The following is a 121,896-nucleotide window of genomic DNA, read 5'->3' as shown; positions in this document are numbered from 1 at the left end:
AACAATTCCACGTACAATAACGTCAAGAGGAATAAAATGTCTAGGCATCAATCTAACCATGGAGGTGAAAGACCTGCACACGGAAAACTATAAAACATTGCTGAAAAAAACTAAAGACGAATAACTAGCAAGATGCCCCCTGCCCCCTTCATAGATTAGAGACTTGATATTGTTAAACGGCAACACTACCCAAAGTGATCTACAGATTCAATGCGATCCCTGTCGAAATTCCAATGGCCTTTTTTACAAAACTGGGGAAGCTGGTGCTCAGATTCAAATGGAAAAGCAAAGTGCTCAGAAGAGGCCACAGTCTGAAAGAGAAGAACGAAGTCAGAGGACTCACACCTCATTTCCAAACTCGCTATGAAACGACAATAACCAAAACAGTGTGGCTCTGGCACAAGGACAGACACGGACTGACGGAAGAGGATTTAGGGTCAAGAAACAAACCCACACGTCTGCAGCAGCTGATTTTTGACAGGGTGTCAAGACCGTCCAATGGGGAAAGAACAGTCTCTCCAGCAAACGGTGCTGGGACAACGGGCACATCTGGAAGAACAGAGCTGGGCCCCACCTCGCGCCACATATAAAAATTAACTGAAGATGGATCAACCACCTATACATAAGAGCTCAAACTATAAACCTCTTAGAAGAAAACTTAGGGGTAAATCTTCATGACCTTGGAATTAGCAAAGTGTTCTTAGGTACAACAGCAAAAGCATGAGCAACAGAAGAAAAAGATATATGAATGGGAGTTTGTGGAAATTTAAAATTGTGTGCATCAAAGAGCACTATCAAGAAAGTGGGCCAGGTGCGGTGGCTCCCACCTGTAGTCCTAGCACCTTGGGAGGCTGAGACAAGAGGATTGCCTGAGGCCAGGAGTTCAGGACCAGCCTGAGCACCATAGTGAGACTCCGTCTCTACAAAAATAATAAATAATAAAATTAGTTGGGCATCGTGGTGCACGCTTGCGGTCCCAGCTTCTCTGGCGGCTGAGGCAGGAGCATTACCTGAGCCCAGGAATTTGAGATTACAGTGAGCCGTGATGACACCACGGCACTCTAGCCGGGCAACAGAGCAAGACTCTGTCTCTTAAAAAAAAAAAAAAAAAGAAAGAAAGAAAAACAGGAAAAAGTTTTACAAGGTATATATCTCATAAGGTTCTAGTTTCCATAATATGTAAAGGACACCCATAACTCAACAACAAAAACACAAACAACCCAATGTAAAAATGGGCAAAGGAGTTGAAGAAACACTTCTCCAAAGAAGAAATGCAAATGGGCCAAGAAGCCCTTGAGAAAAGACAGCAACGTTAGTCATCAGGGAAATGCAAATCAAAACCCCAGTGAGACACCACTTCACACCCACTGGGAAGGTATAATTTTGTAACAGCAGAAAACGAGTGTTGGTGAGAATGTGGAGAAATTGGAATCTTCGTATACTGCTGGTAGCAATGTTCTGTGGGAACAGTCTGGCGGTTTCTCAAAAAGCTAAACACGGAATTGTCATATGATCCAGAAAGTCCATTCCCGCGTGCGCCCAAGAGAACTGAAAGGCAGAGACTCAAACAAATACTTGTGCCCGAATGTCCACAGCGGCATTGCTCACAGGGGCCGCCGCCTGGAAGCGCCCGGTGTCCGTGGCAGACGGACGGACGGACACAGGATGAGGCCACGCAGACAGTGAGGCACCATCCAGCCTTCAGAAGGAACGCAGCGCCCTGCAATACAGACGATCGCAAACACCATCAGTGACAAAGCCACACACAAAAGGCACAGGCCGTACGACTCCATTTACATGAAACACTCAGAATAAGCGAATCTGTGGAGACAGAGGCCAACGCGGCGGCTGCCGGGGCTGGGTCCTGAGTGGGTGCAGGGTTTTATTTCGGAGCCAGATTGAGGTGTGGTTGGGTGACATTTTGAATGCACTAAGTACCACTGAATTGTGCACTTAAATCATTAATGTTACGTTACACGAATTTCACCTCAATTAGAAAAAAGGAAAAAGAAAAGAAAGTTTAAAAAGAAAGGAATCCTTAACAACATTCCCAATAATATATAAATAAATATTTTTCTGGTGTCAGAGTAGCCAAGAATTCCCTTTAAAAGAAAGTGAATCATAAAAGAAAAGATTGAAAATTCTGTGTTAAAATTAAGCCTTTGACACCTTTCCAAAGATGACGTTCAGATGGAAAAATGTGAAAATAGGCTCAGCACCATTTGTCACTAAGAAATGGTGGCACGCGGGTATTTATTTTATCCTTTGGGTCACAATCACTACTGGCTTCTTTGTTTTGTTGCTCAGATTGTTCTAGAACTCCACTGGGAGTTCTCCCAGCTGTTTTCTGTGACCCTTCAACACACTCCATCACTAGTTTGGGCTTTGGTTTTGGTTTTGGTTTTTCACTCCGTGAACACTTCCTGACTTCCTGGCGCTGAAAACTACGTGAGGCTCATCTCGTATGAATATATTTCCTACCACTTCTCCACGGAGCCGGCTTCCTTTCGTGGGACGCTGATGTTGGAAACGAGGACCTGCACACAGGTGTGCATGTCGCTGCCGGGTGCTGTGACCTCCAGGCTCTCGGCTGACAGAGCGAGAAGCGTGCGCTGACCCTGTGCACACACACGTCCACGCATACTTCCATACGTAGCCACCCGTGTCCACACTGAGCTGAATGTGCGTTCGCACTGATTCTCCACCTGTCACCTCACAGGTCACTCCAGCCTCCAGTGGTGGCCCCAGTCTGCTCATCTGTGACCCCTCAGCCCGACGGTGAGGACCGCAGCTCCCCAACCCCAGTGGCGAGGACCCTGCTGCCCCCCCCCCACGGTCCACGTGACTGCCATCTGCACCTCCTTAGGAAAAAGCCGTCCGTCCGTGCCGTAGGAGAGAAGAGGAGTTGCAGACGTCTGCACGGGTCCTCTTGAGGGTCTGGCTGGAAAATCAGGCTGTCGGTGGGCAGGGTGGGACTTGACGAGGCAGCCAGGAAACAGCAGAGACAGAACGTCTGCACGTAAGCCAGCAGCGGCCGAGGAGCTGAGAGCTGCACGGTTGCCTGGTGTGTGCACGGCTGGGAGAGGCCCCAGCTCCAGCCAGAGTGCAGGGAAATTGTCGAAAGCCTTGAGCATTCACTGGAGACCTCGGAACACCCGGATTGAGCGTAGCTGGGAGTGGAGCAGCCTGGGAACGAAGTTACCCTCGACTTGCCCTGTGACGCTTAATGAGCACCACGTGTGCTCACCATCAAATTGGTTTCACTGACCCTCACCTAAGAGCACATTTAGGAGCAACATTAACCCGGTGTCGGGCAGATGGGGGAGGGGAGGGGTGTGTACATACACAGTGAGTGCGATGCGCACCGTCTAGGGGATGGACACGCTTGAAGCTTTCATGGCGGGGATGGGGGGGTAAGGGCAATATAGGTAACCTAAACTTTTGTGCCCCCATAATATGCTGAAATAAAAAATAAAAAGAAGCAGCCTTGAAAGGATCGGGTGATTCCCACGGAAGTTTACTGTCTCTGCCAAAACAAAAGACGACAAAGCCAACTCAGTGACTGGAACCCACGATGCCCACAGCCCATGGCAGCTCGCTGGGCACACGGAGGGGCAGGAGTGTACGACCTCGAAGTCGGAGAAACATCTTCCAAGAGGAACGACCTTCCAACGGCAGAGAGGACGGAGCAGCAGATGTTCACGCAGCCAAGGACCTAAGGAAACAGACTCTAATGGGGAGAGAATAGGGATTATATTTAAGAACCAATCTGGAAACTCGAAAACTAAAAATAGAATGTATTAACTGAAAAATTCACTAGATGGGCCCTTGTGTGAAAATTGCCACCGGGACTGTTTTAACCAGGTGTGAAAAGACAGCAGACACAGGACGACTAATGGGGGCAGAAACGGACTCACAGGCGCCCAGAAGCGGGAGGCGCGGCCGCGCCGGGAGGACCGGGGAGGGCGGGAGGCGCGAGAAGGGCCGGGGCCTCCGCGGGTTCGTGGGAAGGAGGGGACGCAGGGCAGGGCGCGCGCCCCTGAGCTCGGGAGTGCGCGATTGCAGGGGCGCAGGGCAGGGCGCGCGCCCCCGAGCTCGGGAGTGCGCGATTGCAGGGGCGCAGGACAGGGCGCGCGCCCCCGAGCTCGGGAGTGCGCGATTGCAGGGGCGCAGGGCAGGGCGCGCGCCCCCGAGCTCGGGAGTGCGCGATTGCAGGGGCGCAGGGCAGGGCGCGCGCCCCCGAGCTCGGGATTGCACAATTGCAGGGGCGTAGGGCAGGGCGCGCGCCCCCGAGGTCGGGAGTGCGCGATTGCAGGGGCGCAGGGCAGGGCGCGCGCCCCCGAGGTCGGGAGTGCGCGATTGCAGGGGCGCAGGGCAGGGCGCGCGCCCCTGAGCTCGGGAGTGCGCGATTGCAGGGGCGCAGGGCAGGGCGGGCGCCCCAGTCCGGGGCCTGGTCCTGCGGCGGGTAGTTCCGGCAGGCGGAACCGGGCTCGGCGTGTGAGAGTCGGACGAAGGCGGCAGCCGGCGCGAGGGCCTGGACCGGCCGGTTCGCGCACGGAGGTGCCCACACTCACGCGGGGTCCTCGGCCACCCCCAGGAACTGGCCGGCGGGCCGGCCGTCTCTCCAGGTCGAGGCCCCGGTGCCAGAGCGTCAAGAACACAGAGATGCGGTCGCTGCAGGAAAAATGCACATCAGACGCTGAGGAAGAAGAGGTCGGAGTCACTGGCGAGAGGACAATCGGAGCTATTCCACCTGCACCAGAGGCTTTTCTTTAAAGACTTAAGATATAAACCCAGTCTCGGGCCACAGGGGGCAACATCGAGCAGTTAAAATATGTATAATCAAAGTCCCAGGAAAAAGGAGAGAAACAGAAAGGAGCTGGGAAAAAGTTTGAGAAATAATGACTGAAATTCCACCAAACTTGATGAAAACTGCAGACCGTCGGGCCGACGAACCTCAAGGAGCCTCAGACGAGGAGACCACGTGAGGTCCGTCGTGACCACCCGCTGAAGACACGTGGCACAAGGGAAACAGCTGTGGTGACTCCCTGCCACGGGGCCAGGATGCAGTGGCATCTCCAAAGTGCTGGGAGGCCGCCCGGATCCCACATGTGGCAAAATGGCCCTTCGGACACTTCCCGAGCCTGGTGAGCTTCCCGGGGACCCCCAGGGCGCAGAGACGGCAGGGACAGCACCGAGCAGCACCAGCGCCCCGGCAGCGCAGCCCGGCTCAGATACCCGAGGGAAGAGGGCGCGGGGACCCCAGCCTCAGCCACCGCTGACCGCAGCACTTGCCACCGTGTCACTGAGCCCAAGACACTGCGCCAAGCCAAGACACGCGGAACTATGGACCACAGAAACTGCGGGAGAATGTAAATTACTGTTGCTATGTTTTCAAAAATAAAGCAAGTGAAGACGTTTTCAGACGGGCAGAATCTGAGAGAGATCACTGCCAGAGATCTACCATACAAGAAGTGTTCAGGCTGAAGGAAAATAAAACCAGATGGAAACTGGGTCAAACAAAAAACACGAAGAGTACCCACCAGAAAAACATAAAAGTTTTTTTCTCATTTCTCATTGTCATCAAAAAATAACTGAATTAGGCTCACACCTATAATCCCAGCACTTTGGGAAGCCGAGGCGGGAGAATCATTCGAGGCCAGGAGTTCAAGACCAGCCTGGGCAGAATAGCAAGACCCCGTCTCTACAAAAAATAGAAAAAGTAACCAGGCATGGTGGCACCTGTAGTCCCAGCTACTAGGGAGGCTGAGGCAGGAGAATCACTTGGTCCCAGGAGTTGGGGGTTGTAGTGAGCTGTGATCACATCACTGCATCCAGCCTGGGTGACAGAGTGAGACCCAGTCTCAAAAAAAAAAAAAAAATTGAATGTTTAAAGCAAAAGTGAAAAACAACTGCAATGTGTGGTTTTCAGTGTGTATTGAGGTAAAATGTGTGACAATATACAGAGAATGGAAGGGGAGGGAAATCTACTACTGTGAGGCCTCTGTTCTTGGATGGTATATTTGAAGACATAAGAAGCTAAAGACATATATCGCAAACTCTAGAACAACCACCTTAAAAAAATGACAAAACAAAGAAGCATAGCTAACAAGCCAAAAATGGAGAAAAAATGGAATAGTAAACAACCCAAGAGAAAGCAGAAAAGGAGGGTGAAAAGAACAGATGAGACGAATATAAAACAAACAGAAACATAGGTGACTTAAACCTAAGCAGATAGATAACTACTTTAAAAGCAATTGGACCAAAACACATCAATTAAAAGGCAGAAATCACCAGATTAGAAAAAAATCAAGACTTATCTTTATGCTGTTTACAAAGATACAAATTAAACATAAAGTCAGGTAGTTTAAAAGTAAAAGAGTGATAAAAGATATACCACAAATATTGCTGAAGTAGCAATATTAATATCAGACAAAGTAGACTTCAGAACAAAGAATATCACCAGAAATAAAGATATTTCATGAAGAAAAAGCCAGTTCATCCAAAAGGCATACTAATACCAAATATATATGCACAGCAGAACTAAATAAAAAAATGGCAGAACTAAGAGAAGAAATAAACAAATCCACAAATACTTCAACACTTTTCTCTCAGTAATTGATAAAACAAGATGATAGAAAATAAATATGGATATAATAAAAGAATTGAACAACACTATTAACTGACTATACCTAATTGACATTTATAGACTATTCCACTCAATAATTATAGCATCTACGTTCTAAGTGCCTGTGGAAACACAAAATACCATATGCTGGGCCGCAGCACAGGTCGCAATACATTTTAAAGAGTTGAAATAACAGAGTGTGTTCTGTGAGCACAACAGAATTAAATTAAAAATTAATAATTAAAAAATCTGAAAAATCCTAAATAATGCATATGTCAAAGGAAATATTTAAAAAACATCTTAAAAACTTCCACTTCTGGCCAAGATGGAGTAACAGAAACTGGATTTGCCTCTTACCTGAAAGGAAGCAGACACAATAAATGAAACAGTTGTTTTTAAGACACTGGACATTAGGCAGTGAAGGACAGTGACTCTTCGAGAGGAACAGCGTCCCAGCGTATCGCCCTGGGGGAGTTTTCAGGCAGAAGCCGTGAGTTCAGAGGAGCCGGCAGCCGAGGAGACCACGGCAGTTCCAGCTGCCAGGACTAACTGAGGCACAGGGAAGAGCTTCGCAGAGCGAGAATCCCAGAGATAACTGGGGTCCCCCTCAAGTCTTCATCAAAGTATTGATCCTCCTACACAGGTGAGGAAAACCACTTAAGTTCAGGAAAAGAATCTCCCAAAAGGATTAGACAAAAACTATACCTGGGCCTCACACAGGGCCAGGAAGAGCCAGACTAGAAAATCTCGTGATTCACTGGGCTTTGAGTAGAGTGGACAGAGGGTCTCGCCTCAGTCAAGGAAACAATCAGCCCTAAGTAAGCACTGACCTAGATCTGCTTGAAAACTCTGAAAAGGAAGGCCTGAAAGGATCAAACGGTTTCCAAATAATGTAACTGGCCCAGAACAAAGGTCAAGGACATTTGTAGGAATATAAAGAGATCCAGCACCCCACAGTGTAAAATGCACAATGTCTGGCAGCCAAACAAAATTATTAGTCATGCAAGAAAAAGCAGGAAAGGCCGGCGCGGTGGCTCACGCCTGTAATCCTAGCACTCTGGGAGGCCGAGGCGGGTGGATTGCTCGAGGTCAGGAGTTCGAGACCAGCCTGAGCAAGAGCGAGACCCCGTCTCTACTAAAGATAGAAAGACATTATATGGACAACTAAAAATCTATATAGAAAAAATTAGCCGGGCATAGTGGCGCGTGCCTGTAGTCCCAGCTACTCGGGAGGCTGAGGCAGTAGGATCGCTTAAGCCGAGGAGTCTGAGGTTGCTGTGAGCTAAGCTAACGCCACGGCACTCACTCTAGCCTGGGCAACAAAGTGAGACTCTGTCTCAACAACAACAACAAAAAAAAAAAAAATAGAAAAAGCAGGAAAATACAATTCATAATAGGGACAATAGTCAAGTCAATCAAAACCCAGAACCAACAGAGATACTAGAACCAGAAGACAAGGACGTTAAAAACAGTCACTGTAACTACATTCCACATGTTCAGAAAGTCAGGTAGAGACACGGAAGAGATTTTTAAAGACCCAAATGAAACTTGTAGAAATAAGAACTACAACGTCTCGGGTTAAAACAGACCAGATGGGATTGACACCAGATTAAAGGTGTAGCAGAAAGGACCAGAGAAATTAAAGGCATAGCAACAGAAACTATCAAAAAATGGAACAGAAACAAGTGAATAATTTTTTAAATGAACAGAGTATCAGTGAGCTGTGGATCAACTTCAAGCAGATTAATATACATGTAATTGAATCAACAAAGAAGAGGAGAGAGAAAAGACATTTGAAGGAATAATGGCCAAAATTTTTCCAACTCTGGAGAAAATTACAGACCCATGAGTCCAAGTTGTTCAATGAATCCCAGGACAGGAAACAAAGAAAACCATACCAAGGGACATTACAATCAAACTGCTCAGGACCAATGATAAGGAGATAATCTTAAGAGCAGCCAGAGGAACAAAGATAAATATGACCACAGACGTCTCATTAGAAACAATGAAAATGAGAAAACAGAGCAGCATCTTTTAAGTATTGAAATGAAAAAAAACTGTCAACCTAGAATGCTATACTGTATCTATCAAAAACAAAAGTAAATTAAAGACTTTTTCATACATACAGCAGCTGAAAGAACGTATCACTAGGAGACCAGAATTACGTGAAATGTAATGATACTAAATGGAATCATGGATGTGCGCAAAGCCATGACGAGCACAGTGGATAAGAAGCTTATGAATACACATAACACTCACTGTTCCTTATTAATTAAAAGACAATTGTCTGCATGACCAAAAATAATAACAATGTGTGTGGGATTTATAACATGTGAACATAAAGTCCATGATAACAGTAGGACAAAGGGCAGTAGAGGAAAAGTGAAAGCACACTGTTGTAAAGATTTTATTAATATATGTGACAAGATAAAATAGCACTTGAAGGTAGAGTGTGATAAGTTAAAGGTTTATTCTAACCCTAAAAGGGAACAAAAATCAGACAGGATAAATTGTAACCAAATAGTAATGTGGTAAATTTAAATCTAACCATATCAATAATCACATTAAATGTGAATGGTTTAATATCCCAATAAAAGGCAGAGATTGTCAGATTGGATAAAACGACATGATCAACTATATGTTGCCTACAAGAAACACAATTTAAACAGAAAGATACAAACAGGCTTAAAGTAAAAGAGTGGTAATAGATATATCGTGCAAACATTATTGGAAGAAAGTTGGAGTTAATATCAAACAAAGTGGATTTCAGAGTAACAAATATTACCAGGGACAAAGGAAATAAATTCATAATTATAAAAAGGTCAATTCTTTGAAGGACAAAACAACCCTAAATATTTCTGCACCTAAAAACAACCTAAAAATATATGCAGCAAAAAACAATATAACCTCAAGAAAAAATAGACAAATGCACAATTAAGAGCCACAGATTTAAATATCCCTCTTTCAACAAGTGACAGAACAAGTAGACAAAATCAGTAAGGATATAAGAAATTGAACGTCACCATCAACCAGCTTAACCTGACTGACATCTATAAGATGTGCCACCCAACAACAGCAAGTGCACATTTTTGGGAGGTGAACACAGATTGCTTACCATTATAGACCCCAATCTAGACTATAAAATAAATCCCAAATCACAAATAATTCAAGTTTATACAAAGTACTTCTCTGATCTCAATGCAATTAAAAAAGAAGTGAATAACAGAGAGATATCTCCAGACAACCTCCAAGTATTTGAAAGTTAAATAATACACTTCCAGATCATCTGTGTCTATTTATATAATGGAACAAACACTCAACACCCTAGGTATGCCTCAAAAACATTATGCTGAGCAGACGCTGGAGACAAAAGAGAGGACACTGTGTGGTTCCATTTATATTGTGTTCTAGAACAAACAAAACCAATCTATGAGGAAAAGAATCACAAAGTGGTTGCCGCAAAGTGGGGCGTGAAGGCCTACCTGGGAAGGCACGCAGGGCGTCTGTGGCGAAGGAAGGCCGCACCTGCTGGGCTCCACGCACCTGTGCATCTGCCGAACTCAACACTCAGGGTGCCTTCACTTCACTGTGCAAATTATACCTCAGTAAAGAACTTCAGAAACGAATATACAAAGAACTCCAACAAATCAAGTAAAAGATGACACCATTAGGAGAAATGGGCAAAAGATACACACGGGCATCTCACGGAAGCAGAATCACATGGATACTGACCGTGTTAAAAGAAGCGGGGAACACAAATCACCACCACAGTGGGTTACCGCTTTTGCCCACTGTGTTGGCCAAGATTAAGAATTCTACCACCTGTCGGAAAGGCTGGGGGATGGATGGTAGATGTGTAATCAGTACAGCACTTTGGGAAAGAACTGGATATTTTCTTGCAAAGTCTCGTGCAAAGGTGACCTCAGTGCCCCCATTCTTAGGTGCAGATCCGCGGGAAGCGTCCGTGCACAGGAATGTCACGCCCCTGCTATTGATAACCACGGCGGCGGGAGACAGTCCAGCCTCCGTGAACAAGGACCGCGTTCATGAATGTGGCGTCGTCACACGACGGCGTGTTACGCAGGTGTCAGAATCCGCGGGGCACAGCTGCCGGGAGGAGGGAAAGTCTTAGTGACATAAAGAAGCAAGCCCAGGAGAAGACAGCGCGATATGCTTTGTCGTGAAGTCCACATACAAGCAAAACCACGACGTGTGTTGTATGTAGTTAAAACAGTTTAAGCGCAAGAGAATCCCAGTGGGGGGTCCCTCCGAGGGTGGGAGAGGGGAGGTCATTCGTTAGCAAGTGTCCAGGTCTTGTGCTGAGGGTAGGTGTGTGTGTTCATCATGTGATTTTATAAATAAATGAATAAACAAATGTCATGCACAGAACAGCAATAAAAACGAAATGGGCGTTCTGAAAGCTCTGGCAGCGCTCAGCACCCCCGGCCTCAGGGAAGGGCCCCGAGCGGCGGCGAAGGTCCCCAGCTGCCCTACTCGCGGGCAGGCGCCGGCGCGAACGCGTCCCGCACGGACCCCGCCGCGGACCTGCGGGGCGCCTCCGCAAATTGCTCCGAGAGTCCCACCGGTGCGACATTTTGCAATTAGAGTCCTCCAGGCTGGGGAGCAGAAACGCGGACGGGGAGGGCAAGGCCACGAAGGAGCCCAATAAAACCCGGGGGGCCCGCGGGGCGCCCGGCGAGAGGCCGCGCTTGGCACAGACCCTGGCGCAGAGACGCGCAGACTCCGCACCTTTTGCGAAGGGAGGTCGGGCTTGTGTGACCTTGGTCTGGAGGCGAAGGGCTTGGGGAAGGCGACGAGGACAGACAGCAGGTTCCGGGCGTCCTCAGACACGGGCCGCCCGCAGAGGTCGGACCGAGCAGCCAGCCCCGCTGCGTTCAGGCCCTGAGCGCCCGGCCCAGCGCCCCCAGCCTGGGAGTCCCGCCCTGCCCTGCAGCCCGCGGCAGGCGCGCCCCTCCGGCTGCCCGGCTGGCCCGGTGACATCGGCCCGGCGCTGGGGTCCGCAGTCCGCTCCGCACCCGGCCTTGAGCCCCCACCGGCTTCCCTAGGCGCCCGGTCGTGGGCGCCCTTAGCCCCCCAGCGCTCCTGCGGCCGCTGCCGTCGGGGGGCGCCTCTGAGCCGCCTCACTGAGGAGCTCACCTTCCCAGGTGAGGAGGCGGACCCTGGAAGGGTGGGCTAAGGATCGCCGGAGAATTTCACTTGTCCACAGGAACCCCCCGCTGTGCAAGCACAGACAGACCCTGGCAGAGTAGGGGGGAGCGTCTGGGGCTCACCTCCTCCCGGGGGGCAAGGGCGGGGGCCGGGCTGTCCCGAGGAGCTGCTGCTCCAGCCGCGCCCCTTCCTCGTCCCTGCCCAGCCCCCCCACCATCCACCCACCTGCCCTCGGGCACGCAACTGCTGGCGTGGCCCCGCACCAAAGCCCCAACCGCACAGGCCTGTCGGAGCCTCCAAGCCACCGCTCCGCCCCTGCCTCCGCCGCCGCTTTGCAGGAGGAGGACATCCGGGGCCTAACGGTGGGAGGAGCCCCCGCCCTTCTGCAGACGCCCCCCTAGCTGCGTTCTCCCCTGCAGGGCGGCCTGTCACCCGGTGCTTCCCCAGACGTGAGGGGCCGCTGGCCACAGCGAGCGGCATGACCCAGCCAGACCTGGGTGAGGACAGGAGGGCCCAAACCAGGCAAAGCAGGTCTTTCCCTGCGCTGTGTGTGTGAGTGCACCCGCAGGCTTACCCGGGGGGAGGTGTGAGTTCCCCCCAGAGCGTGTACACCCGGGTGGGTGTGTGTTCACCTGGCGTGCGTGTGCACTAGGGGGAGGGTGCGTGCATCTGGCCATGTACCTGCATGTTGAGACAGGGAAGATGACGCAGCTCAGGGCGTACAGGGGGGTGTGTAAAAGGGGTATAATCTGCTTACACGGGTGTGTACAGGTCACAAGGCCCTGGGCCAGGTGTTAGCTCGGGGCACCTGTGCATGTCGCCCTGGGAAGTGGAGATGACAGATACGTTCTGCTGCGGGTCCCAAAGGTACACAGTGGGAATGCATCCTCTCCCTGCCTGGGCACCTGGCCCGTCCCAGGAGCTGGGGAGGGAGTTCCACGGGTCCTCAGGCAGCCACGCAGGCACGGCAGGCTCCACCTCTGAGACCCCAGAAGTGGCTACGGGTCACTTGCCCAGCTCGCACCAGGGGAGCAGAGGGCCTGGCCCCAGCGCACACCACACCTGAGTCTCTCTGCTGTTCCAGGGTGCTCAGAAGTGGCCTCCCCAGCCAGGGAGGACCATGGGCAACTCCAGCGGCAATCTGGTGACAGAGTTTGTCCTGCTGGGCTTCCCAGAGCTGTGCCATCTTCGAGGGCTGCTATTCGGGTCATTCCTCGTCACCTACGTGGTGACCGTCCTGGAGAACCTGGTCATCGTGGGGACCATCCGAGCCAGCAGTCGACTGCACACGCCCATGTACTTCTTCCTGGCCAACCTTTCGGTGCTGGAGACCCTGTACACCTCGGTCACTGTCCCCAAGCTGCTGGCCGGCCTCCTGGCACAGGTGAGCACCATCTCCTTCCCCGGCTGCCTCACTCAGCTGTTCCTCTTCCTCTCCCTCGGCTCCTCCGAGTGCTTCCTCCTGGCCACCATGGCCTGTGACCGGTACCTGGCCATCTGCCGCCCACTGCACTACCGGGCCATCATGGATTCGAGGCTCTGCCTGCACCTGGCCCTCAGCGCCTGGCTCGGTGGCTTCCTGGCCTCCTTTGTGTCCACGGCCCTCATCTCCCGCCTGACGTTCTGTGGCCCCCACGTCCTCAACCACTTCTTCTGTGACATCTCACCCCTGCTGCAGCTCTCCTGCTCTGACACCACTGCCATTGAAATGCTGGACTTCGTGGCAGCCCTGGCTGTGCTCGCAACCTCCCTGCTGGTGACCACGGCGTCCTACGCCCACATCCTGGCCACGGTGCTGAGGATCCCAAGCGGCCCCGGCCGCCGGAAGGCCTTCTCCACCTGTGCCTCCCACCTGGCCGTGGTGGCCATCTTCTACACCTCCACCACCTTCATGTACGCCCGGCCTCACGCCATCAGCTCCTTCGACCTCAACAAGCTGGTGTCTGTGCTGTACTCGGTGGTGACACCCCTGCTCAACCCGGTCATCTACTGCCTGAGGAACCACGACATCAGGGAGGCCCTGGCTCAACTCCTCCGGGCCCCCAGGCCCTGCTGAGCCCCTGCTGCAGGACCCGCTCCCCTCCTCTCCTCTGCTCACAGACGCTGCCCAGGGCAGGCCACGGCCCCCTGCGGCCAGGGCCGTCAGCCAGCCAGAGCTGCAGAGACCAGAGTGGCCACAAACGAGACGGACCCCAAAGCAACAGGGGAGGAGCCACACAGACCAGACCAGGGCTTCGGTCCCTGGCCTGCGAGTGTCAGCACCTGCCCGGGCGACAGCTCCTCACGCTGGCCCCCAGGAGCCTTGCCTGGAAGGCAGGTGGGGGCCCACAGGAAGCCCCCTCTCCACTGCCACTCTCCCGCCAGGGGCTCTGGACGGTTTCTGTGCCGGCTGCCTCACTCCAGGCCAGGGCCCTGCACGCCCCACCCCCAAACCCAGGGCCGCCTCGGCGGGGTCCCAGCTCCGCAGAGCAGACCCCGGGACCAGCCTCAGCTGCCTCGCACAGGCCAGCGAAGGTCCCCAGCCAGGAGGACAAAGGGCACCACCAAACACACAGTGCCGCCTCTCCTCAGAAACAAGAATTCCTTTTATTTGGTTCCTTTATCTAAAACTTATTAGGTTTAACGAACAGAGGAGACACCCGTCCCTGGTTGTTCTGCCCTTTCTTTCTTTCCTGGTGCTTGGGGGCAGAAATCGCGTGGATCTAGCACTCCCGTCCTCTTGGCTGTCTCCTCGCCGCGCAGACGTCTCCCGGGAGTCGCGGTGCCCCCACCCACTTCCTTCGTCACAGCCCACCCTCGGTGTGTGTGGCTCGTGTCCTTGGAGATAAATATATTCAAGAGATGCATCATGCTGTGTGTGAGAGTTTTACATTTATGTCAATGATTTTGTGCTATAAATCTCCTTTCTTACTAGTTTCGTTTTATATATTTTGAGGTTATGTGATTAAGTGCATGCAAATTGAGTATTGTTTTACCGTCTTGGTAAATTTAACCTTTCTGTCATTAAGAAGCATTACTCTTTGTCTCTAGTCACGCTTTCTTCCTTAACCACTAGGTCTTAAAGTCCACTTTGGCATTAATACAGCTGTATCAGCTTCCCATTAGTTAGTGTTTGCATGACATACGTTTTTATCTGTGCCGGTTAGTAATCTACTGCCTCCCGCCTCTCACAGCCTTTCCACAGTCAGCTCCGTGATGCTGGAACGGAGACTTGGCAAACCACGTCTCCACTCTGCCAGCTCCTTCCTCTCTCTGTTGAGAAGCAGCTGTCCGTCTTACTTTTACTCTTTGTGGGTAATTTGGGTTTTTTCCGCCTCTGGAATCTCTAAGATTGTCTTGTGCTTGGTTTCCAGCTGTCTTGCCTAGGTATGCTTCTCTTTGTGTTTATCACACTTTGAGTTTGTAACACTTCTAGAACTCATGACTTACTTTCTCTTATTAGATTTTGGAAATTACTGGCCATTATTTCTTTAAATATTACATCTGCCTCATTCTTTCTCCCGGCTTCCCTTGGTTCCACAATTACACAGCATGTCAGACCTCTCTGTAGTGTCCTCTCTGCCTCCAGCATCCTACTCTGTGCGCTCTTTTTCCTGGATATTTTCTTCTGATCTTCCACATTACTAATTCTCTCTCTAGCCACGTCCAATCTTCTGTGTTTTAAAATGTATTTTTTAGCTCTAGAATTTCCATTTTGTTGTTTGTTTAGTTTCCCATTCTCTACCAAAATTCTTCATCTTGATTTAGTCCTGTGGACACGGACCCGTACGTACACGAGTGTTAATGGTGTCCTTGTTCTCTTGGACTGTTCTCTGTCTGTTCCTTGTCAAGACTGGCTTGTGTTAGTACCATGGCTTTCCACAATGTCTTCATATCTGGCATGCTGGGTCCCTCTTTGACCTTCTTTTTCAAACATTTTAGTTATTGAGGCCTTTATTTTTCCATATAGACTTTAGAAACTCTTGGGTTCTGTACTAGTTTGCTAATAACATGACAAAGTGCCACAGATAGTGGCTTAAACGACAGACATTTATGTGCTCACAACTTGGCAGGCTGGTCCCTCCTGATTCCTCTCCCCTTGACCTGTGTCTTCACGAGGTAGGTAGGTCGTGCCTCTGTGGGCTTCTGGGTCCCAATCTCCTCCTGATAAGGACAGTTGTCAGATTGGATTAGCGCCCACATCAGTGACCTCATTTAACCTTAATTACCCTTCAATAAAGGCTCCGTGACACTCTGAGGTCCCGGGGAGTAGGGCTTCAACATATGCATGGGGGGGAAATTCAGCCCATAACAGATTCTTCTAAAAATTATGATGAGTTTTTATTGTAATTGCATTACATTTACGGATCAATGTGTGGAGGACTGTCGCCTTCACAAGACCAAGCCACCCTGTCCTTGCTCCCTCCACCCGTGCAGATCTCTCTGTCTTTGGTAATTGCCTCGTGTGCTCCACAGAGGCCTTTTGCACCGCGGAAGGTTAATTATGGTGTCGGCTGCTACTGTGAATGGCATTTTATTCTATATTTTCTTGCTATTTCTTGTTCTAGTAGAGAAATCCTACCATCTTTCATGAAGTCTGAGACACACATCTGGCTGCAAGTCCCAAAATATCCAGGCAGCGATTGCTTAAACCAACAGGGACAAGGCCCAGCGCTCAGCAATGCAGGGGGACGGGGCGCCCAGCTGTGTGCCGGGGACCCGCCCAGCCGCTGACTCGGTGCCCTGCTTCCGACGGCAGTGGCCACCCAGGCCCCACGTCCCAACCCAGCCAGGGAACAAGGAAAGAGGAAAAGAGCAGAGAGGTTCTGCACAGCCCCCTGCTGAGTGGGGACAGGGGCCCTCCCAGGAGCAGCAGGCACACGCTGCCGTGGGCGGCATCCGCTGTGCCTGTGTCCTGAGGCCTCCCCAGAGGCAGGTGACAGAAGGCACAAGTCTAACTGGCCTCGATGAAAAGGGGAGTCTCCCTCACTAACCCAAAACGTCCGGACATCGGCTCTGGCACTTCTGGATCCTGGAGACCAAACAGCAGCCCCACGGCCACCTCTTCTTCTCTCCGCCCTGTCCCTGTCCACGCAGCCCCTGTCCCAGCCTCCGTGTGAGGCTCCTGGGCCTCACCCTTGAGTCGCAGGGAGGACAGTGGCCTGTCCTGGGAGTCCCAGAGAGTGCCAGGAAGCAGGCCCCACAGCCGGTACTAGCTGCTTGGCTGTCTTGAGTGGACGTTACCCGAGTGCCCAGGGCCACGGAGGGCACAGCCAGACCCCATGAGCCAAAACGAAGAGAGGTCTGGCCCTCAGGCCACCATGTGATGCTGAGAGGCAGAAGCTGCAGCGTCCATGGCCAGCCCCAACGCCAAGGCTGCCCAAGAGAACCCTGTTGTCTTGGTGAGCAGCTGGCGGCTGGCTCTGTGAGTGGGACCGGGAGGGGCTTCACCGGAGCGTGCAGGCCTCTGGCGACCCCCTTTCTAGCCTGCTTCCCACAACTGCCATGTTCGTGGCTGCCCGTGTCCTGCCCGGCCACTGCCCTCCCCTCCCAGCAGGCTCCCTGTACCTGGTGAGCTGCCCCCCCTCCTCCTGTCTCGCCCAGAACCCGGTGAAAACCTCCTGTTCTCATCATTAACCCCTTTACTGTGATTCTCATCAGTCCGAGGAGGGGGAGGCTGGGGGCAGCAGCCAGCAGCCAGGACACCTGTCAGTCACCCGGACACTTTCCAGCCCGGGATGGCGGGATCCTAACAACACTGTAGTCCAGTCTCACCCAAAGGAGAAGCTTCCTCACCTTAACAGTAGTTCCCATTTAGAAGAATAAGCATGGTTTTTATTCCCAGAATGCTTCCTTCTGACTTACCCAGAAAGTGAGAAGACAAAAGCACATTTATTCACTTACTCATCCAACCTTGCTGAGCGCTCCTGTGTGGGGAAAGAGAAGTCACCGAGCAGTCCCTGCCCTCAAGGAACAGACAGCAGGCGGCCGCCAGCGCCCTCTGCTGGGAATTTACAGGAGACACCAGCTGCCCCCGGGACACAGCAGTGGGGTCTGGCAGGAAGGTGCCATAGACCCAGGTGGCATCTGCCACCAAGGGAGGGAGGGAGACTGCCCAGCAGAGCCCGGGGAGCGGATCTGGTGGAACCAGGAGATGGCACACACGGAACGAGGATGGGCAGGCTGAGGAGGTCCTGGCTCCCCACGCCCCACGCCGATAAGGCCTGGTGTCCCAAAGTGGCTGAGTGGGGACAAGGCCCAATGTCCACAGGTGGGAGGGGAAAGAGGGTCCTGAGGCAGGAGCAGACCCTGGAAGGCAAGATGGCCCCATTTCAAGAGGACCCAGGTCCAACCAGGCCTGGGACACACCCCTGGCTTGGACAGCCAAGTTACAGGTGACCTTGCTGTGAAATGGCCGTGGGGAGGGACACCTGGTGGGGTCTGAACAGTGGGTGTGGCCTGGAACAGCAGAATCACCATAAGGGCCCCAAATCATGGCAAGTGGGGGAGGGGCCCACGGGAAGGGCACAGACCTAGGAAGGGGGCCTGCTGGGGGTGGGGCTCAGGACAGCGTGGGGTCCCCACCGCATGGGCGCTCAGAGGCGGACGCTGGGACACACCCAGGGGGTGGGGACGCGGGTGGGGCAGGAGAAGGGGGCGGGAGGTGGGGACTCGGGCAGGAGAGAAACGCGGCGGACCGGTGCCCCGTCCCACGGGAACGGGGCCGCGCCCCGGTGACTGGGAGTGGGGAAGGGGTGGGGGCTGGTGAGGCAGTGGGTGGGAAGGAGCACGGGGTGCAGCCAGCAAGGCGGCCCGGCTGGCGATCAGGGCTGCGCCCTCCGCCGACCCCCTCCCCCCGCGCCGTCTCCTCCCACCCGGTCTCGCTGGGGATGCGCTTCGGCGACGGCCCGCCCCCGAGCCCAGGGCGGAGGCCTCGCGCAAAATCCCGGCGCCGCGGCTGGCGCTCGGTGAGGGAGCTTCCCTGCAGCAGCCACTTCGGGCCGCGGTTCCGACCCGGGTCCGCTGCGGGTAAGGCCGGGCGGTGGGACCCAGGCGCGAGCGGGAGGCCGGGGCGGCGCCCGAGGGCCGAGGCAGAGGTGCGGCGCGGGGACCCGCTGTGCCGGGAGGAGGGCCGAGCCGCCGGCCTGATCGCTGCGCCCGGAGCCGGCCCAGTGACCGGTCCCGGCCCGGCTGCTGGGCCAGGCGGCGGGGAAGGCGTGGAGCACCGGGCGGGGGCAGCAGGGACGGTCCACAGGGTCCAGGCCTGCCGGGGCGGGGCCGCGCGGTATCACCAGCCGCGCGTCCTCTGCGCGCCGCTCTGGGCCCGTGCCCGGTGCGCGCTGCCCTGCCCGCGGGCGCGGAAGGCTCGGAGCCAAGGCTCTGAGGGGTCCGGGATGCCAGGCCCAGGCACGCGGCCGGTCCCTTCTCCCGACCCTGACCTGGGTGAGCCCTCGGTCCCGGATGCCAAGCCCTCCGAACACACGGCTGGCCCACCCAGAGCGCCTTTGTGCAAAGCCCAAGGAGCCCTGTCCCCAGGCACTGAGGCCCCTGTCCCCAAGCACTGAGCCCCCTGTCCCCAGGCACTGAGGCCCCCGTCCCCAGGCACTGAGCCCCCCGTCCCCAGGCACTGAGGCCCCCCGTCCCCAAGCACTGAGCCCCCTGTCCCCAGGCACTGAGGCCCCCGTCCCCAGGCACTGAGCCCCCCGTCCCCAGGCACTGAGGCCCCCGTCCCCAGGCACTGAGCCCCCCGTCCCCAGGCACTGAGGCCCCCCGTCCCCAGGCACTGAGCCCCGTCCCCAGGCACTGAGGCCCCTGTCCCCAGGCACTGAGCCCCCTGCTCTTCATAGAAGCTGAGGTCCGTCCCCCTCTTCCTGCAGGTTTTGCCCCACGAAGATGAACTGGGCAGCCGCGACGTGCTGGGCTCTGCTGCTGGCGGCTGCCTTTCTCTGCGACGGCAGCGCAGCCAAGGGCGGCCGTGGAGGGGCCCGGGGCAGCGCCCGGGGAGGGCGTGGGGCGTCGAGGGTGCGCGTGAGGCCCGCGCCTCGCTACAGTGCCCCGGGCTCCTCCCTGCGCGTGGCAGCAGCAGCGGCTGCGGGGGCGGCCGCGGGGGCGGCCGCGGGCCTGGCGGCGGGGACAGGCTGGAGGAGGGGGGCGGGGCCGGGGGAGTACGGCCTGGAGGACGACGAGGACCGGGTGCCTGGTGGCAACGGGACTGGACGGGGCATCTACAGCTACTGGACTTCGGGCACAGGGCCTGGGCCGCGCCTCTGCCTGCTGCTGGGCGGGGCCCTGGGCGCCCTGGGGCTGCTGCGACCCTAGCCCTGGCTGGGCTCCGGGACCAGATCCGGCCCACAGCCCACGCCGTCACACAGGTCCCTCTGGCCCACTCGAGAGGCCATCGCGCTGGCCACCCCTTCCCTTGGCTGCCCACAGTCTTGGGGCCCAGAGGGCTGCCTGGGCATTCTGGCCAGGGGGCAGGAGCTGCAGCCTCTCCTACCCACGGACCTGCTGTCCCCCAACCTGCCCAAGCCTGTCCCCAAACTCCCTAATTCCCACCTACCAGGGACCAGCAGCCCTGTGGGCTCCAGGGTATTAGGGTCCCCCCAGCCAGAAAGGCAGGCAGCGGCCTGTGGCTCCCGTACCAACCAGCCAGTTGCCCTCCACGCTCCAGAGCTGCCCACGGGAAGGTGCCAAGACCAGGCTCAGGCCACTCCTGCTCCAGGCCCTGCATGGACACAGCTGGCCCCCAGAAGCCACCCTCAGGCTGGGCTGACTCTGCCCCAGAAGCAGAAAATGGGCCAGAGGAAAGGGAGGGGAGAGAACATGCGCTCCAGCCGCGCAGGAAACGCTCGGTGCTAACCTCCGGCCCAGAAGAGCAGATCCTGAGGGCTTCACAAGCCCAGGAACATTCCCACGCAGGAAAACCATCCATCCCAGGAACGCCTGTCTGGGCTCCCGAACTCGGCTACCCAAGGAGGCTGCCTGGGCCTTGCGGGACGAGCCCTCACACAAGGCTGTGTCCCCTCCTCCAGGCAGGCTCCCTGTGAGACCCACTGCCAGGAGCGGTTCCCCTCTCCCTCGGAGCCTCTTTGCTCCAACCACTTGAAGTCAGTCACTTTCTTGGGACCCATTTTGGGGAAAGAAAAGAACACATTCCGGAGCTTCCCCTTTCCTTTGAACTTCAGGTTCCCACTCGGGGTCACACAGCTCTCACCTCTACTCGGGTATGGCAACTGCCAACCCCACGCAAGAGCCTTCCGTGGGCACAGCCCGAGCTGCGCAGCTCCTGGACTTCCCAGCGGGCGTCCCCTTCCTGGAAGCAGCTGGACTGGGTGACAGCCTGCTTGGCAGAGCCAGGAGCTCAACTGAGCCATGGGCCAACCACGGCCACCAGCAGGTCCTTGGAGCAAGGGTGACCACAGCAGTGGGGCCAGTACCCAGCAGGTACAGCCAGAGCCAAGAACCAGCCTCAGCTCAGCAGCGAAGAACTCACAGAAGGCTGAGCCCCTTCACCACTGAGGGTGGTCTGACTGCCCAGGGACATTCTGAGCACGGGGGAGATGCCCAGAGTGGCCCTCAGGAAGCGCTGGGCTGCTCCTGGCAGGGCTCTTTACGTCTCTGTACAAAAGACTGGCCCTTTGCTGCTCTGCCAGCCTGGCTCGTCCCCCTGGAGCTCAGCACCACGAGGCCTCTGCCCTGTGCCAAGTTCTCTAGGTCTCTAACCACCCACCCCAAGGTAGGTGGGTTTTCCCAGGCCCTGGCACCCTGCAGCCGTGGGACCTCACCCCTCCGCTCTCAGGCACAGCTGCCTGCCCCCTGGACCACTCAGCTGGTGGACATCAGCGTCAGGCTGGCACCGCCCAGGGCCCTGCCAGCCTCTGCTCTCCCCAGCACTCAGCTCTGACCACGTGAGGGTCTGAAGCTCCCAGCGAGACCCTGGACGCAGCACTTTCCTCCAAACATCGGGGCCCTAAGCCGCAGGCGGCAACTCCCCGCAGCTCTGCAGGTCCACGCTGCCAGTGTCCTCTGGGCACCAGCTGCTCCTCTGTCCCTTCCGGACCAAACTCGGTGCCACCAAAAACCAGCAAGCCGGGAACAACCCCTGCCCGGGGCCCTCAAAGGCAGAGGTTCTGCCATTTTCCTCAAAGGAGGCAGGAGAGTCTGAGTGTCCCCAGGGCAGGGAGACCCACGGGGCCCCCTCGGCTGCTCAGACACCCACCGGGACCCTCACGCAGCACAGGGCACAGGAGCCGACGTAGTTCTAGACATGGGAAACGTCACTCTTCCAGCACAGTTTATTTGGCGCAGCCGTGACTCCGCCTGTGTCCCGCCCAGGCAGGAAGAGATGGTGCTGGGGGTCGTTCCAGGTACCGAGTGTGCAGGGCGTGGGGCAGCCACACGGAGCAGCCACATCTCGAGGGGCCAGCGGAAGACGCCAGCCAGCCCCAACAAGAGCCGGGACACCCAGGCAAGAGGAAGGCCAGCTGCACACTGAGCACCGGCGGAGGCAAAGCCAGGCCACCGCTGGACAAAGAGGAGGCCGGAACTTCAGACCAGGTGGCCCCAGCTCAAGCCCAGCAGCACCTCCAGAGTCTGGCCCCCACCCAAGCCCCCCGGCCTGCCCCGGCCCTTTCCTAGGATGCAGGCTGGAGGCAGGAACGTTTAAGGGCAGAGGCCCCGGCTAGGAGGGCCCCGCAGCGCCCCCCAGCCCCGCGGAAGCACAGGCCCGCCGTCCCGTCGGCTAGGAGGTGCTCAGAGGCCCGGGGTGCCCACTGCCCACACCAGGCGCCCTCCATCCCGGACGCAGTGAAGCCGAGCGCAGGCCCCCAAGGGCAGGGCCCCGGGGCCCTGAGGGGAGAGGCCCGTCCTGGGGTTTTGCTACTCAAAACCCCTTGTCCCTGTCTGTGAGCACATTCGATGTGTGTGAAATAAACCCTCTGCTGGCAGCAAGGCTCCCTGCTTGTGGGGGGCAGGGGTCCAGTCTGAGAACCTCCCAGGAACCCGGCTGCCGACCCACCTGCCTCCCACGCTCCAAGCGTGAGAGGGGCTTCGACACAGGGGGCCCAGGCCCAGGGCTGCGCACGTCCCGGGCCAGCGACGAGGGGCCTTCTGACGCAGAATTTTACAAATCGGGGAGTACAGCTTAACCCCTTAAGCGACACTGAGCAGGAACGTCACTGCCGGGCCCGGCACTCGGGACACTCGGATGCTGGCAGGTGCTCCTGTAACCAGGAGCCGGCCAGCTGCGGGGCAGCCAGGAGCACCGTGTCCCTTCCTGGAGCAGGGACCTGAGTCACGGTGGCTGGCGTGGAGCTTCTAAAAAAGGGTAGGCTGTCCCAAGCCTCAAACACCCGGGCCAGGCAGGTCTGGGAGGCCACACGCCCAGGTCAAGGGTCTGTCTCGGCAGTGGGGTGGCCCCGCAGGACATCGAGATCCAGCATCACGGGGCCCAGCTGCCCCCTGCGGAAGGTCCGGAGGAAGTCTCGCGCAGCCTCGGGGTAGTTCGGCTGAATGACGTTCACGTCACCTGGGATGGGAGGGTCTGGTGAGGAGGGGCCTTCAGGGTGGACCCCGCTTGAGGGACGGGCCCTAAGGGACCCCAAAGCCAGCATCAGGGCAGCCTGGGGAACCCGGCACATTCAGGAAGACCCCAGAGTTTGAGCCACGTGTCTGGGAGCCTCCAGAGCCCAGACAAGTGACACCGCCCAAGGCCAGGGCCAGGGCCAGTTCCACCCCCTGGAGCCTGGGCTCAGCTCCTTCCCCTCTAGAACCTTCCGTCCCCTGCCCCCAGACCCGTTCCCCGAACAGCCATCACATGTCTCTCTCCCTGCCTCTTCTGAGGGCGGCGGGGAGTCCCCACCAGGTGTCAGGGTGAGGGCCCCATGTCTGCAGCCTCACGCACCTGTGCCCGTGAGCACCTTCACCTTCTGCGTCTTCCCCAGCTTCACGGCCACGCTCTTCAGCACACGCTCGATGTCGTCACAGGCGGCGCCCAGGCCATAGTGCTGCACGTACCTGCACGCAGGGCCCGGTCGGCACTGCAGGCCCAGCACCCACACTGCACCCAGGGCCGGCCCCTCCCGCCTAAAGGCCAGGCCTGGCTCCACAAGTGACAGCCAAGCACCGCAGGGGGTGACGGCCACCTCAGGCAGTGCAGTGAGGACACTGGGCCCTACGGGGGAGCTGCTGTCCGGGAGTCCCCAAGCTCTGTCCCGTGTGGCCGTGGCCAGAGCCCTTGGCTGCCGTGGGTGACATATTGGCTGCTCACATGCAGTGGGCTGCACCCACCCTGCCCGAGTGCAGGGCTGGCCTCTGCACAGGCAACAGAGTGAGACTCTGTCTCAGAAAAAAAAACAAAACATACCACCAGAGAAAATCACTTAACCACAAAGGAAGTCAGGAAGGAAGAAGAGAAGACAGGAGGTATAAAACAACTGGAAAACAAGTTATGAAAAGGCAGTAGTAAGTCTTAATCGATCAACAACAACACTTAATGTAAATGGACTAAATTCTCTAATTAAAAGACACAGAGTGGGTGAACGGATAAAAATGAAGACCTAACTATATTCCGCCTACAAGAAACCCACTTCACCTATAAAGACGAAATTAAACTGAAAGTGAAGGAATGGGTAAAGACAATGCATGCAAACAGAAACCAAACCAACAGCAGGAGTAGCTATACATATCAGATAAAATAAAGGACAACACTGTCTCCAGTTATCATCTAAATAAATTAATTAAAATAAAACACAAGCCAAAGACTGTAAAGGGAGACAAAAGGTCACTATTCTATAATGATAAAGGAGTCAATTCACCAAGAGGATAAAAGGATTGTAAATATATGCACCCAACACTGGAACATCCAAATACATAAAAGTCAACATTAATAGAACTAAAGGGAGAGACAGACCGCAATGCACTGGTAGTAGGGGACTTCAGCACCCCACACTCTCAGGAATGGACAGATCACCCAGGCAGAAAATCAACGAGGAAACTTTAGAGTTTACACGCTAGACTAATAGGACTGAGGCTTACAGAACATTTCACTCAACTGCTGCAGAATATACATTCTTCTCATAAACAAATGGAACGTTCTCTAGAATAGAACATGTGTTAGGCCACAAAACAAGTCTCAACAAATTTTAAAAAGTTGAAATCACATCAAGTATCTCTTCTGACCACAATGGAATAAAACTAGAAATCAGTAACAAAAGGAAACTTGGAAACTACAAAAACACATGGAAATTAAACATGATTCTGAATGATCAATGGTCAATGACAAAACTAAGAAGGAAATTTAAAACTTTCTCGAGGGGGGCGGGGGCGGGGAGAAAAAAAATATATAAAATTAAAAAAAAAACAAAGAATTAAAATAGTATGCAAAATTAAATGAAAAAAAAATAAAATTAAAAAAAAAAAAAAAACTTTCTCGAAGCAAGTGCAAATAAAAACACAAACCTAGGAGATACAACAAAAGCAGTACTGGCCGGGCGCGGTGGCTCACGCCTGTAATCCTAGCACTCTGGGAGGCCGAGGTGGGCGGATCGTTTGAGCTCAGGAGTTCGAGACCAGCCTGAGCAAGAGCGAGACCCCACCTCTACCAAAAATAGAAAGAAATTATATGGACAGCTAAAAATATATATAGAAAAAATTAGCCGGGCATGGTGGCGCATGCCTGTAGTCCCAGCTACTCGGGAGGCTGAGACAGGAGGATCGCTTGAGCTCAGGAGTTTGAGGTTGCTGTGAGCTAGGCTGACGCCACGGCACTCACTCTAGCCTGGGCAACAGAGTGAGACTCTGTCTCAAAAAAAAAAAAAAAAAAAAAAAAAAAACAAAAGCAGTATTAAGCGGGAAGTTTATAGCAATAAGTACCTACATCAAAAAAACAGAAAGACTTAAACAACCTAACAATGTACCTCAAGGAAACAGAGAAGCAAGAACAAACCAAATCCGAAATTAGTGGAAGAAAAGAAATAATATAGATCAGGACAGAAATAAATGAAATTTAGACTAAAAAAATACAAAAGATCAATGAAACAAAAAATTGGTTTTTTGAAAACAAAAACAAAGTCAATAGACCTTTACCTATGTTAACTAGGAACAAAAGAGAAAAGACCCAAATAAATAAAACCAGAAATGAAAAAGGAGACATTACAATTGCCACTATGGAAATGCAAAGGATCACTAGAGACTATTGCAAACAACTATATACCGACAGATTGGAAAACCTAGAAGAAACGGATAAAATTCCTGGACACATACACCTGACCAAGACCGAACCATGAAGAAATAAAAAACCTGAACGGGACAGTAACAAGTAACAAGATCAAAACAGTAATAACAGTCTCCCATCAAAGAATATCCCAGGGCCTGATGGCTTCACTGCTGAATTCCACCAGACATTTAAAGGAGAATACCAGTTCTATTCAAACTACTGAAGGAAAAAAAATGAAGAGACAGGAAACTTCCAAACTCATTCTGCAAGGCCAGCATTACCCTGCCACCAAAACCAAACAAGGACACGACAAAAAAAGAAACCCACAGGCTAATATCCCTGATCAACACAGATGCAAAAGTAGTCAACAAAATACCAGCGCACAGAATTCAACGCCACGTCAAAGATCACTCACCATGATTAAGAGGCGGCCCCAGCACTCACCCGAAGAGCCGGTGCCTGTTGAGGGTGTAGAGCAGGTAGTCGGCCATGGTCTCCTCCCCCACCAGGTGGTCCAACACGGTCCCTGGGAAGCAGCAGAGGAGTGCCTGAGGGCAGCCCCCACCCAGTCTCAGCCCAAAGACAACCCTGCTCCTAAGGACAAGGCCACACAGGGAGAGAAAGAGCCGCCCCTGACGGTGGTCCTGGCCCCTGCTCCCACCTGGCACGTGTCCCGCCCATGTGACCTGATCTCACTGCCCTGTCCCCTGGGCAGAGTGAAGGGGGCTCTCCCGTGGGACAGGGTCGGCACACGTTATCTGTGAGCCACGGCAGCTTTCACCCGGGGCTTTGGGAAGTGTCTGGCAGCAACCAGGGCAGAGCAGTGACAACTGCCCGGTCCAGGGCCCCGTGCAAAGGCAGCAGGTGGAACCCGGACGGTGGCAGAGGGGCTCACCACACAGGGCCAGCTTCAGGCCCGTCTCCACGCTTTCGATCCGGGGAGCCAGCACGCCAGGCGTGTCCAGCAGGAACATCAGTGGCCGCTCACAGACCTGCGCGGGCACAGAGGGCACAGCCAGGTCACAGGCAGCCTCTCCCACCAGGCCTGGGGTCCCAGGAAGGCACCTGGGAGCCCCGTCGTGGCAGCGTCACTTTCACCCAGCTCTGGGCTGCCCACAGTACGAATATGCGTAGTCCCCACTGGATGCGAAAACAAGTGAAAGCAGCAGATCCCACAGCTCGTCGTCGTCAAGTCTCCTCCCACGGAGAACAAAGGGAGGCATGGAGGGCAGCTGCGCAGCTCTGCCCGCGGCGTGGCCTGGGCAGGGCTCTGCTCACTTGGCCACGGGACAACCAGAGTGCTGCCCTCAGGTCTGGCCTCAGGGCCCGGCCAGGGTGAGCACCCGGTGGGGGCACCCAGGGCAGGGGTGGTCAGAGGGGGGCGGCCACGTCCTGAGCTCAGCAGGCACCACCGTGGACGCCTGTGCTGCTCTGGCCGCCAGGGACCCACCTGGATTCTGGACATCACAGCTCTGGTGATCCCAGGCTCGCCGCCCACCCTGGCGGCTTTCCCTGTGGGGCAAAAAGGGGCTGTCAATGTACAGTGACACGTAAGCACAGAACAAGCAAGGAAACAGCCGTACGTGCCTAACACGTCTGTGCATCCAAAACGGAACCAAGCTTCCCAAGGCTAAAATTCATTCCGTGTTCAGCCCCAAACAGCTCACAGCACGGGCACGTTCCAGGCTACGCAGAGGTCAAGAGGCTTCGACAAGTGCACCAGAACTGACCTCCCCGTGCCGGCAGGGAGCTCCCAGAGCTGCTGCTCCCTCCTGGACCTGCCCCTGCCCCAGGCCAGCCCCCCTGCCCCACCTCCCACCCCCAGGCCAGCCCCCCTGCCCCTTCCCCCCTGCCCCACCTCCCACCCCCAGGCCAGCCCCCCTGCCCCTTCCCCCCTGCCCCACCTCCCACCCCCAGGCCAGCCCCCCTGCCCCTTCCCCCCTGCCCCACCTCCCACCCCCAGGCCAGCCCCCCTGCCCCTTCCTCCCACCCCCAGGCCAGCCCCCCTGCCCCTTCCCCCCTGCCCCTTCCTCCCACCCCCAGGCCAGCCCCCTGCCCCTTCCCCCCTGCCCCACCTCCCACCCCCCGGCCAGCCCCCCTGCCCCTTCCCCCCTGCCCCACCTCCCACCCCCAGGCCAGCCCCCTGCCCCTTCCCCCCTGCCCCACCTCCCACCCCCAGGCCCTGCCACACAGCCCGTGGAGCCGGCTCCTGCCCACGTGCCCCCTTGGGCTCCAGCTGCCACGGGTGCTCCGGACGCAGCTCAGGGCACGGGCCAAGGACGACGCTCACCGCTATCAGACCAACGCCAGAGTAAAGCAACACACGTGTCCACGGACAGAAGAATGGACAGGAAGATGTGGCCAGCACACACCATAGAATGTTCTTCCGTCTTAAGAAGGAAATTCTGGCACAGGCTACAACACAGACAAGCGCTGCGGACGTCGCACTCGGTGAAATAAGCCAGTCACGAAGGGACCAATGCTGTGATTCCACCGTGCGAGGCCGTTAAGAGTCGTCAGTGACAGTGACGGGGCGGACGGGGTGCGGGGCCAGGGGGGTGGGGGGGAAGTGACTGCTCAGGGCTTCTGTTTTGTTTTGTTTGGCTTTAGAGGCAGGGTCTCACCCTGTCACCCACTGGAGTGCAGTGGTGTCACCACAGCTCACGGCAGCCTCAAACTCCTGGACTCAAGTGGACCTCCCGCCTCGGCCTCCCAGAGTGCTGGGATCACAGGCGTGAGCCACCGCGCCCGGCTTGTTTATGTTTACACAACACTGGGGTCGTGAAAAGTTTAAAAAAAAAGAGTGTACTGGTTGCACAACACTGTAAATGTACGTAATGCCACTGATAAAAAATGACACATTTAAAGAAAAAATGGCTGTAACTCTCCAATGAGCACCAAAAATACCCTCTTTGTAAAACAACAGTTGAATATAGTTTATGGCCTTTCGATTTGCACACTGTGAACAGGTTTTTAAATAAACGCTACATTAATGTGAAAAACAAAGCCAATACAGAACTGAATTAAACTTCAAAATGCTTAAGGGGAAAAAAGAGCGAGGACACAGGGAGTGACAGAGCCAGGGCGTCTGCCGTGAATCAGGATCCGAGAATACGCCTGAGAGAGGCCCAGGCGCCCAGGCGCCCCAGGTCACCGCCGGCGGGCAGGCCCGGCCGCGCGGCTCATTAGCGAGTCAGCCTCCCTGCCAGACAGCCGAACCCCACCAACTCCACCACTGTGAACTCTCTGACCAAACGGATTTAAACACGCGGAAAACAAAATTGTCAGATTTAGAAAACTCATCCTTCTGTCAAAGATTTCAAAGGAAAAGGACACAGACGTAGAATTTACAGCAGGCTGCCTCTGCCCCGCCATCCAGGCCTGGCTGGACTGCGTCCTGCTGGGTCCCTTTGGTGGAGAGGGACAGCCCCGGGGCACTGTGAGATCGTCCTCAGAGCAGCAGCGGGAGCCGGGCCGCTCTCCCCGGCCGTCCTCTCCAGGAAGGACGGACACCCAGTCGCCAGCCACGGGCCCCGTACCTTTCCTGAGGTGCTGCCTCCGGAGGGAGTTGATGAGGGAGGACTTGCCCACGTTGGGGACCCCGATCACCATGATGCAGTACTCCAGGTTCTGCGGAGGCGGAGGGAGGGTCACGGGGCCCACCCGGGCCACTGCAGCCCCACCCAGCCCCACCCAGGCAAGGGGACCCCCAGCCCAGGCCAGCCCAGGGAGAAGGGAGGTCGTGGCACAGCCCTGCCTTCCCGCCGGGCCCAGCCCACGGCCCTGCTCTGGGCCCCACCAACCAACCTCTCTTCGGTGGTAGCGGCAGCTGCTCCCAATCAGCTCCGTGACCACCGGGATGACCTGCAACAGACCAGCCACTCACAGAGCCCCTGCGTGTCTGCCGGTGCTCCCACCAGCTCCTCCTGCCACCTCGCACCCCCGATCACGGGCTCCGACCTCCCCTCACTCCTCAGTTAAGAGAACAAAGACCCCACATCCAGGCTTCTACTCAGCATTTCTCAGGGAAACTTGGCTTCTTCCTTAATTTCTGCTACACTCAAGTGTCCGGCATCGGGGACCTTGGCTTTGTCCAGATCACAGATGTCAGACCGAGTCCCGGGGCCAGGGATGGCCGTGACCGTAACTACCATCTATCAAAGACGCACATCGACTGTGAAATTCTGCCAAACCCAACTAGGGCAAGTAAGTCCCCAGACTCTGCAAGGCCCTGACCACTTACAACCCCACACTCCACACTCTCTGAAAACTCACCCCCCACCGCTGTGCCCCCGGGGGCCCCCCTGGCACCCTGTGGCGGCTGGACACCAACACCCAGGATCTTTTCTGAAACTCCGCTTCTTACCCCTGCGCACACTGAACCAGAAACGTCCGGGCGTAAGCGGAAACGGCCTACCTGCTTGACGTTTTCATCCTTTAGGCAGTTGGTGAAAATGACATTTTTCAGGCCTTCTCCTTCTAAGTGTTGCATAATTTTCTGAAAGAGACAAGACATTTCCGCTTTAAACACTGAGTGAAAACGCGGGTGGGTGGCACGTGCCACTCAGGATTGAGGCCGAAGGTCAGCTCTGCCAGGAGTGTCCACGCGCTGACAGCCACTGCAGGGGACGCCCTGGCCGCAAGGAGCTGGGGCCGAGGCAGACGTGGGCTAAGGCGACGACGGCCCCCCAGCAGGGAGGACTGGGGGTGGGAGGAGCACGGCGGCCCCCGCCGGCCCCAGGGAAGGCACCACAGAGGACGGGAGGGACGTGCCGTCACAGTCCAGGCCCCGCCAGGGGGGGAAGCGGCAGACACAGCAGCCCCCCGGGACATCAGTACCGTCCGTACTCACAGGGAGGGTGAACTGGGTTGTTCTGCAGCCACTGCCAGCACTGAAACCGCAGCGTTCTGGTCTCTATTGAGTGGCCACGCTGCTCTCGTGCGTTCTACCTTGCACAAGGTGAACTCAGCTTTAAACGAAGGCCTGAGCCCAGTCTGATTACACAGTACAGTATGTGTAATGCTTTAAAAGCCCAACAGTAAACTGAGGCTAATATAAAGTTACTATAATACCTTTAACATTCAGTGAAATCAGTGTAAAGCTGTTCTGTATTTTTAAAAATCAGTATTGTATCGTTTGACCAGCTACTGACCTAAAACTATGATCAACGCTTAAATCAACCAAAGTCATTCATTAATTCAGTTGGTTTTGATCGTGTACTTTCAGGTACGTGTTACCGTGACTCAGGCTGAGGCCAAGCACAACAAAAGCACTCGTGAAGCCACCTGCTGAGGGGACAGACTCGGCCAGACCCCCCCTCAGGGAGGCAACCGGCGGGGCGCCCGGACACTTCCGTCCTGACGCTGCAGACACACCCGGCGTTGCTCCTGCCTCCCGACCAGGCGAGACGGTGTTGCCCCTGCGCTAGACAGCCACCCCAGTCCACACACACCGGCATTCTAAGGGCAGAAGTAGCCGCAGCTAATAGAAGCAACTTGAAGAACTGTGATGATAAAGAACTAAAGCTTCAAAAGCAGTGAAAACCGATCAGACATGCGTGGCTGCCACATGGGAAATGCCTCAAGGAGCAAAGCAACTCTGTGGCTTCAGCAGGTAACGTTTCCCGGGAAACCTGTGGTGGAGCCTTGTGGTTGGGGTTTAAGTACCTTGAAAGCACCAGTCAGCTGAGGAGCGTGAAAGGCATTACTGCTGCTGCAACAAAAATTCTGCACCATTAACAACGTTTTAAAACATTGGCTTGAATTCAAAAGATTCTGATACCTACTCTTTGAAGGATTTGACAACAGAGCAAGAAAACCAGAGATGAACACTTCCGACATTTCCAGAGTGTTCATGTTTCTTTTTCTCCAGATGCCTTGCCCGGGTCTACCTGGCTTTTGAGAAACCCCTGAGCTAATCCACCACCCCCCACCCAGCCCTTCCAGCTTTGGGCTCTCACGGTGCAGTCAGCACTCAGCATTCAGCACTCAGCACTCAGCATTCAGCACTCAGCAGTCAGAACTCAGCACTCTGCATACAGCACTCAGCATACAGCACTCAGCACTCAGCAGACAGCACTCAGCATTCAGCACTCAGCATTCAGCACTCTGCAGACAGCACTCAGCATTCAGCACTCAGCAGACAGCACTCAGCACTTAGCACTCAGCATTCAGCACTCAGCATTCAGCACTCAACATACAGCACTCAGCATTCAGCACTCAGCAGTCAGAACTCAGCATTCAGCACTCAGCAGCCAGGCCCCGGGTCACACTGGCAAGCCTGACGCCTGGGACACTGCAGCCGTCATGAAGACCTCAGACCACACCAGTGGCCACTAAAACTTAAAAGTAATTAAAAATTCAGTAAAATGTGAAAGTCACATGGGGCAGGAGCCACATGTCAGGTGTTCACAGCCACACGTGGCCACCACATAGGACAAAGCAGACACAGAGCAGCTCCACGGCTGAGGAAAGAACACTGGGGCTCCGGCAACACAACTGCCCGCCCTCGGGAGGTGCACACCGTGAGCGTCTGGATGGAAGTGACACGTGACAGGGAAGCATGCTACGCCAAGGAACCGCGTTGGAACATTCCGGCAAAGCAAGGCTGTCTGGGTAACTGACACAGAGTGAGCCAAGCAAGCCTCCAGCAGGCACAGCGACCCAGGAGCCGCCGCGCTGCCCGATTACCTGCTGCTCCGTGAGATCTGCCAAGTCCATTTTGTTGAGGACCAGCAAGTGAGGCTTCAGCCCAAGGGTTTCCTGAAACAGAGGGTTTCGGCCTGAAAGTGGGATGTGGCGAAATTAAGGCAAAAACTGCTTCAAAGCTTTACCAGCCAATGAATTTATTTTTCCTCGTCTTGTCACACAGATTGGCACCGTCAGAAGGCGACGGGCAGAGAAGGAAGCCCAGGCCCTGAGCAAGGACAACGGCCAGCCCATCCTCACATCCTAAGAGCTGCAAAACCAATTCCCATTCTGCCCTCCCGGCTGGGGAAAAGGCACCTCCACCCCTCACCACAGCAGTGAAGGCCACGCAAGGGTGCCAGCTACCCGGTGGCAAAAACATAAAATGAAGTTCAGAGATTTTACAACTAAGTCACTGTTTGGTTGTCATGATACATAAACTCAAAATCAATGATCTCATCACTCAAAAACAGTGCCTCCGGCTAAGTGCAGTGGCTCACGACTATAATCCCAGCACTTTGGGAAGCCGAGGAAGGAGGATCGCTCGAGGCCAGGAGTTCCAGACCAGCCTGGGCAACATAGCAAGACCCCATCTTTACACAAAAAGAATATTAGCTGGGCGGGGTGGCGCATGCCTATAGTCCCAGCTATTCAGGAGGCTGAGGCAGGAAGACTACTTCAGCCCGGGAGCTGGAGGCTGCAGTGAGCTGTGATGGTGTCACCGCATTCCAGCCTGGTTGACGGTAGTCAATGAATAAATCATTACTTCCTGCCAATTCATGCCTCAAGCACAAGAGGAAAGCCCCAGTTGGCAGAAGCATTTAAACTGAGGTTTCATATCCTATCTAGAGAATTCTACCGCTGGGCTGTGCCGGACAGCTTGGTGAGCCAGGCAGAGGCCGAGATGAACAATGCTACGTACCAATGCACAGCTTCAAAAAACTAGCTAGCTGGACGCCACACCAGAGATTCTGATGAAGTGTTCTGGGAAGGGGCCCGGCAACTGGTATTTTTAAAAGCCTCCCCAGGTAATTCTAACGTGCAATGAGAGTTGAGAACCACCGTTTTAAATGCCAATTAAGTGGTGAGGCTGCTGGCCAGAGAGGGGCTGGCCGGACTAGGGCAGGGGCCAGAGAGAGGAGGTGGGCAGACACCAGGTGACAACCCACGCGGGCTCCTGCTGCCTGAGGAAGAGGTGCCGCCCTGCGCTGTGAAGGATATCCGGGCATCGTGGACCTCGATGACGCAGTCCACCAGCTTCAGGCAGCTCTGCATCTTCTTCAGCCCTGGAAAGCAGAAGGACACCTGAGCAAAGTGACTCGCACCCTTTCCAGAGCAGCAGATTTAAACTGGACAGTCCAGAACAACGCCCCACCATGAACCACCTGAGAAGACATGTGAGTGAAGCACACTAAGTAACAACCACCGAGCCACCTGCTGAGTGCCCCTCCGAGTCCCACACCCATGGCGGCACGGCAGAAGCAGCACACGGCCCTGCCAGAGGGGCGGCAGCATGTCAACGCCAGGTCCTGTCTCCACCACCTGACACTTGGGTGACTCTGGGTGGAAGATTTAACTTGTGTGGGTCTTGGTCGGGGCCATACAACAAAGCAACGCTGGCACATAGAGCCCCTGATGCCCTGTGGGGACGACAGTGCTTGCACACGAACACGGCGCTGAACTAGTGCCCAGCCAGGGCAACACGTGCTGCATGTCCCCTCGGTGTGGCCTCTCAGCACTGAGGACGCCTGCCATCTGCACACATGAGACATCACATCATCCCTCCTCTTTCCAACCCACGGGCCCCACCCCAGAGAGTCTCCCCTCTTGGATGCCAGCTTGTACCAGCGCAGCTCTCCGAGGGGGCAGCAGTGTGGCCATCACAACACCCAGGACGGCTGGACACATCCTAGATGTCTTGTGGGGCCGACTTCTGACAAACAGTAAGAAATTACCATTTAGACAGGGAAGAAAAGGAGTCCAGATATGTTTTAAACGTGTTGCGAAAATACAGCTGAATACTTTGCAACTTAAAAGAACCTTCATGCCCACTATTTCATTTAGTCCTCAAAGTAACATTTAGAAAATTATGCCTTTCCAAAAACACGGGGACACAGGCTTCAAGAGACTACAGGGACAAAAGGGACTTGCTAGGAATCGAGATGAGCCCAGTCCACCCCCCCCCGGGCCCCCGTCCCCACGAGTCAGTGGGCCCGAGGTCAGGGGTTGAGCAGGATCCGCGGAGGGGCCGGGGGCGCTCGAGCGGCGACACAGACCGGGGTGCGCGTGAAGGGGCGCCGGGGGCTCGGCCAGCTGGGGCGGGGGGCGGAGGCTCTGGGGACAGGGGCGGGGAGCAGAGGTCCAGGAGGCGGGGTCAGGGGCGCGAGAGTGGAAGTAGCAATTCTGGGGGTCGGCGGTGGCGGGCAGGGGCAGCGGGGACGGGGGCGGCCCAAGGACGCCCCAGCCGGCCGGCTCCTGGCCACCCTGGGAAACGCGCCGCGGCGGCCGAGCCTCCGGCGCGGACGCGACAACAGAGGGACTGCGGGCGGGACCCCGCCGGACCTCACCCTTGGCCATGTGGCCCGGGAACCAGCGGGCCACGTCGCGCCCGTGCAGGGGGAAGTTCTCCCGCCAGGCGGCCCCGGCGGCCCCGGCGGCGCGGCGCAGCACGCCCGCGGCCAGCCTCATGGCGCCGCCGTCCCGGAAGCGCTCGCAAACGGACCGCCCCCGGCTTCCGGCGCTCGCGGTACCGGCGCTCGCGGGTTCCGGCCTCCGAAGGTCCGCGGCGCGGCCCGCGCGTGCGCACGACGTTGCCTGCGGCCGCGCGGGACCCAGGTCGGCCCGGCTACGAGCCCACGGGGTGGTCGCGGGGGTCGTGGGCGCTGCGGCGTTTCTCCGTTGACATTCAGTCCGTTTTAAAAATCCTGGTCTCCCTTAAGCATATCCCGTGTATGAGTGCGACAGAACTCAGCAGCCCCTGGCAACGTTGGGTCCCTTTTCACAAACGTGGTTTAAAACGTCCCAACATTGTAAGTTCACCTTGTAGATGCAGCATCTTCATTTTGTTTCCAAGTACTTCAGGTTTTAATGTAACACTCGTGAACTAAAATAAATTTAAGGCTCACCCCCCACCAGCTGACTGAATGGACCCCTTTCCCGAGGGGAAAGGAATTTCCTAAAACTAAACTGCCTGCCAGGAGGAGGAGGTCAGACCTGCGCCTTCACGTCCCCTCCCTTCTGGGTGACATCCTTTGTAACCCATTAGCAGGCCCAAGGGTATGCAAGACACACCTGCAGCTCCTCAATTTACACAACAAACCTATGTCTGGTGGCTCATCCTGATTAAGAGCTTCTTATCTTAAAAACATTCCAAGCCTGTAGACAAAGCTTCATGTCTTTAACCAATTACAGGTCAAAGCATTTTTACACCCACCTATAACCTGTAAGCCCCCCCTTCGAGATGGCCCATCTTTTCGGGCTAAACCAATGTATTCCTCCCACGTATTGATGTATGACTTTACCTGTAACCTGTCTCCTTGAAATGTATAAACCCAAACTGTAACCCAGCCACAGCGAGTCCACTTGCTCAAGGCTTCTTGGGCGTGGCTCCGGGTCATGGTCCTCAAATTTAGCTCAGAGTAAATCTCTTTAAAATTATTTTACAGAGTTTGGCTTTTTTTCCCCGTTAACACAAGTAAACCCTTCCAAATACTGACTACAGTTCTGCTAAATTAAACCTGTTGATACAAGGCCGGAATGCCCTCGGTCTGGTGTTGACGCAAACGCAGTCGGCCCATGACAGACACCAAGGCTCCCAGGAGGGTTCCTCTAACCCAGGTTTGAAACAAGCTCCTAAAATGCCAACGTGCCAATTCTCGGTACAAAAATATTATCACTGTGGCTTTGTTGCTCCTAATCCTCCTAATACTTAGCTGTTAAGGTCCCTGGGTTGGGGTTAGGGCTGGAGAGACGAAGAGGCTCCCAGGCCTAGGACCCCAACTCAGCTCCCCACGTCTCTCCCACCCAGAGGAGCCAGCTAGCGTCTTGCCCACCTTTGTCCCTCTGGACACAGAATTGATGAAACCCTAAAGATTAATCATAAAGATCTTTGCACTTGAAGGAAGCTAGCTGCATTCCTTCACAGTCCTCGGACCACAGAACCGCAATAAACCCTGCTCATCTGGGGTTCCTCTCAGCCATCTAGTGGGGAGGTGTCCCCTGCAAGCCCAGTCCAGTGGCACAGCAGCACACACACAATGCCCAGAGGGTCAGGCTCAGGGAAGGCCCCTGGGAAGGTAAGGAGGTTGGCCCTGCAGGTCCAGGCTGTTTTGGACAGAGATGCCTGCAGGCCGGAGAGGTCCTGAGAGGGGCCCAGGCCCAGGCAGGGCAGGACCCAGACTGCCCTGAGATGCTGAGGCCAGCGGCTCCTGTACAAGCCCTCGAGCAGCCCCACACCTGGGCGGGGGGCGGGGGGTGGCCTCTGCGGGGATCCCTTGCCTTCCTGGGAGAGCCACTCTCCAGATGCCCTGGCCTCCCCTCCAGGCCTCAGTGCCCGGAGAGCCGCCCAAGCTCTCCATTCCCCAGGCGGCTGTGAGGGTGCAGTGAGAAGAGATGGGAGGGCAGCTGAGGTGAACTAAAATAAAACTTTAGACTCACCCTCCACCCCCGCCGGCTGACTGAATGGACCCCCTCGTGGCCAAAGGAATATCCTAAAACCAAACTGCCTACCAGGAGGAGGGAGGTCAGACAGGCCTCATCATGCCCCTCTCTCTTCTTGGGGACATGCTTTGTAACCCACTAACAGGCCTGAGGATATGCAAGACAAACCTGCAGGTCCTCAATTTACCCAACAAATCTATGTCCGGTGGCTCATTTCTGATAAACAGCAACTATGTTATAACATTCCAAGCCTTTAGACAAAGCTTCATGTCTTTAACCAATTACAGGCCAAAGAATCTTTAAACCCACCTATAACCTGTAAGCCCCCCCTTCGAGATGGCCCACCTTTTCGGGCCAAATCAATGTATGATTCCCACGTATTGATTTATGATTTTACCTGTAACCCCTGTCTCCCTGAAATATATAAAACCAAACTGGAACCCAGCCACTGGGAGTCCACTTGCTCAAGACCTCTTGGGCTTGGCTCCAGGTCATGATCCTCAAGTTTGGCTCAGAATAAATCTCTTTAAAATTATTTTACAGGCCGGCGCAGTGGCTCACGCCTATAATCCTAGCACTCTGGGAGGCCAAGGCAGGCGGATTGTTTGAGGTCAGGAGTTCGAGACCAGCCTGAGCAAGAGCAAGACCTCGGCTCTACTAAAAATAGAAAGAAATTATGTGGACAGTTAAAAATATATAGAAAAATTAGCTGGGCATGGTTGCTCATGCCTGTAGTCCCAGCCACTCGGGAGGCTGAGGCAGGAGGATCACTTGAGCCCAGGAGTTTGAGGTTGCTGTGAGCTAGGCTGATGCCATGGCACTCTAGCCTGGGTGACAGAGACTCTGTCTCAAAAAAAAAAAAAATTATTTTACAGAGTTTGGTTTCCTTTCTGTTGACACTGAGCATGACACTGGTGCACCCCAACACTGCCTGACACCCCAGCACTGCCCAGCACCCACAGGCTCCCATGCCGCCATACTCTTCAGGCCTCACTGTCTACTCTCTAGAAAGCCTCTGGCCCAGGTGGGGGCAGGGTGCCCCCTCTGCACGCCGTCTCCCCGGTGTACCGTGCGGTGGGTGCAGTGTCTGTCTATGAGCAGGGAGGTTTGTGGCCACGCTGGGCAGCTGCGATGACCACTCGGGGGCACCCTAAGGTGTCAGGGATGGGGGCATCCACAGGACCCAGAGCCTGGCGGACGCAGGGGGCCCGTGGGAGGGTCAGAGACACAAGGCCCGGTGCTGACCTGGGCCTGGGGCAGGATGAGGACAACAGCTGCAGATGCCGCAGCCAGAGGCAGGAAGGACGACTCCAGACACGGTGACTCCTGAGTGTTTTATGTGCGAGGCGGCGCCCTCAGTGCAGTGCCCTGCGTCTGCTTCAGGAAGACCTCATGGTCAGCTCCAGGACTGTCATTAACAACCCCGCTCCGAGCCAGACTGCAAATCCTCTGTCGGAGGAAAGGAGGGCCCCAGGCTCCCCGGCACAGGGGCAGAGCAGCAGGGCCAGCTACAGCCGGGGCCTGCGCTGCCGCACCTGCGGGCCCCACAGACCCAGCAGGCGGTCGGCCTCCCTCCAGCCGGACAGCAGAGCCCCGTGCGTCGTGGAGTAAAACGTCCGGTGTGTGGCTTCCCCCGCGAACAGAATCTGCAGCTGGGAACAAGAGCCGCAGTGAGGATGGGGATTGGATCGCAGAGTCTGGGCAGAGAAACACGACACACGCACACACTGACTCGCACGGGCACGAAAAGAAGCCACTGCACCCTGAGTGCTCAGGCGTGGAGAAAACAAGACCACGTAAACACTGAGAGTGATCCCGCCAAAATCACCAAATCCCGTGGCGGGAGGCTGGGAGAGAGCTCCGAGGCCAGGGCGGGCAGAGCGGGAGGCAGCGAAACCGCCGGCTGCGGCCAATCAGCAAAGCCTAACCCGGAAGTTTGAGGAGGAACATCTCCAAACAGGCCAACTAAAGGCACCGCTGGGCACTGAGTACCGGGTAATGCCGGGGAATTATTGCCAACTTTTCAGTGGGAAAATAGCATTATAGTTACGTCATTTTTAAAAGAGTGTCCTTATCTTTTAGAGATACACACCAAAATATCTGCGGTGAAATGACACTGGGGGTGAGACGTGCTTGGTGACGACGGGGCAGGGGAGGAGCCTGGCTGGGACCCAGCGGTGTCTGGGTGCTGCTCAAGGCTCTGCCTACTTCTGTGGACATCTGACATTTTCCACAATGTTTCTAAAAAGTGGACATTTAAACATGTTTTTAGACACACGGTAAACTCTGAGACCAGAATCAGCTGGAAGCAGAGTCTGGGAAGGGGAGAAGAAGCTACTTGTTTTATTTTATCGTGTTAGCCAGCACTGTGGAACTCTCTGACTCCCTAAGCTATGTGTGTGTACAATTCGGACAAAAATGATACGTTTAAAAATTCTTAGTTTCAAAGAGAAATGGCTTCTGAGTCTCGGGGTCCGGGCCCACGGGTCACTCGCTCAGGGTCCTGCAGCGCTGAGCCTCGGGGGCCCCTGCAGGCCCCGCGGGGCACGGGACGATGACATACCTGGGCGTGGGCGTCGTCCCCAGGCAGGGGCTGAGCCAGCAGGTCCAGGTCGTCCCCTGTGCTGCCCACGGCCACGTAGCTGTAGGAGCCCCTGGTGTACGGGGCACTGTGCCAGCAGGACCTCAGCATGCTCCTGGGCGCCGGGAGCCGTGGGTTTCCTGAGCCGCAGAGACGCAGCACGTTAGCCCGGAACTCTCACCTGCGTGTCCGCAGTTGGCTTTTCATTTTAAAGACTGAGCAGTTTAAAATGAAAGACACCACCTGGGAAGAAAACTCTGAGCCCATTAAGAGGCACCGGCACCCAGGACGGCACCAGCACTTTCTCTGAGCCTCAGCTTCTTCCTCTGTAAAAATCTGATTAAGGGCCGGGCGCGGTGGCTCATGCCTGTAATCCTAGCACTCTGGGAGGCCGAGGCGGGAGGATCGCTCGAGGTCAGGAGTTAGAGACCAGCCTGAGCAAGAGCAAGACCCCATCTCTGCTAAAAATAGAAAGAAATGATCTGGACAGCTAAAAATATATAGAAAAAATTAGCCGGGCATGGTGGCGCATGCCTGTAGTCCCAGCTACTCGGGAGGCTGAGGCAGGAGGATCGCTTGAGCCCAGGAGTCTGAGGTTGCTGTGAGCTAGGCTGACGCCACAGCACTCTAGCCCGGGCAACAGAGCGAGACTCTGTCTCAAAAAAAAAAAAAAAATCTGATTAAGGACAACTGCACTTGTGTTGGTGGCATATTTTAGAAAAAAGAAATAGAAAGTGTTTGCAAAGCCATTTTAGTTCCTCAGAGAACTGTTACTGACTCCAGAAGGAAGAGGAAGGACCGTCCCTGGAGACATACAGTGCCCAGCGCAGCTCCTCTCTGCTCTGCGAAGTTTAGTTCCCGTTCAGGGATCGGCTGATGCTGGGAGAGCAGCAACTCCCCGGTGCTGAGTACCTGTCACTCTGCGGAGCACTTGGGTCAGACACAGAAGCACTTCTTCATCCGACAGCGTCTCCATAAACTCCGACTCGAGCCCAGCAATGAACCCGCAAAGAACGTGGGCAGACCTGGTGGAGAGACACCAGAGACAAGCTCCAGCCAGCCCAGCTCTCCGCCATCTCTTGGCGAGAAGCCACCGACTATGCCACCCGAGGGGCAGTCACCAGGCAGCGGTTCTCAAAGTGGGGGTCCCCAGACCTGTCAGGGACCCTCGAGGTCAGAACCATCTTTGTTACACTGAGACGGCATTTGCTTTTCCACTGCGTCGTTTTCACCCGTGAAAGAGCAAAGGTGGGGAAACCGCCCCTCAGCAGGGAGGCAGCGACGCAAGCCACGCCAGCACGCCTGCTTCGCCACACGCAGATGCCGACTTCGCTCGAGAGCATCCACAATGAAACAGTAAAAGCTGTTAATTTTATTACATGTTTACCATTGAGTGCGTGTATTGTTAATAATCTGTATGAAGAAATGGGAACTAGGAGCCAGGCGTGGTGGCTCGCACCTGTCATCCCAGCACTCTGGGAGGCTGAGGTGGGAGGATGGCTTGAGCTCTGGAGTTCAACACCAGCCTGAGCAAGAGCAAGACCCTGTCTCTACTAAAAATAGGAAAAATTAGCCAGGCATGGTGGCGCATGTGGTCCCAGCTACTCGAGAGGCTGAGGCAGGAGGCTTGCCTGAGCCCAGGATTTTGAGGTTGCTGTGAGCTAGGCCGGGCTCCAGCCCAGGCAACAGAGTGAGACTCTGTCTCAAAAAGAAAAAAAAAAAAAAAAATTAGATTAAAAAAATCCACCTGTCTGGCCTCAGATTCCACATTCAGCCGGTCTTTGAGAGAATGCAATACCACTTCCTGAGTCTTAGTGCAGTACCCACAATACCCATCATCATCTGAAAAACTAAACATGACTCCCTTCTTCCAACTGCCTATCTGTGCAGGCCCAGACTGGCTTCATACCCGTCAACCAAAATAAAACGTCACAGCGGGACGCACGCAGGGGCAGCCGTGAGAACCCAACGTCGTCCATTAAGCCTGACAGTAGCGAGATCTGTAGCAAGGACAAAACTCTGCCACCCCCTCCTTAAATTTTGTTTGAGAAAATATAATTTCATTTTTAAAAGGTTATTTGTGCTACCACGGAGTGGGTTCATTATTATCTCAAACAATAAATAATTTCCCAGTTTTAATTTCTCACGTGGTAAATGGACATAACCCGCATAAGCAAAGGCTCTTCCAGACTCTCGGTCACCTTTAGCACATGAAAGGGACATGAGACCACACAGTCGAGAGCCACCGCCCCGAGCCACAGACAGCACCCACTGAGACACTGCTGTCCCCCGCATCCTAGCAACAGAGCATGGGCTGTGCCCCAGTCACCCGCCCCACCTGTGACCCCGGCTCCAAGCCCTGGGGCGTCAGTTCTCTCTTCAGTGCAGAGATTGGCGGCTGCTCCGAGGCCCTCCCGCTCCCGATCAGCAGGCCGCTCCACCATCCTGAGCCTTTCAGGCTAAGAGCTTGGTCCCCTCTCCCACCTCAGCTCCAAGGGGAAATGCAGAATTATATCTGCCATCTGACACAGTATGCTAACTTTGTGTTTTAATTTTGCTGGAAAAATCAGTTCCTCCACCCGCTATTACCCCGGTGTCCTTTGTGCTTTACAGGAGGGTGGGGCGACTAAGTCAGCCCGTAATCTCTGGGTCTACAATTCCATGACTCGTAGGAGGGTTTTGTTCTATGATTTCCTCCTGTTTAAGAATTGTTTTTCCCCATATTTCAACTTTTTTCGGGATCTACAAGCCCTGGCTTCCTACAGAATCCCAGGAAATACCTTCTCACAGGCTGCAGACTGAGAGAGCCTACCAGTGCAGGGACACACCTGAGCCCCAGGTGCACGTAGCCAGCGCCTTGGGGGCTGGTGGGACCCCCACCCGTTAACCCTCCAGATTCCCCAGGCAGTGCACCAGCGCGCTGCTGGGTCCTCACCCAGACTGGGCCCTGAGGAACAGGCCACAGGGGAGCCTACGTACTCAAAGGCCGGCAGGACGAAAAAGCCGATGAGCTTCTTGAACCAGGCGTCCCGCAGCGAGGGGGCGGCGTCCTCCAGCGGCGACGAGTCCTCCCACACCACCTGGATGATCTGGCAGTCTGGCTCCCAGAAGGGCTCCTGGAACTCCAGGAAGATTTTATTGTTGGTCCCAAAGCCTATTTTCTGGATTGCTTCTGCCTTCTCGGTGGGCAGTGGCGGGTCAAAGAAGGTGTCCAGATGTTCCTTAAGGAAACCTGAAATTCATAATCGGATTCGGCTTATACCACATAAAGGTCTTGAACAGGAACCGGCAGCTAACAGGAGCCCACCCTGATTCCACCTTGAGGAGGCAGAGAGGCTCCCAAACATGCCGCCCCCTCCCCCAGGGCCCCTGTTTGTTCAGGACCAGGGCGCCCGGAGACAAGGCTGGCAAGGCCGTGCAGGCTCGCAGTCTGGGGAAACCAAAACTGAACTGGAGGGACACAAAAGGCCCAGTGTCCCCACTGGTCACCACCCCCACAGACTGCTCTGCAGGGACAGCTCGTTCCTGAGCCTCTGCAAGCCACACTGCTCGCGAATTCATTCAGAGGAGCAGTTAAAGACACAGGCTTTATCCAGAAGCTACATAAAAAAATGAGTATACGTTGTAAAAAGAACAGATGTAGCCCAAAGGCAGACGGCGGCAGGCTGAACAACAAAGCACCGTGGCATGACGGACTTGCAGCCCTGCGGTGACACACCGGTCTCCTTGAGACACGTGCGAGTCAGTGAGAGAGAGGGGGACCGCCCGCAGCACGCCAGGCAAAGGTCATCAACAGGCAGTGAGGCCAGGGACACGGGCGTCCCAGCACGTGGGCTGCGCAGGGGGCCACACGGCCTTCCACGGCAGTCACCGTCCAGACTCCGACCCAGCAGGTCCCACTGCCACACTCACACAGGCGCTTCTACATGCACGCGTAAAACAGTGTGTGAAACAGAAAGAGTGAACACCCGCCTAAATTTCCATCAGTATGTGTTACATAACGGCATGCGCACAGAAGAAAACACTGCCTGAGTGTGAGGTTCAAATGCGAGGAAAGCTGGCTCCTCATCAAACAGGCCATGACCGTAACAATGTAGCTGCTGGCCCGTCCCCAGGGAGCACTTAGCGGGCTCCATAAGTACCTCCCACAACCCCGAATGAACAAGGCCACGGGTGGTAAAAAAATAAAAATAAAAAAGACCGCTATAGATCCATACGTGCTGGTTTGGAAACACTGACAAAAAGTTTTGCTAAGAAAAAAAGGCAAACTGCACGCTGTTAGCAGGGCCAGTGTGGCCCGTCTGTGGGAAACAGCAGGGGTGCGGAACGGCCTGGCACAGCCTCCCAGCCGCCCCAGGTGGGGGTGGGAGACACACCCCAGGTAAGCCTGGCACTTGCTGGCTTTGTCAACTCAGGCAACTAAGTGACTTCCTCCGTCTGCCTCTCTCTGTTCAAACCTGTCAGACTGGGGACGGTGCCGGCACCTCCTGCGGCTGCCCGAGGAGTCCGAGGAGTCCAGGAGTCTGGAGATAACTGGGCAGAGGCAGTGGTGGCCGCCCTGTGACACCCACCTCCGGTCAGCAGCAGTCATCCTGGCAACTTTGTTTTCACCCGTCTCCACCTTTTATAAAATTGTCGTACAACTTCTACTCAAAGACTTACGTCTAAAGCACCAGATCTAGAATTCAAGATTAACAGCTCTGTCCGCAGATCACCGCCCAGCCTAACCCGAGACCAGGTTCTTCTCGCCCTTTCCGTCTCCAAGAAAGTGCAGCTTCGCTAACCTCTAAGGCCATCCCAGCCTTTCCAGTCACCTCTGAGGAGCAGGACACCCCTTACCTCCCTGGGACGCCCCACAGCCCACGGAGGCAGGGGGAGCGGGGTCAGGTCAGAGGCCAGGGGCACCTGGGAGGGGGACTGGGACTGAAAATCCCACCAGAAAAGCTGGCCCTACCTAAGGGCACGGTGACAATGACGTGGTGCGCTGCGAAATGGCTTCCATCCTCACATTCCACCAACACCGGGAAGGTCTCCCCGGGCAACGCCGCCTCCTGGAAGGACCCCTCCCAGTGAATGGTCTTGACCGGCTTGTTGAACACCATCACATCCTCCGGCAAGGAGGCCACCATGCGGTCTGTGAGTCCCTGGTAGCCCCTAGGAGACACAGAGGTTGCTTGCAGGACCGGTCCCTGCAAGGGTAAGCACGGCAGAAATGAGCCCTCCTAGCTCCCACCGTATCACAGCCGCCATATCACAGCCGCCTTATCACAGTGACAGGCACTGCAGGGAGCTCGAGCTCAGGGCAGGGGCCAAGCACTCGCTGCTCCGCCCTTGCGGCCTTCCTTCACCCCAGGAATGTGAACACCTGCCTTACAGGCTAATGGGAGGATTAAGTGAGCTAATGAACAGCAAAGCCCAGGTAATCACCGGAAAGGGGCTCCCTCCTTCCCCGCCCCTTCCCCACCCCTGCCCTGGTGCCCTGCACTTCCTGAGCCACAAATGCCCGGCCCCTGAGCAGGAGCCTGGGAGCTGAGGACACGTGGGTGGGGCGGGGATCCTGCCTGGGCCTGCTCTGGGCAGCCACCTTGCCACAGGGAAGGGCCCCTCTGGCCCCTCTGCAGTGGAAGCCCCACATCACGCTGGCACGCGGAGGCCTCAGGAAATAGAGGAAGTTAGCATCACAAGACATCTTTCTTGCTTTCAATCGCTCTTTTGAAAATCACCTTTTTTTGTTCTTAAATGAACAAAACCAATTTTCCCGAAATGGGGAGGATAGATGGCCTGTCCCACTCATACCTCCTCTGCCTCCCAGAGCCCCTGGCTGGGCAGGCCGGACGGAACCCTACCCGGGAAAGGTGCAGTCCAGCCCGGGCAGCACACTGTACTCCCCAAAGGGCGCGAGGGCCACCAGGTCCATGCTGTGTGTGCCGCTAACGCAGCACTCCACGTTGAAGAAGGTGTTCAGCACGGCCAGCTTGAGCTTCTTGGCGTCCTCACCCCCTGCCCAGCCGGCCACGTGCTGGCGGATCTCCCTCTTGAGGTACTCCCCCACGCTGGGCACCGGGGTCTCCATGCAGTGCAGGAACTCGCGCGTCCGGTCGATCAGTCTGTAGAACAGACTGGCCATCTCTGCCACCAGCTGGAGGCTCACGCTCGCGCCCGAGCTGGCGTAGCACGCAGAGGGCAGGCCCGGGTGACCCCCAGTCTCTACCTGCTGGTTCTCCTCCGACAACTCCTTCTCCCCCAGCAGCCCGTACTCGGCGGCCAGCTGGAACACCGGGTTGCCCTGGGAGGGCCCATGGATCCAGTGTGCGCCCACCTCCACCACGCCACCTGGGAGGGGACAGAGATGCCACCTGGAGGTCCGCTCCCCGGGAAGGTCAGCCTGGGCCCTTCTCCTGGACCACACCTGGCCTCCCTCCCAAGTGTGCCGCGAAGAACAGCTCGAGGGCTTCGCGGTCCCCCAGGGCGGGGCCCCGTCGGACCAGGTTTGAGGACGACACCTGGAAAGCGGAGTGCTGGCCCGCACCTGCCCTGGGAGGGCGCTGGTGGGGGACGAGGGTGCCCAGGAAGGGCCCGGGGCTGACGGGGGACGGGGGCGGAGCGGGGCAACGGCCGCGGGGTACCTTCCCGGGCAGGCCCTTCTAAGTCCGGGCAGCTGAGTTTCGGGGAGGTGAGCCGTGGCTGAGGAATTCGCTCGGGGAGCCAGGCAAGGCGTCGGGGCCGGCCAGCCCCGTGCAGGGCAGGCCGAGCGCGGGCAGAGCCGGTTGGGTTCCGGCAGGGGTCGGGAGGGGCGGTTACCGAAGCTGCGCTCCGAGCGGATGCGGCCCCCGGCGCGGGCCGTGGCCTCCAGGACCCGCAGGTGCGGGCAGGCCGGGTGGCCGCAGAGCCTCTGCGCCGCCGCCAGCCCCGCGATGCCGCCGCCCACCACCAGCACCCGCCGGCCGCCCGCGGCCTCCGCGTCGCCGCCCCTCGACTCCATCGCGCCGCCGGGACAGTCCCCGCGCGTCCCCGTCGCGTCCCCGCCGCTCGGAGATCTGGCGCTCCGGGAGGAGGCCGGAGGTGGAGCGGGAGGCGGAGCAAGGGACGCGGACGGCGCGCGGCTGGCGGGGGCCGGGCAGGAGGCGCGGGGGGCGCGGCGGGCGGGGCCGAGGTGGGCGCGGATGCTGGTGGGGGGACAGGGCCCTGGCGCGGTCCCTTCCGGCCTGCGCGCGCCCTCGGGGCCCAGCTTACCGCCCGGCCCGTGCGGGGCGCGCGTGGGCAGCGCGGTGTCCCCCGCTGTCTGCGCGCAGGACGCCGGCGGTGCAGGCCCCACCCCTGCCGGGCGGCGTGGACCAGGGTCCCGCGGAGGGGGTCGGGCCGGCCGGCCGAGCGGCGTCTCTATTAAAGGACACGCGGGAGTGGCAACGGGAAGGCGCCTGGCCCCGGCCTCAACTTCCTGGCTCAGACGAGCCGGCGAGCGCTCCGCCCGGGGACCCTCCGCCGCCCAGGCTCGCGGTGCGGCGGGTCCGGGGGAGGCGCGGTGTTGGGTCGCGGTGCGGTGGGTCCGGGGGAGGCGCGGTGTCGGGTCGCCGTGCGGTGGGTCTGACATCCCAGACTGCCGAGGAAGGGGCCAGCCCCATGGAGTCACAGACAAGTGACAGGACGTGTGGGGTGTGTGGGGTGCAGCCGCCTGGCTCTTGTCACCTGTTTTGCATGAGTGGGCCACTCTCCCTTAGGGGAAACATTACCCCCTCCGCCAGCATCTGCTGCCTGAAGCAAAGCCACCGGCTGGGGGAGCTCTCCCTTCAGAGGTCCCCTGCAAGGCAGGCTGGGTTCCCCAAGATCCAGCTAAGCTGGTGCCCATCAGTGTCACCTGCTGATGCAACCCTAGCATGGCCACGGATGTCCACGGATGGCAGATTAAACACTCCACAACTGTGGCTGCCGGCCTCTGGATCTCTGGTGGGTGTGCCCAAGGGTGGGGCCCACTGCCTAAGGACGGTCTGAAGTCCAGCCGCTGGTCCGGCCCACTGCCCAAGACACAGCAGCACATGGCCCTGTGCACGGACACCATGGGTCTGGTTGTGAGGGACCCCAAGGTGACACCCTGACCTCTAAAGCAGAAAGCACAGGGGGCTGCAGCCAGTCCTGAACTATCCCGTGCCTGAGGCCACCAGCTGGAACACAGGGAGGCAACATTGTTTCCCTCTGACTGAAACAAAGTCAGGTGTTCCTTCCGACCCCTGGGGGCCACCCATGGTGATCACAGCTGCCTGTGACCTGTGACCTGGTGACGCTGCCCATGTGGCTTACCCAAATCAGGTTTGTTCATTTTTTAAAAATAGCTTTATTGACATAGAATTCACACACCATACACTTCACCCATTTAAAGTGTACAATTCAGTGGTTTCCAGCGTTGTTACGAGTTTGTGCAATCAAGTTTTGAACGTTTCTGGCCGGGCGCGGTGGCTCACGCCTGTAATCCTAGCACTCTGGGAGGCCGAGGCGGGTGGATTGCTCAAGGTCAGGAGTTCGAGACCAGCCTGAGCGAGACCCCGTCTCTACTAAAAATAGAAAGACATTATATGGACACCTAAAAATCTATACAGAAAAAATTAGCCGGGCATAGTGGCGCATGCCTGTAGTCCCAGCTACTCGGGAGGCTGAGGCAGTAGGATCGCTTAAGCCGAGGAGTCTGAGGTTGCTGTGAGCTAAGCTGACGCTACGGCACTCACTCTAGCCTGGGCAACAAAGTGAGACTCTGTCTCAACAAAAAAAAAAAAAAAAAAAAAAAGTTTTGAACGTTTCTATCATCCCAAAAAGCAACCCTGTGAACTAAAATAAAATCTTAAGGACCGCCCCGCCCCCCACCAGTTGACTGAATGGACCCTTCTTGGCCGAGGGGATACCCTAAAACCGAGTTACCACGAGAAGGGAGGTCAGACAGCCTCACTGTGCCCCCTCCCTTCTTGGAGACATCCTTTGCAACTCACTGGCAGGCCTCAGGCCACGTGGGCCAAACCTGCAGGTCCTCAATTTTACACACAAATGTATGGCAGGTATCTCCTCCCTGAGGAACAGACCTTATCTTAAGACATTCCAGGCCTTTAGACAAAGCTTCGTTTCTTTAACCAATTACAAGTCAAGGAGTGTAAGCCCCACTCTGAGATGTGCCGCCTTTTTGGGCCAAACCAGTGTACACCTTCCCTGTACTGATTTATGACTTTACGTGTAATTCCTGCCCCCCTGAAATCTATAAAACCACACTATAACCCTACTGACACCACTTGCTCAAGGCTTCTTGGGTGTGGCCACTGTAAGGCTGGTGGCGGGCACCCCTCCCCTCCCTAATGGAAAAAGAAGCCCACCAGACCTGCCGAGAACAATGCCTGCAGGGCCCAGCTAAATTAAAGGATGACCACACCTGGATGGTTACCCTGATAAGAGTCTCGGTTCCTGGAGTCCACACATACCACCAGCGCCTCCTATTTCTCAATACCCGCCCTAAAACTGCAACAGAAAATTCCTTGCTCTCCCCACCATAAATCTTCCTGCCAAAGAAACCCCTACCCCCGGCCCTAAAAACATATATAAGCCCACTCAGACTTCTCGGGTCTCTCTCTCTCTCTCTCTCTCTCTCTCTCTGGACCCGAGAATCTCTCCGGGGAGCACCCCAATAAAGCCTCTTATCCCTTTCAACTCTGCTCGTCTTTCTTTCTCTGGCGCTGGCCAATCCAAAAAACCTTACATTTGGTGCCGAGACCCAGGAGGGTGCTTTGACTTTCGGCTGTGCTACCCCTCCCGCGGACTCCGATCTTAAACCTTACGGCCACAGTCCTCAAATTTGGCTCAGAATAAACATCTTTAAATTATTATACAGAGTTTGGCTTCTTTTCTGTTGACAGCCCAACTCTTTAGCAGTCACCCTCATCGCCCCTGCCCCTGGCAACCACTCGTCGACTTTCTATCTCCATGGAGTTGCCTGTCCTGGACATTTCGTATAAACGGAGCCACAGAGCGTGTGGCCTCTGTCTGGCTTGTCTCACCGTGTGCAGTGTGTGTCGGTGCTTCGCTGCTTTTCAGGCCTGAATCCTGCTCCGCTTCATGCTGCGGTGCATCCTACTGTGTCTGCTGAACGGACGGACATTTTCCTCATCCATTCACGGGTTGATACACCTGGAGGTTTTTTCCAGTTTGGGGCTGTTATGAACAGTGCTGCCATGAACATTCACGTACAAGTTTTTGCGAGGACATCCCATTTTCATTTCTCTTGGGTATACACCTAGGAGTAGAGTCGCTGTCTAACCTTTGGAGGAACTGCCAGGCTGGTTTCCAAAGCAGCTGCACTGTCTCCCGTTCCTGCCAGCAGCGTGCAAGGGTTCCAAGTTCACCATGTTGTAACAGAGGGAATGGCCTGGAAAAAAAAAAACCAGCAAAAATATTTTCTGTCTCTTTAAAACATCCTCCCCTCCTTTTGGAGACCTAAAACCTGTACCCCTGCCTCAGGCCACTGGCTGGGAGGGGCCCGGGAATGTCCTTTGTTCTTTGTGCCACAGGAGGTGGGACAGATCAGAACCTTCAAAGGTAGTTGAACAGCAGTTGCCAGAAGCTGAATGGCCTCCCTCTAAAACTCTATTTCTGCTTATGGATAGGAACTTTGGATTCTGACACAGGACGCCTCCTGTCTCAACTATGGAGCTTGGTGTAACAACATCCTCCCAACTCTGATCACTGTCTTTGTATTATAGCCATCCCAAAGGTACGAACCAGTACCTCACTGCGGTTTTGATTTGAATTTCCCCAATGACTAAAGATGTTAGGCACCTTTTCACATGCTTATCAGACATCCGTGTGCCTGTGCTGGAGAACTGTCTGTTCAATGCTTTGCCCATTTTTAATTGGGTTGCCTTTTATTACTGAGTTGTAAGAGTTCTGCAAACAAGACCTTTATCAGCTATGTGACCTGCAAAGCCATTCTCTAGTTCTGTGGGTGTCTTTTCACTATCTCGATAGTACTCTTTGAAACATGAAAGTTTTTAATTTTGGTGAAATCCAATTTACATATATATTTTTTTGCAGCTTGTGCTTTTGTCCCTAAATTTCTTTACTGAGGACAGCAGTTGACGGACCGCAACACCAGCCCTGAGTTGTTAAAACACTTGTGTTTGAGCCATTTCATTTGAGGCCTATTTATTCCTGTGGTCCAACCCTGTGGTCCCCAACCTTTCTGGCACCAGGGACCCCTTTCATGAAGGACATTTTTTTGTGGGGGGGAGATGGAGCTCAGGCGGTGATGCAAGCAATGGGGAGCGGCTGTAAATACAGACCAAGCTTCGCTGCTGCCCACTGCTGTGTGTCCCCCCCATAAGTTTCATGAAAGATAATTTTTCCACCATGGTGGAGGGAGAAGGGAGTGGGGGGAGAGGCCAGCGGAGCTCTGAAGCCTGGTCCCTAACAGGCCGCACCCCAGAGTTGGGGACCGCAGGTTTAACCTACACTAATACATAGGTGCTTTTAGTAAAGTTTTGCTGGTGACCTGTGTTAATCAGGAAAAAAAAAAAAAGCCAAACTCTGTAAAATAATTTTACAGAGATTTACTCTGAGCCAAATTTGAGGACCATGACCCAGAGCCACACCCAAGAAGCCTTGAGCAAGTGCACTCGGTGTGGGTAGGTTATAGTTTGGTTTTATACATTTCAGGGAGACAGGGGCTACACATAAAGTCATAAATCAATACATGGTAGGCATACATTGGTTTGGCCTGAAAAGGTGGGCCATCTCGAAGGGGGAGAGAGGGGAGGGGAGGGGCTTACAGGTTATAGGAGAGTTTAAAAATTCTTTGACCTGTAATTGGTTAAAGACATGAAGCTTTGTCTAAAGGCTTGGAATGTTTTTAAGATAAGAAGCTCTCAAAGGATGAGCCACTGGACAGATTTGTTGGGTAAATTGAGGAGCTGCAGGTTTGTCTTGCCTGCCCTCAGGCCTGTTAGTGGGTTACAAAGCATGTCCCCAAGAAGGGAGGGGGGCATGATGAGGCCTGTCTGACCTCCCTCCTCCTGGCAGGCAGTTTAGTTTTAGGATATTCCTTTGGCCATGAGGGGGTCCATTCAGTCCGCCGGTGGGCGGTAAAAATTTTATTTTAGTTCACACCAGTTTGTAACTACATGAAAATGTCTTTACCCGTAGTCTAGAAAAAAGTTTTGGTAGTGTTTCATTCTGGTTTGCATTGAATTATTTTCTTGGAAATAATCAGTTTTGTTTTTTCATTTCATCTCCACCCTGGCGTTTGCAGCATCTGGGCAAGATTCAAATGGAGGCCTCATAGTATGTGTCTAAATACTTAAAAATTATAAACGAAAATAACAAATGAATCAAAATTTTATTAATTTTTAACGTTTAAGTCGTAAAATATTTCTATGAAAATGAAACGGTCGCTCACCTGTCGCTCAGTAGCTGCGCAGGTGCCGCACGGGGCCATCCGTGCGTGTCTGCCCGGCCAAGCTCGGGGTGGCGGGACGGCGACCTCGTGGGACCGCGGCCCCCCTGAGACGTGGCCCACCCAGCGCGCCGGGGGGCAGCCCCGCAGGCGGCCTCTCCTCGCGCACGCGCATGTCCGCCCCTCCCCGCCCCCACCCGGGGAAGCGCACCGGCGAACGCGGGGCCCCCCCCTTCCGGAGACTGGGCGGTGGGCGGGGCCAAGTCGGGAGCGCCCCTCCCTCGGCCCCGCCCCTCCCGCCTCCGCGCTGGTCTCGCGAGGTCCTCCTGCTCTCGCGATACCGGCCTGGGGGCGGGTCGCGCCCTGAGTGGCGCGGACGGGGGCGGCTCCGCGGGGCGGAGCGGAGCGAGTCGTCCGAGTGCGTCATGGCCGCGCTGCGCGCACTGCTGTCCCGCGTCCCCCTGCGGCCCCCGGCCCACTCGGTGCTGCGGCGCTTCGCCTCGGGTGAGTGCGGGGCCCGACACCCTCGGTCCCCGGCACCCCGGCCCCGACACCCCGGCCCCGGCACCCGGATCCTGCTCCTGCTCCTGCGGGCGTCCCGTCCCTGGGAGGACCCCGCCGGCTCGCGGGGCTTCTCGGCGCGGGACGCAGACCCCGCGCGGCTCTCCGGCCTGCTGGCGGCTGCGCGCCGGGCCTGAAGTCCCCGTGTCCACCCCTCGGCCCCCGCGCTGTGCCACCAGCTGTAAGGGGCAGCGCCATTCCCATCGCGCAGGACGGGGCTGGGAGCGCAGGCCCGTTTCTTCCCGAGGCGCCTCCTGTCCGGGCCCAGCGAGGCCGGTGCCCGTCCCCGACCCCCGGGCTGTCCTGGGGGAACCGGGCTCCCGCCCATTCCCCCCCAGGCCGGCCGAGTGGGCGCTGCCCTCCGGCTCACTGGGTCGGGGCCACCTGCAGCCTTCACCCGCTCCAGTGTCTGGGGGAGTGTTTGGCCCTGGGGCTTCCATCCTCTTCCGCCTTCACCCCATGCGTCCAGTGGACTGCCCAGTCATGCTGGTCTCGCCCCCACGTTCCCCTCGGCAGTCATTCTGCACCCTGGTCTGCAGTCGGTCGTTCCTGGGTCTGCCACGCGGCGGGCCGCTGCTCAGCACTTCGTGCAAAACGCGGCAGGGCCGTGATCCCTGTAAAGAAACTACCCCCAGCACGCAGGCGTTCTCTGTTGTCCCTTCGGTTGAACTTTCTTCCTCTCTGCGTCCACTGGCTGCCCCCACCCCCAGGCTGAGCTGGCCTCCCCTGCAGGTCGTGGCAGTCACCCAAGAACATAGCTGTCCTTGGCCTCTGTCGGCCTCCCTCCCTGCTGTCCACCCCGCAAGGCTGGACCTCCATCCTGGCAGCAGCCTGGTTCCCTGCACCTGGTCTGCGTTCGTTGAAAGAGGACATTTTCCTGTCCCTTGCTTCAGTAGAGTCCTGGGTGTCTTTAGTGCTTTGTCCTGGGAGGAGCTGACCGCAGCCCGTTAGGACGAGGGAGCAGAGCAGCAGCAGGCTGTGTTCTGTGCTGGAGGTTAGTCTTTCACTTCAGGGAAGACGCAGACAGGTGTGAAAGCAGAGAATGGTGCCCAGGCCACCAAGGGCCGTCACTCTGCGTCCACTGACTGGGCACGTCCCTTCCCCACCTCCCAGGTGGATACCTTGGTGAGTGGATACCCTTTTTACCTTCTCACCCTAGGGGCTAACTTTGAGTACATCATCGCAGAGAAAAGGGGGAAGAATAACACCGTGGGCTTGATCCAGCTCAACCGCCCAAAAGCCCTCAACTCGCTCTGCAATGGCCTGATTGAAGAGCTCAAGCGGGCGCTGGCGGCCTTCGAGGAGGACCCGGCCGTGGGAGCCATTGTCCTCACCGGCGGAGATAAGGCGTTTGCAGGTGTGGTGGGCGGCAGCCGCGGCCCCCTCGTTTGGGCGGATGTGGGGGGGCAGACGACTGGGATTTACCTAAATGGAAAGCGGGGTGCACGTGGGGACCGCTCAGGCGTGCAGCTCTGTGCCCTTAAACATGCGTGTGGGCCCTGCCAGCCCAAGAGCCTTGTTCAAAGGGACCCAGGTCCTTGACAATCCAGCTCTGTGTGTGTTGAGGGTGTGATGGACAAGTCCAGCATCTCTGGGCCCACCTCGCACCTGTCACCTGTCCTGTGGCACCTTGTTGGGACACACATCCCCGGTGCCTGCCCGTGGAGCACTCAGTGGCACCCGCGGGATCGGGGATACGGGACAGTGCTCTCTGCTGACGGGACCCCATTTCTGCTCCTAGCTGGAGCCGACATCAAGGAAATGCTGAACCACACGTTCCAGGACTGCCACTCTGGCAAGTTTCTGAGCAGCTTGGACGCGCTCACCCGGGTCAAGAAGCCCGTCATCGCCGCTGTCAACGGCTACGCGGTGAGTGTCGATGCTGAGGGTGTCCTCTCCGTGCCTGAGGGAGCTGTGCTGGTGCATGTGACGAGTGACGGAGGTTTTCACGACGACAGAAGACGGTGCAGCGTCTGGTTTTTGTGGGTGTTCGGCTGCTGGCTTCACCCGGCACACGGGTGTCGGCTTTGGCTGCTGCGTGTCGTTTGAGCGCTGTTCTGACCTGGGCTACGTCCACAACCAGCTGCCTTTTCTGCCGTTAAGAGCTGGTCACCTGGGCTGCTTGGACGTGCCGGGGCCCGTAGGGAGGCAGTGTGCTCCTGTCCCATCGTGGTTTGCAGTGACGCTCCCTCCCGTGTAAGCCGGGGGGTCGCCCAGGAAAGCTTTATTGGCACAGCCAGTCCTGCCTGGACGTGTTCTCTGTGGCCCCGTGAGCGATGGCCACGGAGTTGAGCAGCCACAGCAGACTGTGGGACCCTCAAGGCCGAACACACTCACCCGCTGGCCCTTTGCGGAGTCGGTCTGCCCAGCCCTGGTGAGCAGCGTCACCCCTCGCAGACACGTCATCATGACAGTTAACTGACTTTGAGCCGCTGTAGTAATATTTGCCGTATCCTGTGCTCTGTCATTTTAATGGAAAATTTAAACAGTGATTTTCTGACTGGGTTCCCTGGTAGGACCACTCTCCTGACCCTGCTGTGTTCTGCAGCTTGGCGGGGGCTGTGAGCTTGCCATGATGTGTGACATCGTCTATGCTGGTGAGAAAGCCCAGTTTGGACAGCCGGAAATCCTGATAGGGACCATCCCAGGTACGGAGTGACGCTGTCTCTGGCGTAGACACTTGAGGTAGTTCCTCAGAATCTGCTCCTGTCTGGTCACCGCTCTCTCCACACGAGGCCGTACGTGCCTGAGCTCAGAGAGCGGCCCTGGGCGCCCCGGGCCACGTCCTGCTCCTGCAGTCAGTGTCGGGTCCCACGTCTGAGGGTGTCGGGAGAGGCTGCTCACGTGGCTTCTAACCACGTGGCTCCTGCTCCTTCCTGATGCTTGTCCCTGGCGGATCCTCAGGTCAGGAGCTTGGAAAAGAGCAAGGTGACCCTGGGCCGGCACTAAGAGCACTGCCTGGGGTGCCTGACGCTCCGCCCGCGCCCGTCTCGCTGGCCACGGAGGTCCCGTGGCCTCACCCGGCCCAGCGGAGCAGGGAGCCAGACCTCCGCCACCCCAGGGTCCACCTGGCAGACCCGGGGGGAGGGCTGGGTGTCGCAGGGCGCTCAGGGCAGCACAGGCCTGAGGGAGCACGGAGCGCTGGGCTCAGGGAGACCGGGAAGCTGCTGGAAGGTTTACAAGGAGTCTGGGGAGGGGCCCACAGGGCCGCACACCTCGGTCCTGAGGTCGGGGTAGGGGAGGCACCAGGTGTGGGACCTGAGCTTGCAAAGTGGTGGCCCTGAGGCTTCTGGGCCCCGGGCCTGCCAGCCCCTCCGAGCTCGCCCCGGCCATCTGTGGTGTCTTCTTGACTCACCACAGTGCCCGCCGTGACCTCTGCCCTGCAGGCGCGGGCGGCACCCAGAGACTCACTCGAGCTGTCGGAAAGTCGCTGGCGATGGAGATGGTCCTCACTGGTGACCGGATCTCAGCCCAGGATGCCAAGCAAGCAGGTACAGGCGGGGCTGCCGCAGGAGCAGGTGGGGCCCCAGGCTGTGTCCAGGTGTCCCCGTGGGTGATCACACGAGGTTTGGAGTCCAGAGAACCGAGCGGCTCGGCGTGGCTGCGTTTGTTTCTGTTTTGAACTATCGTATGTGCAAGAGAGTAACCCACGCACAGGTAACAGAATGACAACGTTTCCCTAAGCCCCGCGTAAGTGAGGGGCATCTCCATGCCCCTTGCAAGCTGGGCCTCCCCTGCCCTGTCGGTGACTGTGGTCCCATGTCTGGCCACCTCTGCCATCCGGTGCTGCGGACAGCGTGGCCCACGCGTCTGAGCACAGTGACCACACTTCTGAGGCCACCCAGCCCCCTCGGGCAGTGTGGACATCGTCCCTTGGCGTGTGCTCTGAGAGACCTGGCATCCCGGGGCGTGGTGCTCCCAGATGGTCACCAGGACCCAAAAAGAAACAACTGGTGCTGTTTCTGCATGTCATTCACCACCTTGTTTGTGATTTAGGTCTCGTGAGCAAGGTTTTTCCTGTTGAGACGCTGGTTGAAGAAGCCATCCAGTGTGCAGAAAAAATTGCCAGCAACTCTAAAATTATAACAGCGATAGCCAAAGAGTCCGTGAATGCAGGTAGGGGCTTCTGCAGGGACGAAGAAGAGGAGGAGTCTCCAGGGCTGCAGAGAGAGAGCCCCCCGGGCAGGCTGGGTGGCTGCACCCTGAGCCTGCCTGGGCAGAGCTGGCAGGATCCTCAGTGCTTCCATTTTAGCCATTTGTAGAGTTCCGGTTTCTGGTCACTGACTCGTATGTCCTACTGAGGTGTCCTGAGCTCCCCTTTGTACCAGGGCCGAGAACTGGGCCAGGCCTGGGAGGTGACAGGCACAGTGCGAGGCAGGGGCATGGCCGAGGGGGAGCCGCGGGCCGTGAGGCGGAACCGTGGTCTTGCTCACGGGACATCGGGTTGCTCCGGCCTGGGGCTGCAGGTGCAGCCTGCCCTCAGCCTGCACGAGCACCAGAGCCCTGGTGCGGGGCAGACGCCACGCTGTGTGTACCCAGTCTGGGTTCTTCCAGTTCTGTCTCTGCCGGGGAAGAGGCTGTGACCGTCCCCCTCCTCGGAGCTGCCCGAGTGTCAGCGCTGCAGTTCCTCTCGGCGTTTGCATGAGATTGTCCGTGCTCAGTGCTGCCTGTTGAGGGGACAGCCCAGCACAGGCGTGCGTGACCTCAGGCAGGTGACTCGGCCTCTCCGAGCCGTTTGTCTCAAGAGCGTGGCTGTCCCCCAGAGCCACACTGTTGGCGTCACTCCGAGGCGCCCATAACACAGTCGTGGCTGAAAGCGCCACCTGCCCCGCCCTGCTGCAGAGCTGGCCGGGAGTGAGCCCAGCGCCTGCGTTCCTCGGCCGGGCTGCCGTGTTCTCCCTAGTTCCTTTCCTGCACTCATCGCTGGGCAGAGTTTGCTGTTTCCCTTCCGTCCGCTTCCTCGTGCCCGTGGGCCACGGGCGTGATGCTCGGAGCCCCTGAGAAGGGCGGTGCCAGGCGGGTGCCCGGGGCCGGGCTGCCCGGCCAGGCTGGAGCAGGGCGCGGCCGCGTGTGTGCCCCGTGGGGAGGAGTCCTGCACTCCCACTCCTGGCGTCTGGTCCCTGACTCCGGGCCTTGCTCTTTCAGCCTTTGAAATGACGTTGGCGGAAGGGAACAAGCTGGAGAAGAAGCTCTTCTACTCGACCTTCGCCACGGTGAGTGAACGGCGCCCGCGGGAGAGCCAGGCGTGCTCTGGCCACACAAGCTGCGGGCATTTTTCTGTTGGATCGTGTCATTCAACAGCATTTCCCTGCGGTCAGAGTGCTGGCTTCCCTCTAGCTGGCTCAGGTGTGTCAGCCACTGGGTCTTGAGTTACAAAACAGTACGGTGTGTGGAAGCGGAAAGCGAGGAAGACTTTGCAGGGTGATTTCCTTCTGCAAAACATCTGCGAGTTGCACCTTCAGCAGCTCCTTTGTTTAAAATGCAGTTCAGGCTGCGTGCAGTGGCGCACACCTGTAATCTCAGCTACTGGGGAAACTGAGGCAGGAGGATCGCTGGAGCCCAGGAATTGGAGTCCAGCCCGGGTAACATAGTGAGGACCCCGTCTCTTAAAAAAAAAAAAAAAAAAAATTACTTTTAAGCGTAATTCGTTTTACATATAATTTTTCTAAATCATTCCAATTATTTGGAATATGGTTCAAATGTCTTGTAATACTACAATCTGAAGCTTTAGAGCAATATTTTCTAAGATTTCTGCCAGTAACTTATAAGAAATAATTCTCCTAATTGCCATCATAGTTCATCTTTTTTGTCGCAGAGTCATATCTAGTGTTTTATAAAAGAAAGATTAACAGTGGGGTGGCTCTCACGGGAGTGCGGAGGCCTGTGCGTGCGCAGCACGGGGTGCGGGCATAGCTGAGTTCTGATGCCCCGTGACCCTGAGCGTGGTGCCCGATGCAGGTCACGGCTCGGTGCGTGGCCCGGGGCCTGCATCTGAGGTTCTTTAGACGTGTTCATTGGACACACGGTGGTTCCTGAGTGAACCGGTGCCCGGGGCAGTGATAGGAAAGTCCCGTTCTCGGGCCCTGCCCGGGTGAGTCGGGAGCCTCCTCCCCTGCGGCCCCCCACGAGCCTGGGGGAGGCCGGGCAGGTGTCGGAGCCTGAGCGTCCACCTTGGCCTCTCCCTTCCCCAGGATGACCGCAAGGAGGGGATGACTGCGTTTGTGGAGAAGAGAAAGGCCAACTTCAGAGACCAGTGAGGCCCGCTGCTACGGCCGGGCACCTCCGTGTGGAGGGGAGCAGCTGTCAGTGTGGGAAGGAAGTTAATTGTCTTCTCAGGGCAGCGTCCGTTGTCACTTCTCTGCAGCTGCGTGGAGCACGGCCGGCCGGCCCCACCCGGCCACTGCGAGGGCCGAGTCTGGGGGGTGTCAGCCTCCGACCAGAGCCTGTTCTTCTCGATGAAAGCCTTGCTGGGGAGCCTTGGGCGCCAGCGTGAGCACGCCGTGCTCAGGTGGGAGACGGGGCCCGGCCTGTGCGCGGTGGCCGCCGTGGCTGTCAGAGGGACACACGCTGTCGGCTGGCTCTGCACGTGTCTCCCGCTGATGATTAAAGTGACCACGCAGATCACACGGTGCCTTCAGTCACCTCGAGAGGCTGAATATTCTGTCACCTTAGTTGTTTCTTAAACTTTGTTTCTTCAATGTAAATGAAAACATTCGAACTAAACAGAAGTTTGTACCATAAGCTGCCCACGCCGCACTCAGGGAGCCCCTGCCAACTGCTGGGCTGGCGCCTTCCGAGAGACCTTGTGCCCAGGCACACGCATTTCTGCTCACGGACACGCACGCATGCACACGTACATGCACTTCTGTACCCGCGTGCTCATGTGCACTCGTGCCCGCGTGCTCATGCACACACTTGCTCACACACATGCTCACGTACACTCGTGTGCACACATACCGTGTACACGGTGCACTCATGTATACACACTTGCATTTCATGCACACGCGTGCACAGGCGTATGGTTCAGTTTCCTTCCCATAGAAATGGCGTCCGCGCCCACTTCTGCCGAGTCCATTCCACACGAGAGCGCACCGTGGTTTCTTGCTCCTGTCACGGGAGCTCCTGCTTCCTGTTGTGCTGCTCTGTTTGCTCACACACACTGACACAAACCTCCCGTCGTGACCGCTCTAAGTGCACAGGTCAGGGGCGCCAGGCACATTCCTATGCAGCCACCACCACCCACCGAGCCTGAGCACCTGTGTACCTGTGCACCTGAGCACCTGTGTACCTGTGCGCCTGAGCACCTGTGTACCTGTGCGCCTGAGCACCTGTGTACCTGTGCGCCTGAGCACCTGTGTACCTGTGCGCCTGAGCACCTGTGTACCTGTGCACCTGAGCACCTGTGTACCTGTGCACCCAAACACCTGAGCAGCCATCGCCTTGGACACCCCCTCCCCGCCCCATCCTGAAGGCTGCTTCTCTGTCACTGGTTCCAGTGGCTCCCTCAGGTCCCAGCTCCTAACCGCTGCCTTGTCCCTCACGACACACAGTGGGAGGGCCTGGGGGGAGCAGAACATTCTAGGAGCTGAGGGTCAGCTCGGCCTTGTGCGGCCCTGGGGGCTCCCCTCTTTACACAAAGCAGGCCGGGGCCCAGGGTCACTGGCCTTGGGGCACGCATGGCCTCCTGCTGCTGCGGGCAGCTGTTTATTTTTCTGGGTGGGGGTCAGAGTCCCAACAGCCTGGGCCCGGGGGCAGGGCTGGGAGGGCATTCAGGGTCCCCCCGACCCCTCCGCAGGGTGGTGGATGTGGTCTTGGTCCTCCTCTGGCCCCTGGAGCACCTGCTGAGACGGCAGCACCCCCAGCCAGGGCCCTTCCCCTCCCTGGTCCTCCTCTGTCGGCGGGTGGTACAGGCCGTCGTGGTCGGGCTCAGGACCCTGCAGGGGGGTCCGGATGAGACCCAGGATGTCCTCGGGCTCCGCCCAGGCCTTGGTGCCTAGGGACAGGTGGAGGAAGGTATGGCCTCGGTTTCACTCCTGAGACCCCCCCCCCAACCCTCCCAAGGGCCTGTCGGTCCAAGTCACCCCCGGGGGCTTTGCTGCCACCCTGAGGGACGGGCCCCACCCTTACCTGGCAGTTTCTCCTCCACGGCCGAGAGCCCTGGCTTCGCTGCGGGCAGCAGCCCCACCAGCCACTCGTCCTTCCCTGGAGGCTCCACCACTCGGGCACCCCAGGCCCTGCTGGCACAGGTGGGGCAGGTGGACATCCCCGGGCCCCCCAGGAGGGCACCCACCACCTGGGGCCACAGTGGGCCTGGGGACGGGCCGTGCAGGAAGCCACCTCACCCCCACCAGCAGCAGCCCACAGGCCCCACAGCCCATCGGCCTGGCGTCCCCCACATCCCTGAGCCACGGGGCCGGGGGCTGGGGCCGGACCCTCCACTGAGGGCCTCCCGAGGTCGAGGGATGTGAGGCAGCATCCTGGTCCCACTGAGCCCACCCTGGCTGCGGTCATCAGCCCCAGGCCCCAGCTCTGCTCCCTGCTCCTGGCACCGCGCTCTGCTGATGGTCCCTGTGAGGCCCGGTCGCCTCCTCCAGAAAGCTGCTGGACGGGGCTCCCCTCTCTATGCCAGCACACCCCGGTTCAGGAAGGGCCCAGGAGGGTGGGCTGCAGCCCCAGGAGACAGCAGGAGGGGGCTTTGGGGCTCTTACTTCTCTGTGTCCTGCTCCGGGGCCCTGAGTCTGACTTGAATCTTGACGGGGACCTGAGACAGAGTCATGGCCGTGGGCGGAGGGCACCGGGTCTGGGGGTGCGGGCAGAGCGGAGCCACTGGGAGGTCGGGACTACAGGCCAGGCTGTGAGGCTGCCAGCCTGTCCCAAATGATGAGCCTCCTGGACATCCAGCCAGGCCCAGCTCCCCACCTGGGTCACCTGACCACCCTCCAGGCCCAGCTCCCCACCTGGGTCACCTGACCACCCTCCAGGCCCAGCTCCCCACCTGGGTCACCCGGGCACCCTCCAGGCCCACCTCCCCACCTGGGTCACCCGACCACCCTCCAGGCCCAGCTCCCCACCTGGGTCACCCGGGCACCCTCCAGGCCCACCTCCCCACCTGGGTCACCCGGGCACCCTCCAGGCCCACCTCCCCACCTGGGTCACCCGGGCACCCTCCAGGCCCAGCTCCCCACCTGGGTCACCCGACCACCCTCCAGGCCCAGCTCCCCACCTGGGTCACCCGACCACCCTCCTGGCCCACCTCCCTACCTGGGTCACCTGGCCGCCCATTAGGCCCCAGCAGAGGGGACCTGCCCCTTCATCCTGGGGCCCCACCTCAGTGCCCTCAGGATTAGGTTAAGATTAGGGTTAGGGTTAGGTTACAGGGTTCAGAGTGGACTGCTGTCCCCTGCTGGCTGGGGCAGAGGGTGACAGCTGGGAGTGGTGACTGGGTGGGAGGGGCCCCACACATACCTGGGGTGCTGGGGCCGCACCTGCTTCCTGTAGCAGCACAGCCACCAGGCCGGTGACCAGGAGGAGCCTGGGGGGCAAGGAGGGGAGTGTAGGGGGAGGAGAGAGGGGAGTGTTGTGTGGTGTATGTGTGCTGTGTGGGGTGTGCTGTGTGGGGTGTGCTGTGTGTGCCGTGTGCATGTGTGTGCTTTGTGGTTGTGGGTGTCGTGTGGATGCTGTGTGTGCCGTGTGCCTGTGCGCGTGTGGGGTGCTCTGTGCCCGTGGCTGCTCTGGGCCCTGCGGGGGAGGTTCCTGTCTGCGGGGAGGGCGGCTGGTCTGGGGTGGGGCTGGGGCCAGGGCTGTGTCCTGGACGCCCTTCGGGCCACGCTGTAGTCCCACGGAGACCTTCGCTCCTTCTCTGGGTGACTCAGCCTTAGGGTGGAGGTTCCCGGGCACACCGGGAGGTCGGAGGGGGGCCGTGATGCTGGGCGGCGGCTGACAAGACCCTCGTCTGGGCATTGGGAGCCCCCACCCCCACCATCCCTGGAGACACATGGCCGGGCCCACAGCGCTGGACATGGGGCCTAGGGACGGCGGGTGGGTGCTGAGGGCCCGGCTGTGGGACCCCCCCCCCTCCTGGCGGGCAGCTCTGGACACTACAGGGTCCCCAAGGCCCCCAAGCACTGGAACCCACCTCTCCACAAGGGAGGCACCGCCTCTGCTCCAAGTTGGGGTCCCAAGGAGAATCCCAGGGAGGGAGGGTTGGGGGGCCATGGCTTAGAGGAGGGGGAGGGAGGAGGAGGGGACCCCACAGGACTGGAGAGGGAGGAGGGGACCGTGGGGGGGGAGGAGGAGCAGAGAGGGAGACCCCACAGGAGGGTGGCAGCCTCTGATGCGCTTCCCGGGTGACACCCCCTCAGGGCACCCAGCCCCGTGCCAGCCCTGCCCCTGCCTTTCTTCCTGCCCCCTTTGTACTGGGCAGTTGCAGACCAGCCTGCGTTGGGCCTGGGTGTCCTCTCCTTTCCCCGGAGTCCCTGGGGGATTCTCTGCTGGGTGGGGAACCCAAGGGGACAAGGCACTCACATATGCGCGCGCGTGTGCACACACACACACACACACACACACACACACGTGTGGGGCCACAGAGGCTGCCCTTGGACGTGGAGCCTGAACAGACCCTCCCCCTCCCGGACGCTGCCCTGAGCCGGGTGTCCCAGCAGGGCTCCCACCAGTGGCCCCCTCGGCGGGCTGGAGCTCGGGGTGTGGGCTTTACCTCCTCATGTCCGCAGGCTGCTCTGGGGGAGCCGTGGTTGGGAGCCGGTATCCAGGCACCGGGCCGTCCTCCCCGCCGGGCTGCCCCGGCTTTATGGCCCACAAGGGCGTGTCTGGGCAGAGGTCTCCGGGATTCCACACTGCACTGCCCCGGGCACAGTGTCCACGGCGCCCAGCCCTGCTGTCGCCCTGGGGCCCCGTCACACCCGACCCGCTCCAGCCTGGGGCTCTGTCACACCCGACCCTGGAAGAAAAAAGACTTTTTGTCTGAGGAATGTCTGATTGTAGCAGTGTTCTGTAGTCCTCTTGGAAACGTCTGCTTGTTGAAAGTGCCTGTGATACCTGCCACTCCTCCGCATCCTCCAGAAGAGGGTCCAGGTTAAAATTTGAATCACCTCTAAATAAGATTCCAACCAGGAAAACAATTAGCTATTCCTTCGTAAAAAGCAAATCTGTTTTATAATTACAGGTTTTTAAACAAATTTCTTGTATCAGGAATAAATACAAATTTTGTTATGTTTCTCTAGCCGTTTTCTGAGTCTCAAACAAACAACAAATTATAAGTGTACCCAATACCTGAAAATGTTTTAATTCACTCTCGTTTTTAATCAGTCGGCCTAGGATACAGTGTGTCATTTGTCATTACCAAGATGGTAGCAGTGGGCAAGCTACATTTAATCAGTAATTCAGTCTTCACATGTGTATTGTGATGTCTCTGTGTGAGAGAGGAAAAATGGCTTGAACCCATGGATCACGTTTGATTTTGAAACGAACACCTTGAATGGCACTAATTTTTATTTGTGATATTTTTCTATAACAAAACAAGTAGCACTAGGAAGAGAGGTTTTATTTTGTAAACAATCATTTGTGACCTCAGACATTCTCTGATTAACATTTTAGCAAGCTCACAGAGATACGTCCAAGGTCATGTACGAAGGGTGGTGCATGTCGAGATTTAAACTGGGATAAAGCTGCATACTTTGTCTAGCTCCGTTTGATTTAGTTCTTTAATGTAGTGTGCCAATTTTGTAATCATGTGAAAGTCCTGTGAAATGAAAAATTATGTCTGCCCACAAATTAAAGAATTTATGTATAAAATGAAGTCTGTATAAATCTCATATCAAATGCCAAAAAAATTATATGGAAATGCAGACAACTTAGAATAGCCAAAACTATTTTTTAATTTAAAAAAAATTTGTAATTTAAAATTTTTAAATTAAAAAAAAATTTAACTTGACTACCCTGTACCAAGCCTTGCTGTAAAGCTACAGTGAAAAGGCCTGGCCTGAGGATAGCGAGATCAGTGCGTGGCATTAAGGGGCCAGAAATGAACCTCCACGGGGACACTGACTTTTGACACAGGTGTCAAGACAATTTGGCACAGAAAGTTAGTGTTTTCAACACAAAGTGATGAGACATTGGATGTCCATATTTTTAAAAAATAAACTTAGACTTTTAACCTACATTGTATACAAAAGTTAACTCAAAATGCATCATACACTTAAATGTAAAAGTTTAAGTTATAAAACCTATGGAAAAAAAATAAGAGAAAATTTTCCCGGCCTTGGGCTAGGTAAACAATTCTTAAATACACCAAAAGCACAATCCATAAAAGAAAAATATTGATAAACTTGACTTCATCAACATTATAGACTCTTTTTTTATTTTATTTTATTTTTATTTTTTTTTATTCTTATTTCAGCATATTGTGGGGGTACAAAAGTTTAGGTTACATATATTGCCCTTGCCCCCCCCAAGTCAGAGCTTCAACATCAACATTATAGACTCTTGCACTTCAGAAGACGCCATCGAGCAAGTGAGGGCCGTGGACTGGGAGAGACTGTGGGCAAGTCACGCGTCATACATTTGACAAAGGACTCGCATCCGGTACTCACGTGCAAAAGGATGAAACTGGATCCTTGCCTCACACCATATGCAAAAACTAACTCGAAGTGGATTAAAGACTTACATGTAAGACATGAAACCATAGAACTCCTGAAAGAAAACACAGGGGGAAGCTCCTTGGCGTTGGTCTTGACAATGATTTTTTGCATGTGACGCCAAAACCACAGGCCTCAAAAGTGAAAATAAACACGTGGAATCACATCAAACTAAAAATCTTCTGCATAGCAAAAGAAACCAAAAAATGAAAAGGCCACCTATGGAATAGGAGAAATATTTACAAACCATATATCTGAAAAAGGGCTAATATCCAAAATATGTAAGGAACTCACACAACAGCAAGACAAATAATTCAATCTAAAAATGGGCAAAGGACCTGAACAGACATTTCTCCAAAGAAGATATACGAATGAGCAACAGGCACAGGAAAGGTGCTTAACATCACTACTCATCAGAGAAATGTAAGTCGAAGTCACGAGGCAGCCCTCACGCCTGCTGGGATGGCTGTGACCAGAAAGACGACGCACAACCAGCGCTGGTGAGGGTGCGGGGCAAAGGGAACCCTTGCACCTGCTGGTGCGAATGCAGGTTGGCTGCACCGACATGAAAAACAGCCTGTCGTTTCCTAAAGAAACCAGCAACAGAACCACCACACTGCCTAGCAGTCCCTTTTCCGAGCTCTCTGCACCCTCATGTTCACAGAAGCATTATTTACAACAGCCAAGATCCGGAAGTAACGTAAGTGCCCATCAGGGGAAGAGTGGAGAAAGAAAACATGGTATTTACATGATGGATACTACTCAGCCTGAAGGAGGAGGGGAGTTCCGACCATGCCACAACATAGGTGAATCTTGAGGAAGTTATGCCAGGTGAAATGAGCCAGACACAGAAAGACAAATACCGGATGACCTCCCTTTCATGTGGAATCCAAAACAGTTGAACCCACAGAAGCAGAGAGTAGAAGGGTGGTTGCCAGGGGTGGGGTGGCGGGTAGAGGAAATGGGAGATGCTGGTCAAAGGGTACAAACTTCAAGTTATAAGAGGAACAAGTTCTGGGGCTCCAATGTACAGAACAGGCGGTGACGGATGTGTTAATTTGATTGTGGTCATCATTATTAATATAATGAATACATACATTAAATCATGTTGTATGCCTTGAATATACACAGTCTTTGTCAATTAAGTTTTAAAATAAAAGGACTTGCATCCAGACTGCATAAAGAACTCTTAAAATTCAACAATAAAAAGACAACCCAACTGCAAATGTTCGTAACATTTGAACAGACATTTCACCAAAGAAGACACACAAATGGCCACTACACACGGGAGAAGGTGCTGGGCGTCAGCAGCCACCAGGGTGATGATGGACCACAAGGCGGTATCACTACAGTCTGCAGGGTGGTGGTGTGGGCCGACTTGGGTCCCCCTGAATTCATACATTGAGGTCCTACCCCCACAGAATGGGACTATACTTGGAGATGGGGTTGGCTGGTTTGTTTTGTAATTTCCCAGAGGTACTCAAGCTAAAAGAGACAGGATTTCTAAAGAGGTAATTAAGGTAAAATGAGGTCATCAGGGTGGGCCCTAGTTCAACATGACTGGTGTCCTTATGAGAAGAGGGGATTAGGACCCAGACACACACCAAGGGAAGACGATTGTGGACACGGAGAAGGTGGCCGTCCACACGCAGAGGCAAGAGGGCCCACGAGGCTTGAGCCCTGCCGATACCCTGATCTCGGACTTCTGCGGTTTAAACCACCCGCTCTGCAGCAGTTTGTCATGGTAGCCTAAGACAGATGGCTGTGATTAACAAAAGAGACAACAGCAAACGTTGGTGGGGGGTGGAGAAACTGGGACCCTCACACCTGCTGGTAGGAAGGTAAACGGTGCAGCCACTTTGGAAGAAACATTTTAGTACCTTTTAAAAAAGTTAAATGTAAATGTGCCATCCAGCTGGGCAATTCCGCTCAGAATCTGCCCACAGACACGAACGCGCATGTTCGCCAAAGACTTGAAGAACGTTCATAGCAACATTGTGCGCAGCAGACACAACGGGACACAATTCGAAGGATGGACGGGTACAACGTGGCATATTCACCGGGGACACTCTTCACCCACCAACAAGCAACGGAACCAACACTGGTACGTGCTGCTCTCACTGTTGCCCCCAGGCGTGAGCCCAGTGTCCCCGGAGGTCATGCCTGCACAGACACACCGCAAAGCCCGGCACTCACTCGCCCACCCAAGGTCCACTGAGCACCTTCTGTTTGCTGGGCATCCAGCAGGTGCCAGGACACCAGGTGACAGAGAAAGACCAGGCCGGCCCTCGGAGACACCGCGGTTCAGACGCCTGAGAGAGAGAGAGGGCCACCCTCTGGGTAAGTCGGAGCCAAACCAGGTGTGACGACTCCAGCCACCCAGAAAGGGGTGGGGGCGAGGTGAAGTCGAAACATCCGACCAAGGAGACCGGGCACCAGGGAGCGGCGGCCGGGCGTCTGCCCTGTGCAGGGAGGTGGTGCGGGGGTGTGTGTGTGTGTGTGTGAGGGTGCCTGTGTGTGAGATGTGTGCATTTGTGCGGCCAGTGTGCGAGCGGTGAGTGTGTGAATTGTGTAAGGGGTATGGTGTTGCGTGTGTCACAGAGGTGTGTGCATTGGAGGGGTGTGCGTTGGGGGTGTGTCTCTGTTGGCGTGTGTGTGTGTGTGTGTGTGTGTGTTAAAGGGGTGTGTGTGTCTCAGGGGTAAGCGTGTGAGGCTGGGGGCCAGGGCAGGGGCCTGACGCACGCGGGATCCCACTTCGGAAGCTGGGGGAGGGGTGTGAGGCAGCGTGAGCGCCCAGCCCCTCCTCCAGCCTGTGTCTCCATGGCAACTGCAGCCTCGGTCTCGCTGCTCCGGCCCCTCCCCCGCCCCCCTGGCTGCGAAGCGTCTGGAACCGCATCCTCCGCATCCACATCCGCATCCTCGTCCTCGGCCGCCTCCTGCAGCAGCTGCCCGTTGGAGCCGCCTGTGAGCCATTTCCACGTTTCTCCTGCCGGAGAGGGGCGAGGGGCCGGGCTCGGTGCGGTGAGGGTGGGCGCGGCGCGTGTGCGGGGGCCACTGCGGGCGACCCCAGGCCTCGCAGCCACAGCCGGTCCCGCGGACTGGAGTGGGGTGGTCTTCAGGCCTCCCCGGAACAGTTGGCGTGTGGGGGGGTCCCCAGGCTTCCCTGGACGCCAGGGCCCGGTGGATGAGTCGCAGCGTGGAGGTTCAGGAAGGGCCGTGGGTGTCCGGCGTTGCGCAGACCCGACGTGCTGCCCGGATTCCCGGTCCTGGGCAGAGTGGGGCTGTGGGGGCGGGGTGGGACATCAGCCGACCCCCACCGTGGTGAATGCAGCCCCCTGCCCAGGAGCCGGTTCCACCCCTGCGCGAGCGGGAACCGGGCGCCCCGGGGTGGGCGGGGGTGCGGGTCCCAGCCCCTGTTCAGCTGGCGGCAGCGGGGGGCGGGGTTAAGAAGGGGGCGCCGAAGGGGCGCTGGGCCAGAGCACCGAGAAGCCACTGCCCGCACGGGGTTGGAGGTGGTCGTAAGACGCCCGCTGCGTGACAGGCAGGAGGCGGCCAGGAGGCAGGGATGGGCACGTCTGCGGAACCACCTGCCGCAGGCTGCGATGCGGGGCCACAGGTGGCTGGGACGCGGGAAGCTGGGAGCAGCTCCGCCCTGGCCCCTTCTTGGCCCCGCAGGGCTGGGCTGAGACCCGCAGACCAGGGCCCTGGAACCAGGAGTCGGGCCACGACCGCCTGCAGGACGATGGGTGGGCGGCTGGGGGCGGGAGCACCCGGCGGGGCCGGGCGGCGCGGGGGCGAGCCTCAGCGGTCCGCAGTAACGCGCGCACCCGACGCGCACGGCGCCCGTGCCCGACCCGCACGAGCGCACGCCCGCGCGCAGGAGCGCGCGCCTCCCTGAGTGACGCAGCATCCCAGGTGGCTGGTGCGCGTCGAAGCGAGCCTGTGACGTCACCTCTAGCCGAGCTTCCGAGGACTGTCAACCGCGGCCTCAGCGCCCCCAGCCGTCCGCGTCCTGCGCTCCCCAGCCGCGGGGAGAGGAAACGCGCGCTGCTCCCCCGCCAGGAGCGCGCGGCGAACGCGGAGCAGCGGACCCACGGACGATGCGGTTACAGTGCAGGGGGCGGGAGGTGGGCGGGGGGCCGGGTACGGGCTCCCCAGTTCTGCGGAGCTCTGAGTGCCGTGTGCTTGACCCTGACGGAAAGGAAAGTCGGGGGGACCCCACACCAGTCCCCCTCCCGCATGCTGCCTGGGGCCTGGGCCTGCATGCAGACGCGAAGGTCCAGTGGGCCCCAAATGGCTCCTTGTCTTCGGGGAGACGCGTCTTCAGGGTCCTGTCTCCGTTGCCATGGAAACCCTCGATGACGTCAGATGGCCCTCAGGCCCGCAAAGGAGACGGAATTCCTGCTGGGCTCCCGAGGACCTGGGGGAGGAGCTCCTTCTAGGGAGGGGCCTCCTGCCCGACCCGGGGGGGTCGCCCCTGGGCGGGCCGCAGCCTGGGAGACTGAGGGTGGCCTGGAGGGACCAGCCCCCTCGCCCCTCCACGCTCCGTCTGTGGGGAGGCCGGCTGTGCCTCCGGTTCCGTGACGACCCCCAACTCCGCCTCCCGATGGCACCTCACCCCCGACCCCGGCCTGTGCGCCACGACTCTCCCGTTTCCCGGCCTGCGGCCCTCGCTGCCCTTTGCGCACTTTTCTGTTTGTCCTCGGAGACCTCTGCGCGCGGGGGCACCTGCAACGTCAGGTCGCCCTGCGCCCCGCTCTCCCCTCCCCTCTGAAGAGGACCCTCCTGGTCTGGGGGCTCATGGGCAGGGACCCTGCGACAGTTGGGGAGGGCCCTGGGGCGCAGGGTCACCTGGCTGGAGCGCAGGGTGGGGCCTGGCGGCCCAGGAAGGGCCTGTGTCCCGCGCCTCCTCTCCCTCCCCAAAGTGGCGGAGGGACACCCCGCACCCCTGCACAGCCCGCCCACAGCCCCCTCCGTCCACACCCCCGCTCCATCCACACTGACACACCCTTGCGCACACACTCTTCCACGCACACACACACCGTTCCACACGCACATCCACACACTCTTCCACGCACACACACCGCTCCACACTGACACACCCTTCCACGCACACATCCACACACACTCTTCCACGCACACACACACCGTTCCACACGCACACCCTTCCACGCACACATCCACACAGAGCTCCTGGGTGTCTGTAGGCTTGGCAGCCGCCGGCTAAAGCACCGTGAGAGCGCGTTTCCTGCCCTGGGGGGGGGGCAGGATGAGAAAGGGGTCTGCTGGCCCTCCTAGAGCCGCTGTCACCAACTGCCACAATTGGGTAGCCTAAAACAACAGAAATTTATTCTTAGTCCTGGAGGCGGGAAGTCTAAAAGCAAGGTGTCAGCAGGGCCACTCCCTCCAGAACCTGTAGGAACATTCTTCTTTGCTCCCCCCCCCTTCTGTGTCCCCAGGCACTCACTGATGGCAGCTGCATCGCTCCAGCCTGTGCCCCTGGCGTTCTCCCCGGGCCCAGGCGCCGGATTGGAGCCTGCCCTAACTCATCTTAACGTGATTCCAAATAGGGTCTCATTCATAGGTACCAGGGATCAGGACTCGGACATGTTTTGGGGGTGCCATTCAAGCTACACCAGCCCTGCATCATCTGTGGGTTGCAGATATCTTCTCCCAGTCTCGATTTCTGTTCGTTGAAGGCTATGTTTTGATGAACAGAAGTTCTCAATTTTAATGTAGTCATTTTGCCAGTATTTCGTTTTATGATTAGTGCCGCTTTGTCCCACTGAAGAAATCTTTCCCTCCCTGAGCCCAGAACAATCTTGTCTTGTGTCATCTGTGAGGTGCTTTCCTCTGCTTTTCCAATGTAAGTGTGTCCACTAGGAGTAGATTGGTGTGTGGCGTGAGGTTCACTGTTTTTGGTGAACGCAACGGTTTGCTGAGAGGCGGCCATTCCCTGGGGTTTGCAGTGGCTTCTCTGTTGTAGCTTAGGGTGGGTGTGTCACGTGGGACTTTGTCTACCGCTCAGCAGCACCCAACACTCAACTTCACTGCCGTGCAGCAAGACAGGCACCTGGTTCTTTTCCAAGGCGTCTTATGTTTTCTCATCCCTCTGCCTTCCATATAAAATGACAGCATTCATCAACTTCATGGAAAAAAATCCTCTTGAGACTTTAAGATTCATTGATTGTACAGATACAGCTTGCGGGGAGGATGCCATGTTTCAACATGGAGACTTTCAAAACCCGCAGCCACACCCTGTCCCATTGATTTAGGGGATGTAGCGCTTCCATCTCTGTCAATAATGCTTCATGGCTTTCCACACCCGAGATCTTGCTCGGCTTTTGTTACACCTATTCCTGAGCATTTGATATTTTTATAACTATTTAGGTGAATTTTTCAAAAATGTTTCTCATTTTATTTGCCACTGATATATTGAAATAGAATTGATTTCTGAATACCATAAATCCAGCAACCTTGCTGAATTCACTTTTCAACCCCTGTAATTTGTTTGGGTTTTCCTGGGTGAATCATGACCGTCTTACTCCATCTTGTCCAGCCCCGAAGCTCCCTTGCCCTGGGGCTTGGCTGAGACCCCGAGCACAAGATTTATGGAACCAAAGGGCACTTTTGACTCCTTCCTAACCTTAAAAGCTACAAGATTCACATTCAATACTGTTTGCTATAGGGTTTTTTTCTTTTCTGGTTTACTTTTATTAGGTTAAGGAATGTTCTTCCTGCCCTTAGTGTGCTAACAGATTTTTGAAATAATAAATGAACGTTGAATCTTATCAAATATATTTGTTAGCTAAGAGGGCAGCCTAGAGGTGGAGCCGTGCACCCTGACCCCAACCCGGTGTTGGGGCCACGTGGGCTCCAAGCCACGAGGGCCTCGACTGTCTTCCCCACGGGCGGCTTGGCTTGCGCCCTCCACAGCCATCAGACTGTCCCGCACACATGGTGCTGGGACTGCCTGAGCAGGTCCTCCTCGCAGCTCTTTCTCACTTCCTGCCCTCCAGCAGGGCTGCCGGACAGGACACCAGACACCCATCCATTTGAATTTCACTTAGACAACAAATGACTCTTTAGTATTAAATATAAATATGTCCCATATCGCATATTGCGTGGGATGTACTTATGCTAAAAAAAAAAGTATTCATTGCTTATGAGAAATTCAAATTTAGCTGGGTTTCCTGTATTTTTATCTACTAAATCTGGCAACCTAACCCTCCAGACTGCTGCCTGGGGTTTTCTTTGGAACGGCTGGCCCTGGAAGTTCCTCTAGAGCCCTGGCCAGTGAAGGCTCCCCTGCGTTTGTGTCTGGGCAGTCAGTGGTCAGGGGCGCTGCCCCCTTTACTGCTGTGGGGTCCGGAGGGGCTTGGGGGTCAGGAAGGGATCAGAAGCCTTTGGGTGCACCCGCCAGTTGGCCCCAGGGAGCTTGGCCTGACCGCCCATGGACTGTCCCAGGCTCTGGTGTGAGGAGTGTTGGGACCAGCCCGGGGGGCTCTGCTCCGGAGCCAGCTGCATGGGCATCCACGGGTGGCCTGTGGGCAGTGACCCTGTCTCTGTCTCTGGAGCAGGACGAGGACCACCCCCCACCATGGTGAAGCTGGGCTGCAGCTTCTCTGGGAAGCCAGGCAAAGACCCCGGGGACCCGGAGGGGGTCGGCACGGACAGTGTGCCTCTGATCAGCCCCCTGGACGTCAGCCAGCTGCAGCCACCATTCCCTGACCAGGTGAGGGGCCTGCGCTGGCGTGGGGGCCTTTCTCAGGCTCCCCTGGGAGCAAAGCGTGTGGGGTGAGGTTTATTAGACGTGGCCTCCTCCTAGGTGCCACAGAGCAAGTGGAGGAAGGCCATGCGGGCCAAAACCTCAGTCCGCCACCAGCACTCTGTGACCCTCTGGTCAGCTCCCTGGCCTCCAGAGCCCCTCTCCCCACCTGCAGCAGCTGACGTGCCTCACGAACCGGCAGACAGCACCACACCTGCCTGGTCCCACTGGGGGTGGGACAGCGATGGGGTCACTGCCCACCCACGTCTGTGCGTGGGGACCAGCAAGCAACCTCTCCTTCTCCTGCTGGGACGGGGGTCCTGGTCCTGGGGCAAGTAACCAAGGGAGGGGGCTTCCAACAGAAACTGGCCAGAAGCAGAGCTCGCTCAAGCCTAGCCCAGCCAGACACCAGGGAGCTCTGGAGCCTGAAGGGCACCGGAGTTGGCCCAGGCAGGGGTGAGGGGGGCAGGGGTGAGGGGCTCCCACTGCGTCTGCTGCAGCTCTGGGCTGTGGGAGGCTCAGGCTTTGCCCCTCAGGACCACACACTGCACCTGCGTGTGCCCCACGGGGTGGGGGCCTCAAGACCCTGGGAGCCAGAGGAGAAGTCAGGATAGACTTCCTGGAGTAGGAGGCCGAGCTGTGGCTCCACTGAAGGGGGGTTCCTGGCAGGGAGAGCAGCGCCTTGAGAGCTGACGGCAGCTGGCGGAGAGAGGGGCTCTGTCAGTGGTCTCGCCAGGCCCCAGGGCTGCCCCTGCCCCCAGCAGAACTGCAGCAGCCACCTTCCCTTGGCCCCACCTTGTAGCCGCTGCAGCCCTCCAGCCACCAGGTGGCCGTGGCAGATGGCCGGTGTCCACCCCACTGCCACGCAGCTGACCCTCTCAGTTGAGGCTCTCCTGGGGCCTTGCCAGCCGCCTGGTGAGGCCGTGGCGGTGTCTTCTCACAGGTGGTCATCAAGACGCAGACGGAGTACCAGCTGTCCTCCCCAGACCAGCTGAAGAAGTTTCCGGACCTGGAGGGCCAGAAGGGGAATGGCAGCCAGCCAGAGGAAGGGCGCAAGGTAGCCATGCCACCACTGGCGGGGGCAGGGCTGGCTGTGGGGACCCTGCACCCGGCCCCCGGGCGTGTTTTCCCCAGGCTGCTCGTCTTTGCCTCAGTGACTCACAGGCTTTCTGCGTCATGCAAAAATTAACTCTTTCTGCAGCACATCTGGCAAATGTCTTCGCATCTTTTTGGTTTCTCAGCTTTACTAACGGAGGCTGTGACCATTTTCAGTAGACTGTTTCTAGAGCCTTTCACTTTTCAGCAGGAAGGTCTGCCCTTCCTGGGGAAGCCTCAAGGCTACACGGGGCCCTCCAGACCCCCAAGTGCGGCCCCCCAACCAAATCCAAACTTCACAGAACAAATCTTTGTTCAGTCAAAAGGCCGCACTCAAGGATCCGGAAGGCCACGTGTGGCCCCAAGGCCACACGTTCCCACTCCTGCGTCATTTCTGTGATGGAAGCCCCCCCCCCCCCCCGCCCAGGCCTGGTGAGGCCTGTCCTTTCCAGAGCTCGGCTGCAGCTGACCCCAACGTGCCTCCCTCCCTGCGGACCCTTGTAGGCCCAGGGAGCCCTCCACATGGCCTCCAGCGCCCAACGCCTCAAATGCTGTTGCAGCCAAGACCTCTGCTGTTCTACAAGCACCTGCTGGGTCAAAGGCCATGTGCAGGTCACCAGGTGGCAGTGTTTCCAGAATCCCAGAGAAAGGCTGTCAATAAGGCCTGACCCCGAGGGCTGGTGTTGCTGACCTTCCCGAGAGGCGACTTTGCCTGCCTGGAGTGGGGGCGGGGTACCAAGACTTAGGGAGATGGTGGTCCTGAGCCCAGCCCCAGTCCGGGCTCACCGTCCCTCACACCTGAGCTCGTGTCCTTTCCCGTGACAGCTGCCCACAGCGCGGATGATCGCCTTCGCCATGGCGCTCCTGGGCTGTGTCCTGATCATGTACAAGGCCATCTGGTACGACCAGTACACCTGCCCGGACGGCTTCCTGCTTCGGGTGAGCAGGGGCGTAGAGGCCGGGCCCTGGGGGGCAGCAGGGACCACCCGTGCTCGCCAGGCCACGAGGGGTCCTATAGGAGTCTCTCCGTGGATGCTCTGTGGAGGGGGCACCTCCCCACACCCACCTGGGGGAACAGGGAATTTCCTGCTCCTTTGAGACCCCAAAGCCGCTCATGTCCTGTTACTTCTCCACAATATGTTGAGATTCAGTTAGTTTTTTTCTGTGACAGGGTCTTACTCTGTTGCAGTGGCGTCATCGTAGCTCACAGCAACCTCAAACTCCCGGGCTCAAGTGATCCTCCTGCCTCAGCTCAGCCTCCCTGGTAGCTGGGACTGAGGCACTTGCCACCACATCTGGCTAATTTTTCTATTTTTTTGCAGAGGCGGTCTTGCTCTTGCTCTTGCTCAGGCTGGTCTTGAACTCCTGGCCTCGAGCGATGCTCCCACCTGGGCCTCCCAGAGTGCTAGGATTACAGGCGTGAGCCGCTTGGCCAGCCCAGCCAAGACCCAATCTTTTGCAAAGGTGTTTTAGTGACAGGTTTTATCTTCTTGTAATTTAAAACGTGAGTCAAAGGAGAGGCCGGTGGTGCCGAGGTGGGGTGGAGCCCGCCGCCTGCATCTCCCTGCGGCACCCAGCTTAGAGTGTCCTTCCTCTTTTCCTTAGAGACTTGCGGAAGATTTTCAAAATATAATGTGGATATTGACGTTTCTTGAATATTTGGCAAATATTTTCTTTCATTTTCTTTTTTAAATCTCAACTTTAACAATGATGGCTATAATTTTTAGTGTATTTTCCTAAAGCCTTTCATTTTTCGGAGGTAAGGTCTAGCCTTTCCTGTCAACCCCATCGCTGGGACGAACCCCCCCACCGAGGTGCGCAGGCCGCAGCGCCCTCCTCGCAGGGAGCCGGGTCCCCTCACTAGTGCCCAGGCGGTGACCACCTCCTGTGGCTCCGTGAGACCCTCTGGTGGCTTGAAATGGCGGCAGAAATGCCGTTAGACAGACTGTCCCCAGCGCAACCCAGCCGGACAAAGCAGGAGGGGTGGGACACAGCGGGGCCCCCACGCGCGGCACGAACGTGATGCGGCGCGCGTGTCGCGGTCGGGTGTGCTCATTCTGGAGAACTTTGTTCCCCTCGCAGCCCCCGCGCCCTGACCTGACCCTCTCGCAGCACAAGATATGCACGCCGCTGACCCTGGAGATGTACTACACCGAGATGGACCCCGAGCGCCACCGCAGCATCCTGGCGGCCATCGGGGCCTACCCGATCAGCCGCAAGCACGGCACGGAGATGCCCGCGGCCTTGGCAGGCAACTCCCGCGCCGCCAAGGAAGAGCACAACGGGCCCACCCAGGCGGCGGCGGCGGCGGCGGCGGCGGCGGCCACCCACCCGCCCGGGAGGCCCTCGGCCCCGGGGGAGGAGGAGGAGGAGCGGAAGGCGGCCGGGAGCGCGCCGCCCCCGCCCCCGCAGTGACGCCTCGGCCCGCAGCCCGGCCAGGGTGGGTGAGTCTGCCGCGGCGGGGCTCCGGCCAGCTCGGGGGTCTCTCCCTGCCCTTCCCGCCCCCAGTCCCGGGGCCGCCGACCCCGCCCGCCAGAACCTTAGCGTGGCGCGTCCTTGCGCGCCCCTCCCGCGCCGCGCAACCGCGTCTGAGCGGTGTGCGGAGGGGCGCGGGTCTTGGGGATGGGGCGCGGGTCCCGGGGATGGGTCGGGGGTCCCGGGGATGGGGCGGGGGTCTTGGGGATGGGGCGGGTCCCGGGGATGGGGCGGGGGTCTTGGGGATGGGGCGGGGGTCCCGGGGATGGGGCGGGGGTCCCGGGGATGGGGCGCGGGTCCCGGGGATGGGGCGGGGGTCCCGGGGATGGGGCGGGGGTCTTGGGGATGGGGCGGGTCCCGGGGCCGTCCCGGCGGGGGAGGGCACAGGTGTACGCGGTGCGGGATCCGCGGGGGCGGCCTCGCAGTTCTCCCCACACAGGTGGGCTCTTGAGGGGTCCTGGGCGCCAGGCTCTGCCTCGCCGGCTCTCACCCGGGTCCCCGCTTTCTTCACAGCGATCTCCCGCGGCTCCTGTGACCGGCGCGTGCCCGATGCTCTCGCACCCGTGTTTGTGCCCCCGCCCCAGGCACCCTCGCTGAAGCCCCCGCCCCCGGTGGGCCTCTGGCTCCCTCGCTTTTCTCTGAGTAAAGATTCACATCCACCTGAGTCCTCCGTTTCTCCTGCGTGTCCTCTGCTCGGCTGGCCTTTGTCCCGCCCCGCGCGTCGCCCGCGCTCCGGTTCCGGCCTCGACCCCCGTCAGCCCGGCGCGCTGGGCCCCGGGAGCCAGGCGAGTCCACGCGCGCCCTGCGTGGCAGGGCTGGTCCTGGTCCAGTTGCCCAGGTCTCCCGCAGTGCATCGAGCTCCCGTCCTCGGGGCGACCCTGACCACTGTCCGGTGCGTCCGCCGGCGTCAGCCTGGTGCCGGGCCTGGTCCCACCTTTGCCGTCGGCTGCTTGGCCCGGGTTCTGGCAGCGCCCAGAGGTGCCGCCTGCAGGAGCGGATGTTCAAATGAAGAATGGATAAAGGCGGGCTTGCGAGTGGGCAGCGGGCGGTGCGGCCGTGAGGTCCCGCCCCTGGGGGCTGCGAGGCCCAAACACTTTCCCATCTCCCTGGAGCTAGACGGAGACAGACGTTGACTCTGAAGGCCCAGGGCGCCCGGCTGCCCCGTCCCCACCGTGGCAACTGCCTGCCCTGAACTCCTCAGGGAGTGGGTTTCACCCGCCGCCTGCGCCACCCGGCCAGCCCAGCTGTCCCCCGCCCCACCCGAGCTGCAGCCCTCCTCTGATCCCTTTCATCTTGGACCCGACACCCCACTGGATGGGAGGTGGGTTAGGCCTTGGGAGGAGTGGCTTAGCGGGGTCAGGGGGCACTGGCAGAGCCTGGGCTGCTCAGGGGCGGGAGGAAACAGTTCCAAGCAGGACGGGCTGCAGCGCACAGTGGAGGCTGATGCCCCCAACACAGAGGGCAGGGCACACCACAGGCGGGCCGGGGCCCCTTGGACCCCAACAGGAAGCCGGATAACTGGGGTGAGAGCCCAGCGTGGTCTGTAGTGTCTGGGGAGCTGTCCAGAGCCGGTGTCAGTGGGCACTGGTGGGGACACAGGGCTGGTGTTCAGACCAAGGACAGGCAGGACCCTGGGCCGTCGTCCCCAGCCTGGTGGCCAGGTGGGAGGTCTAGGCAGCCCCTGCCTCGGTGGGACTGGCCTGCCTTGGCACAGTGGCTGGTGGGCCAGCGAGGTCCTGGGCAAACTGATAAAATAGTCAATTTGTCAAGAGGACATAACAATTTAAAACATTTATGGACCTAATAAGACAGCTTCCTTCAAAATACATGAAGCAAAAACTGATATAATCACAAAGAGAAACAGACAAACCCATAATTACATCAAAGGTTTCAATAATCCTCTCGCAGTAACTGCTAGAACAAGGAGGAGGAACACAGTGGACAGGCACATCGCCAACCACAGGGACCAAATGGTGCTTGTCCACCACCCCAGCCAGCGGCACACCCAGCGGCAGTCCACTGTCTTCCCAAGGACACACGGACGTTCACCGAGACCGACCACATTCTGGCCATAACACAAGTGTCAACAATTTAGCAGGACTCAATCAGACAAAGTGTGTTCTCTGACCACAATGAAGTAAATAGAAAATCAACACTGAAACACCCCTGGAAAATCCCCCAGATCTGGAAAGGCAGTAGCACGCTTCTAAGTAACCCCTGAGTCAAAGATGTAATCAAAAGGGAAATTAGTCTCTGGACTGAGTCAAAATGAAAACACACCAAAGTCTGCGGGTTGCCACTAAAGCAGCCTAAGGCTAAGTTTATAGCATCAAACACTCTGTTAAAAACAAGAAAGGTGAAAAACCGATGGCTCCCGCTTGCCGGCTAAGGAACCAGGAAGAGAGGAGCAAACAAAAGCCACACTAAGTAGACAGGAAGAGCGCAGGGGAGCGCGGAGGGAGGCGGGAGGGCAGCACAGCTGCGGGAAGGGTGGCTGCCACATGCAGGCACAGCCCCCCACGGCCCCCAGGCCCCAGCCGCCCGGTGACGCCAGCGGCTCTGGTGCTCTGAGGGCAATCCTGCCCTGAGGCCCACGTGCCTGGGCCTAACTCCTGTCCCCTCTGGGGGCGGCCGGGCTCCTCCAGTCTCCAAGCCCACCCTGTGCTCACTGTTGTCATCTCTCAAGGGGTATTGTCCCGGTCCCCATCCCACTTGTTTTTCAAGCATCTCCAAAAACGTCGTTAATCCTCAAGTGAAACAAACATTTACAATTCAGTAATCCCCGAAACAATGTCCTATGAGTATCTGTGGAACTTCATGCAATTCTCAGGCCCTCACCTGTGACCACAGAGAGCCCTGTCTCTCTCAGGTGAGGCACGGTGGGCTCTGGCTGGCCCATGCTGTCCAGCCCCAGCCGGAGCTCAGAGCCTGAGGTCTCTGCAGGAGGTCTGGGCCAGAGTCCCAACCCGGCTGGACACGGGACACCCTGCCCAGCTCTGCCCACGAGGGGGCATGAGAGAGCAGGGAGGCTCTAACTGCCTGGGCCCCAGCAGGGGAGGTCAGGTTCCTGGGAGCCCAGGAGGGCAGGGCCGAATCACCTACCCTCCTGCCCCAGTGGGGATGGGGCTCAGGCCTAAGCCCCTGTGGGTACGCGCAGGAGGAGAAGCAGGAGGAAGGAGAGCGTCCAAACCTCAGACATTCATCCCCCCAGAAAGTCAGTCAGTCTGTTTTTAGGGTTGCTGGGAACAGTGGTGCACAGGGCGGGGCGGAGTCAGGGCGGAGGCGGAGCTGCTCTGTGGCATCATCACAGCCAGGCTAGGCCTCGCTCCCACCTGGGGGCCCCACCTCCCAGGGCTTCCAGGGCTTCCAGAGGGAGCCCTGAACTCTCACACTCCCAACTCTCTCTGTGGCCAGAGCCCAGTGACCACTGTGTGTGGTGAGCTGCCTCCAGGATGCTCCAAAGCCCCGTCCCCCTGGCCGTGCAGAGGGCTGACTCGGCACCATGCCTGGCTAATTTTTTCTATTTTTAGTAGAGACGGGGTCTCACTCTTGCTCAGGCTGGTCTCGAACTCCAGACCTCAAGCGATCCTCCCACCATGACCTCCCAGAATGCTAGGATGACAGGCGTGAGCCACTATACCGGCCTTCCTGAGATTATAATACCATATTTTCACGGCACCTTTCCTGTGTTTAGGCATGTTGAGATCCCCAAGTACTTACCACAGTGTTCAGCAGTGACGTGCTGGACAGGCTTGTAGCCCAGGCGGACCGTCCCATCTAGGTTTGTGCAAGTGCACTCTGGGATGTTCACATATGACGAAACTGCCAATGACCTGGTTCTCAGAACATGTCCCTGTCCTTAAGTGGTGTGTGACTGTCCTTGTCCCGTCTACTGTTGCAGTTGACCCCCGTTTTGTCTTTTAGATGCTGGATGCCTTGAAAGAAGGGCGTTTGCCACCTGTTCCTTCAGTGCAGCCTGTGACAAGGTTTGGCTGAGTATGAGTGTCTCATCAGCGCCTGTGCTCACAGAAGGCCGCCTGGGACCCCCCGGCAGGGGAAGGCCCGCCCCAGCCACGTGGTGCCCTTCCAGTGCGTCTCCACGCTCCAAACGCCTGCCCCAACTCCCAGCTTGCTTTTCCCGCTGCAAGCCCTGCGCCCGCCCGCCGGTGCACTCGAGGTGGGGCAGCTCTGCGGGGCAGGCCCTGCCGGGTCGCCGCCCTGCCCGCAGTGTCTGCCAGCATCCCGGCACTGACCACCCTCTCCAGCCGTCGTTGTCCCGCCATCAGGTTTGAGTGGCGTGGCGAGGACAGCTGGGCATCTCTCTCAGTGACGGGCGGCAGGGACTGGATGCGTGGCCCACCCTTGCCAGTCGCCCACCTCTTGGGGCTCTGTGACTTCATAGTATTTCTGAAAACGGAAGGTGGAAAACACAATACTCATGGGCAATAACCAGTCACTCCCCTATCTAGTTCAACATAAAAGGAAAACTCAAGATCAATGAAAAATACTTATTTCATGTGTTTAAAAAGTACATTCTCACAGTGGGCCCTGCAGAGGGCGGGAGGCCGTTGTCAGCTCATTCCCCGCAGCGTCACGGGCGTTTCCAGAACCTGCGGGTCCTTGGCTGGCTCCGATAACAGCTACAGCTGTGTTGCCCGGGGACGGAGACCTGCAGGACGGCAAAGGCCTGGCCCACGGGGGGCCCCAGCGGAGCGGTGGAGAAAGGCCACTCGTGTCATGGGCCTCCCGCCTCTGGGTCTGCTCAGGTGCCTGGTTCCTTCCTTCATCTGCGTCCGTCAGTGGTGTTTGCTTCTTTTCTTGGTGCTTTTAAATCCTCGAGATGCACCCTGTCCAAAACAGATGGTAGAAGGTATCCTGGAATAGAAAAAGGGCTCATATTAAGTGACTGTGTTTTCCTCGCCAACAAACAGCCCAACTCACAACAGCAGCCGTGTGTTTCCTTCTTATTCCGGAATGTCCCCTCTCTGTGGGCTTTTGGGACGTGCAGGCTGCCCTCCTGGGCCCTGGGGCAGCTCCGTTTCTGCGCCCGTCTCAGACCTGCTTCCTGTGGGAGCTTCTCCCGGCCACTGGCGCTCGCTCGCTCGCTTGCTCGGAAGTACTCAGCTGGGAGGGCCAGCTCCCGCCAGGCTCTCTGGGGCTCAGGCTCCTGCAACCAACCGTCGGGCCAAAGCCCTACCTGCCCCTGGCTCCCAAGACTCACTCAGAAGGCCCCCGAGGCACACGCAAGCTCATCTTCCTGTCTTTGGATTCTTTGGCATTTTTTTACCATTTGTTCAACATTTCTCCCAAATTAGATCTGAAACAGACTTTAACCCAATCAGAGCAGAGTCAGTGCTGGGAAGCTCCTGGGCTGTGACTGCAGCAGTCGTGAGCTCTGCCCATCCCAGTGAGGACGACGGTGAGGCGGGGGCTTCACATTGCTGGGCTTCAGGGGTCACAGTGTGCCAAGGGGACTGAGCTACCCTAGAGACCCCAGACACTGAGGCTTTCATCTCTGCAGCAGCCAGTGTCCTGACCCAGTGCTCCTTCTCCCAGAACACGGGCCCAAGGTCAATCCAGAATTTTCACCATCAAGCACACGTTTAGAACCTCCTTCAACAAGACGCCGGGTACCGACCTGTGGCTGTAGGTCCACCTCCCACCTGCAGGTGCTGGGGAGGGGGCTGCGGGTTCAGAGCAGACTTCCATGGCCTCCCCTTCTGACTGCTCCCTGTGGTCCCCGAGGGCTTCGGTGGCCGTGTGCCAGCTGGCCCCTGGCGTGGCCGAGCTGTGGAGGACACAGCAGTGAGTACCAGCCTGGTACTCACTCTGGCTCCTGCCAGACGGTTTTTTCCCAGAAACAAAATTGCAAGGAAGAGACTTTTTTCTTGCAAAGGTATTTTCTATTTCGGCATAGTCTAACTTTGTAACATAGTTTTCAGGCTACTGGCAAAAGGAGAATGATTACAGAAAATTCATAGTTATACAATAAATCCTATATCTTACATATATAACAATTATGCTCTGCCTTTTGAAAATCTTAATTTTATGGTGCCACAGAGTAAATGCCGGCCAAGGTTGCCGCATGTCTTTCATGAGTGTGAGAAATTCACTGAAGTTAACCAGCGACTGTAAAATAGTCTCCTAACACCGATATCTCAATCCAGCATTGTAGGGTTTTTCTCTTTAAAAATGATCACTCAGAAAGAAGAGAATTACTTTATACTTAAGCCCTTATAAAGCCTCTCACATTACGGTGAGTTCTCCCAATAACTTTAAGCAGCAAAGTACTATTGCAGAAAATTGAGCCTGAAAAGAGCTCAATCAATGCAATGTTTAGATGGTTATGAAGGTTCACCTAACAGAATCAGTTAAAAAAAGAGACAAACACAACACGATTTAAAGAATTATTCCTGGCGGTATTTCCCACACTGTACTCCAAACAGTACCATGTTCGTAGATGAACGGCTTTGTTGTCCAGCTCCTACGTGTACACCAGCAGGACAAGCAACAAACTAAAGGGCCCACGGCTGGCAGAGACACCCCAGCCAGTCCCTCGGTACGGAGCCCAGAGCAGCGCCCGGAAAGCCAGGCGCCCCTTCCCGTCCGCCTGCAGTGGTGGCTGCGCGCAGCACCGCCGCTCTGGCGTTGGATGCCCCGTGCTCAGGGTCTCAGCCATGTTAAGTGAGACACAGAGGCTGACCGCCACATCTGCGTCCTCAGAGTCCACACATTCGAGTCTGCCCACGGCTTCTGTAGGGTCAGGGCTGCGGTGCTGAGCCTTACCTACCCTCTGCCTTTCTGTGGCTTGTCAAACCGGAAATCCGAGGGGTACAGGTGAAGCCTCACCAGGTGGTCCTTCCGGGCTTTGCTGGTCTTGAACTTCTCTGTGCAGCCTTCCACCAAGCACTGGTACTGAAACGGACACGGCCTCACCTCCACCGGCCCCAAGACGACCCCCACAGCCCCCCAGCATGCCCCGGATGGAGAGCTGCGGTGGCGCTCTGACCCCTGCCCCTGCTGGACAGGACGGCGGTGGGCATGGAGACCTCACTCACCATGTCCTGCCGCTCAGACAGGAGCTGGAAGAGTGAGTCGTGCCACTCCAGGATGTGGGCATCAAGCAGGTGTCCCGAGGGGAAGGCCCGTCTGCAAAAGGAGCAGACGTTTCTGTGCAGCGTGTGGTAGTGGTGCTCGTAGTCCTCCAGGGCGTCGAACACCTGGCAGCAGCCTGCCACCTGACAGGTAAACTCGGGCACCCTGCAGAGGAGACTCGTCTCACATGGGGGCCAGAGCTGGCGCGGCCACTTGGTCTCCCTTTAAGAGAAGTCCCCTAAGCTGCGATGCTTCTCTTGCCAGCCCATAGCCTCTTTCCACGAACTTCTCACGACGCGCAATAGGCTAAGCAGGGAGCAGTGGAGTGGGCGGAGGGCGGCACCGCCAAGCGCTCCCACCTGCAGGGTCAGAGGAGGTGTGGCCCCAGGACCACCCCCTCCACCGCTCACCTGGGCCTCTCGGGCGCCTCAGCCACCTGCGAGAGCACGTCCTGGAGGTAAAGATGACGCTGCACGTCCCCGTCCTGCAGGAGATGTGTGCCGTGGGCGGGGCCGGGCGCCTCGCGGGCCCGCCCCATGCCTAGGGCCCCGCCCCCTGAGCGCTCCGGGCCCGCTCCAAAGCTTTAGGTCCCTCCCACCGCGGCTCCAGCTCGTCTTCAGGCCTGAAGCCACGCCCACCGCGGCTCCGGCCCCACTTCTGGCCTTAGGTCCCCGCCCACCGCGGCTCCGGCCACTCTCCAGGCCTCAGGCCCCACCGGCCGCCTGCCCTCCCTGTAACCCACGCACCTCGAAGAACTCGTGCTCCCGCGGGAAGCGTACCAGGCGCGCGGCGAAGCGGAAGGGTGCAGCCCCGGCCGCGGGGTCCCGCTCCACTGGCAGCGGCTCGGCTGCCCCAGGCCCCCCCGCCAGGCGGGTGCGCAGCGCGGGGGGCAGCTGCATCTTCCCGGGCGCCGGCTGGCGCAGCCTGCCGGCCACCGTCCGCGAGCCAGGGGCGGGACCGGACGTGACGTCACGGAGCGCTTCCGCTGCCCTCCGGGCTGCGCCGGGGGCTCGGCTGTGGAGTTTGCGGTGAGTTCCCGCCTGGCCGGGCGCGGCGGGCCGCGGGGCCGGGCCGGGCCGGGCGGGGCGGGGCGGTGGCGCCGGGCGGGAGGCGCGCGGCTTTTCCCGCGCTTTTCCTCAGGCCGTGCAGCGCCGCCGGCTCCGCCGCTGACTCTGGCCCGACGCCTTTCGGGCCCTCGCGCTCCCTGCTCCTCGCGGTCCCCGAGACCCCGACACTCTGTTGGTGGGGAGCGGAGCCGTGGTGGGTGCGGAGCGGGCGTCCAGGTCGTCCCAAGGTGCCCCTTCCCAGCCGGTCCGCGTCCCGCGAGCGGTGGCTCTCCCGTCCCCCTCCCTGCTTCTCCCTCCCCGCTCCCTCGGCCTCCCTCCCCGACCTGTTGGACGGCGCAGTCTCTGGTTCATTCTTGTTCCCTCCAAACCAGTCACTAACTGGAGCCGAAGTGGCTTTTGGGAACTATGCGTTTCATTGTAGCTCTTCGCGTAAAGCCCTTGGGTGACTTCCCTTTACCTTGATCTCTTTCCTGGCCTGCCAGGGTTCGGTCCGCCGTTCCCCTCCCCTCGTCCCTTCGGCTCCCGTGAGGTGCAGGACCCTGTGCTGGGTGCCCAGGGTGCAGGGGGACGAAGTCAGAAGAGGTCCCTGCCAACGTGACGCTTACAGCAGGAGGCAAATGTTTGCCCAAAGAGTTAACTAATTGAGGTTGGGCATGATGGCTGCTGCTTATAGATAATCCCAGCACTTTGGGAGGCCAAGGTAGGAGGATGGTTTGAGGCCAGAAGGTGAAGACCAGATTGGGCAACATAGTGAGACCCTGTCTTTGCAAAAAGTAAAAGTTAGCCAGGCACGGTGGCGCATGCCTGAGGTCCCAGCTACTCGGGAGGCTGGGGCAGGAGGGTCGGTTGAGCCCAGGAGTCTGAGGCTGCTGTGAGCTATGATCTGGCCCCTGCACTCCAGCCTGGGCAACAGCAAGACCCTGTCTTAACACAAAGAGAGTTGCCTAATTAAATGGCGATTGCGAAGGGGATCACAGTGTCCTTGAGATCTGCAGAGGATGGACATGTGTGGCTTACAGAGACCCTAACTTTCCACTTCTGTCCCAAAGTATTTTATTGTTTATCAGGAGTTACACACATGGGCGTATCAAAGAAAAGGGGGTACTGTTTCTTTAAGAGGCTAAAAAAATAAAAATAAAAACTTTTTGTTATTTCATCCTAGAAATGAAGGTTTGTGGCTACATTGCCAACCGGTCAGTTTTAGGCACAAGAAGAGCTTCTGTGCAGATTCAGACTTTCATCTCACACGGTCACGTGCCACAGAAGGCGTTTCCATCAACGGCAGACCTCACGTAGGGCGGGAGTCCCGTGAGCCTGTAGTGCCGTGTTCTTCCTGTGCCTCTTCTGTGTTTGGATGTGTTGGGCGCACGAATGCTGACCCGTGTTACAGTTGCCTGGGGTGCTCAGCACAGTAACATGCTGCACACAGGCCTGTGGCCCAGGAGCAGCAGGCTGTGCCCTGGAGCCCGGGTGTATGCAGTAGGCCGGACCGTGTGGATCTGTGTGGGCGCACTCTATGATGTTTGCACACAGTCGCCTAACAACACACGTCTCAGAACGTATCCCCACCTTTAAGGAGCACACAAATGTACTTTACTTTGTAAAAGCATTTGGGCTGTGGGCATTTTTCACAAACTGTACAATGTTTTGTAAGCCAGCTTGTGCAGTTAGCTTTGAACTCTCAACGGAGGCTCTTCACTTCCTTCTGTTTTAGTCAGTTGCTGTTCGTCAGGAGCGTGTGCCCAGCTCACTCGTGGTGGAAAGGGATGTCCGTGCCATTGCTTCCTTGTCACCGGTCCCTGCAGTAGCTCATACTCAGTGTGAGAAAGAGGTAAGTCCTACACAGTCAGACATTGGGTTTGTCCATGTGTGGTGACTAATAGAAATAAGAGCTCAGGACCATCAAAGAGACCAAGCGAGCTGTTGCAGCTAAACGTTCTTCAAAGTTGTGTTTTCCAGTGGGCACACTGTTGGCGTTTTTGGCGGGACAGTTCTGTTGATGTTTGGCATCCCTGGCCCTTGCCAACTAAATGCCAAGTGCCCCTTTCACGTGACAACCCAAAGTTGCCCCAGTACATTCCCAGAGGTCCCTGGGGGACGTGCTCGTGCAGGGCAGAGCTGCTTCCCGTCAGCTCTGTGCCCACCGTCTCGCGGCAGGCTCTCGGGGGATTGACACTCACAGTGTGGTGATGTCTGTGCTTCTGTTTTTACCACAAATGTAAAGCTTCCTGAAGATAGTTTTAAATAAACATCCACCTAGATGCTCTTTCTTCAGAAGTAGCTCTCTCTGCCCGCTTGTGTCTCTTGGGCAGACGATCTTGCCATCTAGCAGGACCGCGGCGGTGCTCAGCCCTCAGTTGCAGGACGACCTGCAGTCTTTGGGAAGCTGGTGGAATGCAAGTGAAACCGACGGTCCCTGGGTTCTAAGAGGCCACCGGTCGGAAAGTTTTGTGTTGTCTTTGCTGTTTTGTGAGGAGTTAGTGCCTATTCAGGGCTACCTGTGACGTCTCAGGAGAGAGCTGGTAGTTGAGGATGCTGTCGGTGATTCGCATCCAGCTTCCCTGTCGTAAAGCTGTTTCCCAGATGAGTTAGCGCTTCCAGGCGGGGTGGCCGTATGTAGTCACGGCAACAGCACCTGTCCTCCTTTCCTAGTAACAGTTGTGCGAGAATGTGCTACCTGGGAGCCCCTCGGTGCTGTGAAGAGCAATTTTAGTCAATCTCCAGACAACTCTAGGAGGATGTGCTACTCTCCCTTTGCAGAGGAAGCTTAGAGAGGACAAGCCCCTCGTCCAGCGTCCCCAGCCCAGAAGCAGCCACGTCAGAGTCCATCTGCCGTGCCCTGCTGGTCTTGCGCTCACGGCTGTAGTTACCGTGAGCACCTCCTGATTCAAAAGCACGTGCGCTGGTGACTTCTGCACGCGTGCTTATCATTCTGCTTTCGTGTCTGGAGGTAGCCTTGCTCTGGCTAGCGTTGACGTTCCCATACCCGAAACTGTTTTCTGTCACCAAAGATCGGAGTCTTGCTCTCTCACTGTCGAGTTCCAAGTTAACACTCACCAGTAAATTACGTGTCATGGGAGTGTGTGCCTAGTCTTCTGTCCTTGATGTTTGTTTAACTCGTGGCTTGTCCTCGCTGGAGAGCTCAGCACAGTAGTTGTCAACCTTTCTTGGGTCACAGAGCCTTTGAGAATTTGTTGAAAGACCATCTCAGAAAATTCACAAATGATTTTGCCTATGATTTCCAAGGGTTCATCTACTAGTCATGTATCTGAAATGAAGAACCCTGGTGTAGGTAAATTGTAGTGTTTGTGTGAAGCTTGTAAAGTTTGCCTATGTTTGTTCTTGAACCTATGGCAAATTGTCCCTGTGCATTTGTATCGATGTCCTTGTGTCAGCACTCTTGATGGCAATGGCTGACAACCAGTTATTAGTGGGAGCGTGGAAGTCCCCATGCCGCCTGCTGCCGCCCACTGGGAATGTCTGTTAGGGATTTGGTCCCGTGTGCTGTGTGTCTAACCGCAAGACCCAGGGGCAGCTGGTCCGCAGGGCAGGGGAGCTGGAAGGCAGCCCTGTGCAGCTCTAACGCGTGGGGAACATACATTGGTCTTTCGGAAGAAATCTCACCCAGAGTATCTTCGTAGGTAACCAGGCTTGGGCAGGACGAGGAGGTGTCTCAGGTACCAGAGTGCAGAGAAGACAAAGAGCTGGAGGTGTGAGCGTGGCTGCAGCTGGACAGGTTGGGGTCGAGAGCTGTGGGTGGGACTCTCTGTGCCAGGACAGGGCCATGGCCCAGCCCTGTGCAGAGCTTCCGGTGCAGATCCTGGACCCCCAAGGCGGTCATGTCTGCACAGCTGGGGCCAGAAAGCTCCGTCCAGCAGCTGAGGGAGCAGTGCCCTGCTGGCCCTGGGCGCTGTGTGGGAGAGTCACCTGGGAAAAGGAAAGCCAGGGCCTCCAGGGCCACATTCACTCTGCCACGGGGTGCGGCCCGCGCTGTAAGCCTGGAAGCTGGACTGGGGGCAGGGATGAACTCTGGGGTGACAGCAAAGCCCTGAGGGCCCTCTACTGAGGGACAGGGTGGCCGGGAAAGAGGCCGTTGTGGTGTTGGGGGAGGGGCCCCAGGCCAGGCCAGGGCAAGGCAATGATTTGGTTTGTCAAAGGCCTGGCCTTGGCCAAGTTTGGTTGTTTAAAAAATGTTTTATTTGTAGGGTTTTAATTTTATAAACAGCTTTCCTGTTACCTTTAGGAGAACACATCGTGATGTTGGTGTCTCAGAGCTAAAACTATGAGTGAATTTCGGATTCACCACGATGTCAATGAGCTGCTCAGCTTGCTGCGTGTCCATGGAGGGGATGGGGCCGAGGTCTACATCGACCTGTTGCAGAAGAACAGGACCCCGTATGTCACAACCACCGTCTCTGCTCACAGTGCCAAGGTGAGTGCCTGCCCTGGTGGCCTCAGCAGGGCCAGTGATGATGGCAGGTGGATGGCACTTATCAAAAGTTTTTCACGGCAGTGTGTGCTCAGCTGTGATTCTCGGGGAGGTGGTGGAGGTGGTGGAGGTGGAGGTGTGCGCTTGGCTCTGATTCTCGGGGAGGTGGTGGAGGTGGAGGTGTGCGCTTGGCTGTGATTGTCGGGGAGGTGGTGGTGGAGGTGGTGGAGGTGATGGAGGTGGTGGCGGGCGCTTGGCTGTGATTCTCGGGGAGGTGGTGGTGGTGTGCGCTTGGCTGTGATTCTCGGGGAGGTTTGTGCTCTGCTATGATTCTGCTGGCTCCTCTAAGGGCGAGAGCTGGGCTTCGAGCCCTGGCTCTGACACATCCCCTCCGTGGCCTACAGGGAGGGAGATTCATGACACACAGCCATTCCTATGGATGTAAACGGAAGCTACTGCGATTAACCACTTTGAAATCACTTTTCAGTGTTATTTCTGTAGTTAAATAGTATGTAATTCAAAATCATAGATCTTTTATTATAAAAGATGACTTTGAATTTGAAATCTATTTTTTTTTTTTTTTTTTTGAGATAGAGTGTTGCTTTGTTGCCCTGGCTAGAGTGAGTGCCGTGGCGTCAGCCTAGCTCACAGCAACCTCAAACTCCTGGGCTTAAGTGATCCTCCTGCCTCAGCCTCCCGAGTAGCTGGGACTACAGGCATGCGCCACCATGCCCGGCTAATTTTTTCTGCATATATATTTTTAGCTGTCCATATAATTTCTTTCTATTTTTTTTTTTTTTAGTAGAGACGGGGTCTCGCTCTTGCTCAGGCTGGTCTCGAACTCCTGACCTCGAGCTATCCACCCGCCTCGGCCTCCCAGAGTGCTAGGATTACAGGCGTGAGCCACCGCACCCGGCCAGAAATCTATTTTTTTTTAAACACAGTGTGGGCTGGGTGCAGAGGCTCACGCCTGTAATCCCAGCACTTTGGGAGGCCAAGGTAGGAGGATTGCATGAGGCCAGGAATTCAAGACCAGTCTGGGCAATATAGCAAGACCCAGTTTATAAAAATAAATTTTTTTAAGATTAGGCAGGTGTGGTGTTGCACACCTGTAGTCCCAGTTACTCGGGAGGCTGAGGCAGGAGGATAACTTGAGCCCAGGAGTGTGAGGCTGCAGTGAGCTGTGATCATACTAGTGCACTCCAGCCTGGGTGGCAGAGCAAGAACCTGTCTGAAAAATAAATCAATACACATTAAGCAGCATCAGTTATTTAAATAGCTCGCAGTGGCAGAAGGATAATTAGGTTACCAGAGTGTCATAGGGAGTTCAGGGACACACGGTTATATTTGGTAAATACAAATAAATAGAGGGAGCATCGTAAACCCTGGAGCACAACCAGCCCTGAGCCTGTGCGTAGCGATAGGTCCCAGAGGGAGTGGACTTAAGCGTAGAAATGGATGTGCAGACTGCTGGGAAGACAAGTGACTGTCATCTGACCTAAAGCTGAAGTAGCACGAAGGAGAAACCATACAAGAAAATATGGGTGGATTTAACAAAATTTTAGGTGAGTTTTCTTGGTTTATTTTAGAAACACATGCTTATTTAGACTATCTCACTTAACTCTATTTTGGCTTTGTGTTTAATTTTCTTGAAGATTTTTTTTTGAAGTGCTGGATCAATTATTGTCATTAAATTACTCATGTTTGTGCTTTTTCAGGTTAAAATTGCAGAGTTTTCTCGTACTCCAGAAGACTTTCTAAAGAAATATGATGAACTGAAATCTAAAAATACAAGGAACCTTGACCCGCTTGTGTACCTGTTGTCAAAGCTCACAGAGGACAAAGAGGTAAGTGCCTGTACCAGCCCTCGTCCCTCACCCGCCTTGGGGGTGTCAGGAAAGAACGTTCTCTCAGTGTCTGTGGAACATGCGTGTTCCTAATTAGGCCTGTGTCACGGAGTTGAGGCCTGGCACGTGTGTGCAATGTCCACCTGCCTGCTCCGACTGCGTCACTCGTGGGCTCTTCCCGGCCTCACGCCGGTAACACTTTGAGGCCCTTCGGTGCACAGGGTCCGGTGGATCAGGAGGGGAAGCAACTCCTGATGCGTGTGAACACGGGCAGTACCGACGCTGGGTGCCTCCCGCTCGGGCCGTGTGACTTTCCAGTGAGGGTCTGCTGGGCTTCTGCCTGTCACACGTCACTTTGATACTAAGAAAAGTACACGTTGAGGCTGGGTAGCCAGCCGGTGACGTGTTAGGTCTCCACTCTCCTATTGGAGGTGATGGGTGCAGCTGGGTGCTTCTGGGCCACTGGTGCTAGGGACAGAGAAGGGGACGTGGTCGGCGCAGCCAGGGAGCCTCGGGTGCAGTGTGGAGGAAAGCTTGCCCCTGGCGGCAGAATGCGGGCTGGACTTTCACAGCAGGCTGTGGGGTTCCCTTCGCCTTGCGTTTTGGCGACGTGGCGGGTGCTGCCGTGTGGCGGGTGCTGCCATGTGGCGGGTGCTGCCGTGTGGCGGGTGCTGCCGTGTGGCGGGTGCTGCCGTGTGGCACGAAGCGTTCACAGGCCGCCCATAGCCAACGAGCCAGCAGGGAGCCCCCTTCTTTCACTCCCTCGTGTGGTGATTGGGGTTAGAAAAGAAGGAGGGGGGGTTGCTTTACCTGGCGAGGTACACAGGCATGCCAGCCTAGGATGAACGAGTGGTTCTGCAATTTCCAGACTCTGCAGTATTTACAGCAGAATGCGAAAGAGAGAGCTGAGCTCACAGCCACTGTGGGCAGCACCACCGGCTTCAGCGTCCCCACCGCGGCCTCCAAGATCTCCATGCAGGAGCTCGAGGAGCTGAGGAAGCAGCTGGGCAGCGTGGCCACGGGGTCCACGTTGCAGCAGGTACCGCATCCGTGGCTGTCCACAGGCGCCCGCGCCCGCTGTGCTGGCGTCCACCAGATGGGCCTGTCTCCCTGTCGCTTACTAGAAGTGAATCTGATTTAGAGAGGCTGAGACCTAACGGTTGTGACCTAGCTCTTTATGGGTAATTGATTTTTAGCCAAGAATTTTGAGCGCTGCTGTTCTGGACAAGAACAGCCAAGTAGTGGCAGTAAGGTTCTGCCTTAGCTATCTCAAGGTGGTGATGGAATCTGAGCCAACACAAATGACTCCCCATTTCCCTCCTTTAGTTTTTTTTTTTTTTTTTTTTGAGACAGAGTCTCACTCTGTGGCCCGGGCTAGAGTGCCGTGGCGTCAGCCTAGCTCACAGCAACCTCAAACTCCTGGGCTCAAGTGATCTGCCTGCCTCAGCCTCCCCAGTAGCTGGGACTGCAGGCATGTGCCACCCTGCCCAGCTAATTTTTTCTATTTTTTAGTTGTTTGGCTAAATTTTTTCTATTTATAGTATAAAAGGGGTCTTGCTCTTGCTCAAGCTGGTCTCGAACTCCTGAGCTCAAGCAATCCTCCCACCTCGGCCTCCCAGAGTGCTGGGATTACAGGCTTGAGCCACCACACCCGGCCTCCTCCTTCAATTTTTGGCTATTTCTGATATTATATTTTCTACGTTATATTTTCAAGATTATTTTTTTCCTTCTACACTTATTGCTTGTTCTCTCATTTTTTTGGTGTGAGTCATCTCCAAGGCCCTCCTGTTGCTGCCGCACCCCAGCCACTCTGACCTTCCAGCTCCTCTTCAGAGCCGCGTCCCTGTGAGGGCGCCTAGCGTGTGTGTGTCCGGTACAGAGCTCTGACAAGGAGCCGATGCTAGTGGGGCATGTCTGTGTGCCGGACGTGGTGGTGACCCTCTGCCCGTGTCGCTGCCCTCAGACCGCTTTTCCCATGTGACATGTGAGGAAACCGAGGCTCGTCGCTAAATGCAGAGCTGGTTTGCACCTGCTCCTAGCACTGCCCGCCCTGATGGGGACTCAGTGCTTCCAGAAGCTGTGCCAGCTTGCCAGTCCCCCTGGCCCGTCAGCCTCTGGTGGCCAGGGCCACCGCAGGGCGAGGGCTCTGTCACGTGCCGGCTGCCTTCGTGCTCCCTCCCGGCTCTGTCCCCGAGGCCCTTCTGCAGGGCGAGGTGCACGTCTGGGCTTCACCCAGCAAGTCGCGTTTAGACCTAGTCCTGCCAGGGAAAAGGAGATTCAGATTCTTGGTGGTGTGTCCTGGTCTGAAAGCCCCGCTCTGTGTGGAGAGGCAGCCCCTTCCCTCACGGTCCCTCCGCTTGTGCCGGGACTCACCTGTGGGCCCCTCAGCAGCCCGAGACCCCTGGGAGGGGGGTTGGGTCTCCCTGTCTCTCTCCTTCCCCAGCCCCTCACGTTGCGACAGGCACAGAGAAGTGTGTTTTATTTTAGTGTTTGCACATTGGTAGAAGCACTCCCTTCTGGGTTTTTTGGTTTGTTGTTTTTTTTTTTTCCATTCAGGATGTTATGGGGGTACAAACATTTTGGTCCCATGTGATGCTGTTTGGCCTGCCCACGCCAGTGCCACAAGCCTGTCCTTCCCCCACACAGCGCACTTTGCTTCCGTGAGTTGTAGGTTCACCCCCCGACTGTCACCCAGCGAGTGTCGCTGCCATGTGAGCACCTTAGTGTCGGCCAGCCAGTACCAATTTCATGGCGGGTCCATGTGGTGCGTGTTTTTCCATCCCTGGGATACCTCACTTCGAAGGGTGGGCTCAGTCTCTACCTAGGATGATAGAAGAGGTGCCAGATGACCATTGTTTCCGTAGTTGATACCCTTCTGTTTTTCTTTTAAAAAATATCCTCGTTAGTCTCTGGAACTTACAAGAAAGATGCTTCGAGACAAGCAGAACAAAAAAAATTCAGGCCAGCACCTGCCTGTCTTCCCGGCGTGGGTGTATGAGAGGCCCGCGCTGGTCGGGGATTTCCTGATTGGCTCGGGTGTAAGCACCGACACGACTTTGCCCATAGGTATGTGATGCGTTTATTTCTGGCTCCCCGGGAATTTCACGACTCCTGTGCTCGTGGGGTGCTGCCCTGGCGGGAGCCCCGCAGCAAAGCATGGGCACGGCCGGCCCTCCCCAGGGCTGCCCCTTCCCAGGTCTAACGGGACGCCCCGCCCACCGCCGTCCTCCCCTTTCCCAGCCCTGTGTGGCTGCACGTGCCAGCTCACCAGGGTCCTTCGCAGGCTCCTCTCCCGCCCTCCTGCCAGAGCAGGGCTGGGCGGAACTGACACCTCCCGCCTGTGCCCCTGGTGGCTTGGCACAGACCCAGGGTGTCAGTCCCACGGGGAACTTGGCTCTGAACAGCGATTTGTCATTCCTGCCGATCCTGCCACAGCAGTGCTCTCAGTGGCCTCTTCAAAGCAGTGTGTCTTGTAGACAAAATGCAGATGAGACCACATGGTCCTTTCAGGACGGGCTGTTGGGATCTGGGACGTGTCCCCTGGTGCACTGTGGGCTGCGTGCCGTAATTCACAAGTACCTGTTTGGATTGAAAAACGAGGCTTTGCAAATTCAGGCCATAGAGCACCTGCAGCGTTTTGCCCCATCGCTGGTCCAGAGTCGAGGAGGCCTGAGGGCTCAGTCTGCGTCACTGTGGCTGTGAGGCTGGTGCCGGACCCGGTCACAGCTGCGCCAGGAGCGTCCAGTCGAGTGGTCACAGGATGCTTGGTCCCAACAGCTGTGTGAGGGCAACAAAGGGATTTTGTAAACTGCAGGGTGCGTGTGGCACCTTCCCAGGCTGCCAGGCCGCGGTTTGGGTTGGGTGTGGGTGTGGCCTGGCCAACATGGGTGCCCCAACCACTTTCTGCTGCCCCCCCAACCTGGGCCTGCCGTCCCCCCCTCCAGTGTCCCTTCCTTGAAGCTCGTTTCCAGTCTAGGACTTTTGCTTTTTTTTTTTTTTTGAGACAGAGTCTCGCTCTGTTGCCCGGGCTAGAGTGAGTGCTGTGGCATCAGCCCAGCTCACAGCAACCTCAGACTCCTGGGCTCAAGCGATCCTACTGCCTCAGCCTCCCGAGTAGCTGGGACTACAGGCATGTGCCACCGTGCCTGGCTAATTTTTTCTATATATTTTTAGTTGTCCAGCTAATTTCTTTCTATTTTTTTTTTTTTTTTTTTTAAGTAGAGACGGTCTCTCGCTCTTGCTCAGGCTGGTCTCGAACTCCTGAGCTCAAACGATCCGCCTGCCTCGGCCTCCGAGAGTGCTAGGATTACAGGCATGCGCCACCATGCCTGGCTGATTTTTTTTTTTCTCTATGTATTTTTAGATGTCCCGATCATTTCTTTCTATTTTTAGTAGAGATGAGGTCTCGCTCTTACTCCGGCTGGTCTCAAACTCCTGACCTTGAGCGATCCTCCCGCCTCGGCCTCCCAGAGTGCTAGGATTACAGGCATGAGGCACTGTGCCCGGCCTTTTTTTTTTTTTTTTTTTTTGGAGGCAGGATCTTTCTCTGTCACCTTGGGTAGAGTGCAATGTTGTCATCCTAGCTCACAGCAACCTCAAACTCCTGGGCTTAAGTGACCCTCCTGCCTCAGCCTCCCGAGTAACTAGGACTACAGGTACGTGCTGTGACGCCTGGCTTATTTTTGTATGTTTAGTAGAGATTGGGTGTCACTCTTGCTCAGGCTGGTCTCGAACTCCTGAGCGCAAACGATCCTCCTGCCTCAGCCTCCCAGAGTGCTAGGATCACAGGCCTTGAAGTGCTTTTTGAACTCCTGCCTTTATCTCCTTACCGGTTGCACTCACTCGAGTGTAGTGGACTTCAGTGCAGTGAGACCCCTACCCTCCAGGGCCATCACGCCGCCTGGGCCTGGACCTGTCCTGGCAGCTTTGGAATCTCAGCCTCTGGTTCCCCAGTGAGATCGCTTGAAGCCAAATGCAACAACTTACTCTTAAACCCAGGGATATTTGAGGGAGTTGCACAGAAGGGGGCGGGGGAGAGTGTGACTGATGGGCAGATGAGATCCCGGGGCTGTGGGGGTCGGTGGGCATGGTGCCGCGCGGAGCCCAGCGCCGTCTGTCCCGCAGGCACGCTGCCCCTGGCCTCCCAGGAGGCAGCCATGGTGGAGGACCTGCTCTACGTGCTGGTGGGTGTGGATGGCAGGTACATCACCGCCCAGCCCCTGGCTGGGAGGCAGAGCCGGACCTTCCTCGTGGACCCCAACCTGGACCTGTCCATCAGGGAGCTAGTGAGCAGGATCCTGCCGGTGGCGGCCAGCTACTCCACCGTGACCAGGTGGGCACCGGCGCCTGGAGCGCACGCTGGCTGGCGGGGCTAGAGTGCGTCCCGATGACTGTAAAGACCTTGGCCCCCCTTCTGAAGAAAGTCCCTGCCTTGGTTATTACTCAGCCTTGTTCCTGACACGTCCTGGGGGGCCTACGAGCCGCCATTCTAGGGTCCTGACTCACCACGCAGTGGCAGGTTCCTCTGCGGGATGAGAGGCTCGCGTGAGTCACTCACTTCCTGTTTCAGGAGGGGATGCAGAATGTCTGACGTTTCATCTGGAAATGTAGCTCTTGCCTTTTTAAGGATGTCTGGTACATCTTTCCTCATAGGTTCATCGAAGAGAAGTCTTCCTTCGAGTACGGGCAGGTGAACCACGCCTTGGCGGCCGCCATGAGGACCCTAGTGAAGGAGTACCTGATCCTGGTCACCCAGCTGGAGCAGCTGCACAGGCAGGGCCTGCTGTCACTGCAGAAGCTCTGGTTCTACATCCAGCCGGCCATGCGCACCGTGGACATCCTGGCCTCCCTCGGTACGCGCTGGCCTGGCAGGGGGAGTGGGGGGCGGGTGTGAGGGTGAGGCTGGAGCCGGGCACCGGCCCTTCCGTTCTTACTTCCAGATGCCAGATCGTGAGGCCAAAGCCCACGTTTTACTAATTTGAGGAGGAAGGCTTTGGAAGCTTTTATTCATAAGCTTTAATTAGCAACTGCAACTTTATAGTTTGAGCATGTCCCAGAAAAGAAGCACCTCTCCCAGCAAGAAGGCCGGAGACTACCTGAGAGGCTGCAGTCTTGGCCTGAGCCCCCCTCTCCCCTGCAGCCGCTGCCGTGGACAAGAGTGAGTGCCTGGGGGGCTCGACGCTGAGCCTGCTGCACGACCGGAGCGTGAGCTGCACCGGGGACGCCCAGGCGCAGGAGCTGTGTCTGCACCTGACCAAGGCGGCCAGCGCGCCCTACTTTGAGGTCCTGGAGAAGTGGATATACAGGGGCGTCATCCACGACCCGTACAGGTGGGACCCTCGTGCAACCTCCCTGAGGGACTGGGAGGCGCTTGCCAGCAGGTGGCCATGTGCGGGGGGTCGGGAGGGTGTCCGTGCTGCCTGTGAGCGGATTATTCTGCGCGTGCAGGACGTTAAAATCCCCTCAAGTCAGGCACCGCCTTGCTGCGTGGGCTCTGGCCCGGGAGGCCCGTGGCTTCTCCTTGGTTATTACAGGCATGAAACAAAACGCATCGGCTCACAGAGAGCCCTGTTGCCCTCACAGGTGTTTGTCTGAACATTTTAAAAGATCAGTCTGTGGTGTAGAAATGCGTGTTTCTTTACTGATGGACCAAACAAGGAAACCCAGCGTGACGGGCAGACGTGGGCACAGCGTCACACTCGCTGGCATCGCGAGAATGGCGACCGGCGGTGTCTGGTGTCTGCTGGTGACAGGGTCCGAGTGTCATCGGTTGTCTGTGTTCGTAATGGGAGGAAATGCTAGATCCACTCAGAGGTGGATGAAAATAAAGACAAATTAATTTCCCGTCCTGCTCTGTTGACCCCTAAGGTCCCTGAATCGCAGGTTAAGTGCCCTGCGCAGCGTGAGGTTTGCAGACTGAGGCCAGCTCACAGTGGGGGGGTAGCTAGAAGTCAGGGCGTGCGTTGGCCTCTGCACCTGCTGACCCGCGCCCTGGTCCTCAGCGAGTTCATGGTCGAGGAGCACGAGCTGCGCAAGGAGAAGATCCAGGAGGACTACAACGACAAGTACTGGGACCAGCGCTACACCGTGGTGCAGCCGCAGATCCCGTCCTTCCTGCAGAAGGTGGCCGGCAAGATCCTGAGCACAGGTGCGGGTGCTGGCGGGGGCGCCCCGGGGCCGCGGTCCGGACTGGCCTCTGCGGGCTGCGGTGGTCCGAGTCGGGCCGTGGAGGTCGCCCGCACCTGAGCTGCTGGTCTCCAGGCCACGTCCTCCGCGTTGTCTCTGACCCCAGGAGGCCATCTCACAGGTGGCTTCTTTCTTTATTTTTACTTTTTAATTCCTGAAAATCTCATCACAACCATGGGAAAAACCATGAAGGACACAGGCCTGTTGGGCCAGCGGCAGTTTTACTCACCACCACGTGGGTCAGGGCCTGGCCTCGTGCCGGAGCGGGACGCAGGGACCCTACGGAAGGGCTGCAAGGTGGTTATGGTCTGGTTCTCATAGGCCTTCTGGAAATTGCTTCTGTGCTCTGGATCAGAAATTTGCCTGCAGGAAGAGCTGCAGGGTTCACCGCGGCCCCTGTCCTTGGGAGCTGGCAGTTGTGTTTCTCTCCCGGAAACTGAGTTTGTGGAGCTGAGTCCAGTCCACTCCCTGGCGTTTGGACCGCGACAGCCGAGGCTTCAGGCCTGAGATTTGCTGCACACGTGGTAACGTTTCCAGTCCGCTTTCCTTTGTCTCTTCAGGAAAGTATCTCAATGTGGTCAGAGAGTGTGGCCACCACGTCACCTGCCCGGTGGCTAAAGAGATTATCTACACGCTGAAGGAGCGGGCGTACGTGGAGCAAATCGAGAAGGCGTTCGACTACGCCAGCAAGGTGCTGCTGGACTTCCTGATGGAGGAGGAGGAGCTGGTGGCCCACCTGAGGTGGTTCTCTGCACACTCCCTCCTGGGGAACACGGGGCCTGTGGGGTGTGGGGCTGAGGTTAGGGGTCACTCCGAACGGTCCTGTCCCGTCTTGGGAGAAGTGGGGCTGCTGCCGGGTGGTCTCCAGTCTGAGGACGGCACCTGTGCCGGGCAGTGTCTGTCCCTGTCCCCTGTCTGGGGCCCAGCTGCCCTGCCCACCCGTCCCTGCCTGGGGCCCAGCTGCCCTGCCCACCCGTCCCTGCCTGGGGCCCAGCTGCCCTGCCCACCCGTCCTGCCCGGGGCCCAGCTGCCCTGCCCACCCGTCCCTGCCTGGGGCCCACCGGCCCTGCCCACCCATCCCTGCCTGGGGCCCACTGGCGCTGCCCACCGCCTCACCGGACACGTGGCCACATCACACATCTTCCGTGGCTGCGGTGAAGCGCCGGCGGAGTGCTCACCACCCTCTCCACGGCACAGGTCCATCAAGCGCTACTTCCTGATGGACCAGGGCGACTTCTTTGTGCACTTCATGGACCTCACCGAGGAGGAGCTCCGGAAGCCAGTGGAGGACATCGCGCCCCCCCGCCTGGAGGCCCTGCTGGAGCTGGCGCTGCGCATGAGCACCGCTAACACGGACCCCTTCAAAGACGACCTCAAGGTGGGCGCCGCGGGCTCTGGGCCTGGGCTGCTGGGGTGGGCGCCGCAGGCTCTGGGCCTGGGCTGCCGGGGTGGGCGCCAGGACGGGCTCTGGGCCTGGGCTGCCGGGGTGGGCGCCAGGACGGGCTCTGGGCCTGGGCTGCCGGGGTGGGCGCCAGGACGGGCTCTGGGCCTGGGCTGCCGGGGTGGGCGCCAGGACGGGCTCTGGGCCTGGGCTGCCGGGGTGGGCGCCAGGACGGGCTCTGGGCCTGGGCTGCCGGGGTGGGCGCCAGGACGGGCTCTGGGCCTGGGCTGCCGGGGTGGGCGCCAGGACGGGCTCTGGGCCTGGGCTGCCGGGGTGGGCGCCAGGACGGGCTCTGGGCCTGGGCTGCCGGGGTGGGTGCTAGGACGGGCTCTGGGCCTGGGCTGCTGGGGTGGGCGCCAGGACGGGCGCGGGAGACGGGCTGTCGGGAGCAGCCCCGTCCCGTGCTGGCCTCAGCCGTGTCGTGGGTCTCTTTCTAGTTTCTTCAGTTGTAAAGTTAGGGTATGGATTTGAGATCTCTTTTCATAGGAGCGTTTATAGCTGTAAAGTTCCCTCAGAGCGGGGCTCGCAGGGCATCCCTAAGTTTGGGTATTTTGTGTTTTCATTTCCACTGTCTCAGTGTGTTTTCTAATTCCCTTGTGATTTCTCAGCTCCATTGGTTGGTTGTGCTTGATTTATACACGTTTCTTAATTTTCTGGTTTTCCTCCTCTTCCTTATTTCTGATTTCATTTTGTGGTCAGAGAACATGCTTTGTGTGACTTCAGTTTTGTAAAAGTTATTGACTTGTTTTGGGGCCTCAGGTGTACCCCAGAGAATGTTCCGCGTGCCCCTGAGGAGCGTGTGCGGGCAGTGCCGGGTCGTGAGGTCACTGTGCCGTGTCTCTGGGTCCCTTCCTTCCTCCGACCTCCCGTCGGTGGCTCTGTCAGCTGCTGAGAGTGGGCGCTGCCATCTGCCCCGTCCTGTGGTTGTGTTTCTCCTCGTGACCCTGCGCATTCTTGCTTCGTGTGTTTTGCGGTCTGTTGCCAAGAGTATTTTTATAGGATAAATTTCTAGCAGTGAGATTATTGGGTCAAAGCGTGCGGCCCCTGCACAGCGGGACTGGTCTTACTGGGGTTTCGTCTCAGGACACTGGACCAAGCGGGGCTGCCGTCTGCACACGTCTCTGTCACTCTGACGCACAGGGAAGATGTTTTCAGATTTTCGTTTCTCTTAGGTGAGCGTTTTTGTCTGTCCGTTAGCTGCTTGTTTCTTCATCTTTCATCTTTGTTCTTGCCTTTATTTTCTGTCTTGTCATCTTCCGTGGACTTGGAGGAGCTCTGTCACAGGCTCCGTGGTGTGTGGCTGGCGCTGGCTAAGCAGTGAGTGACGCTGTGGGAGTGTGTTCGGCCTGTCCAGCTCCGTCATCGCCAGACGGCTCCACCCCTCAGCCTGGGCCTGGCGCTCACTGTGGCGGAAAGGTTTCCATCCCAGGGTTCGGGTTTATGTGTCATGTGGTTTCTTGCCTGCGCCGTCCGCAGCAGCTGGGGTGTTTATTAATAGAGAGCAACTCATCTGTATTTTTCTTTGTCTGTTTGAATGAGCGGTGGCTTCGTCTTGGACTAGGGTTTGTCCGTAGATGCTTGGCTGTCCTTCACACGAGCCCCCAGTATCTAGACACGGAATTCAGGGAGACTCGCCTCGGGACTGACTCGCTTTCCCATCCCCTGGGGGGCAGGACTTGACTTTTGGCCTTGCCCTCTAAAAATCGGATGCTTCGTTTTCTTTCTTTTTCCCAAGATTGACCTGATGCCTCACGACCTCATCACTCAGCTGCTGCGAGTTCTGGCCATCGAGACCAAGCAGGAGAAGGCGATGACCCACGCCGACCCCACCGAGCTCACGCTGAGCGGCCTGGAGGCCTTCTCCTTCGACTACATCGTCAAGTGGCCCCTGTCCCTCATCATCAACAGGTGAGCGGCCGCCCGCAGAGGTGTGTCCTGGGTCCGCATTCCGGCTTGGCGGCAGGTGCAGCTGTGCCCTGCCGAGGCCGCCTCGTCCTGCCTGGGCCCGCGGCTCTCCCAGGCCTCTTGTGCCCGGGGGATCCTCGGCTGTCCAGGGCCACAGGGCGCCGTGTCGACTGTGATGTCGGTGCCGGCGGCAGCCCCCGTCTGAGACTCGGTGCCTCTCCCCTGCAGGAAGGCGCTCACCCGCTACCAGATGCTCTTCAGGCACATGTTCTACTGCAAGCACGTGGAGCGGCAGCTCTGCAGCGTGTGGGTCAGCAACAAGGCCGCCAAGCAGCACTCGCTGCACTCCGCCAAGTGGTGCGCCTCCCCGCCCCCGCGCTCGCGGACCGCCGTGCTTCTAGCCTGCTAGAGAAGTGACTTCAAAATGCACGTTTATGGCTTTTGCACCCATGATGTGTCAGTTTTCATGTCAAAGGGCAGCGTGACGCCACTGTCCACCCCACAGGGGCCCCTGGCCCTAGCCCCCATCCCTCTCGGCAGCCCAGGCGATGGCGCCGGCGTGGAGACCGCCCAGGTCCGTCTGTAGGACACAGCCCCTCGGGGGCTGGGAGCCACGTCGTGCTGGCGGCAGCTCCCTCGCCCCCCAGGTGCTGTGCGCCTGGCCTGTGCCCCAGGTGGTGCTGGAAGGGAGGGCTGAGGGCAGCCTCTGTCTCCACAGTAAAGCACAGAATCTGCTGTGTGGTGTCCCCCCCCCCATCTCCAGGGTTGGGCTGGTGGGTGACGTCCCTGCAGGGCACACGGAGACGGGGTGGTGAGTCGTGTCAGGCAGGACGGGAGCTGGTGTCCCTGGGCCCCCGTGCCGACCGCCACACCCTGCACGAGAAGCGCCGCTGTTAGTGTCGGTGCCGTCTCTGTCTGAGCCGCCGTCGGCTCATGGGAGCAGCAGCACGAGAGTCGCCTGTGCTCAGAGGAGGGGCCCGTGCTGCGGAGGACACCGCCGAGGCCTGGCCTGGCGTCACGTTTTCTGGGACTGTCGTTTGTGTCACTCAGGTTTGCCGGGGCCTTCACTCTGCGGCAGCGAATGCTCAACTTTGTTCAGAACATTCAGTACTACATGATGTTTGAGGTGATGGAACCAACCTGGCACATCCTCGAGAAAAACCTGAAATCCGTGAGTTTGAGCTCAACAGATCATAGCATTTAAAAGGCAGGCTGTGTGTCACAAAATGGTCTTCAGGGCACCAGGTTCTGGTTCGGGTGGGGGAGCGGCAGCGACTCCTCCCTGCAGCTCCACGCCCCTCGTCCCGCTCTGCAGAGGGGAAGTTACGGCTGCCGTGGCCAGTCCTGGGGGGAGAGCCCTGTTCTGCGTGCCGACGGCGGGTCTCTTCCCACACGGTCAGTGTGAGGGAGGCAGAGAGGGCAGAAGAAGGGGGGCCTCCTCCCTTCACCCACGTTGCACGGGAATCGCTGTCCAGACGTGTGGACGCCCCGTGGGCGCCGTCCCCTCCGGGGGGCTCTGAGCACTTAGCAGCCGGCAGCCCCCCAATCCTGCCTAGGCCCATGGGGCCTGCGCCAGAACCTCGGTTACCAACAAGCTCCCAAACCAGCAAATAGCCGTATTTCCTTCCTGTTTTACAAGAACTAAAAACCTGGACCTTTGAGGGCAGGCTTAGTGGGCTTTTTTAGTGGTATTTTGAAGTGTTCCCCTGAATGACCAGAGACCCATTTAGGAGGTGGAACCTCATAAGCAGATGCGTCAAAAGGCAAGACCCAGTGCCACACACACTGTCGTTCTGAGAGAAAAGGCTTGGTGCCGCCATCAGCCCCAGCCCTTCCCTCGCAGGCTTCCAACATCGATGACGTCCTCGGCCACCACACGAGCTTCCTGGACAACTGCCTGAAGGACTGCATGCTGACCAACCCCGAGCTGCTGAAGGTCTTCTCCAAGCTCATGTCCGTGTGCGTCATGTTCACCAACTGCATGCAGGTGCGCACAGGTGACAGCAGGTGAGGACAGGTATAGGCAGGTGAGGACAGGTATAGGCAGGTGATGGCAGGTGAGGACAGGTGATGGCAGGTGAGGACAGGTGATGGCAGGTGAGGACAGGTGATGGCAGGTGAGGACAGGTATAGGCAGGTGAGGACAGGTATAGGCAGGTGAGGACAGGTGATGGCAGGTGAGGACAGGTGATGGCAGGTGCATACAGGTGATGGTAGGTGAGGACAGGTGATGGCAGGTGCGCACAGGTGATGGCAGGTGAGGACAGGTGATGGCACAGGTGATGGCAGGTGAGGACAGGTGATGGCAGGTGAGGACAGGTGATGGCACAGGTGATGGCAGATGAGGACAGGTATAGGCAGGTGAGGACAGGTGATGGCAGGTGAGGACAGGTGATGGCAGGTGCATACAGGTGATGGCAGGTGAGGACAGGTATAGGCAGGTGCGCACAGGTGAGGACAGGTACTGGCAGGTAAGGACAGGTAATGGCACAGGTGATGGCAGGTGAGGACAGGTGATGGCAGGTGCACACAGGTGATGGCAGGTGAGGACAAGTGAGGACAGGTATAGGCAGGTGTGCACAGGTGATGGCAGGTGGGGACAGGTGATGGCAGGTGCAGGTACCCAGGCCAGTGCTACAGCAGCCCCGTCCCACACCTTCTCCTGCCCTTGCGTTTTGTCGAGCCCAGTGTTACCTGAGTGTTTCCAGAACTCCTGGGTCGTCCTGGCCTGGTGGTCCCTCCCTTGAGCCCCACCCTGGCAGTGTGGGCAGCGACACCTGGCCCTGCCGAGTCCTCCTCACGTCCGCACTGCAGGGTGTGTCTGTGGCGCTGGTCCCCGTCCTGGCTGTTGCGTTTCCCTGGGACTGGAGCCCTCGGCTCAGCTCAGCATCTGGGCACTTGTTACGGGCAGTTGCCCGAGACGGTGGCGGAGAAAACAAGTGTCCAGTGACGAAGGGGCGGCCTGGGGGCCCCTGGGGCTCCGGGGCGGGGGTCTGAGGCGCGCACCCTGCAGGCAGCGCCATCGCGGGGTGGGACGAGGTCGGGGAGGAGCTGGAAAGTTGGTGGCTGTGGAAGGCCGTCCTGGGGACTCTGTCGGCACAACTGAAGTCACTTCACCGGCAGCCTCCAGAGGTGTGCTTGCGGGTCCCCTAAGCTGCGGGGACAGCACCAGGTGCGCAGCGGGGCGTGTGCACCTGCAGGGACTTGGGTGTTTTCCACAAATCGTGGCTGCCACTAACGGAAGTGCTTCTGTACGACCTCCCACCCCTAGAAATTCACCCAGAGCATGAAGTTAGACAGCGAGCCGGCCCGGCCGACGCTGGAGCAGGGCACCCTGCTGGGGCCACCCGCAGGGGCGGAGAGGGCCGAGGAACGGGCCCGGAAGGAGCTCAGCCGGAAGGTGCGTGGTTGGGGAGAGCCTCTTCCTCCGGGTCGGGCGCAGCCGTGGTAACGTGGCCGCACTCGGGAGACGGAACCTTCCCTGCACGTTTGTTTCTGTCTCACCTCCATGGAAAACAGACTTAAAACTCGGTTCCGACTGCAAGAACCTTCCTGCTCAACTCTGGTCCTCACCTCAGCCTGGTGGGCTCCAGCGTGCCACCGGGGTGGTCTGCGGGATGGGTGTCGTGCAGGGAGCCTGGGCACCCCACAGAGCACCGGGGCCCTGGCCCTGCTGTCTCCCGTGGGAGCCTCTCCTGAGCCGGCGCCGGCTCGCCGTGTGTCCTCTGGCCCTGCAGGAGCCAGCTCCGGCTCGGCATGAGCCCGGGGGGTGGGGCTCCCCGCGGTCCCTCGCAGGAGGGGCAGAAGAGACGGGCCGGGAGCAGGGACCTGAGAGATGGCTCAGCCCTCTTGCGTGAGGCAGCCAGGAGACACCTGACCTGTAGCGGGGAAGCTCGAGGTGCACCGGGGGGCGGGGCCTTTACCTGTCCCTCGGCAAGGCCCAGAGGAACCTCCAGTGTGCTGGTGGCAGCTGTGCCACTTGCTTGGGGCATCTCGCCATGTGCCACAGTCTTGGGAACGTCTTGTGACACCGAGTTTTTACCTCGTATCACATGGAACCGGTTTCTACTATTTGAGAAAAAAGGGAGGAAGCGGAAACCAGAGCGCGGGGGCAGTCGGCGGCCAGGACGCCCGCTGCAGGCGGCGACGCCGGCTCACGCTCCGCACTCTGCTTGCAGGGCCTGGCCGAGCACGCGGACGCTCCCCAGCTGGCATCCAGCTTCGAAGCCACCATCAACAAGTTTGACCAGAACTTCTCCGCGCACCTGCTCGACCTCCTGGCCCGGCTGAGCATCTACAGCACCAGCGACTGTGAGCACGGCATGGCCAGCGTCATCTCCAGGTGGGTGTCGCGGCCGCCTCCGCCTCATCTCCCCTCCGCCTCGCCGCGGCCCTGAGCCCTGCCCTCCCTCGGCCAACGCCTGGCTCCACGAAGCCCCCGTCCCTTGGGTCTGGCCCCGGTGGAACCTCAGGAGGGTGAGGGGTCAGCCGGAGGCAAGTGTGTGTCCGGCTGTGTCATTGGTGCTGCCCCTGGTCACCGTTGTCCCCTGAGGTTGAAGTTAGGGCCAGTGTGGGTGCGGGTGCTGGCTAGCGTGTGCAGGCATGTATGCACATGCGTGTCAGGGTGGCCAGCCCTCTTCAGGGCGTGACATTCTGCACACCGGGCTGCCAGGCAACTTGGGCTGCCCATCCCACCCCCACGTAATGCGTGATTCCCGGGGCAGGGCTGGGCTGGCCTCGCTCAGCCTCGGTGCACCCAGAGCCGGGAGGAAGGGGGGCGAGCGGGGCGGGCGGGGGCTCCTCGGGTGGACGGTGGGTTTGTCATCGCTCACAGGGGTGGGGAAAGGCGGCCTCAGCTTCCAGCTAGGAAGGGGCCCTGTCCTTGCGCTGACCTTGAGAAGCTGCCCCCACGGACGTCCCAATTTCCTGAGTGGGTGTCTGAGGCCGCCCTGCCTTGAGACGTGCCGCTGGGTGGCGCAGGCCCCTGGCACTTGGTGCCACTGGGGGCCGAGGGAGCCCCAGTGTCCGGGGCTGCGGGGGGAGCAGTCTGCGTCCACACCCCACGGCCGGCGCCCAGCTGGGGATGCTGTTAAGACGTTGGTCAGAAGCTTTGGTTGTCTGGCCTCAGTTCCAGTTCTGATGTTGCTTAGAAGCCGTGCAGGTCGTGGGGAGCAGGAGAGCAGAGTGGGTGTGCCCTGCTGCCATGCTGGGAGGCGGCCTTGCTGTGGCCTCTGTCGCTGGTCATTTCCCTGGGTGGTGCGGAGGGGACCCAGCATGGGACACGCGTGTGCATCTCCTCCAGGAGGGACCCCGCTCCCCTTTCCGTCCACACAGGCTTGACTTCAACGGCTTCTACACGGAGCGCCTGGAGCGCCTGTCTGCAGAGAGGAGCCAGAAGGCCACCCCCCAGGTGCCCGTCCCGCGGGGGCCCCCCGTGGCAGTGCCCAGGGTTGCAGTCACTGCACAGTGAGCTCTTGGCCACGGCTCGGAGGGAGGGTGTGGGGGGGCCAGCAGGTGCCACGGTGTGAACGAGTCCAGGACTTGCCAGTCAGATATTCCTGAACACGTGTGTTCCGTGTATTGTTTCTGTTCAAACATAAAGTCCGAATTATCGACTTGGCTTGTTTCATTTTACAGAAGCTGCCCAGGCAGAGTGAATGTTGCTGATCTGTTTGTTTTTTCAAATTCAACTGTCACCATTTGGGGTGTTCTTGACCTTAAATAAAGACACAGTGAAAGAGGTGTATTTGAGGAAAAAGCGAGCTCACTGTAAAGGCCCTGTGGGGTGACACTGGCCCAGTGGCCACATCCTACCCACATGAGCCGGGGCTGGGCTCCCTGGGGTCCGTCGGACCAAGGAGAGACTCTGACAGCTGGCAGGGACCCCGTGGCCTGGGCTGTGGCTCTGCGCTGGGACGGCAGGTCCTCGAGTGGAGCCTGGCCAGCGCCGAGCCTCTCCTGCCGTCCCCGCGCCCCACAGGCGGCTTCCGCCCTCCCTGCCTGCAAGTGGACAGCAGAGCCAGCCCCGGTGGGCTGTCCTGGTGGTTCTCCCGGCCAGGCTGCCCCTGCCGAATCCCATGCTTGTCGTCGTAAGAATCCAGTCTGAAACACGCGCTCTGGGGGCCCCACGTGGACAGGTCTCCCTGCCCAGGGCTTGCCTTGCAGGGGGAGTGCCCGGCTCTCCAGCCAGACGGGCTCCTCTCCCGTCCGCCTTGGCCTGAGTGACACATTGATCTGCAGCCGAATCCCCACGGTCCCCTCCTTGTGCAAAGGCCACACCCTTGGGCCGGGGAACACTGGCCTCCAGCACAGGCCCCTCTGTCTTCTGCCCCACCGGCCTGACCTCCACTGCTCAGGGCCCCCAGGCAGAGCCGCCAGAGGGACGCTGCCGCCCTCCCCTCCCCTCCCCTCCCTGCAGCGGGAAGGAGGCTTCCCCCATGAGCCCTGGGTTCCCGGTGACAGGGTCTCACCTGGAGGAGCTGGGCGGGGCCGCTCTGGGATGTGCGGGCTTTGGTGCTGGGACAGCCACATGCTGCGGGGCAGGGCCGAGTGCTGGCTGTCCGGGGAGTGGCCATCAGGACCCCAGAGCAGGCTGGGGACAGCCTCCACAGCCCGGCCACCTGGGCTGGAACCCCCCTGACGTAGCCGTGCCTTGCCCCTGCCCAGCGAGGCGGAGCCTGGCAGAGTCCCTCAGCTGCCCCTGTGGCCAGAAAGCCACTTCTGTCCCTGCCTAGTTTCCTGGTCCCTGGGAAGGGGCCCCACCTCCCGACACCTGCCGTCTGTGCACAAGTCAGTCCCCCAAGGCCTGGCGGGAGCCGCCTTCCCGCTGGACCCGGGCTGCCCCTCCAGAGCTCTGGCGGGGACTGGGACAGCCGAGCTTGTTTCCTCACCGGTACAAGGCGAGAGCAGAGTTGTAAGGAGCCGTCCCGGCTGGCCTGCTCCCCTCCCCCTGCCCGTTAACCTGGTCCACATTTATGAAGCTTTTGCCACGTGCTGGACGCGGAGAGACGGCCCAGGGTCCACAGGGGACCAGAGGAGACGCGGGGAGACCGAGGAGGCAGGCGGGAGGGGACGCCGCTGGGCAGGCTGCGCTGGTGGCCCGGGACGCACAGAAGGGGCGGGGCGGGGCGGGGCCCATTGGCTTTGGGGAGGAACCGCCCGTCAGAGCGCTGGGACCAGACGGTGTCCCGGGACCGGCCCTCCGGCCTCCCTGCCCCGTGCTCCGCTGGCACCCGACCATGCGCGGCTGGGGGCTCTGGCTGCTCGGTGCGCTCTGGCTGCAGGGTGAGTGGCCTGGGCTGCGCGGCTCCGGCTGGGGTTCCAGGGAGCCGCCGACCCGACCGAGGTGCAGGGTGGCTCTCGGAGCAGGACAGGCCATCACCTGACTCCCTGCACCCTCCGCCCTGGCCCTGCTCTGGGTTGGTCCTTGGATAGGTTGGGGGGGGGTGCACAGGTGATCACTTGGGGGAGGACAAGGCCAGGCGACCAGAGGGAATCTGAGCTGGGCGTCCTCTGAGCTTGTTGGGTGCCGAGGGCCACAGGGCTGCTCCGCCTGCGTCCCGGGCTCGGGGAGCCGCCTGTGGGGCCACAGGGGCATCGCCCAGCCCTGGGTACCTCCAGCCAGACTGGGAAGGGGGGGCGGGGGTGGCAAGGGTGGGCACGAGGGGTGGCCCGGCCACGCGGCACCCGTCTCCTGCCTGGTTGAGGACAGGTGGGCTGCTGGCCCTGGACCCCCCTTGCTGCTGGGAGTGCCCTGGGCCGGGCTGGAGGCCGTGGGTGCTTCCAGCTCTCTCTGGCGGTCAGCAGGGTAATGGCGGAGGAGACAGGGCCGTCAGAGCTTCGGGGTGGGTGGTCTCTGAAACGCGGGACCTGCCCTCTGACGCTGGAGACCAGGCAGTTCCCGGCCTTGGAGCAGATGGCCTGGGGGAGCCCCTGTTCCCGGTTAGCTGCAGTCGTGGGATTGGATGAGCTGGAAAGGCACACCTGCCCCGGGCCGCTGCGCGTCCTCCTGGGGGGTCTGCGAGCAGCCGTGGGGGCCCCTGGAAGGGCTGATGCGGGCAGGGTGCCGGGCCCTGTGGGGGCTGCCAGGCCAGGCTCTACCCAGTGGTCTGTGGGCACAGAACCCTCACGCGGGCTGTGGGGCCAGCCTGGGGACTGGCGGGCGGTTCCCCCAGAGGAGGGCAGGCCCAGCGCGCGGCAGGACCCGGCCCGAGGCCTCCCAGGCAGAAGCCCCTGCGTGAGGGCTGCCACCTCTCCTGCAGGCTGGGCCCTCAGCTGCGCCTTGCCTGGCGTGGAGCAGTTCGAGGTGGTGCTTCCCCGGCGCCTGCCAGGACCCCGAGCCCGCCGAGCCCTGCCCTCCCACACGGTAAGTCTGAGCTGGCCTGGGGGTCCCCGGCTGGCCACTCAGAGCCTGTTTCTGTGACAGGGATCTTGCTCCCCATTTCTGCCTCCCAGGCAGCTGTGAGGGGCTGGGGGGGTGGTGGGTGCTGCCCCGCGCAGCCCTGGGCTTGAGCGCAGACCCTACTTGGGCCTGTCTCTGCTTCAGGTACTGCCGGCAGGGGTGGCACCTCCTCCCCCCTGCCCTTCCGCCTGCCTGCCTCACCCTGCAGTCGGGGGGCTCTGGGGGTGGCTGCCTGTGTTCCTTCCGAGACCCTGGGCCCCAGGAAGGGGCAGGGGTAGCTGGAGCTGGCCCCAGGCCACTCCCCGGCTCCACTCGGCTGCCGGGAAGCCAGTTCCTCTTCGAGTGGGGGAGCTGCTCACCGCAGGTTGACACACCTTCCTGGGCGTGTGGGTCTGGCGGGATTCCCCGGGGCTGGGGACTGAGCGTGTCTCAGGGTGGGGGTGCACACGTGTGTGCTGTGTCCAGAAAGCGTGGCTGGTCCTTTCCTGGGTGTCCAGGGCGCCCCTTCCCCTGCAGCCCCCAGACCCACCTCCTGCCCTGGGCTGGCAGCTCCCCGGTGGGCATGGCGCGCGCTGTCCGGAGGGGCCGGCACCCTTGAGTCCTGGTGCAGGGGGGCCTGCTGGGGGTGGGGCCCGGGGGCAGGGCGGCCGGCACTGGTGCCCCTGTGCCCGTCGTGCCCCTGCTCCCCTGCTGCCCTGGCTCCCATGGCTGCCCGGCTGGGGCTGTGTCCCCCCCTGCCCCCGCTTCCTGGGGGAAGGGGCCTCATCACTGCTACCCTCGTGTGGACAGACGGGGAAACTGAGGCCTGGAGGGCTGAGGAGCCCAGTGTGCGTCTGGGCCCCCCCAGAGGATGGGCACCGCTGCCCCTGCCCCCCAGCTCAGCCTCCGAATTGCGGCAGGCGTGGCCTGAGGGAGGCCCCTCACGCTGACCCTTCCCTCCTGGCTCAGGGCCTGTACCCGGAGAGCGTGAGTTACGTCCTGGGGGCCCGAGGGCGCAGCTTCACCCTGCACCTGCGGAAGAACAGGTGAGCCGGGAGCTTGGGCCTGCGGCCGGCCGTCCTGCCCGCGGAGCCCGGCCGTGCTGGCTCCCGCTCCCGGTCGCCCCGCGGAGGTGCCAGCCCTCGTGGCGTGGGGGGCTGACAGCGCTGACGGTTGTGTTCCAGGGAACTTCTGGGCTCGAGCTACACGGAGACCTACACGGCCAACAACGGCTCCGAGGTGACAGAGCAGGTGCCCGTGCAGGTACGGCCGGCAGCTCTCCCCAGGCCGGGGCGCGGGGAGGGCGGGGCCGGGGACCCCTCTCACGCTCTTCCCGCAGGACCACTGCCTCTACCAGGGCCACGTGGAGGGGCACCCGCGCTCGGCTGCCAGCCTCAGCACCTGTGCGGGCCTCAGGTGTGTGCTGCATGCGTGCCACCCTTCCTGCCCTGCAGAGCGGCGCGTGGGGGCAGGGGAGGGCTGGGGGCCAGCGGCAGACCCGGCGTCTTCTCGCCTCCAGCCTGGGGGTGCGCAGAGGCGTCTCCTGCCGTGGGGAGTCGGTGCTGGTCGCAGGGCGGGGGGAGCTGCGGGCACCAGACGGGAGCCGCCTTCTCGGTGTTACCCCTCCGGACGGCCAGGGCACAGGCTGACTCGAAGCCCACCGTCCCCTCAGGGGCTTCTTCCGGACAGGCTCAGCCGTCCACCTGATCGAGCCCCTGGACGGGGCCGGGGAGACAGGGCGGCACGCCCTGTACCTGGCCCAGCACCTGCAGCAGAAGGCCGGGACCTGCGGGGTCAGTGACGCCAGCCTGGACAACCTCCTGGGGCCCCGTGTCTCTGCAGCCTTCAGGCCTCGGCCCCGGGTGAGCAGCTTTGCCCCACGGCTGGCCAGTCCCACGTTGTCCACGGCTGGGCCCGAGCAGCCCCGGGCCCTGTGCGGCCCTGCGGCCCCGGAACCAGGGCCCACTCACTGCAGCCGGGCGGCCTGGGTGGGCCGGGCTGAGCCCCCCTGAGCAGGTCCTGAAAGGTGGTCGGGGCCCCGGGACCACTGGGCTGGGCAGGCTGACTGGCTTCTTGTCACTGCTCCCCAGAATGGGCCACTGTCCCGAGAGCCCCGCTTCGTGGAGCTGTACGTGGTCACGGACAGCGCGGAGGTGGGTGCCTACAGGGTGGGCAGGCGGGCAGGGTGGGGCGTGCTGGGCTCCGGCCTGAGGGTCTCCCGTGTCCAGTTCCAGCTGCTCGGGAGCAGAGACGCCGTGCGCAAGCGGGTGCTGGAGGTGGTGAACCATGTGGACAAGGTGGGCCGTGGGCGAGAGCAAGGCCCCTGCAGGGGCATCTGGGAGGGCGGCGCCCGGCCCACGGGAGACTCCGGGAGAGGGGGTGGCCACAGGGGCGGGACAAGGGGGGTGGCCGGGTCCCCACCGTGCAGCGGGACAGGCGTGGCCCCCAGCACCGGCCCCACCCCTGTGTCCTCCACAGCTGTATCAGGAACTCAACTTCCGCGTGGCCCTGGTGGGCCTGGAGGTCTGGAGCCACAGGGACAAGTTCTATGTCAGCCACCACGCCAACGTCACGCTGGAGAACTTCCTCGCCTGGCGTGCGCGGGACCTGGTGGGGCGGCAGCCGCATGACAACGTGCAGCTGATCACGTAAGGGCCACCGGGCAGGGCCGGGCGGGCAGGGCCGGGCGGGCGCGTGTCCCACGCAGCCACGCTGCTCTTGCTTCCAGGGCCGTGGACTTCACCGGGACCACCGTGGGCCTGGCCAAGGTGTCTGCCATGTGCTCCCGCGACTCGGGGGCTGTGAACCAGGTAGGGGAGCCTCCACCGGGGTCCCCAGAACTCGCCGAGCAGCCCCTGCCCTGGGCACCGGCCGGATGCCTGCCTTGAGGAAGTGACGCTGGCGGGAAGCTGCGCCAGCCCGTGGCCCTGCTGAGGGGGAGGGTGGCCGGTGTGGGTGGGCGGCCGCGAGGGGGCCCAGCAAGCGCAGCTCCTCCCTGCAGGACCACAGCCGGAGCCCCGTGGGCGTGGCCTCCACCATAGCCCACGAGATGGGCCACAACCTGGGCATGGACCACGATGAGAACGTCCCGGGCTGCCACTGCCCCGTGCCACGGGCGGGCGGCGGCTGCATCATGGCGGCCAGCATCGGGTGAGCCGAGGGTGCGGGTGGGTGGGGGGTGCCGGCTCTGGCCCAGGCCCCTGACGGTTGCCCTCCCGCAGCTCCTCCTTCCCCAGGACGTTCAGCCACTGCAGCCGGGCCGACCTGGAGACGTTTGTGGAGAAGCCGCGGACGACCTGCCTGGCCAACGCCCCTGACCTCGGCCGGCTGGTGGGCGGCCCCGTGTGCGGGAACCGGTTTGTGGAGCGCGGAGAGCAGTGTGACTGCGGCCCCCCCGAGGTGCGCCAGACGCCCCAGCCCCGCTGTGCCTGTGGCACCTGCTCCCGTGTGCAGTGCCCGGCCTCTGCCCCCTCAGGTCAGGGCAGGCACCCCGGCCGCACGTGGCACGCAGGGCCCCACAGGCACCCGAGGGCCCCGCGGGTGGTCGAGGGAGGCGGCCTGTCCCAGGTGCAGCCTGCCCAGGCCTTGGCTGTCGCCCCAGGACTGTCGGAACCGCTGCTGCAACACCACCACCTGCCAGCTGGCCGCGGGGGCCCAGTGTGCCCACGGCGCCTGCTGTCACGAGTGCAGGGTGAGCCCAGCCCCCACCCAGGACCCCCAGGGGACCCCAAGGCGGGTGGGTGGGAAGGGGCTGGCGCGCCCGTGACCAGGCAGCGTGACGGGCCCGTCCCCTCCGTGAGCTGCTCTCTGCTGGGCCAGGTGAAGCAGGCCGCGGAGCCGTGCCGCCCCCAGAAGGATGAGTGTGACCTGGAGGAGTTCTGTGACGGCCGACAGCCCGAGTGCCCGGAGGACGCCTTCCGTGAGAACGGCACGCCCTGCCTGGGGGGCTACTGCTACAATGGCAGCTGCCCCACGCTGGCTGGGCGGTGCCAGGACCTATGCGGGCCAGGTGAGTTGGCGCAGCCCAGCCCTGGCCTGGCGGGGAGGCTGCGGGCCCTGCTCCGGGCTCACCCGCTCCCGGCCGGCAGGGGCACGGGCTGCCGCGGAGACCTGCTTCTCCTACAGCATCTCCGCAGGCTGTGGGGTCAGCGTCCGCCTCAGCCCAGACAGGTGAGTTCCGAGGCCGGACCCCCCTGCGCCCAGGGCATGGGACGTCCTCGGGGGCGGGGTCAGCCCCAGGGCGTCCCCCCACAGGGAGTCTGCCTCTGCGGAGGCAGGTGGCACTTGGTGGTCTGCCCCAGACCTGAAGGAGCCCAGGCTCAAGCATGCTGTCCTCGTGGGAGGGCGGGTGGTCACTGCCAGCTGGCCCCTGGCCTGCCCCCATCCACAGGGTCAAGTGTGGCATCCTGTTCTGTGACGGGGGGTTGCAGCGCCTGGAGCGAAGCACCTGCACCGTGACCTACCCCTCGGCCGTGTGCCGAGCTCTCGCCACCGACAACGGTGACGCCTACGAGCCGGTGCCCACGGGCACCCAGTGCGGCCACGAGAAGGTGAGCGCAGGGAGCACAGGCTGGGGGCTGCGCCGCCTGGCAGGTCCCACACGGCCCCTCCACGGGCACCTTCCCAAGCCCGGGGCCTCCTCGAGGCTCTGGCAGGAACTGAGAAGGTGGACGGGGAGGCGGGAAGTGCGTCCTCAGACGGGGGACGTCCGTGCCTGCCACGCCCTGGGGGCCTGTGGGGGGGCGACCTGCCCGGCACCTGTCCCGGCAGAGGGGCAGGGCAGGGGTCCCAACTGGCCGCCTGAGACCCCTCCTGCCCTCCAGGTTTGCTGGGAAGGACGCTGCCAGGACCTCCACGTTTACAGGTCCAGGAACTGCTCAGCCCAGTGCCACGGCCACGGGGTACGTGTGGCCTCACGGGACAGCCCCCGCCCACCGCCCCAAGAGTGAGCCGTGGCTGCCGTGTCTCACGGAATGGTTGGCAGTGGCCGATCCGGGCACGGGAGCCCACGGCTTGGACAAGCCCAATGTGTCACCAGTGGGGGTCTTGGCAGAGCCCATCTGGGGACAGAGGGCAGGCCCAGGTGACCTCAGTGGATGGCACCCGTGCAGTCACCGGGCAGCGGGGAGAGGCCACCCAGGCCTCACGGCCGGCACCTGCGGCAGGGCATGGGGGCCCTTGGCGGGTGGGGCTGGTGCAGGGGCCCCTTGTGCTGCAGGCACGCCCTGCCCCCGGGCCCCCGGCCTTGAACCTGGCGTCCCTCCAGGTGTGCAACCACAAGAAGGAGTGTCACTGCCACGCGGGTTGGGCCCCACCCCACTGCGCCAAGCTGCTGGCCGACGTGCAGGCAGGTAGGGCCCGGACCAGCCCAGGCCCCCACGCCGCACAGCCTGGGCTCACAGGCCCCGAGGGGGGGCCGGGTCCAAAGCAGACTGTGTGAGTGGAGCCCAGGCAGAGCTGTGTGCTGGGGCCACAGGGGCGATGTCCCCACCCAAGTCCCCCAGCCCCTCTGCCTGGGCACCCGCGGCCACCACCCCACAGTGTCTTCCTCCACAGTGGCCACCAGTGAGCCACCGTCTACAGCACCAGGCCTCAAGGGCCAAGTCTGGCCTGTGGCACGTTAGGCCCTGGGGCCACCCGCGGCCACGCCCTCTGACCTGTCCCCGGAGAGCTGAGAGCCCTGGTGCAGCACACCAGGTCCCCACCAAGGGGTCTGCAGGCCGCTGGGCAGGAGTGGGCTGTGGGGCCGGCGTAGCCGCAGGGGCCCCTGGGGGCCCAGGTCGCCCCTCCCATGCCCTCCCCGCCTCCATGGCCTCAGGGTGTAGTCCTGCCCCAGCTGACTTGGCCACGTGTCCCACAGCATCTGGGAGCCTCTCTGTTGGTGTGTTGGTGGCTCTGGGGCTCCTGGCGGCCGTGATAATCATCCTGGCAGGCGTCATTGTCTACCGCAAGGCCCGGAGCCGTGCCCAGAGGTGAGGACGCTCTGGGTTACAACACGTCAGCGTGTGTGGCAGGCTCCTCCCGTGGTCGGCTGTTGGGAAATGGCCTTGGCCGCTGTTTGAGGAAGAAACACCAGCACTTCTCGGACAGGCCTGTGTGGGGGTACTCGGGCACCCAGCGGACGGCCACTTGCTGACGCCCCCAGGCCCCAAGCCAGGCAGGCCTGGGCTGAGCACGGGGAGGGTCCTGGGCTCCAGGTGGCCGTGGCGCTGCTCTGGGCCTCTGCCTCTCGCCAGAACAAGTGCCGTGTTGGGGGCAGGCTGGGAGTGTGGGAGGTCCAGAGAGGTGGGACCGGGCACCCCCAGCCAGCCCCCTGCGCACCCACTGGGTCCTGCCGTGCCCCGAGCCCTGGTCTATGGGGACCTCGGCCCAGGCAGGCCACAGCCAAACACACGAGCCCAGGGGCCTCCCACCGCTGCCCTGGCCCAGGGACGCAGGGGCTGCCTCTGACCCTGGCCCGTCTGACACAGCGACTCGCCCCCGTCTCCTGGGCCTGCCCCTCTCCCCGGCTGTGACTGCGCACCTTGCCGCCAGCCCCGCTAGCACTGGGGGACCCCCGCCAGACTCAGGGTGCAGTACTGGGAACCCCACGCCTGGAACACCCCAACTGCACCAACTCACTCTGTGCTTCCTCCCAGGAACCTGGCACCCAAGACCACCACGGGGCTCTTCAACCCCCTGTTCCACCAGGGCGCTGGCAGCGAGTCAGCCAAGGAGGGCGCCCCAGGCCCCACACAGGGCCCCCCAGTGCTGGCCTCCACCGCCACCCCCAGCCAGCCCCCCAGAACCCAGGTGTCCTCGGTGACCCCTAAGAGGCCGCCCCCTGCTGTAAGCACATCCCAGACAGGGTTGTGAGGCAGGAAAGGGTCTTCCCAGGCCCCCAGGCCCCATCCTGGGGCGCTGCCCGTGGGACCCTCGAAGCCCTTTGTGTAAATTAACTCAAGCCCATGCGGTGGCCTTGGGGCTGAGAGCAGCTGCTGTGATCACCCCGTTGGGGGGGAAACTGAGGCTTTAAGGTGGGCTATCCAGGGACCTGCACAAATGATGATGGAGTTGGAGTTTGAACTTGAACTTGTGGCTTTGAGGCCAGCAAAGGTCGTTCTTGGCCTCAACAGGGTCCGTCTGAGGACGGTTGTGAGCTGCAGGCACCTCCCCAGCCCCGGGTGGCGCGTCCACTTGGCCAAGGGAAGAGATGAGGCAGGGGCTGGGGGCCGGGGCAGACCCCCAGGCACACCCAGAGGGCTTCATCCCCCTCCTCTGTGCACTGCAGAAACCTCAGGCCTTGGAGTGGGGGACTGGGGTAGGGGTGCCTTGGGGCATAGGGGGCTCAGCTCCGAGGCTGCCCCCAATCCAGGCTCACGACCCTGTCCCCTGCAGCCTCCCGCTGCTGTGTCCGGCCCACCCCTCTCAGTTCCTGTCTACACCCGGCAGGCGCCAGGGCAGGTGAGCAGGTGGGGGGCGTCCAGGCCTTGCTGGGAGGAGGTCTCGTGTCTGCGGAGGGCATTGCGGGAAGGGCCAGGGACCCCAGGCAGCAGCCGCTGCACGGAGAGCTGGGGAGCCCGGCCTGGCGAGGATGTTGAACTGAAGCAGGGACCCAGGAGGCCTCGCTGGGCTCGGTCCTGGCCCTTCAGCGCCTGCAGGGCTGGTTCCTGGGGCCCTGACTCCTCCTCCTCCTCCTCCTCCTGCAGCTCAGACCTGCTCCGCCCACCAAGCCCCTCCCAGAGCTCAAGCCCAAGCAGGTAAGAGGACTGGACGGGCCCATCGTGGCGCTTCCCTTGGTCGTGGGGGCTTTGGGGGAGTGGAAAGATCTCTGAGATGTGACTCACTGGGGCCCCGGCAAGTCAAGGTTTAATTCCCACAGTGCCATCCTCAGCCTTGTCACAGCGCTGGGGCCTGTCCCCAGCTGGGGCTGCTCACCCCCTGGCTGGCCTGCGCGGGGCCTGGGGGCCCCTCTGGGTGGAGGCCGACTGCCCACTCCCCACACTGGGCCCGGGAAGGGCCAGGCTGTCTCCCCGGTGTTGGGGGGCATCCTCCTGGGGAGGCCTGCGTCCCTCGGGAAGACCCCAAGTGCTGCTTCGAGGGGGGCCTGCAGAGGAGCCCCCCCTTCCCTCAACAGAGGTTCACGGGTTTGTTCCCAGGACCGGGCTGTGCAAGGAAGACCGGCCGAGATGGCCCACAGGGTGGTTTTTTCTTTTCACTTTTAATTTTGAACAGATTTCAGACTTACAGAAAAGCTGCAAAAACAGCCAGAGAGTCAGGTGCCCCTCCACCCGCCCTCCCAGGCGGTGGGTGTCCACAGCGAGGCCCTGCGGGGAGGAGGCTGCGGACCAGATCCTCCTGCTGCTTCTCCCAGGGCCCCGGGGCCTTGGTGCCGGCCCCTCCGCCCTTGCTCAGCTGCACCTGGGCAGCGGCGGGCAGCAGTTTTGTGGGTGTCCCTCCGTTTCGGTTTGTCGGGTTCTTTCCATGCGAGGACGGAGGCAATGCGCTTCTGGCGGGAACAGCGCTTGCAACGTCCTCCCTGGGCCTGGCGCGGCGGCTGGGGAGCCGGGCGTCTCGTCGTCACTGGTCACTGGCCGTACTGACACCTCGCTCCCCGTAGCACCGTCTGTGCTTCCTCCCTGCAGTTCTTCTTCCTTCAGTAGCTCGTGAACACTTCCGGGCAGTACCTGGACACTGAATCCTATTTCTCCTTGAACTTTGACCCCCTAGTTTTGGCATCCATTCCTGAATTTTGCCTGCAGGGATTGTTACTGTAGCGTTTTTTGCAATAGTGATATTCTATTTCTCTCTTTCCTTTTTAAATTTTTATTTTGAACTAATATTAGGCTTTCATAAGCGTTGCAAAAATAGCCCTTGGAGGGGTCTTTACAGGCAACACGATGGGGTGCAGGTGGGCAGAGAGATTTCTGGCGCGGTGGTAGAAGCCGGGTAGAGGGAGGCAGGGCCAAGGCCACAGCGAAAGGTGGCTCCCTGTGCAGGGAGAGGGTCCCACAGCAGGGTCCCCTGGCTGCTCAGCAGGAGCCTTCAGGAATCGCTGGGCAGCACGAATGCTCGGCCCACCCAGGCCCCACCCAGGCCCGACGTGTCCTGCAGCCAGGGGTGCCCTCCCCAGCTTTGCCAGTCCATCCTGCTCCATCCCAAGGCTGGCCTGGGTCCTGGGAGAGATGAAAAGAAATCCACATTTTAGTAGTTAATTCTTGGCTTTTAAGCTTCCAAAGACCCACATTCTGGCAATTTAAGAGCTTTTAAATGGTAATGTGGGGGGTGGGTGGGGGTATGGAAGGTGAGGCCCAGCCATGGGGCTGTACCCACTGGGCTTCACTGCACAGGCCGCAGCCGGCCAGGCACCAGGGCTTTCCCATAGAGAGCTCAGCAAAGGCAGAGCCTGCAGGCCCTTGGGGACCTGGGGACAACGGGGCCCAGGGCAAGGGCCTGGACGACATAGGGGTGTCCTGTCAGCTGTATCCATTTCTCTCCCAGGTCATCAAGCCGACCTCCGCACCCCCGATGCCACCAATCAAGCCTGGGGCTGGAGGGGCCAAGTCTGGTTTGATGCAGGTGAGGCCCGGCCCCGAGCACAGGCAGGCGAGGCCCGGCCCCGAGCACAGGCAGGCGAGGCTCCGCCCCGAGCACAGGCAGGCGAGGCCCGGCCCCGAGCACAGGCAGGCGAGGCTCAGCCCCGAGCACAGGCAGGCGAGGCCCGGCCCCGAGCACACGCAGCGCAGTATCCACCGTGCCAGGGCAGCAGAGACAGCTGAGCTGCTTCAAATTATCAGCTGATAAACCTTGATTATTTCAGAAAAACGGGAAACACCGGTCGTAGGCTTACTTAGTGTCTGCTTTGCAATCATCTGTCAGAGGACTTTTCAGCAAGTGCTGCTGCCACTGCCGGTCAGGTTCGCCTTTCTTTCCCTGGCTGGCGGGAGTAAGAAAGTCCGTCCTTTACACAAAGTGAGCTATCAGTAGTGTGGCTGGCACGGCTACCACCGTGTGGGCCACGCCATCGCATCGTTGGGTGAACTGACAATCTACATTTTAAGAAATGTTCAAGGAGATTAGATTCAGTTGTACCTTGTTTATGTCCTTTGTGGCAGGTGGTTTGTAATATGAGTTCTCTTTTCCTCTTCCAAGGGGGCTGCTGGCCCAAAGGTTGCCCTGAAGCCCCCTGTCCAGAGGATGTGAGGGGGCCAGAGCTCCCAGAGCACCATGGGTCGGGGGGGGCATCTATGCACCCGTCTGGAACTTTGGAGAAGTCCCAAGGGAAGAGCCACATTCTTCCACATCCCAGGGCCACAGCCAGAGCCTCTCCGCTCAAGACTCCGGGGTTGGACTCTCAGCCACTGTTCTGACCTCAGGGACGCATGGGGTTGGCCACGCTTAACCCCTACGTGTCTACAGTTGCCAGGCTGGGGACCTCAGCATGTTCAAGGAACACGGAACACACCCCTCCAAGCTGTCTCTGCACCTGCTCTCACGCCTGCTGAGCTCCCAGCTGCCCGGGGCACCTCCGGGTTCCAAGCCTGCGTTTATGTGGTGCATCAGCAGGAAGACACCTCCCAGGCGGGGCCCTGGCCGGAGCTCAGGGTTCCTCTGGAGAGGGTGTCAGTGTGTGGACTGCACTTACATCCAGACTCCAAGTCCCTTAGTTTTGGGAGCCTGTTTCCCATGAGATTTAAGAAGGAAAAGGCCCACCCAGGGGGGTGTGTGTGTGTGTGTGTGCGCGCACAAGGACTCCTGCCCTACGCCTAGAAGTCACTTGTTTAAAGGGCTGTGGGGGCTCAGCTGTCTTGTCTGGTTCTTTTTTTTTTTTTTTTTGAGACAGAGTCTCACTCTGTTGCCCACGCTGGAGTGCTGTGGCGTCAGCCCAGCTCACAGCAACCTCAAACTCCTGGGCTCAAGCAATCCTCCTGCCTCAGCCTCCCGAGTAGCTGGGACTACAGGCATGAGCCACCATGCCCGGCTAATTTTTCTATATATTTTTAGCTGTCCAGATCATTTCTATTTTTTAGTAGAGACGGGGTCTCACTCTTGCTCAGGCTGGTCTCGAACTCCTGACCTCTAGTGATCTTCCCGCCTCGGCCTCCCAGAGTGCTAGGTTGTCTGGTTCTCTTGAAACCTCAGGTGCACGTTCATCAGGGCTGAAAACGTTCATTCCTTAATAACGAAAAATTTGTTTTACCAATAAATTATTGACCAGGTTCTAAACGCCGAGAGACTTACTAGCTGGGGGGAAGGGGCCTGCTAAGCCACGTGGAGCTCAGTGTACAAGACGCGAGGGTCCCGTGCTTGTTCAAGTGCCTGCTGTGAACAGATCGGCTCAAACCACGTCTACCTTCCTGCCTCCCCGGCTTTCAGTCACAAACCCTCCACCTCAGTGAAACAGTCCCGCTCCCGACAGGGAGCAGTAGGTCACACCCAAACCAGCACCTGAGGCTACATTGTAGCAACGGACGCTCAACCAGCCCGCGCCCCGCCCCTTCCTGCCCCGTCGCCCGGCAACCAGCCCCGCTCTGCCCCTTCCAGCGCCGTCGCCCGGCAACGGCCACTCAACCCGCCCCGCCCCTTCCGGCCCCGTCGCCCGGCAACGGACTCTCAACCCGCCCCGCCCCTTCCGGCCCCGTCGCCCGGCAACGGCCCCTCAACCCGCCGCCATGCTGAG

The 121,896-nt window shown here is 58.6% G+C and overlaps 10 protein-coding genes across 14 annotated transcripts in view; 7 read left to right on the top strand and 3 right to left on the bottom strand.

Moving 5' to 3' along the window:
* Window positions 1-12,917: 12,917 nt before the first annotated feature.
* LOC138376167 (olfactory receptor 226-like) lies at window positions 12,918-13,853 on the top strand. The gene has a single exon (XM_069460196.1). The coding sequence runs from the start codon at window positions 12,918-12,920 to the stop codon at window positions 13,851-13,853; it is 936 nt and encodes a 311-aa protein (XP_069316297.1).
* A 4,909-nt stretch (window positions 13,854-18,762) lies between these two features.
* SPRN (shadow of prion protein) lies at window positions 18,763-20,095 on the top strand. The gene is made up of 2 exons (XM_069461076.1): window positions 18,763-18,805; window positions 19,654-20,095. The coding sequence occupies exon 2, from the start codon at window positions 19,670-19,672 to the stop codon at window positions 20,093-20,095; it is 426 nt and encodes a 141-aa protein (XP_069317177.1). The 5' UTR covers window positions 18,763-18,805; window positions 19,654-19,669.
* A 1,962-nt stretch (window positions 20,096-22,057) lies between these two features.
* Window positions 22,058-35,365, bottom strand: MTG1 (mitochondrial ribosome associated GTPase 1). The gene is made up of 11 exons (XM_069461173.1): window positions 35,246-35,365; window positions 33,900-33,964; window positions 32,682-32,786; window positions 30,409-30,489; window positions 29,799-29,855; window positions 29,531-29,621; window positions 27,442-27,503; window positions 26,887-26,983; window positions 26,436-26,517; window positions 23,679-23,791; window positions 22,058-23,303 (listed from the first exon to the last, which is right to left on the bottom strand). The coding sequence occupies exons 1-11, from the start codon at window positions 35,253-35,255 to the stop codon at window positions 23,164-23,166; spliced, it is 903 nt and encodes a 300-aa protein (XP_069317274.1). The 5' UTR covers window positions 35,256-35,365; the 3' UTR covers window positions 22,058-23,163.
* A 3,036-nt stretch (window positions 35,366-38,401) lies between these two features.
* On the bottom strand, window positions 38,402-52,561 carry PAOX (polyamine oxidase). 5 transcript variants are annotated; one of them, XM_069459930.1, is made up of 8 exons: window positions 52,340-52,561; window positions 50,207-50,314; window positions 45,765-46,251; window positions 44,873-45,072; window positions 42,898-43,150; window positions 40,831-40,943; window positions 39,901-40,058; window positions 38,772-38,989 (listed from the first exon to the last, which is right to left on the bottom strand). In XM_069459930.1, exons 2-8 carry the CDS (start codon window positions 50,292-50,294, stop codon window positions 38,846-38,848), a joined length of 1,443 nt encoding a protein of 480 aa, XP_069316031.1. In that variant the 5' UTR covers window positions 50,295-50,314; window positions 52,340-52,561; the 3' UTR covers window positions 38,772-38,845. The 5 variants fall into 5 exon arrangements, with proteins under 5 accessions (XP_069316029.1, XP_069316031.1, XP_069316033.1 ...); XM_069459932.1 differs by lacking the exons at window positions 50,207-50,314; window positions 52,340-52,561 and adding an exon at window positions 49,947-50,000; XM_069459927.1 differs by lacking the exons at window positions 50,207-50,314; window positions 52,340-52,561 and adding an exon at window positions 46,720-47,014.
* Window positions 52,562-52,740: 179 nt separating this feature from the next.
* Window positions 52,741-59,518, top strand: ECHS1 (enoyl-CoA hydratase, short chain 1). The gene is made up of 8 exons (XM_069460072.1): window positions 52,741-52,840; window positions 54,057-54,254; window positions 54,639-54,766; window positions 55,446-55,545; window positions 56,284-56,388; window positions 56,894-57,013; window positions 58,043-58,110; window positions 59,089-59,518. The coding sequence occupies exons 1-8, from the start codon at window positions 52,762-52,764 to the stop codon at window positions 59,152-59,154; spliced, it is 864 nt and encodes a 287-aa protein (XP_069316173.1). The 5' UTR covers window positions 52,741-52,761; the 3' UTR covers window positions 59,155-59,518.
* An 874-nt stretch (window positions 59,519-60,392) lies between these two features.
* Window positions 60,393-85,004, bottom strand: LOC138376597 (zinc finger protein 511-like). The gene is made up of 9 exons (XM_069461009.1): window positions 84,730-85,004; window positions 84,394-84,467; window positions 83,947-84,148; window positions 83,679-83,803; window positions 82,527-82,655; window positions 62,363-62,429; window positions 61,606-61,658; window positions 61,025-61,131; window positions 60,393-60,890 (listed from the first exon to the last, which is right to left on the bottom strand). The coding sequence occupies exons 1-9, from the start codon at window positions 84,880-84,882 to the stop codon at window positions 60,667-60,669; spliced, it is 1,134 nt and encodes a 377-aa protein (XP_069317110.1). The 5' UTR covers window positions 84,883-85,004; the 3' UTR covers window positions 60,393-60,666.
* On the top strand, window positions 73,151-76,828 carry CALY (calcyon neuron specific vesicular protein). The gene is made up of 4 exons (XM_069460997.1): window positions 73,151-73,285; window positions 74,262-74,375; window positions 75,239-75,352; window positions 76,526-76,828. Exons 1-4 carry the CDS (start codon window positions 73,151-73,153, stop codon window positions 76,826-76,828), a joined length of 666 nt encoding a protein of 221 aa, XP_069317098.1.
* On the top strand, window positions 84,951-107,470 carry TUBGCP2 (tubulin gamma complex component 2). Its single transcript, XM_069461008.1, has 20 exons — window positions 84,951-85,011; window positions 86,765-86,881; window positions 88,692-88,786; window positions 89,294-89,482; window positions 91,198-91,326; window positions 92,195-92,365; window positions 94,233-94,392; window positions 96,451-96,658; window positions 96,979-97,178; window positions 97,466-97,655; window positions 98,328-98,473; window positions 99,072-99,252; window positions 99,709-99,889; window positions 101,688-101,860; window positions 102,086-102,214; window positions 102,908-103,028; window positions 103,701-103,844; window positions 105,129-105,257; window positions 106,036-106,199; window positions 107,192-107,470. Exons 4-20 carry the CDS (start codon window positions 89,333-89,335, stop codon window positions 107,325-107,327), a joined length of 2,712 nt encoding a protein of 903 aa, XP_069317109.1. The 5' UTR covers window positions 84,951-85,011; window positions 86,765-86,881; window positions 88,692-88,786; window positions 89,294-89,332; the 3' UTR covers window positions 107,328-107,470.
* A 1,625-nt stretch (window positions 107,471-109,095) lies between these two features.
* ADAM8 (ADAM metallopeptidase domain 8) lies at window positions 109,096-120,474 on the top strand. Its single transcript, XM_069460420.1, has 20 exons — window positions 109,096-109,141; window positions 111,207-111,283; window positions 111,422-111,500; window positions 111,577-111,657; window positions 111,927-112,099; window positions 112,328-112,390; window positions 112,466-112,534; window positions 112,716-112,885; window positions 112,966-113,047; window positions 113,239-113,387; window positions 113,459-113,636; window positions 113,839-113,928; window positions 114,057-114,246; window positions 114,326-114,407; window positions 114,628-114,787; window positions 115,504-115,588; window positions 116,098-116,209; window positions 116,876-117,065; window positions 117,615-117,680; window positions 120,369-120,474. The coding sequence occupies exons 1-20, from the start codon at window positions 109,096-109,098 to the stop codon at window positions 120,417-120,419; spliced, it is 2,193 nt and encodes a 730-aa protein (XP_069316521.1). The 3' UTR covers window positions 120,420-120,474.
* Window positions 120,475-121,874: 1,400 nt separating this feature from the next.
* The window catches only part of LOC138376165 (sperm flagellar protein 1-like), a 1,178-nt gene continuing 1,156 nt past the window's right edge, over window positions 121,875-121,896 (top strand). Inside the window, exon 1 of the mRNA XM_069460192.1 lies at window positions 121,875-121,896. This exon is cut by the window's right edge and continues 107 nt beyond it. Within this exon, the coding sequence (XP_069316293.1) occupies window positions 121,889-121,896 (8 nt within the window). The 5' untranslated portion in view covers window positions 121,875-121,888.

Source organism: Eulemur rufifrons, chromosome 28 (assembly GCF_041146395.1).
Source record: "Eulemur rufifrons isolate Redbay chromosome 28, OSU_ERuf_1, whole genome shotgun sequence".
In the NCBI taxonomy this organism is placed as follows: Eukaryota; Metazoa; Chordata; class Mammalia; order Primates; family Lemuridae; genus Eulemur; species Eulemur rufifrons.
Note: the sequence above shows the minus strand (reverse complement) of the source record. Positions and strands in the feature narration are given on the sequence as shown.

Bases quoted from the DNA above. Each gene is read 5' to 3' on its own strand.
- LOC138376167 (XM_069460196.1), top strand. From the start codon at position 12,918: ATGGGCAACTCCAGCGGCAATCTGGTGACAGAGTTTGTCCTGCTGGGC.
- SPRN (XM_069461076.1), top strand. From the start codon at position 19,670: ATGAACTGGGCAGCCGCGACGTGCTGGGCTCTGCTGCTGGCGGCTGCC.
- MTG1 (XM_069461173.1), bottom strand. The intron at 29,622-29,798 runs GTTGGTTGGTGG...CCGCCTCCGCAG, and splicing joins GCCGCTACCACCGAAGAGAG to AACCTGGAGTACTGCATCAT. The intron at 26,518-26,886 runs GTGAGCCCCTCT...GCTGCTTCCCAG, and splicing joins CCTGAAGCTGGCCCTGTGTG to GGACCGTGTTGGACCACCTG.
- PAOX (XM_069459928.1), bottom strand. From the start codon at position 46,900: ATGGAGTCGAGGGGCGGCGACGCGGAGGCCGCGGGCGGCCGGCGGGTG. The intron at 43,151-44,872 runs GTAGGGCCAGCT...TATGAATTTCAG, and splicing joins CATTGTCACCGTGCCCTTAG to GTTTCCTTAAGGAACATCTG. The intron at 38,990-40,830 runs GTACTCAGCACC...TCTTGTTCCCAG, and splicing joins AGTGCTCCGCAGAGTGACAG to CTGCAGATTCTGTTCGCGGG.
- ECHS1 (XM_069460072.1), top strand. From the start codon at position 52,762: ATGGCCGCGCTGCGCGCACTGCTGTCCCGCGTCCCCCTGCGGCCCCCG. The intron at 55,546-56,283 runs GTACGGAGTGAC...TCTGCCCTGCAG, and splicing joins CCTGATAGGGACCATCCCAG to GCGCGGGCGGCACCCAGAGA. The intron at 57,014-58,042 runs GTAGGGGCTTCT...TTGCTCTTTCAG, and splicing joins CAAAGAGTCCGTGAATGCAG to CCTTTGAAATGACGTTGGCG.
- CALY (XM_069460997.1), top strand. From the start codon at position 73,151: ATGGTGAAGCTGGGCTGCAGCTTCTCTGGGAAGCCAGGCAAAGACCCC. The intron at 73,286-74,261 runs GTGAGGGGCCTG...GTCTTCTCACAG, and splicing joins AGCCACCATTCCCTGACCAG to GTGGTCATCAAGACGCAGAC. The intron at 75,353-76,525 runs GTGAGCAGGGGC...ACCCTCTCGCAG, and splicing joins CGGACGGCTTCCTGCTTCGG to CACAAGATATGCACGCCGCT.
- LOC138376597 (XM_069461009.1), bottom strand. From the start codon at position 84,882: ATGCAGCTGCCCCCCGCGCTGCGCACCCGCCTGGCGGGGGGGCCTGGG. The intron at 82,656-83,678 runs GTAGGTAAGGCT...GCCAGGGGCCAG, and splicing joins AAGCCACAGAAAGGCAGAGG to CTGGCACACGGCCACCGAAG. The intron at 62,430-82,526 runs GTCGGTACCCGG...CTTGCCCCCCAG, and splicing joins AGGTGGACCTACAGCCACAG to GCTCCTCCTGGTCACCGGCC.
- TUBGCP2 (XM_069461008.1), top strand. From the start codon at position 89,333: ATGAGTGAATTTCGGATTCACCACGATGTCAATGAGCTGCTCAGCTTG. The intron at 97,656-98,327 runs GTGGGACCCTCG...CCTGGTCCTCAG, and splicing joins GTCATCCACGACCCGTACAG to CGAGTTCATGGTCGAGGAGC. The intron at 102,215-102,907 runs GTGCGCCTCCCC...TGTGTCACTCAG, and splicing joins TCGCTGCACTCCGCCAAGTG to GTTTGCCGGGGCCTTCACTC.
- ADAM8 (XM_069460420.1), top strand. From the start codon at position 109,096: ATGCGCGGCTGGGGGCTCTGGCTGCTCGGTGCGCTCTGGCTGCAGG. The intron at 113,637-113,838 runs GTGCGCCAGACG...CTGTCGCCCCAG, and splicing joins GTGACTGCGGCCCCCCCGAG to GACTGTCGGAACCGCTGCTG. The intron at 117,681-120,368 runs GTGAGCAGGTGG...TCCTCTTCCAAG, and splicing joins CCCGGCAGGCGCCAGGGCAG to GGGGCTGCTGGCCCAAAGGT.